The 103,014-nt window shown below is 56.3% G+C and overlaps 4 protein-coding genes, 1 non-coding gene and 1 pseudogene across 22 annotated transcripts; 2 read left to right on the plus strand and 4 right to left on the minus strand.

Moving 5' to 3' along the window:
- Nucleotides 1-354: 354 nt before the first annotated feature.
- On the minus strand, nt 355-3,438 carry MIOX (myo-inositol oxygenase). 3 transcript variants are annotated; one of them, XM_036311351.1, is made up of 11 exons: nt 3,369-3,412; nt 3,117-3,186; nt 2,873-2,953; nt 2,490-2,570; nt 2,207-2,369; nt 1,981-2,048; nt 1,752-1,861; nt 1,137-1,204; nt 1,007-1,056; nt 814-926; nt 355-721 (listed from the first exon to the last, which is right to left on the minus strand). In XM_036311351.1, exons 4-11 carry the CDS (start codon nt 2,526-2,528, stop codon nt 613-615), a joined length of 720 nt encoding a protein of 239 aa, XP_036167244.1. In that variant the 5' UTR covers nt 2,529-2,570; nt 2,873-2,953; nt 3,117-3,186; nt 3,369-3,412; the 3' UTR covers nt 355-612. The 3 variants fall into 3 exon arrangements, with proteins under 3 accessions (XP_036167244.1, XP_036167242.1, XP_036167243.1); XM_036311349.1 differs by having other exon boundaries at nt 3,121-3,186; nt 3,369-3,398; XM_036311350.1 differs by lacking the exon at nt 3,117-3,186 and having other exon boundaries at nt 3,369-3,438.
- Nucleotides 3,439-7,464: 4,026 nt separating this feature from the next.
- Nucleotides 7,465-9,077, minus strand: ADM2 (adrenomedullin 2). Its single transcript, XM_036311386.1, has 2 exons — nt 8,837-9,077; nt 7,465-8,280 (listed from the first exon to the last, which is right to left on the minus strand). Exons 1-2 carry the CDS (start codon nt 8,944-8,946, stop codon nt 7,962-7,964), a joined length of 429 nt encoding a protein of 142 aa, XP_036167279.1. The 5' UTR covers nt 8,947-9,077; the 3' UTR covers nt 7,465-7,961.
- Nucleotides 9,078-10,032: 955 nt separating this feature from the next.
- Nucleotides 10,033-10,193, minus strand: LOC118657413. The gene has a single exon (XR_004968011.1). It is a non-coding gene; the product is annotated as a small nucleolar RNA SNORA23 (small nucleolar RNA).
- A 3,188-nt stretch (nt 10,194-13,381) lies between these two features.
- Nucleotides 13,382-37,241, plus strand: SBF1 (SET binding factor 1). 9 transcript variants are annotated; one of them, XM_036311326.1, is made up of 41 exons: nt 13,414-13,602; nt 19,042-19,127; nt 19,482-19,619; nt 19,802-19,960; nt 20,039-20,149; nt 20,469-20,492; nt 20,705-20,810; nt 20,927-21,059; nt 21,161-21,269; nt 21,357-21,470; nt 21,552-21,629; nt 21,946-22,059; nt 22,132-22,260; nt 22,336-22,434; nt 22,539-22,743; nt 22,826-22,938; nt 23,739-23,888; nt 24,094-24,162; nt 24,241-24,399; nt 24,474-24,736; nt 24,812-24,984; nt 25,061-25,134; nt 25,209-25,404; nt 25,597-25,724; nt 26,174-26,352; nt 26,448-26,581; nt 26,679-26,886; nt 26,960-27,156; nt 27,237-27,374; nt 29,615-29,692; nt 29,998-30,179; nt 30,250-30,426; nt 30,833-31,120; nt 31,203-31,329; nt 31,400-31,530; nt 31,604-31,834; nt 35,435-35,542; nt 35,638-35,849; nt 36,428-36,515; nt 36,582-36,713; nt 36,809-37,241. In XM_036311326.1, exons 1-41 carry the CDS (start codon nt 13,548-13,550, stop codon nt 36,905-36,907), a joined length of 5,694 nt encoding a protein of 1,897 aa, XP_036167219.1. In that variant the 5' UTR covers nt 13,414-13,547; the 3' UTR covers nt 36,908-37,241. The 9 variants fall into 9 exon arrangements, with proteins under 9 accessions (XP_036167223.1, XP_036167219.1, XP_036167220.1 ...); XM_036311327.1 differs by having other exon boundaries at nt 19,802-19,951; XM_036311330.1 differs by lacking the exon at nt 19,042-19,127 and having other exon boundaries at nt 13,382-13,602.
- Nucleotides 37,242-38,634: 1,393 nt separating this feature from the next.
- On the minus strand, nt 38,635-101,021 carry PPP6R2 (protein phosphatase 6 regulatory subunit 2). 8 transcript variants are annotated; one of them, XM_036311337.1, is made up of 25 exons: nt 100,783-101,021; nt 81,511-81,640; nt 75,787-75,864; nt 66,629-66,871; nt 61,811-61,997; nt 56,026-56,163; nt 54,556-54,621; nt 53,065-53,177; nt 52,651-52,764; nt 52,303-52,429; nt 51,428-51,580; nt 46,994-47,173; nt 46,563-46,627; nt 45,043-45,158; nt 44,025-44,110; nt 43,649-43,726; nt 43,325-43,422; nt 42,808-42,865; nt 42,554-42,678; nt 42,279-42,433; nt 41,831-41,993; nt 41,660-41,748; nt 41,124-41,283; nt 39,504-39,743; nt 38,635-39,421 (listed from the first exon to the last, which is right to left on the minus strand). In XM_036311337.1, exons 4-25 carry the CDS (start codon nt 66,853-66,855, stop codon nt 39,373-39,375), a joined length of 2,787 nt encoding a protein of 928 aa, XP_036167230.1. In that variant the 5' UTR covers nt 66,856-66,871; nt 75,787-75,864; nt 81,511-81,640; nt 100,783-101,021; the 3' UTR covers nt 38,635-39,372. The 8 variants fall into 8 exon arrangements, with proteins under 8 accessions (XP_036167230.1, XP_036167228.1, XP_036167229.1 ...); XM_036311335.1 differs by lacking the exon at nt 75,787-75,864; XM_036311336.1 differs by lacking the exons at nt 75,787-75,864; nt 100,783-101,021 and adding an exon at nt 84,142-84,230.
- On the plus strand, nt 73,280-77,185 carry LOC118657393 (annotated as a pseudogene).
- Nucleotides 101,022-103,014: the final 1,993 nt, after the last annotated feature.

Raw genomic sequence — 103,014 nt, forward strand, 5'->3', positions numbered from 1 at the left:
ATATTTTTCCATTGATTTTTTTTAAAATATATTTTATTGATTTTTTACAGAGAGAAAGGGAGAGAGATAGAGAGTTAGAAACATCGATGAGAGAGAAACATCGATCAGCTGCCTCCTGCACATCTCCTACTGGGGATGTGCCCGCAACCCAGGTACATGCCCTTGACCGGAATCGAACCTGGGACCTTTCAGTCCGCAGGCCGACGCTCTATCCACTGAGCCAAACCGGTTTCAGCCCATTGATTTTTTTAGAGAGAGTGGAAGAGAGAGGGAAAGACAGAGAGGAACATTGAAGTGAGAGAAACACATCGATGGGTTGCCTCCTGCAGGAGCCCCGACCAGGGCCCAGGCCGGGGAGAAGCCTGCACCCGAGGTAGGTGCCCTTGACCGGGATCGAACCCGGGACCCTTCGGTCTGCGGGCCGATGCTCTATTCACTGAGCCAAACAGCTAGGGCTGCTTCTAGGTCTTTATTGCCACCGAACGAGAGGCCACGGGTGGGGAGCAAGGACGGCAGGCAGGTCCCCCGGGGAGGCTGGGGTGGGCTGTCCCCGTGCCCGACACCGGCTGCCCCCAGGGAACCCGGGCAGGCCTGAGCAGGGCGGGCGGCCGGTCACCAGCTCAGGACCCCGGGACAGTACTTATCAATGAGGCCCTGGTAGTAGGGTCGCAGCTGGTCCACATCCGGCAGGTCGGGACACTTGGTGTAGAGGTCAAACTTGCTGCAGCGAAGAAGGGACGGGTGACTCAGGGGAGGCCCACAACCCCCGCTCCCCGCCACCCCACCCCCCCAGTCTCCGTGGGGTGGCTGTACTTGAACTCCTGCACCCAGGGCAGCATGGCCAGGTCCTGCTCGCTGCACAGCTGCCGGTAGTCGCCCCCCGTGTGCCACGGGTAGAAGGAGTGGAACCGGATCATGTAGAAGGCCTGGGGACAGGAAGAGGCCACCCCTAGTGAGCGCCAGGCTGGGCGGGCGGGACGGCGGGGGGGCCCCTCCCCACACCTACCTCAGGGGGCAGGGAGAAGTTGTTGAACTTCATCACCTGGTACATGTACTCTGTGGGAGAGAGGGGTCACCACCAGGCACCCAGGGGGGCGGCCCCCTCCTTGGCAATGCCAGCCTGTCGCCAGCCTCACCATCGTGGCCCCAGGACATGAGGACGTTCTCGAGCCCACAGTGCGGCTGGTACATGCCGAGGTCCGAGCTGCAGGGAGAGAGGGAGGGTGAGGGGCTCAGAAGCGCCCTGGGCCAGTGTGTGTGGCTCAGTGGTTGAGTGGCGACCTATGAACCAGGAGGTCACGGTTTCATTCCTGGTCAGGGCACAGGCCCGGGTTGCGGGCTCCATCCCCAGTGTGGGGCGTGCAGGAGGCAGCCGATCAGTGATTCTCTCCCATCATTGATGTTTCTATCTCTCTCCTGCTCCCTTCCTCTCTGAAATCAATAAAAATGTATTACATTTTTATTTTTTTAAAATGTATTTCTTTATTGATTTTAGAGAGGAAGGGAGAGGTAGAGAGACTGAAACATCCATGATGAGAGAGGATCATGGCTCGGCTGCCTCCTGCACGCCCCGTACTGGGGATCGAGCCCGAATCCCGGGCATGTGCCCTTGACAGGAATCGAACCCGGGACCTTTTGGTCTGCAGGCTGACACTCTATCCACTGAGCCAAACCAGCCTGGGCTGTACTATATTTTTTAAAAGAAGATGAAGAAACACCCCGTAGAGGACCAGCAGGGGTGGGGGGGGCACCTGTATCGAGGATCCTGGAGGTCGGGGTTGTCCTGGAAGGTGGAGTCGTGGAAAACCACAGAGGCCTGGGGACGGCAGCCCACGGGGAAGGTGTCGCCGACGACCGCCCACTGGGGAGGGACAGGCAGCCATGGGTGGGCACGACTCGCTTGCCCGCCAAGTGGGTGTCCCAAGCCCAGAGCTAAGGCTGTCCGGGCCCTGCCCACGCGCCCTCCACCCCTGCCCTCACCTGGGGCTCCCCCGCCAGAGCCAGCACCTTCCCCAGGTCGTGCAGGAGCCCCACCAGGTGGAACCAGTCTGGGAGGAAGAGGAACAGGGGTGGTGGGATCAGGGCAGGGGAGGGACAGGGGGTGCCAGGGTCAGGGCCTGCAGGGAAAGGGCACCCGGTCTGCCCTCCCAGCCCCAGAGGCAGTGCCTCCCCCACCACAGCCAGGGAGGGGCAGGTGGGGGCGCACCCTTGTCGGGGTGGGCCTGCCGTATGCCCTCGGCCGTCTGGAAGGCGTGGAAGGAGTTGGGGAAGTCCACGTCTGGGTCCGACTCGTCCACCAGCCCGTCCAGCATGTCCACAGCCTCCAGGACGGTCATTCTCTTGTAGGAGAAGCTCCTGAACTGGGAGTGCTGGCCCGGAAGGACCGAGTCAGCAGGCCCACGGGCGGGGCTGGGCCCACGCACTGGGGGCGGGGCAGGGGGGGAGGGCATCCCACCCTCGGAGCTGCCCCGGAGGGGTCAGCCAGGCACCTTCTTCCGGACGAAGTCCACCGTCTGGTGCGTGTGCATGAGCTTGTAGGTGGCGAAGACGCGGTCCAGGAGCGGGCCGGACTGTAAGCCAGAGGGTCAGCCAGGCAGCGGCCAGCCCTGCCCTTCACAGCCCAGGTCCACTGCCCCCTCTCCCTGGGCTGGTCCCACAGGTGTGAAGGGGGCCGTCCCCAAGGACCAAGTGTTGCCCTCCCCAGGGAAGGGCTAGGAGGGGTGGGGTGGGCCTGAAACATGGGGTGGGGTGGGGCCAGAGTGGGGCTTGAGAGGGGTGTGTGGGGGGCAGGGAGGGGGCGCAGGGGTGATAAAGCTGGAGTGGGGGGCTCGGGGTCCAGGACCCACGGGTGAGGGCGGGGCGGGGTCCTCACGGTGTAGTTCCGGAAGCTGCCCTTGTCCTTGGCCGCCTCAGGGTGCCCCTCCGGCCTGTAGACCAGGGAAGGGTCTGGGCCCTGGTTGGTGGGGATTGAGCCCATTTCACCATGATGCCCGCTCCAGGAGGCAGTGGGGACCCCCTCGAGGGCACGAGACTAACTAAGTGGGGGGTCGGCAGCAAAGGCCAGTGGCCGCCCCAGAGCACAGCGCCCGCAGCACACCCCCCTCCGGCCCTGGCACCTGCCGGAGGCCTTGGTGAGTCCTGGTCTGCCGAGTGGATGTCAGCCGGGCGCCTGCTTCTGGGGAGACGCTGTGTAGGGGCACAGACCCATTGAGCCGCCCTCCCAGACCTGGGCGCTGGGAGCCCGGGGGCGGCAGCTGGCCCTTGCCTAGCGGGACCACAAGAGGAGCCGCGGGCTGGCGGGCACCCGCAGGGAGGGGACACAGAGGAGTGGTCAGCAGGGCCTGTGGGCACTGGGCCTGGGGACTCACCACAGCCACCTTCATCCTGAGAGGGAGCAGCGCTGCAGGCGGGCAAGCGTCCCCAGGCCTGTGCCCTTATATATGCCCACGGTTACATAAGCGGCCGGACACCACCCAGCCCCTCGGCCTGGGCCCTCGGTAATGAGTGACCATCCACCCTCCTCCGGGCTCAGCGAGTTGATGGGTCAGCACAGGAGCGGCTCAGCCCCTCCTGCCTGAGCTCCGGACTCCCTCCCGGACAACTGGCCGCTTAGGGTGACCTGTGCTGTGTCCCACAGGCTCCAAACCCGGCCTCGCCAGCCCAGGGCCCTCCCCACAGGCCGTGGGACCCCGCCACCCCCATCCCGCAGGCACCTGGGATCCTGGGCAGGGCCTTGTTCCAGAAACACTTACTCTTCCCAGCCGGTGTGGCTCAGTGGTTGAGCATCGACCTGTGAACCAGGAGGTCACGGTTCAATTCCCGGTCAGGGCACAGGCCTGGGTTTCGGGCTCCATCCCCAGTGTGGGGCGTGCAGGAGGCAGCTGATCAATGATTCTTTCATCATTGATGTTTCTTTCTCTTTCTCCCTCTCCTCTCCTCTCTGGAGTCAATAAAAAATATATTTTAAAAAAAAGAAGGGGGGAGAGGTCAATGGGGAAAAAGGAGACATATGTAATACTTTAAACAATAAAGAATTTTTTAAAAAAGAAACACTCTAACACTTCTATTTATTTATTTATTTTGTATATATTTTTATTGATTTCAGAGAGGAAGGGAGAGGGAGAGATAGAAACATCAGTGATGAGAGAATCATTGATTGACTGCCTCCTACCCGCCCCACACTGGGGATCGAGCCTGCAACCCCAGGCGTGTGCCCTGACCCGGAATCAACTGTGACCTCCTGGTTCATAGGTCGGTGCTCAACCACTGAGCCACACCAGCCAGGCTATTCTGACACCTCAAATGGGAAGGAAGACGTTCCTAGCTGGGCTCCCCCAGAACACAGCCAGGACAGCCAGGAGCAGAGGGCAGGGCGTTCCCACACGCAGACCCAGGGAAAGCCCCGCTGGAAACCACCTCTGCCCACGGAGGGCAGGGAAAGGCCAAAGCAAGAGGCTGCCGCTCACCAGAGGGGTGTGTGAAGCGACATGCACACAGGAGGCGAGTCGTGGGCGGCTGCAAGACCAGACGCATCCCTACCCCGTCCGGCAGGGGCCAGAGCGCGATGGGGCCGGGGCGAGGAGTCCCGGTGCTAGTACCGGAATGCTCCCTGGTGCGGAAATCACGGTACACGCGTGACCAGGGCCAGACAAGGGCCTGTTCCAGGGACCGGCCCACAGCGGGCGCAGGGAGGTGCCAGCCGGTATGGGAACCAGCACCAGCTGTGATCAGCCGCTGTGGGGTCTGCAGCAGCCTCTCCTGATCTGGCCCAGTCTCTCCTGGGGGAGGAGGGCGGAGGGTCCGTGGAAGGAAGATGCCGAGAGCGAGGGGAGACACCAAGCGTCGGGGGTTCTTGCTAAACTGACGGGACAGGATTCTTGCTGAAGGCAGGGCAGGGCGCTGAGACGTCAGGGTGGGGCCGCTGCGAGTACCAGGCGAGGCCCCGGGAGGGCAGGCGGCTGAGAGGAGCCTGGCTGAAGTCTGGTGAAGGGGGAAGGTGGGTCTCTGTCTGGCTCTTAGGGTGAGAGGTTCTGTCTCGAGTCTGGGCAGAGATGAATTCAGGCGGCACTGGGCCAGGCCTGGTACCTGCAGACACAGCAGGGTCCGAACGCACAAACGCACCTGCCTGGCAGGGACGTTCTCCACAGAAGAGGCAGGCACAGCAGAACGAGTCGTGCCGGCTGCGTGGCTCCGTGGCTGAGCGTTGACCCATGCCCAGGAGGTCAGGAGGTCAGGGTTCGATGCCCGGTCAGGGCACAGGCCTGGGTTGCTGGCTCGATCCCCAGTGTGGGGCATGCAGGAGGCAGCCGACCCAGGATTCTCTCTCATCATGGATGTTTCCATCTCTCTCTCTCTCTCTCTCTCTCTCTCTCTCTCTCTCTCTCTCCCTTCCTCTCTGAAATAAAAAATATATATATTAAAAAAAAAAAAAGAAATAGGACTGAGCTCTTGCTGCTCGAATGTGGCCTGAGGCTCCAGAAACAAAACCACTTCCCGCTTCTGTGGGCCGTGATCCACGGGGATGAGCCTGGAGACCAGGGAGGGACGCGGGCGGGACACACCCCAGAGAGCCCCGGACTACGAGCGAACGAGGCTGCTCTCTGAGGACGGACCAGGAAGCTCCCAAAGGAAGACCTTGATGACAAGGGGGGATGTGGACAGAACCGTAAATGGAGCCGGAGGCGCTGCCTGGCACCTCTTACGCCTCAGATCGCTGGGTGTGAAAACGGGGCACAGTCGCCTTTGCACGGGACCCAGAGCAGCCTGTGTCCCAGAGAACTGTGTGCAGAGACGACGAGAAAGCAGGTGTGACTAACCCCTGGGCGGATGGCGGCAGGACTGGAAATGAAACATGGGTGGGAGTCAGCGTCCCTCTGCCAAGCTGTCGGCACCGACAGCCACGCCTTCCTTCTGCGGACGTCACGGTCCCTGCCCCCTCGTGAGCACCCCTCGCGTGGTCTCCTGAGCAGAGCACGATCTGGGCTTCTGCCAGAATCAGTGATTCGGGAAGAGCTTTTTTAAAAATCTCAAATAAACGCTCGTCTCTCACGTTGAAAGGCCTTTTCTTTTTTAGGTTAACAAGAGGTTTGGCCAAAGCAGGGGCTGCCAGAAGACCGTGGGTAGGGGCTGGGAAGCTGGGGTGCTGCCTCTGGACTCCAAGGGGGGGTGCGAGTCGTGGCCGGGGCATGGTCTGGCGCTCAGGGGCCGGGGGGCACCAGGTGTGATGCTTTGACCACAGCAGGTGACCTCGTGATGCGGCACAGCCAAGCGTTAAGGTCAACAGTCCGTCCCGCCTGGAGGAACAGCCGCCCAAGGCTTGGGGGAGGGCCGAGGCCGGGACACCACAGTGCTGCCCCGGGGCCTGGCAGCCTGGCTACCACGAGGGGGTGTACCGCGGGGGGCATCGTGTGCAGGACCGGGCCACAGGCAGGCCAGGACTTTGCCCCCACTCTGCCCTCCGCGTTCCCGGCCCTCTCCTACGCCCTCCCTGCCTGCCTGCCTCGCCGACACCTCCCGGTGACCGCAGGCACTGGCTCTGAGGCCGGCCCACCAGTTCCAGCCTCTCTCAGCTGCTTTGGGGCGGCCTCTGCACTCTCTGCGGGTTTTTTGTTGTTGTTGTTTGTTTTTCTGAATATATTTTTATTGATTTCAGAGAGGAAGGGAGCGGGAGGGAGAGAAACATCAATGATGAGAGAGAATCATTGATTGGCTGCTTCCTGCACACCTCCTACTGGGGATCGAGCCCACAACAGGGCATGTGCCCTTGAACAGAATCGAACCCGGGACCCTTCAGTCCGCAGGCGGATGCTCTATCCACTGAACCACACCAGCCAGGGCCTGACTGTGGTTTTGTCCCTGACCTCTGTGGCTGCAGTGTCTGTCCATAGAGTTGGGATCATGATTGTGCCCCCATCACAGGGTGGCTGAAGGGGTGACAGGGGCAAATGTGGGCAAATTCAGTGCCGTGTGAGTGTTTGCTAAATACAAGAAACCACCTTCCTGGGCCCCGGGTCATGCCCCTGTGACGTGGGGTGTCAGGACTTCGGACCACTGACAGGCTGAGTCGTAAGGAGCCCCATGCACGCTGCTGTGCGCTGTACCCCTCCCCGGGCCCTGACAAACTGGGGACAGCAGGTCCCGGGAGTCCCCACAGTAGGCAGGGCGGGGGTCAGGGAGCCTGGGGTGCCTGTGGAGCCCCCTCTCTGTGTGCCATCCCCACCCCCCGGGAGGTGGCTCTGAGTCCATGGAGCTGTTGGGCTGGGAGGTCTTGACCACAAGCCGGCCTGCCTGGCCCTGGGACGTGGGAAGGGTGTCTGTCTGCTCTGCCCCAGAACATCGTGTGGCTCTATTTTTTAAATATATTTTTATTATTGATTTCAGAGAGGAAGGGAGAGAGAGAAGCGTCACTGATGAGAGAGAAGCACTGATTGGCTGCCTCCTGCACGCCACACACTGGGGATCGAGCACACAACCCAGGCACATGCCCTGACCGGGAATTGAACCATCACCTCCTGGTTCCTAGGTCGATGCTCAACCACTGAGCCACGCCGGCCGGGCTAAAGCCAGGATTTAATCTGACGACGGGCCAGCAGGGAGAGGGTTCCCACGGGCCCGGAGGTGGTGGCACTGCGTGCTCAGGACTGACTTCTGCTCCGTGACCTTGAGCAGGCCTCCTCCCTCTGAAGCCCTTTCCTGCGTGGGATGCTGCCCCTGAGCATGTGCGCTCCTGGGTGCACAGACCCCGGGGCATACGGACTCTGCCTGCAGGCCTGCCTGGGGCCACACATGTGCATGGTCTGCGGGTCCAAAGCAGTTCCAGGTAGCTCGCTGCAGCCCCTGGTGGGTAGGTTGAGGGGGAGGTCTCTGCTGTCTGCGGGGCCCTGGGGCTGGACTGGGGCTGGGCTGAGCTGCCGCTCTGGGGTTGGGGTGCAGCATCTGGCTAGGGCGTGGCCTGCCCCACCTCAGCCATAGCTGTGGGGGCTGCTGGGGTCCATGGGGGCCGGGTCCCGGGGGCCGGCCGATGCCACCAGCTGCCACAGGCGGTGGCTGAGGTTCTGCACCTGGCAGGTGCTCAGCACACAGCCTGCCCGCAGGAGATGGGCTCTGGGCCTTGGGGGGCCCAAGTATCGACGGGGACCACTCCGGAGAGGCTGACCCGCGGCAGGGGGCAGACTGGCGCCCCTCTTTGGCTGCAGGGCCTGGGGCGGCTTGTGGATCACAGGCCGGGGTGCAGGGTGCTGGGGCTGCAGGCCGATAGCAAGGGTCCTGGCTGGAGGCGCCCTGCAGAGGAGATGGAGGAAGTAAACACGACAACCCAGCCCTTCAGGGACCCTGCTTTCTGCCTGGAGAATGCCAGGGGGAGCCCCAGGTGCTCCCCCTGGCTACTCAGCCACTCAGTAGCCCAGGTCCCTGCCCCATTCACCCGCGCCTCCTGGGAAAAGGGCACCCCTGGCTTCTGAGGGTCACTGTGCTCAGGGCCAGGGGCCCCCCCTCAGCCCTTCCTGCAGAGCGGGGAGGTGGCAGGCCTGGGGACCCTACAGCCCCTGTGCCCTGGCCAACCTCTCTGTTGGGGAGGGCTACTCGGCCGGGGGGAAGGAGGGGAGCCCTGGGAGGGAGGCAAAGAAAGAGGGGCCCTTGCACTGACCAGGCTTTGCTGAAGGCTGGGGGCTGGCCCTTGATTCTGAGGGTAAGCCCTAGCAGCAGGGGGTTTCCCCAACGCGGGAGCGGTGGGGGGGGGGGGGCGCGTGCTGGGGAGGGGGCTGGGCAGAGGGGCCTCCCAGGTGTTCTGGTTTCTGCAGCTTCGGCCAGGAGACAGGCTGGTCTGCACCCCGCTCACCTGGGCCGGGCGGGCTGCCGGCTTCCACCCTGGCCGCGGGGCAGTGCACCTGGGAGCTGCAGGTAGAGGAGGCTGAGGCATCCGAGGGTGACGGGCAGGAGCCCGGCCATGGCGGCGGGTGGCGGGTGGCGGGAGGCGAGCGGGCAGGTGCGGGGAGTGGAGGGCTGCAGCCACCCTTCCTGGGAGCCTCCGCGTGGGGCTGGCGGCTGGCACCTGCGACCAGCAGTGAGCGGGTCCTGCTTAGGACGGAGCCCGGCACCTCTGGACCCAAATAGCCTCCCCAGGAGTGGACAGGGCGGGCGGGGCGGGGCGCCCTCCCCAGCCTCCCCAGCTCCCCACCCCCCGCTTCCACCGGCTCCCCAGCCTCCTAGGCAGAAAGAGCGGGTGCTGGAGGGGTGCGGGTCCGCAGGGCTGGTTCCCACCCACCACCTCTCCTGGAGGGGGGGTCCCAGCCGCAAATGCCTGGGCGGAGGAGCAACTCCGGGGCCTGGCAGCAGCCCTGCGGAAGCACAGAGGCTGGGCACTCGGTTCCCCATGGAGACGAGTGCAAGACCCTCAGCCCAGCAGCTGGCTTCCTCAGCTGCACCCTGTCCCCTCACGGCTGAAGGACGAAGGGATGTCTGTGAGCAACTTAAACAAGGAGAGAGTGAGGTCCCCACTGCCACCCCCCCCCCCCCCGCGGGCTCCTGCACGGCCCGGTGGGCACCCCACTCCTGACTCCTGCTCAGCAGGCCTGTGTGAGCGTCACTGAGTACACAGGCACGAGCAGCTAAAAACACTTGTCCGCACAGCGCCCTCCCCACGCTCCCACTGTTGGCCCTGCTCCCACGTGCAGGTGTTCTGCGGCTGACTTCATGGATCCTTTTCTTTCTTTCTTTTTCTTTTTTAAAAAAAAATATATTTTATTGACTGTTTTACAGACAGGAAGGGAGAGGGATAGAGAGTTAGAAACATCGATGAGAGAGAAACATCGATCAGCTGCCTCCTGCACACCCCCCACTGGGGATGTGCCCACAACCAAGGTACATGCCCTTGACCGGAATCGAACCCGGGACCCTTCAGTCCGCAGGCCGACACTCTATCCACTGAGCCAAACCCGTTAGGGCTCTTCGTTTTTCTCTTTTTTAAAAAAATGCAGTGAGTTATTATAGATATTGTAAATTCCCAAAAGCTATACAGAATCTCTGTTCCCAGAGTTCTGTGTGGGAATCTGAAGGCTGGCCAGTGGTGAATTATGTCCAATGAGACAATGCTAGACCAGTGCTAGGATCCCATCCTCCTCTTTGGCTGCATGATGTTTGTGTGGATAGCAGGGTCCTTTATTTTTTATTTTTTAAATATATGTTTATTGATTTCATAGAGGAAGGGGGAGGAGAGTTAGAAACATCGATGATGAGAGAGAATCATGGATCGGCTGCCTCCTGCACGCCCCCTACTGGGGATCAAGCCTGAAACCCAGGCATGTGCCCTGACCAGGAATTGAACCATGACCTCCTGGTTCATAGACCGACACTCCACCACTGAGCCACACTGGCTGGGCCCATCGCCCTTTCTTGGATGATTGAGCACCTCTGAGTCTACCCCTCTCCTCATCCTTCAGACCCTCCCCGGTCTCTTCCCCTCCGTCAGGCTCCTGTGAATGACCTGCCCCCTCCATGCCCCCTGCTGAGCACACCCTGGGAGCTCAGGGAACATGTGCTGGATGAAGGAGCCCACAAGTGTTGAGCAGGTGCCACAGCGAAGAGCTCGGTTTGTACCGGGGAAGGTAGGGAGCATCGGTAACCCCATTGCTATTTGTTGACTTTTACAGAGTAGGGAGCAGAGTGAGTGGTGCAGTCACATGTGCAGTAGACAAGTGGAGTTCAGCAGGGAGGTGGGGGCTGCGGGCGGGGGAGGGTGCGGGGGGAGGGGGGACAGAGTGGATGGGTCAGAGAGGAACTGAGCCAGGCAGGGAGTCACTGGAGAGAATGGAAGGTTAGCTGCCTGGGGCCGTCCTGGCAGAGGCGTCTCACAGGCCCAGGGCTGCAGAGGGAGAGACGGTGCTGGGAGTTACCGATGTGGCCAGGTTGGGGCGGGTGGGCGTGTGAGCATCGCTAAGGAGAGTGCAGAGAGGACAGAACGTGACATGCCAGCTGTGAAGGGACAGGCAGGGAAGGGGCATGGAGGACCCGGGGACATGATTCTGCACCAGCTTCTCCTCACCAGCCCCCGTCCCCCCACTCCTTGCCTCAATCTGTTATCCACACCGTTGCCAGAGTGTCCTTCCAAACCACAAGTGTGATCATATTCCTCCCCCCACCAATGATGGAAATTTCCTGTCCCCACCAGGTGCTTTAAAAAAAATGTTTTCATTGATTTCAGAGAGAGAGGAAGGGAGAGGGAGAGAGAGAGAAAAGCATCGATGGAGAAACATCAGTCTGCTGCCTCTTGCACACCCCCTGCCAAGGATCAAGCCTGCAACCTGGGCATGCACCCTGGCTGGGAATTAACCGCGACCTCTCGGTGCTCGGTGCACGGGACAGTGCCCACCCAGCTGAGTCACGCTGCCAGGACACATAGGAATGGGAGGTGCAGGTGAGTCTCAGTGAGGTGTGGGCCCAGGGCTCACTGCATTCTTTGTCAGGACACTCGCTGCCACCATGGGCCCAAGGTCCCATCTCCCCGAAAGCCCACAGACGGGGCGCCCTCTGGGCACAGGCTGCTTATTTTGCCACTGGATTAGCGGCCCCTCTGTGACCTCACAGCCCCCTGCACAGCGCATGGGGCACTTGTCTGTGATGTCCGTGTGCCCTCGGGGGTTCCTTCCTTCGGCCTCAGTCGGAGGAGCTATTTCTGGGGAGTGGTGGGCTGGCTGCTGAGAGCTGCCCACCGATGGAGGTGCCCCTGGAGAGAGGGCCCAGGCCACAGCCAGCAGGTGGTGCTTTAGAGAAAGTCATGAGAGGCAAGAAAAGCCAGGGTAGCCTGGCTAGGCTAACGTCTTCGAGGGCAGTTTTAAATATATATATTTTTATTGACTTCAGAGGGGAAGGGAGAGAGAGATAGAAACATCAATGATGATAGAGAATCACTGATTGGTTGCCTCCCGCATGCCCTCCCCCCCAACTGGGGATGGAGCCCGCAACCCGGGCATGTGCCCTTGATCAGAATCGAACCAGGACCCCTCAGTCCATAGGCCAATGCTCTATCCACTGAGCCAAACTGGCTAGGGCCAGGGCAGTTTTGTAGAGCACCTTAAGGTGAGAGAGAGTGCGTTTACCTCTGATGGCCAGGATCCCCGGAGAGGAAAAGACTGAGCAAGAGGCAGAGAGGAGAATGGCAGAGCCTGCAGTAGCGGTGGACGGAGGTGGGGGTGAGGGAGGCGGGCTTGGGGTTTGGTGATGCAACGCGTGGCTGACCATGGGGTGGCTCCTGTGTTTTCTGTAGAGGAGGGCCGTGGGGCTGGGGGCAGAGGTTTGAGGAGACTTCGGGGTCGTCCATCAAGGCTGGGCTGTGGTGTCACGGTGGCCATCTGCACTGTCAGTGGAGCAGGGCTCCAGGAGACGGGTGGGCAGGACCGTGTGTGTCTGGGGTTTGCCAGACCGGGACAGTGAAAACCCAGGCAGAGAGGTGGGGGCAGGGCATTGGCAGCTGACAGGTGAGGGAGCCACACTGGGTGGAGGCCGCCATGGGGCGGGGCTGGGACCAGGGAGGGTGGCTCCCTGCAGGAAGGCCGGGGGAGAGCAGGGAAGGCACAGCCCCTTCAAAGGGGAGGAGGCAGGCAGGAGAAGCACCCGAGGGGGGCCTGTTGAGTGTAGAGTGCAGGAAACCCCATGGCCAGAAACTTCGGTGGGGCATCATGGTCCAGAGCGAACCCCCAAACCTGCCCGTGACCCTAAGGTGCCTCTGAGAGGGCTGCAGAAATGGGCTCCAGCTACGTGCCTGCCGGGCTCGGGGAGCCCAGGACCCTTTTGGCTGCAAGTGACGGAAACCAATGCCGACAGAAGCAGGGGACCCCGGCTGTGCCTGGGCCTGTGCGCCCAGGTGGGGCGGGGAGCCTGGCGGGCTCCGTTCTCGTCTCTGGGTTTGGTTTCATTCATTCTCCCCGGCGGCCGCAGGTCGAGGGCGGGGGGCACTGTCGGGTCCTGGGTGTGCGCCCAGCCGGGCCTCCTGCGGCCGCCGGTCATGGCCTCACCCTCCTGCCGTGGATTCCAGGCGGAGCCCCCCTCGGGCTGGGAACACTACGGGCAGGGCCAGGGTCCGCCCCCGCCGCCAGGGGACGCCCCGGGCCCCCCTGTGCGCATCCGGGGGCCCCGCGGGCAGGGCCAGGCCCTCCAGCCTCCCGCCGGCTGACAGCGCCGCGGCCGGGGCACTGGGGAGCGGGCTGCGCCAGCCGCTGACCCGCCGGAGCCGCCGTCGCTGTCCCCGCCCCCGGGGCTGGACCAATGGGAGCGCGCCTCTCCGGGCTCTGCCCAGGGGGCGGGGCCTAGAGCCCGCGGGGCTGGACCAATGGGAGCGCGCCTCCCGGGGCCCTGCCCAGGGGGGGCGGGGCGAGGCCGCGCACGCGCAGGGCGCGCCCGGGCGGGCCGGCTGGCTGGGAAGATGGCGGCGGGAGCCCTGGCTGCCGCCGCGGAGCGGGCCCCGGGCGTCCGGAGAGCGCGGGCCGGGGCGGGGGCCGGGCCATGAGCACGCCGCCCTCGCGTCCCCGAGCCGCGGAGCCCGCCCGCCCCTCGCCATGGCGCGGCTCGCGGACTACTTCGTGCTGGTGGCGTTCGGGCCGCACCCGCGCGGTGAGTGCCGGGGCCGGAGAGGGTCGGCCGGGGCGGGCGGGCCGAGGCCGCCGGGCCAGCGTCGCGATCGTCCGGGGCACCTGCCGCGCCGGCCGGGTCCGGGGGGCCTGGGTCGGGGGCGGGCGGGCGGGCGGTGAGAGGGATCGGGTCGCGCCGCCGCCGCACTCGGGGCAGAGCCGGGGCAGGCAGCGCCTCGGCGTTGCCGCGAGGAGAGCGGGCCCGGGCGGTCGCCTCCGACTCCCCGTGGGTGGGACGGGCTCCCCGCCTCGGCCGGCTGCCGGGCGGCTCTGCCTCCAGCGACGCGATCGTCCGCTCACGACCCCCTCGCCGACCCCGGTGCCTCCGGCCTGCAGCACAGGCCCGGCGCGGGGTGTCCCCCGCCCAGGCGGTTGGGCGGGTGCAGGCGAGGGCGAGGGGTTCGGGTGACACTGCACCTGGAGGTGGTGGTGGAGCTGGAGTTGGAGGGTTTCAGGAGGAAATGGGGGAGAGAAGAGCCTTCCTGGCAGAGGGCCGCGTCCGCAGGCCTGCAAGCCCGGCCGGGCGGGGGTCAGCGCGCTGCCTGCTGTCCGTCCGCTCCGCGAGGGCCTGTCCGCGCTCAGCGCCGTGTCTGAGAGCCCTTCAGCGCAGCGACAGGAGAGCACAGCCCGGCCATGACATCAGCAACAGCCGGGCGGCAGCGCCTGGGGCGCAGCGCCCGTGCCAGGCCCTGCACAGCCCTTTGTGTGCCTGACCTCACCCTCTGGGGCAGCCCACCCAGCTCTCCCGGCTGGTGCCCCGTGCACAGCGGGCACAGCGGGCTCGGGAGAGAGGCTGGGTGCCTGGCCCTAGGCCCGCGAGGGGGGCTGGGCGTGCTGTGTCGTCGGGGGTGGCTTGTGGTCAGGCTGGGCTGAACCCTGAGCCTGCGGTCCACCCTGCAGCTTGTCAGTCCTGCTGTCAGTCACCACCCAGGACCCAGGCTTCCTCTCCTCCTCGCCTGCTGGGCCCTGCGCCCTGCAGACCCTCCTCAGGGCCCTCCCACTCTGGACTCGCTCCCCCGCTCTGCTCCCGGCTGTCTGAATGCACCCCTGACACCGTGTCCGTGGGGAGCGTGTCTTCTCCGGAGGTGGAGTTCTCACGGCAGGAACCATTCTGCACACGGGGGACGCACTGTCAGTGGCGTACAGGCCAGAGGGGTGCATGGGATCCAGGGAGCAAGGCTGGCCCCTGTGCGGGGCTTGGGCTGGGTGCTGGGCAGGGGCTGCGTGTGCAGAGCAGGCTTGGAGGCTGATGGTGCTGAAGGTGGTGGGGGTCGGCCCGAGGAGGCAGAGACCGTGCTGACGGTGTGACAACAGACGTGGGGCGTGGAGGGCGAATATGAGGGAGGCAAGAGGAGGCATGGGTGGGCTCCGTGACCAGCTGGCTGTGACGTGTGCTCATGGGTATGCACCCCACAAGTATGTGCCGTTTAACCAGAACGGGGAAGGCGGGAGCCCACAGTGCCCACTTACCATGAGTGACAGGAAGGAGTGATTCCCAAGCTGTCCACTGCCTTGGGGGTGGGGCTCTGGAGCCCCAGGACCACTGCTCCAGGCTCCTGGCCAGCCACCAGCCTCAGGGCTTCCCTTGGCAGGACTCGCCCATCCCTGTGAGGAACAAGCCCACAAGCCGGGTGCGTGCTGTGGGGCCAAGGGCAGAGGAGCCCTGTGTGGGGGTCAGCAGGCCCCGCTTCGCCACCTGCTAGCTCTGTGACCTTGGGCCGGTCTTTAGGCCTCTGCACCCCAGTTTCCTCATCGTAGATGGGATGAGTCACGCAGACCTGCCAGGCTGCCATGAGCATGAGATGGACACACACATGAAGCTGTTCGCATGGCGGCTCCAGGAAGTGGTGGGTGTCTTGTTAGTGGCGAGCAGCAGGTGTGTGGACACCCCTGGGCACAGATGGAACGGACCCCTCTGTGGGAGGAGGAGGGGCCTTGCGTGCTGGAGGCCTAGGACATTAGGGCAGGGATGTGGGGTCCTTGGGTTCGGTGGAGAGGTTGGGGAGAGGTGGATGTCTTGGCCTGGACCTGGACATCCTGTCCAGAGCTGCTGGATGCAGGGCCTGGGTGCTGAGTCCCAGAGTCTTGCCAGAGGGAGAGCATCTTGGTTTCATGGTCACGACCTGGCGGACCTCTCCAGGGGGGAGGAGGGAAGGAGGGACCCCTTCTTTCATCGAAGAGGGTGCATGCCCCTCCCCTGGTGAGTGGGAGCACCTCCACACCAATACAGGCACCCTGTACTGGTCTGGTAACATCTCAGGTGCCAGACAGATCACCTCTGTCCACCTCCCGGCCTGGCAGGGCCCTGGCAGTGTCTGCTGACTTAACGCCGCGTGGCCAATGCTGGGTGTGTCTTTGGGAGCCAGAGATGCACTTGACCTGACCAAGTGGCCGAGGGACTAGGGGCTGGACCCTCCTGGTCCCCCCTGCCCCGGCATCTGAGAAGACCCCCCTCCATCCCATGGCCTGGCCTCTCTCGGTCCCGACGGAGCGGAGCTGCCACATTCCTGTGCCCCATCGCTCTCCCCACCCATGTCCTGCCCTCCCTCTGGAGCAGGTTGGGGCTGTTTGGGTGGCCTCGGTTGGCTCCCAGCCCCCACCTGGGAGTCGGAGGGTCCTAGCCGGTCTGGCCTGACTGAGGAGGCTGCGAGCAGTGGTTATGGGGCTCCAGAGCGCCAGCCCCTGTGAGGCCGCAGCCCCTCTGCACGGATCCTGTGCTGTGGCTGGCCGGGGAGCAGGAGGGCGCTGCCTGCCTCTGCTCTTCCTATGGCTGGGCTGGTCCCAGGGCGTGTGCACCCTCCCTGGCCTCTGCCCACAGTGCAGGCTAGCCCAGGCGGCCTCCAGGCACTCAGCCTGGCACTGGTGACGGGCGCTGCCAGCAGATGACAGAACGCATGCCCTGTGTTCTCCCGCCCCCATCAGCCTCAGCCCACACGGGACTGGCTGCTGGGATGTGGCTGTGGGAGGAAGTCTGGTCCCTGTCTGTGTCTCAGGGGACCTAGTGCCCTTCCTCCTAGGGCCCCCACCCCCACCCTGTGACGCAGGGCTGTGCTGGTCCCTGGGGTAGGGGCAGCTCTGGTGGGGCGCGGAGCAGCAGCAGGTCGCCTCCATGGCCACAGGGCTCCCTCGGGTGGGGGTGCTGGGAGACGGGGCAGAACCCAGCCTTGCCTCAGGGTGGGGCCCATCGCCACACTGCAGCCTGGCCCCTGAGGTGTGGGCTGGGGTCTCAGAGGGGTCAGGAGGCCAGGCCTCTCTACCGCGTGTCCTTCCGGGAGGCTGCATGCCTGGAGCGCCCGGGCTCCGGAAGCTGCCCGCACTCTGACTGAGGAACCTGTTTGCTTGTGGGGTGTGAGTGGGGCTGGCTGTGGGCGGATGGCGGTGTAGCCGGTTGTGTGCATTCAGCGAGCGCTAATTAGGCTGTGGTCTGTGCCAGGCTCAGGTGTGCGATGGGTACACAGTCGTGGCTTCTTGCTCACGGAGCTCCCATTGGCCCAGCCCCCCAACAGGTGTACCAGAGTCGGGTGTGGTGGAGGGAGGCAGGGCCTGCAGGCCCCAGGCTCGGGCAGCAGACAGCTGCCTGAAGGAAGGGACGCTGTTGGGCTGAGACCTGAAGGTCAAGTTTGGGGTCATCGTGGCCCAGAGAAGGTGCTGGTGCCATGAGCATCCCTTGCCCTGCCCAGCCACCTGCCCCTTAGGTAGTTGGGACAGTTCAGGAGTCGCCTCCAGTTGGTTCTTTGGAGGGTGGAGCCCTGCAAGTGAGAGTTGACGTTTCATACGATGAAGGGAGGGAGGGAGGGAGGGGACGGTGGCCAGTGGCCAGCTACTCTGTCCATGTCCTGGGGGAAGAGGCGCCGAGAGAGCTGCCTGCCTGCCTGGGAGGGGGGCTGTGGGGCAGAGCTGCACACCCCTCCTTCCTCCGCCTCTGCCCCATGGCAGGAACTGGGTGAGCCCTGGTGTCAGCCAGACCTGGGCCCAGATGTTGTTTGGAGCCCGCACCCGTCGGCCCTCCAGGGAGCTTGGGGGAAGGAGCCATCCCTTAGGGCACCCCAGCCTGGGCCGCACAAGGGTGGCCCTTGGGCGGGGGGCTGTGGGCATGTGTGTAGGTACATGTGGCACCAGCAGACATCTGTCCCTTTTCCCCACTTCGTCTTGTCTGCCACCTTATCTCCGAGTGTCGTGCTCAGAGGGGGAGGGGAGCAGGAAGCTGAGGTTTTGTGAGTCAGTCATGGCCCCTCATCGCCACCTCCAGCGCCACCTCCAGCACCAGCCAGAACCTCCTGTTGCCGACTTGGTCCTGCCTCGGGACCGGGAGGTGGTCTCCTGGGAGGGCGCTTTCAGACCTCAGGGCCGGGCCCACCCTCGCCTGTGCCGGGCTCTCTGCTGCCCTGGGCAGTGGTGAAGCTGCGCCGAGCAGGGGAGGGCCTGCGGGTCGAGTGTGGGAGGTGAAGGTGGGAGGCTTGTGTTTTTCCTGCTTCGCTCTGCTGCCCTGCGGGCCGGGAGCTGGAGGAAGAACAGAGACTGTGTCCTTTCTCCGAGTCCCCAGAGGCCAGGGTCCCCCAGCAGGGCCCGGTCATGCCTCCAGTTTGGTTCTGGGATGAGTAAGAGCCACAGGTGTGACCTTGACCTGGAGCAATGCCTGGGCACAGAGTGGGGGAAGCAGACGAGAGGGGCATAGTGGGCCCTGGGGTTCCAAGGAGTGGCTGGGTCTCTGGGGAGCACCCTGGGAGTTAGACTGGGAGGCAGCTTCCCTGGGGCACAAGCAGGAATGTGGGCCTCCTGCCCCAGCCCTCCTCCCTGGCCCTGGGTGGCTGTGCACAGCGGCCTCCTGTGCACCCTCCGCTCTCCCCTGGGGGTGCTCTGTCTCTGAGGCAGTGGGCACCGTGGTCTTTCCCTGCCACAGACACTGCGTGTGCGACCTCTGTACCTCTCAGGTGAGCCTCGGCTGACGGTGAGGCAGAGCCAGGGAGCAGGGCTGGGCGCTGGGCTGCGGGCGCCCACTGTCCTGGTGCCAGCTGTCAGGCCGGGGGCATCGTGAGGGCCTCGTGCCTAGGCTGGGGGTTGGCTGGGGGTCAGTCTGGAAGGATCGCCCCTCCTGGAGGGGGTGCGCTGTGCCTTCGGCTGCGTGCAGGCTGCAGTGGGCTCTGCGGGGGGTGCTGACCCTGGGCCAGGCCTGGGAGTGGGAGCGAGACAGGGAGGCCCGTCCACCACAGGGCTTCTCCCGCCCTCTGGTGGCCCTGGGCTCTGTGGCTGCCTGGTGGCCTCTCTCAGGATTATTTTTAGGGAAATTGTAGGTCTGGGAGCTGAGGCCAGCCTGGTGCCAGATGAGGACAGGGGCGGGGACGTTTCCACCCTGGGCTTCGAGGCTCCTGCCTGGTGGGGGGTGGTGGTGGCAGGTGCTCTGACCCCCTGCTCCTGTCTTCAGGGAGTGGGGAAGGCCAGGGCCAGATCCTGCAGCGCTTCCCGGAGAAGGACTGGGAGGATAACCCCTTCCCTCAGGGCATCGAGCTGGTGAGTGGGGTGTTGGCTGCTGGGGGCCAGGCCCCGCTAGGAACAAGGAGATGTCTGAGCTGCTTTGGGGGGTGGGGAGTGGGGGGCACTGGCTTGGCTGGCAGGGTGCTCGGTGCCCACATCCTGTCATCCCTCCCTCTTCACTATGGGGACCATGTCCTGCATCACAGGGTCTTCACCCCACCTAGACTATTCCCTTTTGTGGGGGGCAGGCTAGGTCAGGAAGTGAGGTGCCCCCGGTGGCCCAGGGAGGTGCTATCTGCTGCTCTGGCACCTGGCATCCAGGCCCTGGCTGTGCGCATACTCCGTGGCAGCGTGCAGAGGGAGCTGACCCCTGACCCTTCCCTTCCACAGTTTTGCCAGCCCAGCGGGTGGCAGCTGTGTCCTGAGAGGAACCCACCGACCTTCTTTGTTGCTGTCCTCACTGACATCAACTCCGAGCGGCACTACTGTGCCTGCTTGACCTTCTGGGAGCCGGCAGAGCCCACGCAGGTCAGCTTGGGGCTGCGCCCCTGCCCCTGCCCCTGCCCCTGCCCCTGGGTGTGTCTCCCTGTCTGCGGTTGTCCTGGCACCTAACCCCATGGAGCGTGGAGTTTCCGGAAGAGTCGCCCGTGTCCTCCTGCTGGGTTCACGGGACCTGCCTGAGAGCCGGGCGAATAGGCTTCTGTCCACAGGAAGCCGTGTGCTCGGAGGACGCTGCCGGGAGGGAAGAGGAAGCCGCCGAGGGAGGCTCAGGGCGACTGTCACCGGGCACGTCTGGCCCGCCCGGCCAGCTGTTCGCTCCAAAGACTCTGGTGTTGGTGTCTCGGCTGGACCACGTGGAGGTGTTCAGGGTGAGGCGGGCAGCCAGGGCCGAGGCAGGGCGTGGGTCTCCCGCCAGCTGCTGCCATGCTCGTCTGTGGCTCTTGCAGAACAGCCTGGGTCTCATCTACACCATCCACGTGGAGGGCCTGAGCGTGGGCCTGGAGACCGTGGTCGGGAACCTGCTCACCTGCACCATCCCCCTGGCTGGGGGCTCACAGGTGGGTCTGAGGCAGCTCCTGGGCCCTCCTTGTGCCGTGGCTGTGGGGGTGGGGCTGCAGGCACTCCAGAGTCGAGCCTGGGCGGAGCCCGGCCCCAGGCCTCGGACACGCGTGTGTCTTGGTGCCACTGCCAGCCGCCATCCCTCCTCAGCCTGCCTGCTCGCCTGTGTGTCCGTGTCGCCTGGCTCTCTGTCTGGCACCTGTCAGTGTTTCTGTCCTCTCGCTCCTGGGGTGTGCTGTCTCTGGATGCTCAGCCTCTGTCCGAGCGCCGTGTGCGCGTGTGTCTAACTGTGTCTCTCTGCCCGTCTGTCCTGTGCAGCTGGACTCTGTTGAGGACGGAGTGGTACGGACTCTTTGTTTCTTCTGCCCACCCAGGCCCATCCCTGCCCAGGTCAGAGGCCCGAGCTCTCTCTGCAGCACTGCTCGGGCCAGCAGAGGCTGGTGTGGCCTTTCCCTCGGGCCCTGTCAGCCCTCCAGGCCTGCTGAGGCCACGGAGCTCTGGGCTGACTCAGGACTGGGCGATGCCCCTGAGCACCACTCTCTCTCTCCCCACAGAGAACCATCTCTTTGGGGGCGGGTGACCGGCAGGTCATCCAGACCCCACTCACCGACTCCCTGCCCATCAGCCGCTGCAGCGTGGCCCTGCTCTTCCGCCAGCTAGGTGAGCCCGCCGCTCCGGGCCTCCCTTTCCGCCCCTGGCCGGGGTCAGAGGTTGAGGCTGTCACTGTGCGTGGGGTGGGGCGGGGCGGGGCCTGCCAGCCTGTCCTCTCCCTTCAGGCATCACCAACGTGCTGTCTTTGTTCTGTGCTGCCCTCACTGAGCACAAGGTGCTCTTCCTGTCCCGGAGCTACCAGCGCCTCTCAGATGCCTGCCGAGGACTCCTGGCCCTGCTGTTCCCGCTCCGATACAGGTGCCTGCCCGGGCCCCAGCTGCCACCCAGCCCTCTGCCTGGCCCCTCTGCCCAGCCCCCTCCTTCCTGGCGCCCACCTCACTGAGCCCTGGCCTTTGCAGCTTCACCTACGTGCCCATCCTGCCGGCGCAGCTCCTGGAGGTTCTCAGCACACCCACGCCCTTCATCATCGGCGTCAATGCAGCCTTCCAGGCAGAGACCCAGGAGCTGGTGAGGGCCACGCTGTGTATGCCCCGCGCTCCAGGCCCTGCTGGCTGGCCGGCGGGTCCCTGACCACCCACCGCCTTTGGTTCGCAGCTGGATGTGATTGTGGCTGACCTGGATGGAGGGACGGTGACTGTCCCCGAGTGTGTACACATTCCACCGCTGCCGGAGCCGCTGCAGAGCCAGACCCACAGCGTGCTGAGCATGGTGAGAACACGGGGAGGGCAGGAGGACGGGGCCTCAGCGCCTGGGCTGGTGCGCCTGACCACGCTCCTCTCCGCTGCTTAGGTCCTGGACCCGGAGCTGGAGTTGGCAGATCTCGCCTTCCCACCCCCCACAATATCCTCTTCCTCCCTGAAGATGCAGGTGGGGTCATGCCTTCCTGTGCCCTCTCCTTAGGCCTGCCGCCAGCACAGTGCAGCCACCCTGGCCACGGGGGAGGTGGGAGGGCAGGCGCTGAGCTCCGAGGGCCCTGGGCAGGAGCGGTGGTCAGTGCTGTCGCAGGCATCCCTGCGCTCTGTGTGGAGGGGGCTGGAGGGAGAGGAGGGTCTGAGGCACCTGGGGAGGCTTGAGCAGGGCCCCCACAGGGTTTGGGTTTGAGGAGGTGGCGCCTGGAGTGGGTGGAGGGTGAGGGCTGCCTGTGCAGGGGCCGGGCACTCACCTGCACTCACCTGCAACCCAGGACAAGGAGCTGCGGGCTGTTTTTCTGCGGCTCTTTGCTCAGCTCCTGCAGGGCTACCGTTGGTGTCTGCACATGGTCCGCATCCACCCGGAGCCTGTCATCCGCTTCCACAAGGTGGGCATCAGGGCGGGCACAGCGGTCGGGCAGCAGTCAGTGCCTGCGGGCTGACCTCCTCGTGCACCCCAGGCAGCCTTCCTGGGCCAGCGTGGGCTGGTGGAGGACGACTTCCTGATGAAGGTGCTGGAGGGCATGGCCTTTGCGGGCTTCGTGTCGGAGCGCGGGGTTCCCTACCGTCCCACGGACCTGTTTGACGAGGTGTGCCCTGCCCCAGCTGGGAGGAGCCCCCACCCCGCCCCGTCCTGGTCAGGGCCTGACGCCCTCTCTCCACAGCTGGTGGCCCACGAGGTGGCGCGGATGCGGGCGGACGAGAGCCACCCCCAGCGGGTCCTGCGTCACGTCAAGGAGCTGGCGGAGCAGCTCTACAAAAACGTAGGTGGGCGGCCCGGGTGGGTGGCCCCGGAGGCCGCTCTGCGGCCCAGTCCTGGGAGCTCGGGGAGCCCTGGTCTGCGCGCCCACGCCTCCTGTTTCCCCAGGAGAACCCGTACCCCGCCGTGGCTATGCACAAGGTGCAGAGGCCAGGGGAGGCCAGCCACCTGCGGCGGGCGCCCCGGCCCTTCCCCCGGCTGGACGAGGGCATGGTACAGTGGATCGTGGACCAGGCCACAGCCAAGATGCAGGGAGCACCCCCCGCTGTGAAGGCCGAGAGGAGGACCACCGTGCCCTCGGGGCCCCCTATGAGTGCGTAATGGGGGGGAGGCCCTGAGTCTGGCCCGGGGGGGGGGGGGTGAGGTCAGAGGTGAGTGCGAGCTCTGCTCCCCAGCTGCCATCCTGGAGCGGAGCAGCGGGCTCCATGGCAACAGTGCTCGCCGCCTGGAGGTGGTTCGGAACTGCATCTCCTACGTGTTCGAGGGGAAGATGCTGGAGGCCAAGAAGGTGAGGGCGCTGGGCGAGGGGGGCGCTGGGTGCAGGAGCGCTGGGCCCCAGCTGGGCCTCCTCACCTTCCATCAGTTGGGGGAGCTGGGCTGGCAGGGAGGGCAGTGGGTGCCAGGCAGGTCCCTCCAGCTCAGTGGGGTTCAGTGAGAGCCGTTTCTTTCAATTTTCTCTTTTAAATTCACTGGAGGGACGTTGGTTGATGGCTCACATGTTTCAGACGGGCACTGTGACACGTGGCCTGTAGATTGCGGTGTGTGTGTGCCCACCACCCAAGGTCAGATCTTCCATCACCATATACTTGGCCCCTTTATCCTTTCCTACGCCCCCCCACCCCCCAAAGGTTTCTTTATCCTCCACAGAAAGTGTTGACCCACATGTTTTTTTAAAAAACAGATAGAAAAGGGAACCCACTCACTGCTTTTGGTGGTGCTCGTGACAGCTGGGGGTCTCGGGACAGCTGTCGGTTCCTCCTGCCACAGCGGCGTGGCCGGGGCGGCAGCTCCTAGTCGTTCCCTAGGGAGCAGCAGGCCTGTGCTTGGGAGGGGGCCCGGCGGGCTCGCTGAGGGCTGTGCTGTGCTCAGGGCCGTCTGCGCCCCGGCTGATGAGCGTGCAGCCTGTGTCCTCCTGCCCCGCCTCCGCGCGCTGTCGCGTGAGGAGCCCTGAAGTCCCAGCCCCTGGCACACCTGGCCTGGACACCCGAGGGCCCTGTGTTTACAGCCTGAGCGCCCGCCCTCCAGGGCACAGTGGGTGGTCCCTGTGTAGTCAGTCACCTGCCCTCAGCCTCTGTGCTCCATCCCCAGCTGCTCCCTGCTGTGCTGAGGGCCCTGAAGGGGCGTGCGGCCCGCCGCTGCCTGGCCCAGGAGCTGCACCTGCACGTGCAGCAGAACCGCGCCGTCCTGGACCACCAGCAGTTTGACTTTGTCGTCCGCATGATGAACTGCTGCCTGCAGGTGAGGCGGCCGGCATGGGGCCCGCAGGGGGCCTGGCACTGCCAGGGGGTGGGGGAGGCCCTGGTCTGTGGGTGGGTACTGGGTTGTCCTGCCCTGAACCTTTGAACAGCCCAGGGCAGCCTGGGGAAGGTTCAGGAACCGTAGTGGTTGGTGCCCTGGGAGGTGAGGCGTGGAGGAAGGTCTGACGGCTCTGCCGCTGCCGCAGGACTGCACCTCTCTGGACGAGCACGGCATCGCAGCCGCTCTGCTGCCCCTGGTCACGGCCTTCTGCCGGGTGAGTGCTGGTGGCCCCGTGTGCCCTCCCCCCCGCCCCTTCCCGTTGCCCCTGCTGACGCCCGCCTGGCCTCTGTAGAAGCTGAGCCCGGGGGTGACGCAGTTTGCGTACAGCTGCGTGCAGGAGCACGTGGTGTGGAGCACGCCCCAGTTCTGGGAGGCCATGTTCTACGGGGATGTGCAGACCCACATCCGGGCCCTCTACTTGGAACCTGCCGAGGACCGAGACCCCTCCCAGGTGTGTGAGGACTCCCGGGCCTGGGAGTGGGGGGCGGGTGCTTGCCCGTCCCAGCTCACCCTCGGCTGTGGCAGGGCTGGGAGGAGCCTGCAGAGGAGGAGCGCTCGGCCCTGGATGTGGCGTCCGAGCAGCGGCGTCTGTGGCCCATGCTGAGCCGCGAGAAACAGCAGGAGCTGGTGCAGAAAGAGGAGAGCACGGTGTTCAGCCAGGCCATCCACTACGCCAACCGCATGAGCTACCTGCTGCTGCCCCTCGACTCCAGCAAGAGCCGCCTGCTGCGTGAGCGTGCGGGGCTGGGCGACCTGGAGAGCGCCAGCAACAGCCTGGTCACCAGCAGGTGGGTGGGCCTCCATGGGCCTGGGGGGCGGGGCTCGGTTGTGAGGCCTGTACCCACCATGCCCTCCCGGCCCAGCATGGCGGGCAGTGTGGCCGAGAGCTATGACACGGAGAGTGGCTTTGAGGACGCAGAGACCTGCGACGTAGCCGGGGCTGTTGTCCGCTTCATCAATCGCTTCGTGGACAAGGTCTGCACAGAGAGTGGGGTCACCAGCGACCACCTCAAGGGGCTGCATGTCATGGTGCCAGGTATGGGGGGTCTGGGTCTGGACACGCTCCCCGTGGGCCCTGGGCTGGGCCCCGGGTGAGGACTGTTGTCTCCCAGACATCGTCCAGATGCACATCGAGACCCTGGAGGCTGTGCACCGCGAGAGCAAGAGGCTGCCCCCCATCCAGAAGGTGTGTGGGGCCTGGAGGGGCTGGGCCCCTGTACCTGGGCTGGGTCCTGAAGTGCTGCTTCTGTGTCTGAGCAGCCGAAGCTGCTACGGCCTCACCTGCTGCCCGGCGAGGAGTGTGTGCTGGACGGCCTGCGTGTCTACTTGCTCCCCGACGGGCGTGAGGAGGGCTCTGGGGGCAGCGGGGGTGGCCCCGCAGTGCTCCCAGCCGAGGGTGCCGTCTTCCTCACCACCTACCGGGTCATCTTCACGGGGATGCCCACCGACCCCCTGGGTGAGCCTTTGGACACGCCTCTGCCCTGCCTCACACCCGGGGCTTTGGAACGAGTAGGACTCTCCCTGCCTCTCCTTCCCCATCTCGGGTGCAGGTCACTGCTTCCCTCCCCCTGCCCGGCCCCCTTAGCCCTGGGACCCCAACGTTGGGACTGTCCCCTCCCGTCCCCTGACTCTGTGCCGGCTGTCACAGTGGGGGAGCAGGTGGTGGTCCGCTCCTTCCCGGTGGCCGCGCTGACCAAGGAAAAGCGCATCACGGTCTCGACCCCCGTGGAACAGATCCCGCAGGACGGGCTGCATCTGCGCTCCTGCACGTTCCAGGTGGGCCCGCGGGGGGCGCAGGACGCAGTGGGTGATCTGCCAGCTTTGGGGCGCTCCTGTTTGCTCTACGGGGCCCCCACCTTTGAGTCTGTGTCTGGAGTGTGCTGCATAAGCTCAGCACGACCCAAATGTACACAGAGGAGGAGGAAGCACGGTTAGAGGCCGTGCTCCGCGGCCTGCCAGCCACACTGGCCGGTGGCGAGGGCCCGCGTGCCCAGTGCTGGCGCTCCCTTGGAGCGACACGCCCGCCAGCCCCAGGTGTGCCCAGCACGACGCAGAGGCAGGGGGCCCTTCACAGCCGGGTGCTGGGCCTTCCCCGACCCCCAGGGCCCATCTGGTCGCAGGGTGTTGACCATCCATCTCATTTGGGAGGCACAGGGCTTCCTGTAGGCTCGCCCGCCTCTGTGGTCATGGCCGCCCAGACCTCAGAGGCCTTGTGTCTGACGCAGCTGCTGAAGATGGCCTTCGACGAGGAGGTGGGGTCCGAGAACGCCGAGCTCTTCCGCAAGCAGCTGCACAAGCTGCGGTACCCGCTGGACATCAGGACCACCTTCGCCTTCACCCAGGGCTCCGCGCACACGCCCGGCCGGCCGCCCCGCACCACCAAGGACAAGGGTCCCTCTCTCAGGTGTGGAGCGGGGCCCGGTGCCAGGGAGCCCATGCCTCCCAAACCGCTGGGTGCGGGCCTGTGCCTGTCCGCTCACTGCCGACCTCGCACCCCAGGACCCTGTCCCGGAACCTCGTGAAGAACGCCAAGAAGACCATGGGGCGGCCGCACGTGACTCGGAAGAAGTACAACCCCCCCAGCTACGAGCACAGGGGCCAGGCCCCTGAGGACCAGGAGGATGAGATCTCAGGTGGGGTGCGGGCAGCCCTGGGTGCTGGGGGTGAAGACCCCTGTGCAGGGGCCCTGGTGCTGTGGGGGTGACGACTCCTGTTGCCTGGCCTCCCCAGTGTCAGAGGAGCTGGAGCCCGGCACGCTGACCCCGACCTCGGCCCTGAAGCCCTCCGACCGCATGACCATGAGCAGCCTGGTGGAGCGGGCCTGCTGCAGGGACTACCAGCGCCTGGGCCTGGGCACGCTGAGCAGCAGCCTGAGCCGCGCCAAGTCGGAGCCCTTCCGCATCTCCCCGGTCAACCGCATGTACGCCATCTGCCGCAGGTGCGTGCTGGCCTGGAGGAAGCCACGGGCTGGGGTGCTGCCTGCAGCCGCCTCACCTCACGCCCCCCCACAGCTACCCGGGGCTGCTGATCGTGCCCCAGAGCGTCCAGGACAATGCGCTGCAGCGCGTCTCCCGCTGCTACCGCCAGAACCGCTTCCCCGTGGTCTGCTGGCGCAGTGGACGCTCCAAGGCTGTGCTGCTGCGCTCGGGGGGCCTGCATGGCAAGGGTGTCGTCGGTCTCTTTAAGGCCCAGAACACGCCTTCTCCAGGTACCCTCCCTCGTCCTCATGCGTGCCCTGGTCCCGTGCCCCATGCCCACTGCCCACTGCAGCTCTGCCTCCTGCCCCAGGCCAGTCCCAGGCGGACTCCAGCAGCTTGGAGCAGGAGAAGTACCTGCAGGCCGTGGTCAGCTCCATGCCCCGCTACGCCGACACATCCGGCCGCAACACCCTCAGCGGCTTCTCCTCAGCCCACATGGGCGGTCATGGTGAGGGGGCTCATGGGCCAGAGGACTTTTGGGGGTCATGGTGACATTTATGGAGGGCAGGTCAGTGAGGGGGCAGAATGTTTGGGGTCTGAGACCAGGGAGAAGGGCCAGCACGGGACCAGGTAAGCCCCCTGAGCCCCTGTTCTGACCACTCCTACCCCCCTGCGCTCTCCGACCTCCTGGCCGTCCATGGACACAGCGTCCCTCCTGCATCCCCTCAGGGTCCCCATGGCCCACTCCATCCAGCCATCCTCCCTCTTGGCTTCTCTCCTTATCTGTCCTGGCCCCTTGGGCCTTGTCTGCACTGGTCTCCCCATCCCTGTCCCCACCACGGCCCCCTCCGTGCACACGGGACCCGCTGTTCCCAGGTGGCCCATGCTGGCGGGACTCGCCCTCCCTCTGTCCACGCCAGCCCTGCCCAAGAGCCCGCCCCCTTCTGTGGCTCTGCCCTGCACGCAGAGAAGGCCCCAGGCCCTGAAGGTCGGGTGGAGGGCCTAGGGGCCATCAGTGGACCCTGCCCTTTGCTGCAGGGACACGTGCAGGGTGGCCCCTGTAGAGGGGTGGTCTGGCCGCCTGGGCAGCAGGTGGGGAACCTATTGATGAGGTGAGCCAGGTGGGTGCGAGGTGCGGGGAGAGGCTCAGATTTCAGGAACCACCCCTGAGGGCCTCATTCTGTAACGAGGGAGGAGTGTCTTCCTCGGGGTCCCACTCCAAGGCACTTACTTCTGCATCCCCTTTCCCACCTGATCTCATAGGCTTCTGCCTGACCCCGACCCCCCACACACCCCCACACCGTGTCTAACCCTGTCTCCCCCGTCTGCCTCCATTTCTTCCATCTGACCCTGTCTCCCCATCTGACCCTGTCTCCCCATCTGACCCCATCTCTCCATCTGACCCCATCTCCATCTGACCCTGTCTCCCCCTGGCTGCCGTGGCTCAGGTGCCACGTGAGGGCCACTTCTCCGTGAGCCCCGCCCCATTGGTGCAGAGGGGATGTGGTGGTTGCTTCTTGGTCAGACCTCTCTGGTTCCCTCCATCCCTACTCTCCTACTTGTCCGCGTTTTTCACTGCAGTCCACACGCTGGGGTGACAGGTGGGTTTTGGGGGCTGGTGGTACTCCCCCCAGGCCAGGCCTTCCAGAAGCCCGTACGTCCTCCTTGATTCTGAGTCCCTAGGTCTGCCATCCTCCACCCCTGACTGTGGAGGAGGGGCTCCAGGTGCACGAGGGCCTCGCCTGCCCCTCCTGCCCTCACACGCTCCCTCTGCTGTCTGAGCAGCCTCCCTCCCAACCAGCCCACACTTCAGGGTTCATGTCCCCTGTCTGTTGCCACTTACTGGGCACTAGGGACAAGGGGGCTGGGAACGGGCAGCCAGTCACCCTGGTGGGTGCTCATGGGGATGTCCTCTGGGGCACAGGTCTGGCCTTCTCCTCAGTGCTCTGGTTCGTGGCTTCTGCTTTTCCACACATCAGAGGCCACCTTTGCATGCGATTGTGGGGACATGGTGGCACTGCCACCCACCCTCCCCTGGTGCCTGCACCTCCCTGTGGCCACCTGGGCACTTCTGGCTCCACAGCCTCCTGGTCCCCCAGCTTCAGGGCAGCCCAGGCTCCATCCACGTGACAAGGACACCTGTGTCCTCCCTGGGTGTGCCTCCTGTCCCTGCGTGGAGGGGTGCGCTAGTGGGCAGGGCTGTGTCCCTGCTGCCTCCTCAGGCGACCAAGGCTGGAAGCAGGCTTTGGAGCAGCTGCCTGGCGAGGTTCTCTGTGCCTCGAGCTGGGCCGGACCAGCCCGTGAGCCTGGGGCCTCCCTCCCCGGTGGACAGCACCGCTCGGCCTGGGGCTGGGCTGGGCCGTCTGTGTCCTTGACTGCACGTGCTCCCTGGCTGCGGCTGGAGCTTCCGGATCTGGTGGCTGCTGGGAAGAGGCTGCTTGGTGGGATGTGCTGTGAGCGGCTTGGGGCCGTGCTGTGGGGTCCAAGGGCCCAGGGACAGGTCGTAGAGGAGGTATCTGAAGGGGGGCCCAGGGTTCCTGCCTCCTCTGACCTTTCCTACCTGCCCCTGCCAGAGGACCTGGGAGAACCCTGCAATTTGGCCCTGGCGTGGACCCTGCTGTCTGGGGGCTTCTGGGGGGCTCGGTGGAACCCAGTCCTGCATGTGGCCCCTTTGGTCCACAAGACCCCATGCTGGGCACCCACGTGGGCCTGGGCCAGGCCTGAGCCTTCTTTCTGCTGTGCCCCCAGTGCCCAGCCCCAGAGCCAGGGTCACCACGCTGTCCAACCCCATGGCGGCCTCGGCCTCCAGACGGACCGCACCCCGAGGTACCGTACCATCCACTTAGGCTGGCGCTCCCCACACCTGGCACAGATGCCCCCGTGTGACTGAGTCGTCGTGGGCACTAACGTCCCCCCACGCCTGCCACTAACGCCCCACACAACAGACTGGCATAACCGAGCCCTCCCACGGCCCTGGGCACTAACCTGGCCCCCGAGTCCTGCCCCTGCCCCGGCCCTGACGCAGCTCAGGCTCCTCAGGGCCCTGCTGGCCTCCCCGCCTCCCCGGGAGCTCAGCCCCAGGTAAGTGGTGCCCGGCCCAGCTCGGGGGCTCACCTGGTCTCTCCGTGCAGGTAAATGGGGCAGCGTTCGGGCCAGCGGGCGCAGTGGTGGGCTCGGTGGTGATGTGGGCTCCCGGCTAGCAGGCAGAGACATGCGGGGGCCCCCCCAGGCGAACGGGGCTCCCCCAGACTCAGGCTTTCTGCGGCCCCAGCGTGCAGCCCTCTACATCATTGGGGACAAGGCCCAGTTCAAGGTGACTGGTCGGGGCATGGGGCCAGGTGGGGCCAGGAGCCGGGCAGGTCTCACCATGTGCCCTCCTCCAGGGCGTGCGACCAGACCCCCTGCAGCAGTGGGCGCTGGTGCCCATCGAGATGTTTGAGGCCCGGCAGGTGAAGACCAGCTTCAAGAAGCTGCTGAAGGCATGTGTCCCGGGCTGTCAGGACTTCGAGTCCAGCCCCACCTTCCTGCGCTCGCTGGAGGATTCGGAGTGGCTCACCCAGGTCTGCACTGCCCCTGCCCCCACTGTGGCCGAGGGCCCTCGGGGGGTGAGGAGATGGGGAGGGGCTGTTGGGCTACCCCGGGTTCTGGGCCCTTCACTCACTGCTGCCAAGGGCAGAGGAGGTCTTGGCTCACTTATCCAGCAGGATTGGGCCCTGGGAGGGAGTGATGGCCACTTCCCACCCCGGTCAGGGCCAAGGCTGTCCTTGGCGGGGTGCTGTGCATCCCAAGGACGGGCCCCCTCTCCAGTGCTGGGGGCTGGGAGGGCAGGAGGCAGCAGGGTTCAGCTGTTCGTCGCTGTGCCTACCTTGCCGGCTACCCTGGGTGCATTGCCCACCTGGCTGCCCTCCTGGGGGTGTGTGGGTCCTGGGCTGGTCGGGGCCGGTCCGAGGCTGCTGGTCCCTGCAGATCCACAAGCTGCTGCACGTGTCGGTGATGGTGGTGGAGCTCCTGGACGCAGGCTCCTCTGTGCTGGTGAGCCTGGAGGACGGCTGGGACGTCACCACGCAGGTGGTGTCCCTGGTGCAGCTGCTCTCGGACCCCTTCTACCGCACCCTGGAGGGCTTCCGCCTGCTGGTGGAGAAGGAGTGGCTGTCCTTTGGCCATCGCTTCAGCCACCGGGGGGCCCACACCCTGGCCGGGCAGAGCAGCGGCTTCACGCCCGTCTTCCTGCAGTTCCTGGACTGTGTGCACCAGGTGAGTGGGTGGCGGTAATGGAAGGCTGAGCCCCCGGGCCCTGGTCCCTGGCTCCTGACCCCTAACCTCTGACCCTGCACAGGTCCACCTGCAGTTCCCCATGGAGTTCGAGTTCAGTCCCTTCTACCTCAAGTTTCTTGGCTACCACCACGTGTCCCGCCGCTTCCGGACCTTCCTGCTGGACTCGGACTACGAGCGCATTGAGCTGGGTAGGTGCAGGAGGTGGTCGGGCAGGGTGGGTGGGGGCTGGCTGGCGGGGCTCAGTGCTGCCCCCTGCAGGGCTGCTGTACGAGGAGAAGGGGGAGCGCAAGGGCCCGCAGACCTGCAGGTCTGTGTGGGAGTATGTGGACCGGCTGAGCAAGAGGACGCCTGTGTTCTACAACTACATGTACGCGCCCGAGGACACGGAGGTGAGCTGGGCAGGGCCTGGTTGAGCCAGTGGCCTTCTCCTGGCCCAGCTCCTCATGCCACGCCTGCCCCCAGGTCCTGCGGCCCTACAGCAACGTGTCCAACCTGAAGGTGTGGGACTTCTACACCGAGGAAACGCTGGCCCAGGGCCCCCCCTATGACTGGGAGCTGGCCCAGGTGTCCCCGGAGCCCCCGGAGGAGGAGCGGCCTGACGGCGGTGCTCCCCAGAGCCGGCGCCGCGTGGTGTGGCCCTGCTACGACAGCCGTCCCCGGGCCCAGCCCGACGCCATCTCACGCCTGCTGGAGGTAGGCGCGGGCCCCACCCACCGCATGCCCTGACACGGGGTGCGTGTGTGTGCGTGTCCAGTGGCCCTGCCCTTCACCGGCCTGCACGCTGCCTGCCCGCCTGCCGGGGCCTGCCCTGCCCTGGCTGCAGGCAGTGGTGCTCTGGGCCTGTGCACGCTCCCTGCCACCGGGTGTTGGCCCTGAGGAAAGCCAAGGTTCTCCCAGGTCCTGGCGCGCCAGCTCCCACCCCTCTTCTGGTTCACCTGCCTCGTGTCCCCTTTCGAGAAGCGTGCCTATGGGCCTGGGAGCGTGGGGTTGACGCCAGGCCTCCTCTCCTCGGAGGTCCTGTCTGCTCTGCCTCAGGAATCGGGATCTATGGGGCCAAGGCCCTAGGGCAGGGAAGAGCCCTGTGAGCTGGGGGGTGGGGGCTGGGTGGCAGGGATGCCCAGCAGCCAGAATTCTCCACGGTGGCCAGGCAGTCAGGAAGGCTGGACTGAGTGGCTGTGGGGGAATATCTCGGCATCTTGGAGCTTCTGTTTCCTTGTGGGGAGAGTAGAGGTGCTAATTCCTGCGTCTCGGAGGTGGTCGTGCAGACCAGCAGGAATAGGTTTCAGCAGGGCCACACTGGGCCTGGCCTGAGGGCACCTGCCACCAGGGGCTGGGGGAGCACAGGGCCATGGGTTTGTGGGTGAAGGTGACCCACAAGCACAGGGAACAGAAGAGAGTTCCTCTTTATCTCTGGGAACACGAATAGACTTGGGGTCTGGAGTGAACTGCGCCACTGACTTCCTTACAACCCACACCCGTGTGGCACGTTCTTGTCTGTACTTGGGCTTCGACTGCATGTGTGTCTGCATTTGAGTTTCTTTTACTCAGAATGTGGTTGGGTCTCATCTCTTCTGACGGTTCCTTTTATTGGAATTTTTACTCTGTTTACACTTAATTGTTGATGTCGTTTGAAGTCTAGCATTTTGTTATTTTCTACTTCATTTTTTTTGTCCCTTTCCTAACAATCAGTTGTTACTGTTCCGTGTTATCTACTTATCAGGCTTTTGAGCTATGCCTCTTTGTGTTACTTGTAGTGGTTGTGAGGGACCCCAGCAGTCCTCCCTTATCCATCCATGGTTTCAGTTACCTGTAATCAACTATGATCCAAAAATAACAAATGAAACGTTCCAGAAACCAACAGTTCATCCATTTTAAATTGCGTATTATTCTGAGTCGCGAGATCCTGCACCCGCTGTCCTGCCCAGAACCCCACCCCCACCCCCCACCCCCCGCAGATACTCCTTCCTGTTAGCCACCTGGGTTGTCAGCTTGACTCACAGTATTGCAGTGCTCGGGTGAAGTCACCCTTGTTTTACTAAATAACAGCCCGAACCCATTCACATAACTTACTACAACGTATAAGTCAACTTTATTACTATTGCTGGTAATCTCTTAGGATGCCTAATTTATAAGTTAAAGTTTATCGCAGGTATGAATGCACAGGAGAACACATAGTATAGATGGTAGGCTGGTACTGTTCACGGTTTCAGACATCACGTGGGGGTATTGGCACGTGTCCCTGCGGATAAGGGGCTGACTGAACAATCTTGTCTTGAATTCTCTGTGCCACCTGACACACAGACCCAGTCAGACCCTCCTCATCACCCCTGTCTGTCTGTCATGTTGTCATCCTGCAGTTTACGTTCACCTGTGTTACAAATACACAGGAGGGATGGTGTTTACATCGTCAACTTGGTTTTAAAGAGATGAGGAAATGAAAAAGCCTCTGTAATTGCCATTTTCAGTATTCTTTCTTTTAGTGTAGATCTGGTCTAGTATTATTTCCCATTGGCCAGTGTTTCTTGTAGTGCAGGTCTCCTCAGCTTCTGTTTACCTGAAAGTGTCTGTATTGTGCCTGTATTTATTAAAGGGTGTTTTCGTTGTGTATAGAATTCTAGATTGACAGCTTTTTATACTCAGTCGTTTAAAAATATGATTCCAGATGTTTTCTGTCTTGTAGTGTTTCTGATTAAGAGTTGGTCTCTTTCTTATGGTTGTAAACTGCATAAAGTGCCCTTTTTTTTACTCTTACAACCTTTAGGATTTTTCTCATCATTTTTGGTTTCATCAATTTGACCATCACATGGTTTTTCTGTGTTCATTATGCTTGGAGCTCTTTAAGCATCATAAATCTATGGGATGATAGTTTTCATCAAGTTTAATACATTTTAGGCTATTATTTCTTTTAAAAGTTTTTTTCTTCACAATCTCTCCCTTCTTTCCTCTGGGACTTTATTTTGCCATAGGTCATTGAGGCTATTTTTCTCTCCTGTCTTTCCTCTCTGCAATTCATTTTGGAGGATTTCTATTACCTTGTCTTCAAGTTTATTTCTCTTATGTTTATGTGCTCTTAAGTCTATCTAATTAATTTTTCATTTTAGATATTTTTCAGCTCTAGAATTTTTTTTCATAGTTACATTCTCTGCAGAGTCCCCATCTCTTCAACCATTATGTCCATCTTTTTCTTAAAATCTTGTGTGGTAATTGAATACCAATTTCATTTGGGGGCTGTTTCTTTTAACCTTTCCACTAAGTATGGGTCTCATTTTCCTGCATTTTTGTTGTCTAATCATGTTTCATAAGCTGGACACTGTGGGTTCCTTTTTGAGCGTTAGGAATGTGTTGTCTTCCTTGAATGTGTCTTGAATTTTATTCTTCCAGGCAGCTAATGGGCTTGTGTGTCAGCTGGTCTTCTCTGGGGTTGTTTCTAAGCTTTGTTAGGGCAGCTCGAGAGACACCTTCCCCCTGGTTCAGAGGGGCCCTGCTTCACAGGCGTGGCCCCTCCTGGGTTTCTGCTGACGGTGCGTGTGCTCGCCAAGAGCCTGGCTCTGGGTGTCTGGCATTGCTTCATCTCCCCGCAGTGCGTCCCCTCCAGGCTTGGATTTAGCTACAGCTCCTTAGTAGCTGCTCAGGCCTCGTGACATCTTGCCTGTCACATGGCAGTTTAATTTGGCCAAACACTCAGGAGGCCTCAGTGTGGGTTTCTGTGCCATCCCTCCCCTCCATCGCCGCCCTGCGGACCCACACACGTCGGCCTCCCCAGCCTCCTGGCGGCTGCCTCCGCAACTCCGCAACTCGGTGCTTGGCTCAGGCTCTGCCTCCCGATTGTGGCCGTGGCCCTGGTGTCACCGTCTCAGGGCCTCTGGCCACACTGGTCCAGCCCATGGTTGGCTACGGCGGCTAGTCAGGAGCTGATCACCGTTGTGACCAGAGGTGGACGCCCCGCCTTCGGGGGCACATTAGCCGGCAGTTCCGTTGCGTTCTAAAGAGCGCGGCCTCTTTCCTGGTAGGGATTGGGTTTCCCTTTGAACTTGAGCCATTTTCCTGCCGTAGCCGGTTTGGGTTTGCAGTGCCCTCGTTGTGTTGTGATGCCTCTTACTTGTGTGGTAACACTTCCAGCTGTTGTCTCTAAACACTGATTCTGCACCTCCCCCACCCTGTCTTCTCCTTTTGTCCTGTTAATACACGTTAGCCTTTTCCTACTGTCTCACTTTCCTGTATTTTCTTCCTTTTGCTGTTTCACGTCCCAGGCTGGGTACTTCTGAATAACGCTAGCTCCCTGATTCTCCCCAGGAGCTGCAGCGGCTGGAGACCGAGCTGGGCCGGCCCCCTGAGCGGTGGAAGGACAACTGGGATCGGGTGAAGGCTGCCCAGCGCCTCGAAGGCCAGCCAGACGGACGTGTGAGCGGGAGTGGCTGTGGGGGGCTGGGTGGGCTTGCTGCCAGGAGGTGGTGGAGGCCACCTGGCACTGACACAGGCCCGTCTCCTGCCCCCAGGGCACCCCCAGTTCTCTGCTGGTGTCCAGTGTGCCCCACCACCGCCGCTCGCTGGGTGTGTACCTGCAGGAGGGGCCTGTGGGCTCCACCCTGAGCCTCAGCCTGGACAGTGACCAGAGCAGTGGCTCAACCACATCCGGCTCCCGCCAGGCCGCCCGCCGCAGCACCAGCACCCTGTACAGCCAGTTCCAGACGGCTGAGAGTGAGAACAGGTGCGAGGCACCGCCCACTGAGCTGTGGGCACCTCTGGGCTGGGGGCCTCTCAGATCACGGACAGGTGCCCTTGGGGAACTTCTGGTCATTCTCGGGGGGGGAAGGACTTGTGGGGGGACCCGACAGTGGCTTGAGCTTCAGCTCAGTTGCTAGGGACACAATAGTGGCTTGGAAGGGGTTTGGGATGTAGAACCAGTGACCATAGGCCAGCCAAGGTGGCTGCAGAGCAGAGGGACAGGGCTGTGGGTACAGTGAGGGCAGGCAGGGTGCCAGGGGAGGTTGAGTAGGTTCCCGGTGAGGCCAGGGCCTGGCGGCTGCATCGCCCTCTGGGCCTGGGGAGCTGCTGGATGGTCCTCCCTGTCCACAGCACCTGCCGTGTGTGCAGGGCGGCTTCACGGACACCCGAGGCTCTGATGTGGGGGGCCCTTCTCCGCTTTTCTGGGGCTCCCTGGTCAGTGCTCAGCCTTGCTTCATTTGGGGACAGGGGCATTGGTCTTGCTGCTAGGACTGGCCAGAAGGGGAGGGGACTGCTGGGCCTGGCTGGGCGCTGATGGCCCTGGTTCCACTACCAATGCAGGTCCTACGAGGGCACCCTCTACAAGAAGGGGGCCTTCATGAAGCCCTGGAAGGCCCGCTGGTTCGTGCTGGACAAGACCAAGCACCAGGTGAGTGGTCAGTGGGCACAGGGTAGGCACGGGCTAGGACCCGCCCTGACTTCCTGTCCCCCTCAGCTGCGCTACTACGACCACCGCGTGGATACAGAGTGCAAGGGGGTCATCGACCTGGCGGAGGTGGAGGCCGTGGTGTCTGGCACTCCCACCATGGGCGCCCCCAAGACCGTGGACGAGAAGGCCTTCTTCGATGTGAGCTGTGACCAGGGTGCAGGAGAAGGCGGGCGGGCGGGCAGGCAGGGGGCTCCGTGGGGTGGGCCGAGGACTCAGCTACCCACCCTCCCCAGGTGAAGACGACTCGTCGTGTTTACAACTTCTGTGCCCAGGACGTGCCGTCGGCCCAGCAGTGGGTGGACCAGATCCAGAGTTGCCTGTCAGATGCCTGAGCCCAGCCCTGCCCGGCTGCGCTGTGTCCAGTTACAGACCACTAGGGGTGGGCAGGGCCCCCCGGCCATGTTTACAGCCCCCACCCTTGACAGTATTGAGGCCCAGCCCCCAAATTTGTGTGTATAGCCCCTGCCAACCCCATCCTGCCCACCCCGCCCGCCTGGCCAGCTCTGACTTATTTTGGAGTCCTGGCTGAGCGCTGGCGGGAGGCGCCATGGTACAGCCCTCTCGGTGGGCCTGTAAATAGCCCAGCCCTGTCCGCGTGGTGGCCCCGGCGGCCCGCAGGCACCCTGTTCCCACAGAGTCTATAAAGAGAACTAACTATGTGCCACACGCCTGCGTCTCCTCAGCTTCCCAGAGGAAAGGACCCAGGTCGGCCGCGTTGGGGTCGAGCACTCTGCCAGGCTGTCCACAGCCCTGGGGCGGCTCCCTCAGGTCCCTGCTCTGGCCTGGCCTGGCCTGGGCTGGTTGTGGGGTTGCACAGCCTGAGGACCTCCCTGGTGTGAAGAGGCAGTGGTTTCCGTAAGGGGAGGTGGAGTCGGGAGGCTGCCCAGAGGGCAGACTGGGCGGAGGGGCTGGAGGATGGGGTCACGAGACATGGTGGTCGCTGGTCAGATGGAAGGAGGTGCTAGGAGGGGGGCTGGGAGCGAGGGTGCCCGAGGATGTGGGGAAGAGGGTTCATACGTGGCGCGGGCATGGCCCTGAGGCAGGTGTGGTGGCTGTCACTGATGGCCTTGGTTCTGGGAATCGGTTCCACATGCCTATCCACCCCCCAGCATGTCTTGGGAGTAATGGGCTCCTTTCCCATTCAGACATGAGTCCCACCAGCCCCGGCCTCACCTGTGGGGTGGGCAGCAGGTGGGGTGTGGGGGATGGGTGTCAGAGCTGAGAGAACATTGCAGTGGTCTGGGGGTGGCCACTGGTTCCTGGTCAGAGGGCTGGTGGTGTGAGGGCCTAGCTAGGGGTGGCATCTGTCAAGTAGAAAAGCAGAGGTGGCCCTGGCTGGTATGGCTCAGTGGATGGAGCATCGGTCTGTGGACTCAAGGGTCCCAGGTTCAATTCCAGTCAAGGGCATATGCCCAGGTTGCAGGCTTGATCCCTAGTCGGGGGCGTGCAGGAGGCAGCCAATCAATGATTCCCTCTCATCACTGATGTTTCTCTCCCTTCCTTTCTGAAATCAGTAACAATATATTAAAAACACACAGAGGTGGACACAGGTGCAGGTGGGACCTCTGCCAGCACAGGGGGTAGAGGGTGGGGCCCTCAGGTCCTCCCTAGGCCACTGCTGCCGGCTGTGGGACCGTTTCCAATACCCAGGACACCTACAGACTTGGGATCCTGTGCCTGAATGTCCGGTGGGGCCATGGGGCTTGTTCCCTGGGGTCAGGGGCAGAAGTCACCAAAGCAGTGGCCCCAGGGCAAGGTCAGGACAGCACCAGGCCTTCCTGGGAGACCCTCCTCCCGGCCAGGAGCCAGGCACAGACCCTGGGGGGAGTCACTGCCCTTCAGCTGCCCCTCCTGCCTGGCCAGGGAGGACGGAGTGGCCCTCGTGTTTGAGGTGTTGGAGTCGTGAGCTCCGGGCAGAGGAAATGCTCAATGTGTATTGCTCCTTGTTGCTCAGGTGTTGAGACCTGCAGCTGTGACGGGGTGGGCCTGGGGCAGCAGACACCCCTCCCTCCCCACTGGCCAGGATGGGCTCCAGGGTGTGCAGCTTCACAAGACGCGGTTGTCAGTAAGAATAACACAACTTTATTGGGAGTTGGGGTTTGGGTGCCCTGTCAGAGATCATCAGAACATTAAAAATGGACTCAGCATCACACACTCTGCAGGCCTTCCAGGACGATGGCACTGCCCCAGCGGGTGCAGACTCCACCCACCCAGCACTGCTGGGGCCAGTCTCCGCCCCTGCCCCCTCCTGCATGCCCATGGCCAGCTCTTGCCAGGTGCCCAAATGCACCGGAGTGCCAGGGCTGGGATACCCCTGCCGGGCTGTGAGGGTCTCAATATTTTTAAGGCAGTCAAATGTTGCATCCTGGCTTAGAGGCCAGCTCCCAGGGCCCCTGGGCAGCTAAGACCTGTGTGGCCAGCCCAGCTCTGGACATGCATCTGTCCCGAGTCAGGGAGACCCTTCACTGCAGCCAGATACAAAGTGCAAACAGGGCTCTCTCTGCGTTTGTTTAAAAATCGGTAAAAACAGGCTGGCAGCCTGTGGCGTCCGCGCCCATCGCGCCTCAGTCCTGTGGCACCAGGGCTGTGGCCTGGCTCTGGCAGGCAGAGCGCACTCTGTAGCCTTATTGCTGTGCACGGGGTCAGGCAGGAGCGACGCGAGCTGGGCCGTCCGACTGGGTCCAACTGCCAGCTTTACCAATGCAGCATTTATTTTAAAATTAAATTAAATTAAAAAAGACAAATTGCATCACCAGGTAGGTATCGATTAAGGGCGCGCCCTGGCTGGGTGGCAGCATCACACGGGGCCATTGGAGGCGGCTCCTGCTGGCGGGGCAGCTGTCTTCCTGCAGGAAGAGGAGTGGGTCTTGGAACCTAAGGGTCCAAGGGTCCCTGTCCAGTCCCCTCCCCCTGGCCCCACCTGCTCACCTGTCCTTTGTCACGGTCCCCAGAACGGCCACTGTGGAGACAGCTGGGCTGGCTGTGGCTATGGTGGTGACGGCCACCATGGGCCCTGGGGGCACTGCCACAGCCAGCACCCCTGTGGGGGCTGGGGCAGGACTGGCCTTGCTCAGAGCTGTGGAGGCTGCCTCGGGGGGGACAGCCCCAGCCAGTGTGGAGGTGGCTTCTGCAGGTGCAGAGGTGGGACCTGGTAGCGTGCTGGCAGCCCTGTGGGCAGATCTGGGCTCAGTGACCTGGGCTGCCCCAAGTTCCCAACATGCCAGAGCAACCTGCCTGCCCCCAAGGCCTCCACCCTCCCTCCAGGCAGCCCCTACCCTGCTCCCCGGGACCCTCAGTTCTGGGGACCACACTTGGCCCTGGCACTTCCCTGACAGCCCACAGGCCATGTCTGCCCAGAACTCGCCCTCCCACACCTGGAAAGGGCCAGGGCTTGACGGTGGCCTAGGGACAGCCTGGCCCCTCTTGCAGCCCAGGAGGGGGTTTGCCCAGCGGGGCCCACACCTGCCCAGCACTTGCTTCCACTGTGTCATGTCAGCACCACCCTCACAAGGACCCCTGGAGCCTGCAGAGCAGGCAGGAGGGGCTTGTGGGGCCTCGTGGGGCTGCGCCAGGTGCAGTTGGCAGCGTGTGGAATAGACCACACGAGCCTACAGACAACTCGACTGGGAAGGCGCAAGCCCACATCGGCCAGGGCAGGGCAGGCAGACCGACGGCTTGCTTTTGGAAGGACATAACCCGCTGGTCAGAGGACAGCTGTTTAGGAGGGGAGAGGTTGGGGGAAGTTTAAGAACTGTAATGCTGCTTTAAGAAGGAACTAAACCCCTCAGGAGCCCCAGGCTTGCCCCCTTGCCTGGCCATGGTTTTCTGTTCATCATAGCCCTGCCCCACTTCCTGTTGTGAGCCAGAGCGGGACCCCCACCAATGGGATGCCCAGAGCTCCACCTCAGGTGGGAACCGGGGTGGGTGGGACCTGGCCAGGTGCCAGTCTGCCCGCCTGTCGGGGGGAACAAGGGAAGGCGCCATCTCACTCAGCACCACCTGCTGTGACTGCACCTAACGCTGCCCACCACTCCTTCCCTAGTTTCCAAAACAGCTCCTTGTGCTGCCCTCCCCCTCCACCAACCCCCAGCCCAGCCTGGACTTTCTCCCTGAGTGTAGGGGTGGGACATGTGGGGGCTCAGCTTGCACGGAGGTCACCCCCCATCAGAGTTCAGCTACAAAGCCCTAACATCCCCCCACTGTCTGAGCGCGACAGGCATTTCTTTCCAAGGCGCCTGGTTTAGGTGGGCACATGGCTGGGACTTGGCACATACCAGACAGGATAAAAGTTGAACCCCCTTCCCACCACCCAGGGCCACCCCAGAGCCTGGGGAGTGGCTCAGCAGGGCCTGGCCATTCTCTCCAAGGTGGGCCTATGGTGGGGCGGCCCCATTCCCAGGTCCCTGGGGTGGGACATTCAGGTCCTCTGCTCACCCCTGTGCATCCCTCTCCACAGAGCCCACCTCTGGGGGTCACAGGGTCCATCTTCTGGGCAAGCGGAGAGCTGTGGACAATCGCACCCCCTCCCTCCCCCCAAATCCTGCACACCTGGGGACCGGCGTGGGCAGTGGGGGGGCCTCTTGGCCGGGACCCATACTGACAGCCTCTGAGGTGACAGCCACCTGCTCGTCCTCATCACTGCCGGAGGCCACCAGAGGGGTGTCCCTGGAGACACACACATTCCAGGCGCACGGGGAGGCAGAGCTAACTGCAAGACAGGGGCCGGGGGACACTGGTGAGGGCAGGGGAGCCCCCAAACTCGGGCAGGCATGCAAAAGCTTCAGTTCAGACTTGGGACAAACCTGTCCGCACGCTGCCTGACAAGGGGTGTGTCTGCCAGCAAAGGAGCTCCCCTCCCTGCGTGGCCCTCGACCCCCTGGGGCTTCCCAGCCTCTGGGCAGGCCCCCCAGCTGCCACCGAGGCGGCCCAGGGCGTGCGAGGCACGAGGAGGCTGCCAGGGGTCCCGGTGGCACAGACAGATCAGGGGCAGCCCCTCCCTCCAAGGGCGGCTCAAAGGCCATCCATCCCTCCTGGGCCTGGGCCACTCGGCCCGCTGCCCTGCCATCAGAGCTGCTCCGACTCACGGGTTCTCTCTGGGCCCTGGCTCAGGCCGCCCTGGGCATCGCCGGGTCCTACGTCCACCGGGGAGCTGCACCTGGGCCCCAACTCGGAGCTGTGAACAAAGCCAAGGCTGAGGCCGTGCAGGGAGACGCTGCCCGACACGGGCACGGCCGCCGCCTGCCCTGCCTCCTCACCAGCAGAAGGGCTGGAAGTCAGGGAACTTGGCCCAGCCTTTCTCCTCCAGAGCCGTGGTGCTGGGGGCCCTGGCTGCCCACACACTGGAGCCCACGTCCATCGCCACTCCCGGGGTGGCAGCGGTCGGGCTCGCTGGCTCGTCAAACACCGTCCACGTGGCACCTGCCAGAGGAGACGAGTGAGTGGCCCTGAGCCCTCAGCCCAGATGCAGCCAGACACACAGCAGTGGCATCGCCCCGACCGGGCTGCCGGGCGTGTGGCTGAGGGCCGTCAGGACTGAGCTTCAGCAGGGCCCCGGTCGCTGGGCGCGGGGAGCCCTCAGGACCATGCACTCCAGAGCACAGACAGGTCAGCAGGAGGCAGACCCCTAGGAGCACCCGCCAGGGCACCCAGTCCTCTGTCACCTGTGCCCCTACCCAGCCTGAACGCTGCACCCCAAGCACCTACCTTCTGAGCCACCTTCCACATGAGGACCGCCCTTTTGGGCAGCGGCTTGAGGAGCCCCTGCCGGCGCCACATCTCCATTGGCATCCTCCCCATCCCGGTCGCCACGCGCCAGGCCGTTCTCTGGGCAGCTCTCTGTGGCGGGAGGGCCCCCAAACCTGGGGGGGGGGCACAGTCAGCTCAGGGGGATGTCACGACCGGGCGGGGGGGGGGTACACACCCGTCCAGGGGCCTCTGTGTCCCTCAGGGAAGCTGAGGCAGGGCGGGCGGGCACACACCTGGCTCTGCCCAGGCCCCGGGCAGCACAGTGGGCCTCCTTGTCCTCCCAGATGTCATCGTCCTCGTCGTCGTCAAAGGGCTGGATGTGGTCTCCACAGCAGGCCTCAAACAGAGCTGCGCTGGGCTGTGGGAGCCACGTGTTCACACAGCTCCCGAGGCCTGGCCCGCAGCCGCACAGGAGCAGCCCCTGGCCCCCGCTGCCCACCCACCGCCGTGCCCGTCCACCTCCAACAAACACTGAGTGGAGACTCACGCTGTCCTCATCGGCGTCGATGTGGAAGTTTATCTCTGCGATCCTGTCGAAGGGAGCGCTGAAAGAAGAACAGCGCCACTCAGTGCGTGGCATCTGGGTGAGCCCCTCACAGGCCGCAGCGTGGTGGGCGCGCCAGGGGCTGGCTGGAGGCCGAGGGAGTCTAGCCCAGAGCAGTGGGGCTGAGAGCACAAAGCCGGCTCCGCGGCTAGTCCAGGGGTGTGGGTCACCCGGGTGGGGCCCATGCCGTGGGCTCATCTGCTTTCTCCCCGGCTCTGAGGGCAGCCTGGGGACTGGGGAGCAACGACCTGCCCGCCCTGAGGGAGCCTGGAGGCTGTGAGGGACCCCCTCTGCCCGGACCCTCCCACACGGCTCACACCCGGCTCAGCTGAGGAACGGGGCAGGTCTAGCAGAGCCCACCTCCACCCTCTGAAAGGGGCTGGGGTGGGGGTGGGGAGGGGGACGGCACAAATCGGTGCTGGGTGTGCGAGGGAGGCAGCCGGGCACACTCTGGGCTCACTTGACGCTGTCGTCCTGGTCTGCAAACTCCTCGTCATTGAAGCCAAACTGGTCCACAAAAGTGGCCGTCATCTGCTGGACCTGGTACTCGGAGAAGGCCTGGGGGACAGGCACAGCCATCAGACTCCCGCTCAGGGTCACACCCAAACAGCCTATTGAACTTGTCATTCACCCGCTGTGTGCCCAAGGGCCCCATCCATGTAAATGGCTTGGGGGGAGGTTCCCCTCATCACAGGCGGTTTGGAGCACCGCTCCCCTTGCCATCTCCCTCGGCAGTTTGGTGAGATGCCGCTAGGACTGCGGGGAAGGGCCTGGCCACACGCACCTGCTGAAGGGACAGCTCGTTAGGGAACACGCCCTCCATGTCCTCATCCTCACTTGAGGGGTGGAGGTGGGTGCTTACCTGCAACAGCAGAGGGTGGGCATGAGTTGGCAGGAGTGAGCTGGCACCCGGGGCTGGTGCCCAGCCTGCTCCCCACCTGCAGCCCACACTGGGTCTGGACACAGGCCTCGGAGACCACACTGGGCCTCCTGACACGACAGGGAGGGGACCGAGCGGCCACAGCAGCTCTGCTCGGGGGCTCAGGACCGCACGTGGATGGCCCAGGCCTGTGGCCAGAGGGTCTGTGTCTGGACACGGAGCAGAGGCTGCAGCACACGCTCGGCCGCAGGCGCACGCACAAGCAGACGAGACTCCTCACCAGGTCCACGGCGTTCCTGCGGTTGGTCTCCGTCAGCGTCTCCTCCACGAAGCTCTCCCAGCGCCCACGGCAGTCCGCAGGCAGCCCTGCAAGGGAAGTGCTGCCTGGTCCCGAGAGCCACTGCAGGGTCCCAGGCAGCCTGTGCGGGCACAGGGCCCGACTCGGCGGGTGTCAGAGCCCGAGTCTTCTGGGTGCACAAGGGACCCCAAGGGGCCCTGACACAGACATGCCAGCATCGGCTTCTGTAACAAAGTGGCCGACGGCCCGGCCTCTGCACAACACACATGCCCCACCCGTTTTTCTGGCGAAGTCGGAGCCTCTGATTCATGCCCCCGGAAACGGTGAGGGAAGATGACAGCCAAGAGCTCCCCACTTGCCCATCGCCTCCCCACCTGGGCCCCCACCCTCATCGTGAGACCGATGGACCAGGAGGCCTGACCCCAGCCTGAGGCCACTGACTGAGAACATCCCCTTCCTGGGCTCACACCTGCCCTGCGACCACAGGCTGCCACGCGGAGACACACCAGCGAGGCCACGCCTGCGGTCTGGCTGACGACCATCTACAGGCTGCTTCCTCAGCAGGACAACTCAACTGAATGCCAGTGCACCCTGTGCCCGCTCTGGGCTCACAGCACCTGCACCACGCCCCGCCTCCCCCATCACACTCCACCGCCTGGCCTCTTGTATCCTGGGCAAACCCTGTTCAGTCTGCCTGGCACCCTCCTCCCCAGTGAGGCCACATGGGCCCTTCCCGGCTCAGCTGGTGAAGCCTGGAGCTGCAGACTGTGCCAGGACATGAGATGGAAGGGTAAGGCCACAGGAAGCAGCCCAGGGGGCAGGCCGAGGGCAGAGGTGAGGCCTGGCCGGGGAGGGGCTGCCTGGCTCAGAGAACAGCTGGACTGCGTGGTGTGCCCTGAGCGTGAGCAGACGTCTGCCCAACAGAACGGGCGCCGGGGCCCACACCCAGCCGAGGGAAGACCCCGTGAGGCACGGCAGCCAGACCCGGGCCAGGGCTCACCTTGGATAACCTCGCTGACGGGGGTCTGCATGGCACCCCTCTCCAGGTTCCGCACCACCGCGTTGGCGATCCGGGTGAGGTGGCCCATGTTCCCGCGCCTCATGCCACCTGCTGCCCTGGAAGTGAAGGGCAGCATGAAGGCAGCTGCCAGGCCTGGGCCTTGCCCACCGCGCCCGAGTCCCTCCTCATGGCCTCGCCTGCGTTGGGAGGTGCTGCTCCCACCCCATGCAGACCAGAAAACGGGCTCAAAGCCTGCACTCCCCACATACCAGCAGGGCCTGCTCAGCCCCTGCAGCCCTGCGACCCGACTGCCTGCGCCCCTCCCCTGCACGCAGACACCAGCTGTCCCGGTGCCCAGGCCCTTCCAGCACGGCCCAGGGCCTGCTGCCCAGGGAAATGCCCAGTCCAGCAGCAGGAGACGTGGCCGGCTCCAAGGAGACAAGGACGACGCAGGGCCCGAGCGCCTGTTGCGGCCCTGGATCGGCGTCGCTCCCCTCACGGAGCTCAAGGTGTGGGAGTGCTCGCCCTGGCTTCTGTCCACCTTTGCCTCCCACGCTGCCATGAACTTCTCCACGCCCATGGCCCAAAGCAGAGCACGTCCTATCCTGGCGTCCCTGACGCTCAGTAGCCTCCCTGTGAGACGGTCACACGTCTACAACACAGCCCTTGACAGTAGTGGACAGAGCCTGCTGCCAACCACATTCTCTCTCCAAAGAGCCTGACGAACCCAGAGGAGGACGCAAGGTGAGCGAGTGAGCACCTGAGCTGGGGAGCCGGGCAGAGGCAGGCCCAGGAGACAGGGAGGGCACTGGCTCCTGGGGAAGCTGGGACAGGTGGAAGCTGCTGGGCACCTCAGACCCCCAGTGAGAGCCGTGGGAGCGCCCAGACCCGCACACGTGCACACAAACACGCCATCTGCGAGCTCAGGTGTGGGGAGGGCCTCCCAGGACCAGGGGAAGCCGCCAACCGTGGCTGCACTGACATTCGGGTTCAGTAAGAGCAGGAGGTGAGGGATAGACGCGGGGAGAGAGGTACCCCCAGGAGCAGCAGGCAGGGCAGAGGGAGGGCTGCCACACAGGGCCCTGCGGGCCATTCTGGGACCCGGGTGGCCAGCAGTTTCAGGCAGAAGTGACACCATCTGTGTTTCAGAAAGAGCCCAGCTGCTCACACACAGGCCGCGTGGGACAGGGAGGAAGCGGGAAGTGGCCTGGACACTCTCTTCAGGGTTCAAGGGCTCAATGGTAGAAGTGACTGATGCTGGGATGGAGAAATGGGGGATTCGGGACACACTGTGGGCACAGGATGGCGAGGGGGGAGGGTGGGCGAGTAAAGGGTGAAGGAGGCCCCAGAGCAGCCAGGCCGGTGAGGAGCCTGAGGGGAAGGAGCCCCGCCCAGCCCGGTGACTGCCTGGCTCGTGTCAGCTCAGGCCCCGGCCTCCCTGGCAGCCCAGCAGCGGTTTCAACAGCAGCGGGAGCCCCTTCTGGAAACCACACCTCCCATGGAGCCCCAGGGGTTCTTACTGTGTGTGGTCATTGGCCTCCCAGGCCTCCAGGATCCTCTGGACCAGGCAGCACTTCTGGAATAGCTGGGGGGACAGGCTGATTGGTCAGGCCCGAGGGGCTGCATGCTCCCCTCCACCCTCTGTGAACCGAGTGAGCTTAGCAGGCAAGCAAGCAGGTGGACTGGAGGTGAGCATCGTGCGAAGCGCTCCCGGGTAAGTAAGGAAAGGAGAGAGATGCGTCTCGTCCAGGATTCATGCATGTGGACTCAAAGGACCCCAAGTCCCAGAATGTTTTCTTATGCCCTTTCTTTGTGATTTCCTCTCTCGTGGTCAAAAGGAGGGCAGCTCACCCAGGTCACGTGAGGATCAGAAAAGAAAACGCGGGGGGAGGGGCCTCAGCCACGTGGCCGGGCTCAGCACGCAGCGCCACCAGCGCCTGGCGGGACTCACATGGGTCACCATCGTGCTCTCGGGGTGGCTGGCAGCAGGCAGCGGGCTCTCCGAGTCCCCACTCTCGGGTCCACTGGCTTCAGCCCTGTCCTCCCGGGGGGCGTGGGAGAGAATCGCGGCCACGCACAGTTCCACTTGGAGGTGCAGGAAGTTATTCCAGGTGTACTTGAAAAACAGGTCCTGGGACAGGCAGGGAGAGGCCGTGGCAGGCGGCAGGCGCGAGGCAGCGCCTGAGAGCCTCCCTGTGAGAAACCTCTGCAGAGCCCGCGCTCTGCTCTCATCTGAACATGCCTGACGGCCTTCTTTTTGTCTCCAATCAGAAGCTTAACTCATCTGTAGCCTCTCTATCAGTGTGTTTTTATTAAAAGGCTGTGTATTTCCTAGTGAGATCCCCGTTAGCTACATTCTACACAGTCTATTATGTAGGATTCCTATTCTTCCTTTAGGATTGTGTCTTGACCCATGAGCCAGTGGAAGTGTGTGAAATTCGCAAACACCCAGAAGGGAAGTCACGTGAGGAGGTGCACGTACGGACACTCCCACAGGAACCCCGAGGGCCTGGCCTGAGCTTTACCAGCTGAAGCCCAGCCTCTTCCAGGCGGGGCACAAGCACAGCTGCCCCTGAATCTCTGACCCTGACAGGTGAGGGGGTGAGGTTCACCTGTCTGCACCCCCTGGCACCTCACACAGAGCAGAGCCACAGCAGCCTACGTCCTGACTCTGCTGCCTACACAGAGGGAGGGAGGGTGCAGCGGGGAAGGATGTGCACAAAAATCCTCAACAAAATACCAGCAAAATTCAGCAGCACATTAAACAGATTACACACCGTGACTGCGTGGGTTTTATTCCTGGATGCAAGGACGATTCAATGTGTAAATCAGTCAGTCATGATGGTCAGTGTCTACTGACCAAAGGACGAAAACCATATAATCATCTCAGCTGATACTGAAAAAGCAATTGACCAAGCTCAACAATTCTTAAAAATCAAAACACTGAATACACTAGGAACAGAAGGAAACCTGCTCAACATGACAAAGGGCCCCAGGACAAGCCCACAGCAAACACATGCTAACTGGTGACAGGCTGCAGGCTTCTCTACGCTCAGGAACGGGGCCTGCAAGCCTGCTTCCACCACTTCTGCTCAGCACCGTGCGAAGTCTTAGCGGAGCAATGAGGAAAGAGAGAGAGAGGAAAAGTGTCCAAGTTGGAAAGGAAGAAGCTGAATTATCTCTTTTCACAGATGACACGATCTAATATGAAGAAAACTCTACACATTTCACAGAAACTGTTAGACCTGATAAACAAGTTCCAAATACAAAACACACAAAAACCAGCTGCATTTCTATACACTAACAATCCAAAAAAAGTTTTAAGAAAATAACTCCGTTTACATTAGTATCCACAACACAGAAAACACTTAGGAATGAACGAACCCAGGAGGTGAGAGCCGCGCGCGCTGAAACTGCAGCCCCCGGCCGGCCGAGGGGAGCAAAGCCGACCCGAGTTCCTGAGAAGGCACCAGGCTCAGGCGGGAAGACTGGTTCTGTGAAGCTGACACCACCACCAAAGTGACCAACAGACTCACTGCAGTCTCTTCAAGATTCCACTCAATGGCTTTTTTTTTTGTAGAAATAGAAATACCCATCCTAAGATTCATAGGGAATCACAAGGGATCCCCAAAGGAAAATCTTGACCCCCCCCAAAGAGTTGGACTCACACTTCATTTCAAAACTTACTACAAAACGACAGTAATCAGCAGCGTGCAGTCCTGGCGTGAGGACAGACGTGGAGACCACGGCAAGAGAGCTGAGAGGCAAGAAATAAACTCTCACGTACATGGCCCACTGATTCCCCGCAGGACGCCCAACCAGTCAGCGGGGAAAGGACAGTCTTTTCCACACGTGGTGCTGGGGAACTGGCACCCACAGGCAGTGGAATGAAGTGGGACCCTCACCATGTACTACATTAACAAACTAATTCAAAATGGATCGGAGACCTGACAGAGCTAAAATTATAGAAACAAACAAAGGGGTCGGCTGCATGACGGTGGATTTGGCAATGATTTCTTGGATATGACACCAACAGAGAAACTGAACTTCATTCAAATTAAAAACTTGTGTGTGTCAAAGGACACTATAAGCCAGTGGTTCTCAACCTTCCTGATGCCACGACCCTCCAATACAGCTCCTCATGTTGTGGGGACCCCCAACCATAGAATGATTGTCGTTGCTGCTTCATAGCTGTCATGTTGCTGCTTCATAGCTGTCATGTTGCTGCTGTTATGAACCGTCACGTAAATATCTGATCTGCAGGATGGATTTTCATTGTTCGTGACCCACAGGTCCACCTGACTCAACAATGGGCAAAGGGCTTGGACAGCTGTTCAAAGGAAACACACCAACGGCAAACAAGCCACACGAAAAGGTGCTTGGCATCACCAACCATTAGGGAAATGCAGATCGAAGCCACCACGCGACAGACCACTTCAAACCATGACGACAGCCATCTTACAGAAAAGCGAAAACACGTTCGGCGAGGACGTGGGCGCGAGAACCCCCCTTCACTCTCACAGGAAGGAAAGCGGCGCAGCCACTGGAAAACCGCTGCTTCCTCGGAGTGCTGGCCACAGAACGGCTACGTGGCCCATCAACCCCACTTCTGGGCACATGCTCACCAGAAGGGAAAGCTGGACTCAAACAGGAACCTGCACATCCACGTTTACAGCAGCATCATTCCAAACAGCCAAAGGGGCCCTAGCCGGTGTGGCTCAGTGGCTAGAGCGTCGGCCTGGGGATTGAAGGGTCCCGAGTTAGATTCTGGTCACGGGCACATGCCTGGGCTGCGGACTTGATCCCCAGTAGGGGTCGTGCAGGAGGCAGCCAATCAATGATTGATGTTTCTAACTCTCTTCCTCTCCCTTCCTTTCTCTAAAGTCAATAAAAATAAATAAAACAGCCAAAGGGGAAAGCAACCCACATATCCATCAACTAAGGAATGGACAAAGTGTGTCTTCCTCTACAATGGAAGGTGATGCAGCCATAAAGAAGGACATTCTGACACCTGCCGCAACAGGGATGAAAGAACCTTGAAGACAATGTGCTCAGTGAAACAAGCAAGACACAAAAGCCCAAACACGGTGTGATGCCGCGTACATGAGGCCCCACAGCAGCCAAACTCAGATGCAAAAAGTAAGGTGGGGGACAGAGGGGGTGTGGGAGGGCATGGGGATTGACTGCCTAATGGTCAGTGTTTCTGTTTGAAGATAAAAAAGTTCTGCAAATAGACAGTGGAGTCGTTATATAAACTGTGAATGTACTTAATGCTACTGAACTAATTGAAACCTTAAAATTATTAAGCTGGTAAATTTTGTTACGTATTTTTTTACCACAGTAAAAATAAAAAGAGGATGGAAAAGAGAAAACAATTTTTAAGAGAGGAAAAGGACTAAGTGAAATAAGCCAGTCAGAGAAAGATAAATATCACATGATCTCACTCATTTGTGGAATATAAAGAACAACATAAACTGATGAACAAAAACATATCCAGAGACAGAGAAGCATCAATCAGACCGTCAAACCTCAGAGGGAAGGTAGGGGAGGGTGGGGGTAAGGGGGAGAGATCAACCAAGGGACTTATATGCTAGCATATAGGCCTAACCAATGGACACAGACAACAGGGGGGTGAGGGCATGAGTGGGGGGGTGGGGGGGATGGGGGGTAATGTGGGGATAAGGACACATGTAGTAACTTAATCAATAAAAAAAAAAGACATAAAGCTAGAGAGAGGGAGAGAGAGAGAGAGAGAGAGAGAGAGAGAGAGAGAGAGGAAAAGGCAAGTCCTTCATAACCCACTGGGGTTTCCAAATCTGGAAGAGCCTGTAGAGGCCAGTACTCCAGGCCCAGCTCCAAGGCTGGCTCCTTCTGGGAGCAGAGGCCCAAGGGCAAGGCCCCAGAGAAGCCTGGGGACTGCATCTGCCTGTGGTGCCCCCTCAGAGCCACGCCCCTCCCCTCAGCACCCCCTTCTGCCTGGCGGGCCCCCTCCTCAGACACCCAGGCATCTTCTAGGCACTGAGTGGAGGCGCCCCCACTGGCTCTGATGGGAAGTGCTGGGTGCCCTGTGGAGAGCGAGCAGCTGCTCCTCTAAGGTGCTCTGTGCCGAAGGGCGAAAACCCAAGGCCTCCAAGAGGCAGGTCTGGAAGGGCGTGACCTCAGTGCCCCTCCCTCAGACAGACAGACACCTGCCTCTGCTCGCAGGCCCATCTCTGCGAGCTGCACCGAGGCCAGCTGGGCTGTCCCACCTTCACTCAGGCTGTGGTCAGCCTGGGCCTGTCTCAGGACCAACCAGAGCTTCCCGAGGACAGGGCCACCCCCAGGGCTGAGGTCCAGATGCCTGCCCACGGCCGCGTGGGGGAGGGAGGAGGCAGTGGCCGCTCACCAGCAGCAAGCCCATGGTGTTGAGCCGGCAGAGCTCCTGGTTGATGCTGGGCGTGTTGGTGTGCAGCAGGGCAGCCATGAGGCGGGCACCGTGCAGGCGGGCGTTCCCGAGGGGCTCCTCCAGCACGCCGATGGTGGTCAGGATTGCGGCTTTCTGTAAACACAGAGCACCACTCACTGGCCCTGGCAGCCCAGCGTGACCACTGCTCAAGGGCCCTGCTGGGGTCCACGCTGTGGCACAGCTTGGGGAGGCGGGGACGGGGCCTTCAAAGAGGCAGCACTGCCTGCGAGAGGGAAGGAGGCATCAGAGCGAGTGCGGGGTCTGCACCCAGAGGCTCACCCAGCCACAGGGGGGAGCACCCTGGAGTGAGAGATCTGTGCTGAGGCAGGACCAGCGCTCTCAGGGCCACCTGGAAACCCTTAGACTACACGCGGGTCTTCTCTGATCCCGCACATGCAGCATCACGCAGCCACCTTTTTGTTAACAGAATGTTCCAGAATCTCTACCTTTGTGAAGCTTACTTTCTGGTGGGGGAGGCAGCCTGGGGGGCGGTGAGAGAGCAAGCGTCCTCAGCGTGACCCCAGCACCCCCTAGAGCTGCTGAGCTGAGCACGGGGCCTCCTCTGGGACCCCTGGCCCTTGGCTGGTGCCCCAACTCAGAGGCCAGGCCGACGGTGAGTGTGGGCTCTCAGAATGCAAGTCATCTGGGGGCTGCAAATGCCCCCCCCAGGCCCCAGTGCAGATGGACATGCAGCAGGGGGTCTGACACAGGCCATGGCATCGGCCTGGTTCTCAAGTCGGGTCAGGGAACAGCAGCACGAGTGTGTCCACGCGTCCGCATACACCGTGGGCGCTTTGCTGTCTGAGATCCCGTACCTTTGGCGGGTGGAGCAGGAGCTGGTGAAAGTCCTTCAGCCTCGGCTCAATGCCGTGCAGGACGCTGCCACTGACGGGGCACAGCCTCTCCAGTCCCTGAGAAAAGGCGTCCACCAGGCCCTCTGTCCTGTGGATGAGGAAGCAGATGGGGACGGGGACAGCCCAGGCCTCCGTGGCATCTCCCTCCCCTGCCCAGCGTCCCCCTCATCTCAAGAGGTTTGGTGACTTACAGAGAGGGGGGTGCCTGAGGCCTTGAGAGCACTTTCCCAGGCGATGGCCCATGCTCAGCTGCCTGCCGTGAAGGGTGGCGCCCAGTGCCGGGCGATGCCCTCCCCACGAGGCACTCACCCAGCCCGCCTGGCTTCCAGCAAGGTCAGCAGCACCTGCGTCCCGCTGACGAGGCAGCTCTCCGTCTGGTCCCCGTCAAACATGTTCCTCAGAAGCTGCTCCACGCAGTCCTGCCTGTCACACACGGTCACTGCCTGGAGCAGAGCAGACAGAGCACGCCTCCCTCCCCTGCCTCCCGTGGAGGTGGCGCCCCTGCTGGCCTGCACTCGGGGGACCTGCCTGGAGACCTCCCGTGGGAAACAGGCCCCTCAAATTAGCTCTGGGTCCGGGTGAGCATTTCACAGCCAGCTCAGAGTCCGAACCAGAGGGAGTGGCTGTGTCTGCGGTTTACAGAGCCAGCTTGGAGACGCGCTCCCAACTCAGAGACCCCACCCACCGGCACCCACCAGCACCCCACTAGCCCGCAGCACTCACGACTCCAGCACTGCGAGGAGGGGGTCCGGCTCCAGGGCCTCGGGCAGCTGGCTGCCCTGCTCCCTGCCCAGCCGGACAATGTCACAGAGCGTCTGGGAAGCGTTGGACTGCCTCTGCAAAGACAGGGACATGGCGCTCCGTCAGGGCCGGGACACGTCAGCACCCACCAGCGGATAGAGCCCGCTGTTCATCTTCTGGGAGCTGGGGACGCCTCTAAACCGGGTCATTCCCGAGGGGTCTGCTCTGCCCCCACTGTCAGGGCGCACGGGAATGTCCAAGTGTCAGGGCTCTCAATGCTCCACTGGCTCACAGGGACGACTGCCCCTCGGACCCATGTTGAGCTACACTGCGTAGGTGACCACCTCACTGATACTGCATTTTAAACTAAAAGGAGCTTCTGGTACTCAGAAGGGGTCCTGTGAAAATACAGACGACAAAGGACGCGGTGCTTGAGGGAAACGGACCCCGTGGAAGTGTAGAACTGCCCAGGGCACTTGCGGACCACAGGGGTTTCCTCAGGGCCGTGGACATGGTTAGACATGCAGCCCTGGCCCCTTGTCGGGGCATCAGGACACGTGGCTAAAGGACGGGCTTGCACCATCTTAGGGAGAAACGGAAGCAGCCAGGTTGGCTCTGTGGCCTCGCACCTGCCTGTGGCCCGTGGACAGGCCCGTCAGCCCACCACGCTCACGCTCACGGACACCTTGGGGGGATGAGGGACCAAGAGCAGAGTGGTCTGGAAGCAGCTGAGGCTCTCAGAGCTGCTGAGGAAGTGCGGGCCTCGTCACATGGAGAAAGGGCCTCTCAGGAAGCACCCCGCCCGCTCCCAGTGGTCACCACGGGGAGGGAGCCCACTGGCCCCCCCATGCTTCTCCCTGGCAGGGGACCTTCCGGCCAGAACCAGTCACTCCCCTGCAGGGAGCGGAGCACAGCAGAGCCTCGCGCTCCACAGAGAGTCTGCAGGAGCCTCTCCCGCCTGCTCTCCCCGAGGGAAGCCGAGCCACACTGCGGGCTGCCCTGCGGAGAGGCCCCGGGCCTGGGGCTGAGACTGGCCTGGCCAGTCGCCCTCAAGGACCTGAGTCCTGCGAACAGTCCAGTGACTGAGGCACTGGTGATCCTGGAAGCAAACCCGCCTCCCCCAGTTGAGCCCTGAGTGACCATGGCAGAGGACCTGCTAGGCTGTGTCCACATCACTGACCCACAGAAACTGATAAAAAATACTTGTTGTTATAAGCAAGTAAGTTTTGGGGCAATTTGTTACTCAAGCATAGAAAACGAACACAATTCTGTGCGAGCTGCTCTGTACAGTGCGTGTGCATTACTCGTCAGTAAAGAAGTCTCTGAGTCAGTGCTCAATAGGAGGACGAGGTGCGCCATGGTCCTCCTGGGAGGAAAGGCTGCCGTGCCCCTCGGACGCAGCAGCGGGCGCTGCCCAAGGGCCCAGTAGGGGCTCCTGGCGAGGGGGACTCTGAGGCGGGCACGTGTACTCACATCTTCGTCCTCCCTGGGGTGGATCAACTCCACGAGTCTCTGGATGATCCTCTCTTCATTGAGCCACTGGAAGGGAAAGGAGGCTGTGATGGCCCTGCTCACATCTAGCCACACGGAAACGCCCTTCCGTGCACAGAGCACCACCCACCAGGTTCCAGGGCACAGGCTCTTTGCCCAACACGTGCCCCCAGGCCCAGAGAGAAAAGGCAGTGGCCTGACGGTCATAGGGTAGGAAGCACCATCTGTGCCCTAATGGGGTGGACTCAAGCACACGCCAGCTCTGCCTGAGGAGCCCACCTGAGCACCAGCTCTCTCAGTGCTGGCTCAGAGCAGCTGCTGCTTTTTTTTTTTTTATCCTCATCCAAGGATATGTCTTTATCTTTATTTTTAGGAGAGCAAGGAAGAAACAGGGAGAGAGAGAGAAACATTGATTGATTGCCTCCTGTACATGCCCCGATGGAGGATCAAACCCACAACCTGGGTAGGAACCTGACCCGGAATGGAGCCCATGACCCTTGGGTGTGCAGGAAGACGCGCCCAGCCAGGGCTCAGCCTCTGCTCCTACAGCACTGGAGCCTTTCCAAGATCAAGACCACCAGGATGAGGCCGCAGGAGCCCCACCAGGGCTGACGTGCTGGACACTCGGGGGTTCAAGGGCAAGGTGGCCGGGCAGCCTGGGTCATGCCCAGATCCCTCCACACCTCCTCACCCAGACGGTGAGGGCAGGGCAGCCTTCCCTCCAGCTTGAAGAGCAGATGTGATGCTGCGCCCACTGGGGGCGTGGGCTGTGACTGGTCTTAGTGGGAGGCTCACCGAGGGACAGACCATTAGCCTAGGACTGAGCCCTGCCACTTTGATGAGCACTGCCACCCGATTCTAGGGGCTGGGAAGTGGGCAAGGAGGACCAATGGTTTAGTCTACTTTAAACTGCATGGCAACCAAACCCCACCAAGCACCAGGGACAGGCTGCCAGGACTGACCTCCTGCCTCTCTGGGATAGAAGCGCTCCCCGCCCCCCTTTCTGGGAGGCCGTAAGCACCATCAGGACAGAGCGGGCACACACAGTAGGACAAGCAACAGGCCTCGTGGTCTCTGCCCTTTCCCTGCATGGAGTCCCGTCTGCTCTGCCTTCCTCAAGTCTGCAGGGCACAGAGCAGCCCGGAGCTCCTGCCTGAGGCCATGGGGCGGGGCAGGGCGGTGAGGAAAGCAGGGGCAGCCAAGTGGGGGGAGAAGGAACGCTCTGCTCTTGCTTCTGAATGGACTGAGAAAGGACAATGGAAAAGGTGCAGAGTCCAGCCCAACCCTGACAAGAGCCTGATGGCCCCAGAGGGAGGCGCCGAGCGGCGTGGGAAGCGGGGAGTGCCCGGCACGGCAGTGCGGAGCCCCTTCATTCGGTCCAGCCTGCTGTGCAGGCTGTGACCACCATCGAGCATCTGCAGGCACGCCAGAGAGCGGGGCCCGCACACTCACCCGCAGGACTTCCTGCCGGAGCCCAGCAGGCTCCACGCAGCTGACCAGGCGAAGCAGCAGGTCCATGAGGGCCGAGGTGCCGATGTGCTTCAGGACCAGGCTGATGAACGTGTCCTTCCTCCTCAGGAACGCAATCACCTGAAGCCAAACACCCTGGTGAGCAGGCGGCCGGCCCCGCCCCCGAGATGCCCCGGAGGGAGGTCACTCATGAGAAAGGTGACTTTCCCATCATGCTGAGCAGAAACATGGGAAGACCTAAAAAGCGTGAGAAAGCCTCTGCAAGGCCAGCAGAGACCTGAACACAGGAAGTCCGCCCTACAGGCGGGGTGGGGGGGGCGGGGGGCCAGGACAACAGGTTTGCTTGCAGGTGAGCCTCCATGGGAACATGACACCAATGCCCGCGTGAGACCACACAGCAGCCTGTGCACAGCAGCCAGTCGGGACCCGCGGGATCAAGTTTCTTCAACAGAATACGCAGCGTGGACAGAGCTGCCAGGACGCCAACCTGGAGAGCAGAGCACACGAGCTGGCCAGTCACCACAGGCCCGTGATGGGGGAAGGGAGCCAGGACCGAGGCTTCAGAAAGGAAGAGGCAGGGATGTGCACTGGCTGGTGACCACGTCAACAAGATGAGAACAGCTAAGGACGAAGCATGAAACCACCAGGGGGGAGGGGCGCAGCAGCCAGCACCTGGGTGGACTGCTCAGAGGGGGCTGCAGGTGAGCGAGCAGGTGAAGGAGGCAGTCTGGGCAGAGTCCCCCTTGGCTGTGTGTCTGCAGGTCACTGTGCTGGGCAGACCCAGGGCTCCACTGGGAACAATGGGACTCAGAGAAGAAGCCCCCGCTGGGGGAGGTCAGCCACACTCTGAGCTGGAGGAAGGGGAGGAGGAGGAGGAACAGAGGAGAAAGAGGGAGAGGGGGGCACAGGACAAAGAGGAGAGGAAGAGGTGGGAGGAGGGCTCTTTGAAACGATTAAGCTCCTAGAGAAAGATTATTGGGAATGATACGAGGGACATCGCTACCGAGATCCAGAAATCAGCCGAGATAAACAGACTGGGGTGTGCATATGCCATAGCACACTACTCTGCAATAAAAAGGAGCACACTCCTGTACTAGTGAAACACACAACTTGGAGGACGCTACAGGGAATTATGCTGAAAAAGAAAAAAAGCTAATTCCCAAAGGCTATGTATTATATGATTTAATTGAACGTTTTGAAATAACACAATTTTAGAAATAGAAACTGATTACTGGTTGCCAGGGGTTGGGGATGAGTGACGGGGTACGGGCAGGAGAAAGGTGGGAGCAGTTAAAGGGGCCACACCAAGGACCCTGGTGGTTTTGGAACTGTTCAGTACTTGACGGTGATGGTGGAAACACAACCCTACACAGGTAATAAAATGCATAGAACTTCTTTTAATCCTCACCCCTGGATATGTTTTTATTGATACTGGGAGAGAGAACGAGAGAGAGAGAGAGAGAGAGAGAGAGAGAGAGAGAGAGAGAGAGAGAAACATCAATGTGAGAAATATCGCTCAATTGCCTCCCGTATGCACCCCGACTGGGGATCAAACCAATTATAAAATGAGCAGAGGACTTGAACACACACTTCTCCCAAGAAGACATACAAATAGCCAACAGATATATGAAAAGATGCTCAACTTCACTAGCTGTTAGGGAAATGCAAATGAAACCTACAATGAGATACACCTGTTAGAATGGCTTTTCTCAACAGGACAATAATAACAAGTGTTGGAGAGGTTGTGAAGAAAATGGAACTCTTTTGGGTGGAATGTAAATTGGTGCAGACACTATGGAGGTTCCTAAAAAAATTAAGAATAGAATTACCGCCCTGGCTGATGTTGCCCACTGGTTAGAGTGTCGGCCCTCACATCAAAGGATTGTCGGCTTGATTCCCGGTCAAGGACACATACCTGGGTTGCAGGTTCGCCCCCAGCCGCAAGTCAAGGCATGTGCGGGAGGTGGTGTCTCTCACATTGATGTTTTTTTTTCTCTCTCTCTCTCTCTCCTTCCCTCCCTCCCCCTCTGAAAAGCAATGGAAAAAATATCCTCAGGTGAGGATTTAAAAAATAATTGAAATAAAAAAGAACAGAGTTACCATATGACCCAGCAATCCCTCTTCTGGGTATCTACCTGAAAAACTTGAAAACATTTCTTCACAAAGAGATATGCAGTCCTTTGCTCATGACAGCATTATTCACAGGGCCCAAGACATGGAAACAGAAGTGTCCTTCGATAGAGGACTGGATAAAGAGGCTGTGGCACATATACGATGGAGTATTACTCAGCCATAAGAAAAGATGAAATACTACCATTTGCAACAACATGAATGGACCTTCAGAATATTGTGCTAAGTGAAACCAGTCAGTAAAAGCTAAGAACCATATGACTTCTCTCATGATGCGGGATGTAGAGCAAAGTCATAAACACAGACAACAGTATGGTGGCCGTCAGAGGGAAGGGGTAGGGGTGTAAAGGTGATGGAAGATGATCTGAGTTTGGGTGCTGGGCACATAATGTGAAAAAATGTTAAATTATAAATCAACAGTGGTTACCTCTGGAGTGTTACATAAGACTGTTTTCTGTATTTCTGTCTTATTTGAATTTCATATAAAAGTGTTACCTTTGTCAGTAGAAAAAATATTTTTTAAGAGTGCAGTCCATACTATTGGTAAGGGAAGAAGACAGAAGTGTTATAAGCAGCAGGAAACTTCAGACAGTGTCTGGAAGGTGAACACACGTGTGCAGGCGCTGGGCTGGAAGGCGGGCAGGACGTCTGTGAACCCAGGCCTGCCCTACATGCCAGCGCCAGCCCCACCAGCAACACCGCTCCTCCTGGGACAGAGACTCACTGCTGCACCCCCGAGTCTTCACTCATCCTCTGCCAGTTTCCAAAAAGCACCTGAGGTGAGACAGTCCCCTGAGGTCCCCTGCAAATCTCCCATTTTCAACCCCATGGAGGGGACAGTCCACTGAAGACTCCACACACCACAGGGTTTCCTCCCGCCACCTGCTCTGCCGGGGCTGCTCCTCTCAGAGCTCCAGGCAGACACAGAATATGGGTCTGTTCCCTGCCTGGTACGTGATGACACCAAGCAGTCATGGTGAGCAGCTGTGGGTGTGATCGTGGGGTCTGCTCAGCAGAGTCTTGTCCCTCCTGAAGCTATATTCAAAACGTCCTTCTATTTTAGAGATGTATTTACAGGAATGAAATGTTCTGAAACAGGCCTCGGGGATGCTGGGCGCGGCCCGGGTAAGAGAAAGCCTGCTCTGCAGCTGTGCCGCAGGTCAAGGCTCTCCGCAGGTCAAGGCTCTCGTCTGCTCTGTCTGAGGAGGGAGGCACTGAAGCAGGTGTCTGCTGGATGTGAGACAAGCAACACGGACTCCAGGAAGACACGCTCAGCTGGGTGAAAAGGAGTCACTCACTATTTCACAGAAGCTGATTACCAGAAGATTTTTTAATTTGCTTTAAAACAGTAAGTGCCCTAGACACAGTCACTGGCCACCACACAGATGGAGCCACATGCCTTCAAAGACGGACAGCTGACTGAAACCAAGATGGTGGCATAGGTAAACACCGGAAATTGCTGCCTCACATAACCACTTCAAAAATACAACGAAAAGACAAAACGGACATCATCCAGAACCACAGGAAGGCTGGCCGAGTGGAAATTCTACAACTAGAAGGAAAGAGAAAAGCACACTGAGACTCAGAGGAGGTGTGGTGTGGAAGTAAAGTGCAGAGGTATGGAGGCGCATGCGGAAAGGGCTGGCAACTGAGGATGCAGTTGTCTTTTTCAATCGGGAGGGAGACACAAGCTCCTGACTGCTCTGAACGCCAGTTCTGGGCGAGTCTCTGGGGACCCAGACTCAGACGGGGAGAAACTGGACTGTCTGGCATCGGTCAGAACTCGAGGGCGGCTTTCCCTCAGAGGCGCTTGCAGTGATTACCGGGACACTGAGACACGGGGCCCCTTAGGGCAGGGCTGAGGAGCAGCCATAGCTGTTTGCTCCGCCCTATTGATTCCCTGAGACCCTGCCCCACCCAAGCTGTGCCCAGAGGCTTTTGCATATGAATGCCCTGGCCCTTTGCAATCTAAAAATTACCTAACAAACTGCAGCTGGGTCAGAGAGACCCAGAACATCCAAAAAGAAGGCCCAAGGCGCCACAGCAGCTTGCACTGCTTCACAGCTGGGCCTCATCTGGGCATCTCCAAACTCCAAACAAAGAAGAGAAATCTGCAGATCTCTCCATAGCTCCATAGCTGGGTAGCCTCAGGCAGAGGCTAAATTAGCACCTCCTTAGAGATCCAAGAGCCAGTGTACCCAGTGGTCAGAGTGGGACCATCCAGATTACAACTCCTCAGATCCATAAGGGACACACTCAGGGGGCAGACTCAGTGAGCACCAAAGCCCCACTGAAGCAAGTCTTGCCCCAGAAGGATGTCTCCAGCACAGAAGTTCTCCCACTGCAGACACGGCTGATTCTCACAGCCAAATGGCCTGGAGGTCAATTCCTCCCAGTGATACCTACAACAATCAAAGCTTAACTACAACAAGACTGTGCACAAAGCCCACAAAGGGGTGCACCTCAGGTAATTGGGGAAGCTGAGCCACTGGGCCCTATAGGACACCTAGCACACAAAGCCACTCTACTAACACAGGGAAGCAGCCAAAATGCGGAGATAAAAAAACAGGTCACAAATGACAGACATGGAGGAAAGCAAACTACTGGATATAGAGTTCAAAACCACGGTTATAAGGTTTTCCAAAAATTTTCTAGAAACCACCGATAAATTTAGTGAGATCCTCGAGGATATGAAAAAGGATCAACTAGAAATTAAGCATACACTGACTGAAATAAAAAATATTATACAGAGACCCAACAGCAGACTAGAGGAGCCCAAGAATCAAGTCAAAGATTTGAAATACGAAGAAGCAAAAAACGCACAACTGGAAAAACAAAAAGAAAAAAGAATCCAAAAATATGAAGATAGTGTAAGGAGCCTCTGGGACAACTTCAAGCGCCCCAACATCCAAATTATAGGGGTGCCAGAAGAAGAGAGAGGGCAAGATATTGAAAACCTATTTGAAGAAATAATGACAGAAAACTTCCCCTGCCTGGTGAAAGAAATAGACTTACAAGTCCAGGAAGCGCAGAGAACCCCAAACAAAAGGAACCCAAAGAGGACCACACCAAGACACATCATAATTAAAATGCCAAGAGCAAAACACAAAGAGAGAATCTTAAAAGCAGCAAGAGAAAAACATCTAGATACCTACAAGGGAGTACCCATACGACTGTCAGCTGATTTCTCAATAGAAACTATGCAGGCCAGAAGGGAGTGGCAAGAAATATTCAAAATGATGAATACCAAGAACCTACAACCTAGATTACTTTATCCAGCAAAGCTATCATTCAGAATTGAAAGTCAGATAAAAAGACGGACAGCTACAATCCTGCCAGGACTCGGTATGTCCCGAGCCTCACACCTGTGACCGGCATCCTGTGTGGTTCCCAGGGGTGGTGGGAAGCACTGCGATTCCAGAGCCGGCAGCAGAAATACTTCTTGGGAAGCCACCTTCTTAGTCAAACTCCAACTCACAGATCAGCCGCCCACACTGCACCACTGAGTCCCACGACACAGCCAGGAACACTGTTCCCCTGCCTGCTGACACGGTCGCGCCGCAATGGCTGGCAGCGAGCTGTGTGGGCATCCTCCAGGCCAACCACCCCGACCACACAGGCATGGCAGGCGTTTTACCTGTTCCGTCTTCCTTGCGATGAGACTGCCAATGGTCTTGCTGAAAAAACTGGCGAGCAGAGGATTGAGAGGCGGCTCGTGGTCCAGGAAGTCGTAGAGGAGGTTCAGCAGAGCCTCATCCCCACCCAGCCTGTCGTTGATCTGCGGCACATCGCACGTCAGCAGCTCACAGGCCGTGTTCGGATACCTATAGGGCACAACGCCAGCAACTGGAGGTGAAATTAGACTTCTCCAACTCTCGGGAAACAGCTTAAATAATCTGCCCTTAGGGTGCAGATCCATGGGCAAGAGGAAAACATTGACAAACCTCTGACCAGAACAAAAATGCACTAGGCCTCAAATGAGCGGCACTTCTGACGGACTACTGGAAGGCCACATCTGTAACCGCCACCTGCTGGACCTCGTGCCCTGCACTCTCTCCAGGCTCTGCTCTCGAGCTCACCTGCAGCTCTCTCACCTCCTGTCACCATCACAGCTACGGAGACATGCTGTCCTCCCTCCCTCTCCCCTCCCTTCCTGTCCCTGCGCATCCACAAGCACGGTCCCGTCTGGCCTGGACTGAAGCTTTACAGTGATGTCCTGGTTATGAGGAGGCAAAGCACAATATCACCAGGAATACCACCAATATACATGAACTATGTCCTATGCATCTGATAAAAGTGACCAGATACGAAATAATCCTCACCTCATTCCGAGTAATCCCATGACATCACCAAGTGCCCTGCCTTCCTGTGGGAGACCCTGGGCTGCACACCCACCCAACACCTGCACATCCAGGACTGAGCCTGTGACCCAGTGCCTCAGCTGGGGAACGCAGGTGACGATGCCTGGCCCAGAGGAGGCAGGGACTCAGGGGGAGCATCCTGTGGGCTGGTGGCGTACACCTGGCACCACGTGGGACACATGGCCTGATCTCCGTGCCGGGGCTTCCTCATCTGCACACGAGGTGAGTGGCCACCTCCCCACAAGGCTGTGCAGCATCAAGTCAGCCACTGCGACTCCCTGCTCCTGGAAGCCCCAGCACAGACCCCAGCAGAGCCCCCAGCCCAGGTGGCCCTGGATCAGTGAGAGGGTCCTGGGTTTGAGGCTCTTGAGGAAACAGTTGGTGAAGACCTCAATCTGGCTGTGGAGCCATGTTCCCCATCAGCCCAGTGACAGCTTCTCCTCAACCCAGAAACAGTGCCGGGTGTGCAGCAGGCGTGAGGGACCTGCGGATCCGCAGGCAGCCCAGCGTGGGCAGTTAACAAGCAGGCCCCGGCTTGAGAGGGGGCTCAGACAGAGGTGTGGTCAGTTCTAGGGAGGGGTGGCCAGCGACCACCTTGGGGATTGTGACCAGGATCAGAGGAGGTGGCTCAGCACTGCGGGTGTGAGCTGTGATAACCAGCCTGGTGGAGAGCGCACGGCCGCCAGGAGCAGAGGCCAGAGGGCGTGCTCGAGTGCAGGGCAGGAGGCCAGGTCAGCAGCCCTGGGCCAGAGCAAAGCCCCACATCATGCAGGCAGAGAGGTGTCCACCCGTCTCCAAACAAGAAGATGCACCAAGTGCAGGACAGAACTGGGCCCAGCAAGCAGACATCTTCCTCCAGGAAGCTCTCCCAGAGCCGATAGGAAGGCCCCAGTCCCCCTGCACACACAGGCCACCACTCACACGTGGGGCAGGCTGAGCTACAATACCCTCACCTGCTCAGGGACGGTGAGGTGGAGGGACTGTGATTTTTATAAGTACTTTATTTTTATTTTTAATTATATTTTTATTGATTTCAGAGAGGAAGGGAGAGGTGGAGAGAGATAGTATCATCAATAAGGAGAATCACAGATCGGCTGCATCCTGCAAGCCCCACACTGGGGATCGAGCCCGCAACCCAGGCTTGTGCCCTGACCAGGAATCGAATCGTAACCTCTTGGTTCATTGATCGACGCTCGGCTGGGCTTTATCAGTATTTTATACGATTCTTCAAGAAAAGAACTGCATTAGTAGTTTATAAAATGTGAGCCTCAGCTAGTCACAGAGCCGTGGCAGCCAGGCCTCGGGTCAGGGAGGAGGGAACTCTCAGAGCAGTGACACTTCCAGCCCCTCCCTGCTGCCGCCGCCCAGGCCTGGAGGTTCTTCCCAGGAAAACATGGTCCAGAGCAGCTCCTGACTCAAGGCCGCCTGGCACAGCTGAGGGAGATGGGGCACTATCCACAAACAAGGCCTGGTACAAAAAAACATTGGGGTCCCCCAGCCCCTCTTCCTGACTCAGGGCATGACAGGTTGACACCCACAGGTAGGAGCTGGAGGGATTTTTTCTGGAGAAACTGATGGGACAAAGAGAAATGCCAGCCAGCTGTCGTCCTCCCCGGTGTGGGCACCCACCACCCACAGGAAGGCATGGTGAGCAGCCCTCCTCAGACCCCACGCTCTGTGCAGGCTTTACTGCCTCTTGAAAGGAACACAGTGCTGATCAAACAACCACCCACCAGAAAACAGGGCACGCAGAACAGGGAGAGCGTGTGGAGAACAGAAGGAAACTGCCCAGAAAACTACACTCAGGCAGGATCCGTGAACAAGAATTGGAGGCTTGTCCTACCCGGTGTGGCTCAGTGGATAGAGCGTCGGCCTGCGGACTGAAGGGTCCCAGGCACATGTCCGGATTGCGGGCTCGATCCCCAGTGTGGTGCATGCAGGCGGCAGCCGATCCATGATTCTCTCTCATCATTGATGTTTCTATCTCTCTCTCCCTCTCCCTTACCCTTCCTCTCTGAAATCAATAAAAATATTTTTTTTAAACGGCCAGAGGCTTGTATTTAAAATATGAGAAATTAAAAATGATAGAAAACTTAAAAATCAACAAAAGGGAGGAAGATAAAATTTGAAGAAACTCTCAAGTGTAGAACGAAGGCAAAGGTAAGACATTAAGAGAAAAAATAAGAAGGAAGTATCAATTCGGGGGGGTCTAACACCAATTAGAGGTCCCAGAGAGAACAGAGGGAAAACTGGAAGGGAGAAAGTTATCGAAGAAATAACACAAGAAGTTCCCTGTGCAGAAGGCCACGAATTTGCAGATTGCAAGGGCCCCTGGGTACTGAGCACAATGGGTGAGAGCCCCACACCAGGGTTTGCCTTGGCGGGAACATGTAGGGTCTACAGCTGGGCACCTGCTCACTCTGGGTGTCTGCCTGCCTGCTTGTTTCCTTCCCCTAGAGCAGAGGTTCCCCATGTGGGGCACATGGTCCCCAGGGGGGCAATTTAATTTTTAAGGGGGGCAATTTGAGAATGAGTTATTAACAGTGAATGTTTTGCATTTCTTATGGTTCTAGGGGCCCCAAATACAGTCTATAAATATACATGTGACATATTGTGCATTTCAGTTCCCTATTATGTTTTGAGACTTTATTTGCTATTTTTTCATATCATTTCATATTATTTTTTAACCATTTCTTAGTGATTTCTTCCTCAGAACTTCAACTGTCCTTCCGTTCATTTTTCTCTTTCATGGATGCCATGTTCTTTGGAAGCTGTTTAAAACAAGTTAATGGGCTTTTAGGCTTCCTCCACATGAATAGGAGTTTACTTTTAAAATAAGAATTATATGTCACAGGGCGGGGGGGGGGGGGGGGACACAGCAGGATTTTAGAGATGCTTAGGTGGGGTGTGGCCAAAAAAAGGTTGGGAACCACTGCCCTAGAGCGAACAGTTCCTCCTTGCCCTGTCTGCTTGGCTTTGTACTATCTGTCACTAATTTCTCCCAGACTTGGGCTAGAAAACTCCCCTGGCCCAGGATGCTACTCCAGGACCCCTCTGCCCAGCCCCGCTCTCCTCCCTCAGACCTGTCACCAACGCCCTCCAGACAGGGAGACCACAGAACAGTCACCAAGCAGGACACACTGGGAGCGAGAGGGTAAAGGGATGGGCTGTGAACGGTGATGACGGTGATGCTGAGCCCACGCGCTGAGCAGGAGCATCCCCTGCACAGTGGCCTCTATCTCACCTTCCTCAGAGGGTCCTAGGGCCAAGGCCCCGGCTCCTCCACGAACCAGCTCTGCCTCACCAAGGACCGCCTCGCCCAGCACAGGCACTCCCTGCCCCCCACCGGCTGGGCCAGCACAGTCCTGTCCAGGCAGGGACAGTCTGGGCAGCCTCTGCTGAGCCACCGGGTCTGCCCTTGTAACCACAAACGGGTTACATGTGCTTGTGCTCCAACAGGACTTTCTTTGTGAACAATGAGATGCGAATTTGGTATCATTTTCAAGTGCAACAACCATTTAAAAATACAGACCCATTCTTAGCTTGCAAGTCACACAAAAACAGGATGTGACCTGCAGGCCATGGTTTGCTGACCCTGTTCTAAGACCTCCCACCACTCACTGTCCAACTGCCTGTCTGTCCTGACGAGCTGCTCAGGCCCCAGTGGGCAGCCTCAGAGCCAAAGGCTGCATCCACTCTGCCCTTCCTGTCACCCAAGGTCCCTGTCCTCAAACTCCTCAGTCCTTATGCCAAGCCCTCGCCACACCCCTTCCTTCTGACATCCTGGTCAACTGTAGAATGGGGCATTTTAGGAAACACTGAGAATGGTCACTAATGACATATTCCGCTGAGCCCAGGACCCAGACTGAAGCCAAGTCCACCGTCTCCCGAGCGGCCATTTACCAGGCGGGGGCCCGCCCCCTATGGCGGTGCCGCCACCTGCAGCTCTGCCGGGGTCTGTCCTCCAGCACACTTTCCCTCAGGCTCCAGCACGCGTATGGCTGACCACAGCCCAGAATGCAAAGTCACCCCCAGGAGCAGCCTCCTCACTTGTCCATCAGGAAGCCATCCCTGCGGCCCTGCCTGGTACATACTTGAAGCGGACCTTCTCGTCCATGTCCAGGGGCGGGTCCTGTGTGATGAGGCTCACCAGCTCCTCCATACACTGCGGCCGACACAGGAAGTCCAGCAGCTTCCGGTTCTGAGCCTTGCACTCCTGCAAGATGTCATCTTCGTCCATTAACTCCCGCAGCGTCACGTCCTCCTTATCCAGCAGCTTGTCGACATGGGACGTGGTGTTCAAGTCGAACTTCCAGAACATGGTGACGGCCACAGACCTGCAGGCAAAGACCAGAGGGTCACTTCCCCCAGCAACTCAACAGGGTCCCAGAGTCCGTCCCATAAAGGCCTGCGCTGGAGAGGGTGCTCTTCCCAACACCCGCTCTGCTCACGCCCTCCGGGTCAGGCTCTCATGTCAGCAGGGACGTCACGTGCAGCGCTCGGCTCCCTGCTGGCTGACCCACCTCCCTCCTGCTCCTTTCCCACCCTGGGTGCTCTCTTTCACTCCCTGCCCCCCTAGGAGAGGTGTCTCCGTGCCTCTGCACCCCAAGAAAGTTACTGATTCACAAGCCGCCCAGGCATCCAGCCCTCAGAGTGAACACTGGACACCTCCCCCTGAATGTCCCTGGATCGTATGTACTCTGAGTTTTCTGTAGGTGACACACTGACATCTGAGAACACCTTTCTGGCTGGAGAGAGACGGCCCCTCCCTGGCTGGTCAATCTTAGGCCCAGCAGGGGCAGGCTTGTGCCCTCTGCACACTCCCATCCAGAGGGCTCCTCCACTATGCCCAGCCCTCCCCTGCCACACGTCCCTCACACTCCGCTGGGCCCTGAGAGGAAGGGAGAGGGGGAAGAGAGAAACATTGATATGTTGCCTCTCGTAAGTACCCCAATTAGGGATCAAACCCACAACCTAGGTATGTGCCCTGACCGGGAATCGAACCCACAACGTTTTGGTGCATGGGATGATGCTCCAACGAACTGAGCCACCCAGCCAGGGCATCTTTTTCTAGCTTCTTAAGATAGAAGCTCAGATTTATTTTTTTAAAATATTTTTTTATTTCTTTTATTTTTTAAATATATTTTTGTTATTGATTTCAGAGAGGAAGGGGGGGGGGGAGAGAGAGAGAGGGGGAGAGAGAGAGAGAGAGAGAGAAATCAATGATGAGAGAAAATCATGATCAGCTGCCTCCTGCGCTCCCCCTACTGGGGATCAAGTCCACAACCTGGGCCTGTGCCCTGACCAGGAATTGAACCAGGGACCTCTTGGTTCATGGGTTGACACTCAACCACTGAGCCACACTGGCCTGGTCATATCATTGATTTTTTAGACCTTTTTTCTATTATAAGCATTTAAAGCTGCAAAGTTTCTTTCAAGCACTACTTTAGCTGCATCCCACAGATTTTTATATTTATAATGTTCCTTGTGATTTTTTTCTTTGACTTACACTTTAAAACAAGGGTCCTCAAACTACGGCCCGCGGGCCACATGCAAATACAAATATTGTATTTGTTCCCGTTTTGTTTTTTTACTTCAAAATAAGATATGTGCAGTGTGCATAGGAATTTGTTCATAGTTTTTTTTAAAACTATAATCCAGACCGCAATCGGTCTGAGGGACAGTGAACTGGCCCCGTTTAAAAAGTTTGAGAGCCCCTGCTTTAAAATATAATGCTTAATTTTCAAATTATTTTGGGACTTCCTAAATAGCTCTTAGTTACTGATATCTCATTTCTGTTGTACTCAGAGAGCAGACTTAGGTGACTTCATTCCTTTAACTGTATTGGTATTTGATTTATGGCCTTGCATGGAGGTCAACAAACTTCGGAAAGAGCTCAGCAAGGGTTATTTTCAGCTTTGTAGGTGCCATAGGATCTCTGTTGCATGTTCTTTTCCTTCTTCCTAACAATTCTTTAAAAACACAAAAACTACTGCTCTAGCCGGTTTGGCTCAGTGAGTAGAGCGTCGGCCTGCGGACTGAAGGGTCCCAGGTTCGATTCTGGCCAAGGGCACATGCCTGGGTTGCGGGCTCGATCCCCAGTGTGGGGCGTGCAGGAGGCAGCCAATCAATGATTCTCTCTCATCATTGATGTTTCTCTCTCTCTCTCTCCCTCTCCCTTCCTCTCTGAAATCAATAAAGATATATTTAAAAACAAAAAAAACCCACAAAAACCACTCTCATCCCTAGCTAGCGTGGCTCAGCTGGTTGAGCGTGGCCCCAGGCACTGAAAAGTTGCTGGTTCCATTCCCAGTCAGGGCACATGCCTTGGTTGCAGGCTTGATCCCCGGCAGGGGACGTGCAAGAGGCTGCAATCGAACACTGTTTCTCTCTTTCTCTTCCTCTCCCTTCCTCTCTCTCTGAAAATCAGTTAATAATCTTAAAAACAAACTACTCTCCGTCTGCAAGCTGCAGAGAGCAAGCAGGGGGCTGGACTTGCATGCAGGTGCAGTGTCCTCCCCAGTGCCTTGCCTATGACACAGTCCACGGTCCATCCTAGTGAATGTGGCGTGTGCCCTGGAAAACCCGGTTCACTCTGCTGCTGGGGGAGTCAGTCAAGTTGGTTGACAGTAATAATATAATGATAACTGATAAAATCAGCTGACAACTGCTTTTGTGACTACTTTCATCAAATAATGAGAGAGGATTGCAGTCTTCAACTATAACTGTGGATGTATTCATGTCTCCTTTTGATTTGTAAGGTTTTGCTGCATGTATTTAGAGTTTATTTTATTATGTGGGTACATATTTAGGATTTTATGTCTTGATGAACTGCCTCTTTGTTCATTTTGAAATGCCCTTTATTATCTCTGGCAATATAGGCAACCTCAGTTCACTGTGCTTCGCAGAGACTGTGATTCCACCAACTGAACACTTGTGCAGCCTTGCATCTCGCCAGCCCACGGGCACCACTTCCCCAACAGCCTGTGCTCAGTGCTGCTGAAATATCACAATCCTTGTCATCGTCAAAACCTGGTCATGGTGCTCGTGATCAGTGACCCTTAACCTTACTCCTGTCATTGTTTGGGGCCACAAACTGCCCCGTATGAGACCAAGAACCTAACTGATAAATGCTGTGCTCTCACTGCTCCACAGACCGGCCGCCCATCTCGCTCCCTCTCCCGGGCCCCCTATTTCCTGAGACACAACAGGACGGAAGTCAGGCCCATTCAAAGCCCACAATGGCCTCCAGGAGGCCCAGTGAAGGAAGAGCTGCACCTCTCACTTCAAATCAAAAGCAGAAACGACCAGCTTGGCGAGGCTTGTCCAACGCCAAGAGAAGCTGAAAGCGAGGCCTCTCGCGCCCAACAGTGAGCCTGCTGTGAAGGCCAAGAGGTTCTGGAAGGAAATTCAAGCGCTGCTCCAGCCAACACGCGTGATGAGAGGGAACAGCCTATTGCTGGTGAGGAGACGGGTCCGTGCTCTGGGTCCAGGCCACACAGCCACAGCTCCCTGCAGCCAAAGCCTAATCCAGGGCCAGGCCCTGCTCTTCCATTCCGTGAAGGCTGAGAGGTGAGGAGGCGGCGGGAGGAACGTGTGGAGATGGGAGGCTGGTCGTGAGCTGAAGGAGGTGCCAGGGGAAGAAGCAGCAGGTGCGGAGCTGCAGCGAGTTGTGCAGAAGGGCCGCTCGGATGACCGTGGAGGGGGACTCAGCAGGTTCCTCCACAGCCTCGGAGTGTGGAGGACACGGCCTCCTACGGGAAGGAGACGCCGCCTGGGACGTTCGCAGTGAGGGGAGGTCAGCGCCTGGCCTCACAGGACAGGCGGCTCCTGCTAGGAGCTCATGCAGCTGTGACTTTAAGCTGGAGCCAGCGCTCACTTCCATTTAGAAAATCCTAGGCCGGTAAGAGTGATGCTCCGTCTGCTCTACCTGTGTCTGAATGTGCCGCACGGCTTCCTGCGTCGTGTGAGCCCCTGTGGAGACCTGCTGCTCAGAAAAGAGGACCTTACTGCTCGCGACAAGGCGCCTGGTCACCAGGAGCGCGGGGGGAGACGGGCCAGATGAATGTTGTTTTCATGCCTTTCTGCAGCTCTTGGGTCAAGGACTAACTTTGACTCCCAAGTCTCACTGGGAAGAAAAGCCACATTTGTAAGCGATCACTGCCGTCGTGGTTCCTCTGATGGATCGGGGAGAATAAAGGAAAAGGTCTCCCCGTCCCAGCTGCCTCCTGGGAGGCAGTCACAGGCATCTGGGAGAAGCTGATCCACCCTCGTGGCCGATCTGAGGGCTCCAGACCTCCGAGAGGAAGTGCCTGCACGTGTGGTGGGAGCAGCAGAAGGAGCATGACGTGGAGCCCGAGGACACGCTGAATCGCTGCAAACTCGGGACAGAGCTTGAGTGATGAGGAGGAGCTTGCAGAGGAGCAGAGAGAGGGGTTTCGGGAGATGGAGCCCACCCTGTGACGAGGCTGTGAGGACGGTGAGATGGCAACAGAGGATTTAGAGCAGAGGTTCTCAACCTTCTGGCCCTTTAAATACAGTTCTTCATGTTGTGACCCAACTATAAAATTATTTTCGTTGCTACTTCATAACTGTAATGTTGCTACTGTTATGAATCATAATGTAAATATCTGATATGCAGGATGGTCTTAGGCGACCCTTGTGAAAGGGCCGTTCGACCACCAAAGGGGTCTCGAACCACAGGTTGAGAACCGCTGATTTAGAGTGTCACGTGAGTGTGGCTGACATAGCAGTGCCGGGTTTGAGGACTGGCTGCAGAGAAAGAGAGAGAGAAAAAAGGAGACACAAAAGAGAAAAGGAAAAGAAAGGGAAAAAATAAACTATCCTCTACAATTACCTTCATTTCAGAAAATAATGACTTAAATATCAAAAAAAGGAAAGCCATCATTTCAGGATTAAGGATAATGTCTCACTTTGAAAAAATATAGTTTTAAGGAAAACTCACCTCATTACATTTATTTTGTTCATTTCACCCATATTACAGACCAGCATTTGAGGATCTCTATTATTTTACCACCACCACATGACATATGAAATAAAAGTAGGTTACTCTTACAACCATTAACTTAAACCATAGCTCATGAGCTCACATCAGCACATTCTGCTATGCTATCAAGTCAAAAATCCCTGTATAAGGACATTTCCGTTTCCATCCGTTATCTATGCATTTTAAGAAATACTGATCGCATCTGTGGCTTCCTTTAAAAGTTTATCCCAATGGCACTGCAGCTAATTTCAATGTCAAAGGAATGCTCCAGAAAATCCTGCACTCCTTCTCCAAACGCTCCTCACGTCCCAGCACCCTCCCAGCACCGCACACTACCCCACCCGCAGGGAGCTCTCACTCTCCTTCCAAGGTGACACATCCACGGCATCCCCACCCCTCAGGTCGTCATGAGACTGCAGGCCCCGCACCAACACGTGAGACGTGAGACGTCAGACTCCTGCCACACCCTGACAACGCCTCCGCCCGCCAGGCTCTCTGGAGCGCCTAGCGAAGTATCACCAACATCTTCCAGACGCTTATTCAACAGCCACCGAAAGGAACTTGAAGCTCCACATCTCTATTTACTCTTTCTGGTCAGCATGATCTTCAGACTGAAGGTAGGTCCCAAAGAGAAATGCTGCCATATGATCATATAGTTCCAAACAAGCTCTTCACAAAAGAACACGGAGGTACAGACTGTTGCTAAGAGAAATTAGAATCTAAAAGATTGACAATCAAAGTCCTGGATCGGCTGTGTGACCTGAAGCCACTTATGTGACCCCTTGTACTGGGAACAGTGAGTATCCCTGACTCTTGGAACTGCTGTGAGGACTGAGTTGCCCCCCTAAAAAGCCTGGAAGAGTGGCCACACCTGGTGCCCTCACAGATCCTGACTGCCAAGGAGAGGAGGAAAGAGAACAGGCTCAGTGGTGCTGGGCGGCGGGCACGGCTCGCAGAGCTGTGTGTGTGCCTCCCCAGAGCCCACCTTCAGCGGCATCACACGGGAGCTTGCATCCAACATGAAGGAAGTGTTTGCACTGGATGGACAAACCCTACTCTCCCATAGAGCAATGGTCACCCTTTGCCAGCACAGACTGGGACTCTATGTGGCTTGGAAAAAAATGGTGACGCAAGTCCCTGGAGAGCAGTGAATATTTGTACAATCGACTGATTAACAAATGAGACCAGGTCTAAACCGGGGGAGAGACCCCAAAAATGGCCTAATTGAAAGAGATGAATAACAATCCAAAATCAGAAGTGAAGCCCTAGCTGGTTTGACTCAGCAGTTGGGGCGTCAGCCCATGGACTGAAGGGTCCCAGGTTCGATTCTGGTCAAGGATATGTACCTCAGTTGCAAGCTCGACCCCTGGCCCCAGGCGGGACACATGCAGGAGGCAACCAATCAATGTGCCTCTCTCCAATCGACTTCGGTCTCTGTCTCTCCCCCTCCCTCCCACTCTGAAAAAATAAACGAAAAAATATATCCTCAGGTGAGGATTAACAAAACATACACAACACAAAAAAATTAAAAGAAGTTAAAAGAAGAAATAGCCCTAGCAGGTTTGGCTTAGTGGATAGAGCATCGGCCTGTGGACTCAAGGGTCCCAGGTTCGATTCTGATCAAAGGCACATGCCCGGGTTGCGGGCTTGATCCCCAGTAGGCGGTGTGCAGGAGACAACCAATCAATGATTCTCTCTCATCATTGAAGTTTCTCTCTATTTCCCCCCTCTCCCTTCTTCTCTGATATCAATAAAAATATATTTTAAAAAACAGAAGAAGAAATAGCCACTAACACAGAAGTAAATTAAAATGATTATAAAACAATAATTTATACTATCTATGCTCATGCATTCGAAGCAAGCCTGAACCATCTAGCCCAGCGGTTGCCAACCTTTTGGACCTTGCGGACCACCGGTTGGTGACCGCTGATCCAGCCTCCTGGAAACACACCATCCAAGCCCAGTGCAAAGGCAGAATCAGCCTCTGGAACAGGCCTGGGCTCCACCTGGATGCCTCCACCACAGGCTGAGCGCTGCTTTAGGACGGGCTGTCTCTCTCAGCCCTATAACCCTGGGTTACAGCTTCAGGTTGGACATGCAGCTGACATGCTCCGTGGGTTCACCACATCAACCGGTAAACAAACTTGATACAAGTTCTTAAAGGCTGAGACGGGAGGGGGGTCCAGTGGGCAAGCAGGGCAAGGAGCCGAGCAGGTGGGAGCAAAGGGACAGGGTCCCCACAGCTCCCACCTGCGTGACTCAGCAGGTGTGGAAGACTCTAGTTGTGCCCAGCTTTTGTTGCCCCTTTCTTCAATAGTGACAGGGGTTTAGGTGGGCACTTGGCCACCTCCTTAAGCCTGATTTTCCCAGCCTCCCCTTGCAGCCAGCTACAGTCAGGTGATGAAGCTCTGGGCAGAGGGCTGGGCGTAGAAGTGACCTTGGAGCCACAGGCCTTCCTGGTGTGAGCTCCTGGGTCCTGCTGGCCCACCTGCCTCCGGGGGGTTGCAAGAAGCAGAGCACCCTCTGACTCCACGAGTGAAAGCCCGAGGCTGAGGCAGGAGCTGCCAGACCAAACTACGTGAGAGAGAAGTGCAGTCCCCCCTCGTTTAAGCCACTGCTTCTTGGGACCTTTTTGTTGCAGCTCAGTCTGTACCTTAATACAATCTGAGCAAGTTTCATAACCTCCCTGAGCTTTAGCGTTTTCACTATAAAACGATCACATTTTCTCCAAAAGGTTACAGAGTTAAGCAATACACCGGGCATATAATAAGTGCTCAACCAACACCTGAATTTACTGAATTGGGAAAAGAGATGTAATATCACTGACACATATTATAAGCTCAACTAGTAACTAGTGTTCACTCCACCACCCCTTTTTCTTTTTGTTTCAATCCTCACCTGAGGATTTTTTTATTTTTATTTTTTACTGATTTTAGAGAGAGGGGAGGGGGCTGGGGGGCTGAGAGAAACATTGATGTCTGAGAAAAACATGGATAGGCTGCCTCCTGTATACTCCCTGAACCCACAACCTAGGTATGTGTCCGGACCGGGAATCGAAGCAGCAGCAACCTTTGGGTGCGCAGTGCACAGGGTGAGACTGAGCCACACCAACCAGGGCTCATTCCCTCCCCTTTTAACATTAGTTTTAACAGGCGGAGTACAACAGCCACCCATGTGGCTGCTCATGTTAAACACAGCAAGAGGGGAGGAGGCTAAGACGGCTACGTGCTGTGACTCCCCTGCATGAAGAGCCCCCGCCCCACGCAGGCAGGTGTGGGCTTGGTGCTGCCTGGTGCTCCATCCTGACCACCATTTACCTGCCGCCAGCAGATGCTATTCCTTGGTGTGGAGCTGGATATTTGAAAAAATGTGTGCAACTCAAACAACGAAACACAAAAACTAAAGTGGTCCATCCTTCCCAGAAACAGGAGACTTCCCAAGGCGCTCATGACAAAAGGACGGGCTGCTAATGAGACCAGGGCCACAGGCAAAACCTAGGACTGGCCTGGGCAAACCAGGACTGCTGGGCATCCCACCAAAACCAGAACACCAGCACTCCAGCCTTTCAAAACCAGGTCTCAACCAGATCTTTTACCCATAGAATGAATTGGAATTCTTCAAAAATGTCTTGCGTTTTATGGACCCCTTCATTTCACATATTTTAAAGTCAGCTTGTCAATTCCAACCTCCGACCCTGTCTCCACACACACACCCTGGGGTTTGTAATTGAAATTAATGATGTATTTCTAGATCGGTTTTGGGAGAACTGGCACATTTACAACAATGAGTTTTCCAATCCAAAACTGTGGTGTAGCTGTCCGTTTACTCAAGTCTTCTTTAATTTCTCTAAAAACTTACCATGTTTTCCACAGAGGTTTCACATTTTTCATTAGATTTATTCCTAGGTACTTTTGTTTATAATGCTACTATATGCATGGCTTTTTCACTGCAAAGTGTTTATTGGTGGTATATGATAATATTTTTACAAGCTGATTTTATATCCAGCAACTTCCTACATGATTACTGAGTAAAGTTATCTGTAGATGGTTTCGGGCTTTCTACATATACAATCACATCATCAGTGAATGACAAGAGTTTTGTTTCTTTCATTCAAATTCTTTTATCTTTTTTCCCATTTTTCTGATTTATTGGTTTGGCTAAAACCTCCATCGTGAGCCTCAAATGATCATAAACAGACTATAAACAAACATGCTTCTAACTCCCTCTCCCCTCCATGCTGCCTACCTCTCTGTGTTCCCATCATCTTCTCCAGGCTTCCTCCTGGGGGATTTCCTGTTTTCTGGCTCAATGACTTCCTCTTTACTGTAAATGATTTGATATTAAACCCACATACAGGGTGGGGAAAAGGTTTATAGATGTTAATGTTGAAAATACAATAATTTTTAATAATAACACAAGAAGTCCTGACCGGTTTGGCTCATAGGATAGAGCATCAGTCCTCGGACTGAAGGGTCCCGGGTTCGATTCCGGTCAGGGGCACGTATCTCGGTTGCATGCTCCCAGCATTGGCCAGGGGCATGCGGGAGACAACCAATCGATGTGTCTCTCTCATATCGGTGTTTCACTCTGTCTCTCCCTCTCCCTTCCACTCTCTCTAAAAATCAATGGGAAAAATATCCTCGGATGAGGATTAAAATAATAATAATAAGTAAGAGCTGCCATCTTGTGTCCCTGCATGTGTGCGCTTATTCTCAGGGGTCTGCCCTAGACCCCTGGGCGTCAGCCTTAATCCCCCGCGCGGCCCTGTTTCCTCTCCAACAAGATGAAAGAAACTATCATGAACCAAGAGAAACTCACCAAACTGCAGGCACAAGTGCGCTTTGGTGGGAAAGGAACAGAAAACACACTCGTAGAAAGAAGGGGGTTCACAGAACAGCTACAGCAGAGGATTAAAAACTTCAGTTCTCCTTAAAGAAGTTAGGGGTAAACAGTATCTCTGGTACTGAAGAGGTAAATATGCTCACAAACCAAGGACCAGTGATCCACTTTAACAACCCTAAAGTTCAGGCATCGCTGGCAGCGAACACTTTCACCACAACAGGCTGTGCTGAGACAAAGCAGCTGACAGAAGTGCTCCCAGCACCTTCAACCAGCTCAGGCGGACAGTCTGCCGGTTAAGGAGACCAGCTGAAGCTCTGCCCAAACAAGCTGTGGATGGAAAAGCGCCACTTGCTACTGGAGAGGACGATGATGACGAAGTTCCAGATCTCGTGGAGGATTTTGATGAGGCTTCCAAGAATGAAGCAAACTGAACTGAGTCAACTTTTGAAGAAGATAAGCTTGAAGAAGTTTCTGGGAGCTGCTATTTTATATTATGACTGCTTTTTCAAATTTTGTTTATGGATCTGATAAAATCTTGATCTCTGATATTTTTTAGCCCAATGCCCCTGGACATTGCAGCTCTTTTCAGTTTTTGCTTATACATAAATCATTCTTGGCAGCTAATTAAGCTGAAGAATCTTGGGACTAAAGTTTGAAACAGGTTAATAAAAAAATAACAACACAAGAATAAAACTGTTTCACATACAATTGTAAACCTACTTTTGCCCCACCCAGTATTGTATTTTTTATTTCTAGACATCTATTTGGTTCTTTTTCAAATACTGTAGATCACCTTTTATAGTTCCCGAAGATATTTTCTTTCTTTCTTTCTTTAAATATATTTTTATTAATTTCAGACAGGACAGGAGAGGGAGAGAGACAGAAACAATGATGAGCGAGAATCATTAATCAACTGCCTCCTGCACACCCCCTACTGGGGACTGAGTCCACAACCTGGGCATATGCCCTTGACCAGAATCAAACCCAGGACCCTTCAGTCCACAGGCTGACGCTCTATCCACTGAGCCAAACTGGCTATGGCAATAATTTATTTCCTCAAGAATAAAAAGCATGCTTGTTTATAGTCTGTTCCTGATAATTTCAAAATCTGAAGAATTGAAGGCTCTGTCTCCATTGTTTTTCACTCATGGTGCCTTATTTCCTTATTAGACGCCCAGTGCATGAATTCGTGCACCAGTGGGGTCCCTCGGCCTGGCCTGCAGTGATGGGGCCGAAACCAGCCCGGTGCAAGAATTCGTGCTCCAGGCCTCTAGTATGCAAAGATCTTTGGTTAATCTCTTCCTGTCCTCCCTCCTCCCCTCTTCTCTCTGAGATTCCTCAGTCTGTCCCATGTTTCCTGTCTGTGCATTGAGCATCTGCCCCCTGGTGGTCAGTGCACATCATAGCTACTAGTTGAAGGGTCGCGTAGGCTTTTTTATATAGATATGCTTGGTCAGTTTTGTCCGTGTACTAACAATACCCTTATAAAATATCTGTAAGGATTTTTTTTTGCATCTTAGGATGACAGTAACTTCCTCCAGAGAGGATATCTGAAGGCATGACCAAACCAGAAAACACACTAAATTCATGCTTATCCTGAACTGCTACCAGGCAGTGTAAACCTGGGCTAGCGAGCCTCACAAAGGCTAACCCAGAACCACAAGATGTTCCCCTTCTCCCACCTTTTTCCTGCCACATTTAGTAAAAAAAATAACCAGGTGGGAGCAGGGATGGAGTGGGGCAGGCATGTCTATACTTCACCCTAACTCGGAGGATATAGATACAGCCTTCCATGCCCCATTTAGTACAGGGATGGTTTTCCTCTAAGCTTTCCCTTTGAGAGGACTGAGATCTTAACTACTGTTCCTACCCTACGAGGCCACTAAAGTCAAAGCCCCACTTTGTCCAGATCATCAAATGCCCTCAGGGCAAAGGCAGATTCCATCCCATTGTGCTTAAATTACCTTTCTGGGTTCTTATTTTTAGTTATATTTTGGTCTAGAACTTCCTTACTATATTGTCAGTTCTTTTATTTCTTTTTCTTTGGAGTCCAACATTTTTTAAAATTTAAACTCTTTATTGTTTTAAGTATTACATATGTCTCCTTTTCCCCCCAATGACCTCTCCCACCCCCCAGCACATGCCCTCACCCCCGTCTGTGTCACTGGTTATGTTTATAAGCATGCATACAAGTCCTTTGGTTAATCTCTTATCCCCCATCCAATCCTCCCCTGCTTCCCTCTGAGGTTTGATGGTCTGTTCGATGCTTGTCTCTGGATCTATTTTTGTTCATCAGTTTATGTTGTTCATTATATTCCACAAATAAGTGAGATCATGTGTTATTTATCTTTCTCCGACTGGCTTATTTTGCTTAGCATAATGCTCTCCAGGTCCATCCATGCTGCTGCGAATGATAAGGGTTCCTTCTTTTTTACAGCATCGTAGTATTCCATTGTGTAGATGTACCACAGTTTCCTAATCCACTCATCTGCTGATGGCACTTGGGCTGTTTCCAAATCTTAGCTATTGTAAATTGTGCTGCTATGAACATAGGGGCGCATATATCCTTTCTGACTGGTGTTTCTGGCTTCTTGGGATATATTCCTAGAAGTAGATTTCTGGGTCAAATGGGAGTTCCATTTTTAGTCGTTTGAGGAAACTCCATCCTGCTCTCCACAGTGACTGCACAGTCTGCTGGAGTCCAACCATTTTGATGCTTTCCATAGGGTAGAGTTGGAAGGACAGAGGCAGTCCAAATACCGTAGCCTAACATTAATAAACAACATAAGACACTAATGTTTTTCTTGCAAAATATACCTGATATACAATTCTCTATACTGAAATTTATGTTCTCGCATCCCTTTGAAGGATTATTCCACTTTCAATGGCTGCTACTCATACTCATGAGACATGTGTTGTCAACTGAGTAATTGTAAGCTACTGACTGCGAGCTGAAGATCCTTTTGTCTTTCATGCTATACGATTCCAATGCGTGGGTGTATGTTTCTTTATTTATACTGCTTGGGACACAGTGTGCTTCCATTCTGGGAGTCCAACTACACATTTACCACACATTATTATTCTCATTTTCCATCTCCCATCTCTCAAGGCTGCACACTGTGTAACTTCTTCATTCATATACTCCAGTTCACAATTCTGTCTTCTGCCATGTTTAATGTGTCTACTCCACATATATTGAGTTTTCTTTTTTTAAAATAATTCTTTATTGTTGAAAGTATTACATATGCCCCTTTCTCCTCCCACTGACCCCCTTGAGTTTTTTATTTCAACTTTTTTTCATTTCTGAAAGTTCTACTTGGATCACTTTGATACTTTGTTTTGCATTACTAATTTTTAATCTATATGTATTTCTTCAAATATTTCATATATTAGGGGCCCAGTGCATGAATTCATGCACCTTGAAAGGAACTGTGGGCCAAGAGGCTGTGGTGGGCACAGGGGCGGGTCTCAGCCCATCCTCCACGCCCCCACCTGGCCCCTCCCACCGCAGCCCCTGGTCCCATCTGCCAGCAACCCTGTTCCCGCTGTCACCGCTCCCATGCGCTGACCCCATGCACTGACGGCACTGGCCCCGCTCGCACCCACTGACTGCACAGAGCGACTGGGGCCGGCACCAGCAGTGGGTGCAAGCAGGGCTGTCACCAGCAGCGGGTGAGAGCACTGGGCGGGACAATGGGGCCTAGAAGCAAAGAATTTTCAATAACCACCAGAGACTTGCCCCAATGACAGCAACCAGCACCCCGCCTTGGTCTGGTGTCCCCGCTCACCTGCTCCACCATCCCACCGCGGCCAACGCCTGCCATGTTCTGTGCTCTGCTGCCTGCTGCCGATGCCCACCATGTTCTGCGTGCACCCCCTGGTGGTCAACGCACGTCATAGCGACCAGTTGTTTGGCTGTTCCACCATTCAGTCTATTTGCATATTAGGGTTTTATATAGAGAAATACACTAGAGGCCCCCCCACCAGTGCACAATCGGGGCCGGGGAGGGACTATGGGAGGGCTTCAGGGCATGTCCAGCCCGTCTTGCCCAGTCTCGATCAGCCAGACCCCAGCAGCAAGCTAACCTACCAATTGGAGCATCTGCCCCCTGGTGGTCAGTGCACATCATGACTGGTCAAACAGTCAAACAAACAGTTGGATACTTAGCAAATTAGGCTTTTATTATATAGGATACGGCATCTGACTATTCAACATGTGCAGGCCTCAGGGCATCTAATTTTGCTAATTCTTCCTCACAATGGTATGTGTTTTCTGATTGTAAGTTCAAGTTTGCTTAAATGTAATGTATAAAATCCATTATTTTATACATTAAATAAAAGCCGACACTATGTATGCTTTTCTCTGAGGAGGGTTTATGTTTTCTTCAGCAAGGAACAAAGGATTACTATCATAACGCTCACTGTTCCTTTTTCTTTTCCTCTCTTGGCCTTCAGAACAGTATCTTAATTTTTAGTGACTGAAGTGATCACAAGAAACCGTATTTACTGTGATTTACCCAGCACCTAATTGGAGTGCGATGGGAGAGTTTTTTAGGAACACCTAATACTGCTGGACACAGGAGTCCCTCCCTCCTTTTTTTCAAAATATATTTTTATTTATTTCAGAGAGGAAGGGAGAGAGAGAAACATCAATTATGAGAGAGAAGTGGCTGCCTCCTGCACACCCCACAACAGGGATTGAGCCCACAATCCAGGCATGTGCCCTGACCGGGAATCAAACCGTGACCTTCTGGTTCTTAGGTGGACGCCCAACCATTTAGCCACACTTCCCTCTCTTTTTCATCCTCCACATGAACAGTGTGTTCTGGATGGCACCCATGACCGTGTAAGGGCTCTAGCTCATGTGTACCTCACTACAGGTACATGGCTGTCCCCATTTTATTTGGATTACACTTCAGCTTGGAGAGGCCAAGTAACTTGGTCTCTCCACAACACAGCTCCTCAAAACTAGACTCAGGAGGATCAAAAAACAACCAAAAGACAATAGACTATACACACCCTTCAAAAACTAAATTTCTGCTGTCATCCATCTTTAAACTTCCACTTATACAGTATATTTGCACAAATTATACAGTAAAACAGAATGAAAAAGGAAAACCATCCTACCTTCTGTGGAAACTTCTTGTTTAAATTTTGTATTCAGGCAAAATATAAAAACATTTGGAGTTTTTTCTTGGAGTATATGCAACTTGAAGAAAATTTTTTTCATTCAGTATAAGACTGATAATGGCCTCACCTGAAAAATAAAAAGGAAAAATCTTATTTTAAGTTCTGCTTTTATAAAGTAAATTACCAAAATGGTAGATATAGGAAAGCTCTTTACTTAATATTCAAATTATCAGAACATTTCAGGATGAAGGAATGAAAAACTCCATTGCCTCTATTTGTGTTAGCCTGGTGCTGATGGCATACACCCAATCCGGTGTCTGGTTAATGAGCTCAGTGGTTGGAATGTCACACACAGATTTCAAAGATGTGGGAAGATCTCTATGGAATTGTCCTCTTTAGTAACTTTATGTATGCATTAATTTATTTTTTATCCTCACCTGAGGATATTTTTCCATTGATTTTTAGATAGAGTGGAAGAGAGGGAAAGACAGACAGAAATATTGATGTGAGAGAAACACATAGGTTAGTTGCCTCCTGCACAAGCCCTAACCAGGGCCTGGGCCAGGGAGGAGCCTGCTTGCGTGCCCTTGGCTGGAATCAAACCCAGGACCCTTTGGTTCACAAGCCGACGCTCTATCCACTGAGCCAAACCGGCTAGGGTCAGTCTAGTAACTTTACACTATCTCCTCAAGAAATGCACATTCCTGGCCTGGCTGGATAGCTCAATTGGTTAGAACATCATTCCAATACACCAAGGTTGCCAGTTCAATCCCCGGTCAGGGCACATTCAAGCATCAGCCAATGAGGCTGGAATGGCTCAGTGGTTGAGTGTTGACCTATGAATCAGGAGGTCACAGTTCCACCCAGTCAGGGCACATGCCCAGGTTATATAGACTTAAGGCAGCCGATCAAGGATTCTCTCTCATCACTGATGTTTCTCTTTCTCTCTTCCTTCTTCTCTGAAATAAACAAAAATATATATATTTTAAAAGAAACAGCCAATGAATGCATAAATTAGTGGAACAACAAAACTATGTTTCTCTCTCCCCTCAGCCCCTCTCTCTATTTCCCTCTCTCTCTCAAAAAAAAAAAACAAAACAAAAAAACATATTCCTGGTCACAAGGTGACTGATAATCCATCACAATGTCTAGAAGCATCTCCAACAGTGACCTCTACATACCATTTCCAAATCAGGCGACCAGCATAGCACTGCCCAATGAACTGACTGACTCCACGTCTCCAGCAAAAGCATGGACACCTGGAGCCTGGGAAGCTCACTTGGTACTTGCATGAAAGTCATGATTTCACCATTGGAAACTAGTCTTCAGCATTTCCTTCCCTGGGCCCATGAATTCCCTGATGACCACCCAAAAAAAGGCCACCTCTGCTCTCTCTCCCACCAGAATGGGGGTCAGCATTCTCCTAGGTCCATGGCTATTTTAAAAGCCACCTTATACCTTCATTCTAAAACCTGTTTTTGATCTTTTTGCTACAGGGAACAAATTTACCTTCCCACCTGCAACAACTAAAAAAAAATTAAAGGGTAAAATATATGGAACAGTTTTCAAGAAAACGAACACCAGGCAATGAGGAAGAGCCATCCCTGACAGAAGGGAAACGAGAGGACCCTCTCCCTGCCCAGCTCCCTGCCTGGGGAGGACCGTGGCTCTGGGCGCAGCAGAGGTGCCAGGTGCAGCCACCTCTTGAGGCCGAGGCACTGATGCTCAGTTCGGACAGAGCACTGGAGGGGAGTGGCACAGAGGTGCAGGCTCCAGCTGGGTGCTGACAGCAGCGTGTGAGGCAGCCTCCAGGCCAGGACAGCAGCGCCTAAAGGGCTACCAGGAACAACCCTCGAGCTCACAGGGAGCCAGGGACACTCTTCCTCCCAGTCACAGTGCAAACTTCCTAATTCTCCAGCTGGGGCAAAATTAGCCCTACGGGATGGTTGGCAAACTGCGGCTTGCGAGCCACATGCGGCTCTTTGGCCCCTCGAGTGTGGCTCTTCCACAAAATACTGACTTCTGCGCATGGGCCATGAAGTTTCAATCGCACTGTACGTGCGCACCCGCACGTGGTATTTTGTGGAAGAGCCACACTCAAGAGGCCAAAGAGCTGCATGTGGCTTGCGAGCCGTGGTTTGCTGACCACTGCTAGACTAAACATTACTCTGGTCTCACCTAACAAAGCTTAAAAGTAAGACCCACCAGAATCAAACTGTTTCCAAGTAATTTAACCACATCTCAGAATTTTTTCTGACCTTTTGGTCACGAATATGTATAGAAATACAAAAATACCCAGCATCCAACACAATAAATTCAGTGTCTTGGCAGTTTGGCTCAGTGGATAGAGCATCAAGGAAGGTCGCAGGCAGGAGGCAACCAATCGATGTGTCTCTCTCACATCAATGTTTCTGTCTCTCTCTGTCTCTCCTCCTCCCTTCTACCCTTTCTTTAAAAAAAATCAATGGAAAAATATCCTTGGGTGAGGATTCACAATAAATAAATTAATTAATTAATTAATTACCAGACATACAAGGAAGAAAACATGAACTATAATGAAGTGAAAAATCAGCCCTAACTGGTTTGGCTCAGTGGACATAATGAAGTGAAAAATCAATCAAAACTAACCCAGAAATGACACAAATGATAGACTAAACAAAGACATTTAAACAGTTGTCCTAACTGTATTCCGTATCTTCAAAAACCTAGAGAAAAGATTAGACATGTTAAATGGAGACATGAAAGATAGACAAAGGCCCAAATAGAATCATAAAAATACTCAATCCCCAAAAAGGCAGGAAAGAGGGACAGGGGACAAAGAACACAGTGTCCTTCTCCTGTGAGCCTCTACCTGAGGGCACTATAAGGGGGACAGGACTCAGTGTGGTTGTTTCCTCCTCCCCAGCCCTCTCTCTAACTCAGGGGTCCTCAAACTTTTTAAACGGGGCCAGTTCACTGTCCCTCAGACCGTTGGAGGACCGGACTATAGTTTAAAAAAAAACTATGAACAAATTCCTATGCACACTGCACATATCTTATTTTGAAGTAAAAAAACAAACAGGGAACAAATGCAATATTTGTATTTGCATGTGGCCGGCGGGGCCATAGTTTGAGGACCCCTGCTCTAACCATACCAACACTTACCACTTCCTGAACATGCTGAGGGTCTCCCATAGCTGACGCTCTGCACGTGGCCCCCACTGCCTGGAACGGCCCTCCTCCCACCTCCCTACTTGACAAAGTCCTGCCAGCTCTTCAATCCAAAATTCAACCACAACACTCACATCAAGCTTTCCTGAGTCCTTCCTCAGGATTCACACAAGTCTGTTTACACATCTTTTAGAAAATCACATTATAATAATCTGGTTTGAAATATTATTTTAAATTATGAAAAAAATTAAAAATACAAAAAGATCCACAGAAGAGTATGACAAATACCCATATACTGAGATTTAATAAATGTTAAGAATTGTTCACATATCCCTATTTTTAAAAACCACACATTTCTAATACACTGAGAAACTGACACCCATTCCATTCCCTTCCTCCTAAAGGTAATCATTAACTTGCAGCATCATAATTGCAATCTTTCACTGCCCGTGTGTTTATAAGTAATGCACTGTTTTAAGAATATACTTTTAGCCCTAATTGGTTTGGCTCAGTGGATAGAGTGTCGGCCTGCGGACTCAAGGGTCCCAGGTTCGATTCCGGTCAAGGGCATGTACCTTGGTTGTGGGCACATCCCCAGTGGGGGGTGTGCAGGAGGCAGCTGGTCGATGTTTCTTTCTCATTGATGTTTCTAACTCTCTTTCCCTCTCCCTTCCTCTCTGTAAAAAAAATCAATAAAATATATTTGAAAAAAAAAAGAATATACTTTTAGCCCTGGCTGGTTTGGCTCAGTGGATAGAGTGTCGGCTTGTGGACTGAAGGGTCCCAAGTTCGATTCTGGTCAAGGGCTTGATCCCCAGTAGGGGGCGTGCAGGAGGCAGCTGGTCAGTGATTCTCATCATTGATGTTTCTTTCTCTCTCTCTCTCTCCCCCTCTCTCAAATCAATAAAAATATTTTTTAAAAAGAATATACTTTTATAACACACACATGCGCTCTCCAAGTGTTTTAAGAACAACTTTGAATTTTAGGAAATCATGTATACTGACACAGGTAGCTTTCATTTTGAATTTGGCAGGCACTGCATCCCTGCGAGGCCTCCCAGGCCATCCCTGACTTATTACTATTACAAGCGAGGCTGCCTGGACTTCTAGACATGTATCTTCATGCATAGCAAGTGCTTCCCAGCTTTTCTTCACTTGGACACAGAACTGCTGGGTGACAGAAAAGACACCTCCCAGTCCAGCAGACAAGAGACACATACTCCAGAGAGCTGCACCCGTGCTCGGTGCAGCTCGGTGGGAACGGCAGCTCACCATAGCTTCGCCCACAGGGCAAAGTCCCAGAACTGGCCCAGGTCACGAGGTTAATAAATGTCAGTTCTAGAACTTGAACCCAGGTTGGCTCAGCAAAGTCCATGTTCTCCATCTCCACATGACACCAGATTCTGGCCCAGTCGATAAAGAGGAAAGGGAGGTATCCACACAGGTGCAGAAGGAGTGATGACGGTGGAGAGAGATAACAGGAAGGTACTGCCCTGGCTGCACGGGGCAGGGAGGCCACCGGCAGAGCCAAGAAAGAGACAGAGCAGGGTCTCACAGGCTCGAGGGGATTGAGGCTGGGGAGAGAGAGGTGCAGTCTTCAAATGGAGCCATGGTTTCTTCGTGGGGTGACAAACATTCTGGAGTTGGTGATGGCTGCACAAACTTGTAAATACACTAAAAGTTACTGAATTGTACACTTTAAAAGGGTGGATTTTAGGAAATGTGAATAAACCCTGAATGAGAAAAAATGAAGCAATCAGTGGGCTGACAGAAAGAAGAGGAGTCAATTCCTGAAGAGGAGCTCCAGAAGGTCTGACTGCCACCAGCAGCCCAGGGGCATGGGAGAGAGAATGGACGAACAGAGTCCTGCCCCAAAGAGCCTGACCTCTAACAGAGAAGACAGGTCCCGCAGGTCTCCACCGCAGCCCACTGGGAGGGAGATGGCAGGCAGGCACACAGCCTGGAGCATCGTTTTCTTCCAGTGCTGAGGACAGACCACCCAGTTCCTGTGCCTTAGGGCCTCTCTGTAGACGGGGCTAAAAATACTGACCTCCTAGGGTGGGTGTGAGGACTGACTGAGGCTAAGTCCTGTGCTTGGAAGCAGGCCTGACCCGGAGTGCCTGGGGTACGTTAGCGCTCACGATGCCCATGGAGGGGAAGACGTGACTCCTACAAGGTGGTGTGCCTGGGGGCTGAGCCTCAACTCCAGGTGCACCTGCCTGGCTGGATGCTCAGCCCCACCACTTACTGGCCTAAGCTTCTTAAACTCTCTGTGTCTCCGTCTCCCCGACTGTAAAATGCGGATGACGAAAGTATATACCTCCAAGGTCAATGCGAACATGAAACAAGATAATCTATCAAATGCTCAGCACCTGCCTGGCGAACAGCAAGTGCCCAGTGAGTGTTGTTGGTCAGAGAAGGCTTCCCTGAGGAATGAGAGGCTTGAGTTTCACTCATTTTCAATTAATGGCCACAAACCTCAAGAGGGAGCTAGTTTCCCTCTTCAGACAATTGCGACAAATGTCAGATAAGCACAATTGTGTACAGCCGCTTTCATCGAGAAGTGAGTCTACCTGCCCATCCTGGGACTCCTGGACCTGCTGCAGCCACGGAGGTGGCACGATGAGGACCTGGTGCAGTTCTGAGCCTCGGCTTCAAGAGGCTTCACAGAGTCCACCCTCAGTCTCTTGGACTCCGGTGACCAGTGTGTGAAGGCCCATGGGCCCTGCAGAGGCCTGCACCCCCAGCCAAGGCCCTGATCATATACGGAAGTAGAGAGGAGCCATCTGGCTGAACCCAACCCCAACTGGGCTCAACCCACAGACTCATGACCGGAAACAAGATGGTTGTTTTAAGCCACTCATCACTGGATGGTCTGCTGCAATAGATAACTAATATAACAACCCTGTTTTTCCTTCTACTCTTTCCTTCACCCTCCAGCATGCATACCCCCTGAATCCATAGAAAAGGAGAAGGTCTCAACTGGGACCTCTCCTATTCCCTGCCTCCCCTCCTGCTATGATAGAAAAGGGTCCTGGGCTCCCAAAGGCCAGCCCCTTCCTCACACTGCAGGCCCCTCCCCTCACACCTTCCAATGCTTCTGCCGCAGGAATCTCCAGTGCCCTCCCATCTGTGTGCACACGCACACACCCTGCCCCACAGACATTTTTCCAATCCCTGTTCACAGCAAAGCTTCCTCAAGGAACTGTCTGCTCTTACTGTCCCCAGAATCAAGGGAAGAAGGAAACAGAAATATGAGCTCGACACTGAGGGCACCCCCCGACACACACTGCTCACAGAGGTGGGCAACAGTGCTTAGGTCAGACCACGCTTACACAGCATACGACTGCAGGAAAAATGTCAGAGGTCAGGGCTACAGAATGGCTAAAAACTGAAGGGGAAACTGAACAAAGAAGGGAAAATCCCACCCTGGCCGGTGTTGGTCAGTGGTTAGAGCACCGACCCACATAAATTCGATCCCAGTCAAGGGCACATACCTGGGTTGTCTCTCTCACATTAATGTTTCTCTCTCTCTCCACACACCCCCCCCCCTCTTTCCCTTCTACTCTCTCTGAAAATCAGTGGAGAAAATAACGCTGGGTGAGGATTAACAACAACAAAAAGAGAAAAAGCTTCAAAATCTTCATTAAAATTCCTCCCAAATCCTTGGCTGACTCCTGAGCTGCACATGGTAAGATGACATGCCAAGAAATCAAATAGAAAAAAAGTCAAACTCATAGAAACAGAGTAGGGAGTGGCTGCCAGGGATGGGGGGTGGGGGTAGAAAGAGGTTGGTAAAGGTGCGAACATTCAGCTATGAGATGAATATGGTCTGAGGACCAAATGGGGACTGTAGCTGATGAAACTGTGTTGTATAACTGAAATTTGCTAAGAGGATATAACTTCAATGTTCTCACACACACAAACTATGTGAGGCAATGGATATAATTAACTAGATGGGACGAATCCTTTCACAATGTATGTACATGTATATAAAATTATGATGTACTTTAAATATCTTACAATTTTATTGGTTAATTATACCTCAATAAAGCAATACAGCTGAGAAAGAGAGAGATACACACAAACCCATATACACCTGACCAGGCAGAAAGCAGCTGTTGTGAGATGAAAAAGATTTCAACAGTTGTCCAACACTGGGTGACAAATTTTGGATTTTCTGTTCTGCCATATTAGAAAGGTTTTCCATTAAAACCCCAGAAGGGCCATGGCTTGAGAGTAAAAACCATGCCAGAACTAAGGGCTGTGCCCTAAAACATAGGGCAAAAACCAAACAGATCCACCCTTGAAAAGCTTCACAGGATCAAGATGCTCTCCCAGTAATTTAACAGCCAGCCATAACAAAACTTAATACTCTTTAAGGGAAGATAACCTAAAACAGAGTCACTAGAATGTACTATCCACAATGTCCATTATACAACAAAATTACTAGACATGCAAAGTAGAAAAATGTGAACCACAATCAAGAGAAAAAAACAATCTACAGAAACCACAAATGACCGTATGTTGCAACTGACAGATGACAACTTCAAAACACCATTATAAATATGTTAAAGGACTTTGGGGAAAACAGGGCAGAAGGGATGAGCAGGTCGAAAATTGGCAGAGACTTGTGAACTGGAAAAAAGAACCAAAAGGAAATGCCAAAATTAAAAATATAATACCTGGAATTAAATGTCATTGGATAGAATTAATAACAAAATGAATACAGAATATACTCATGTAAACAGTGAGAGAAAATAATTTTTAAAATACAGCCACGCTCAGCACCTGTGGGAGAAAATCAAACAATCTAAAATAGATGTCACTGGACTGCCAAGAGGAAAGGAGAGTGAGACAACAGCCAAAAAGTTTCCAAAGTTGATTACATACGCCAACCCAGAGAGCCAAGGACTGAAGTAAATCCCAGGAAGGATAAATACTAAAACACCAAACTTAGAAAATTACCGTCAAACTGAAAAAGAAAAAAAGTTTATAGAAATAGAGAATTTACTTACTTAATAAAAATAAATAAAATACCTTAAAACACAGCAGGAAAAGATGTCAGGTGAACAATAAGAATGACAACTGACTTCTCACCAGAAACAACACACTATGGGAGATGATGGAGAAACTTTATTTTTTTTTTAATATTTTTTTATTGATTTCAGAGAGGAAGGGAGAGGGAAAGAGAGACAGAAACATCCGTGATGAGAATCATGGACCGGCTGCCTCCTGCATGCCCCCTACTAGGGATGGAGCCTGCAACCCCGGCATGTGCCCTTGACCGGGAATCGAACCCATGACCTCCTGGTTCCTAGGTTGACGCTCAACCACTGAGCCATGACGGCCGGGCTAGAGAAACTTCTTCAAAGGGCTAAAAGAAACAACTGTCAACCTAGAATTTTATAACCAGCAAAAATATCCCTCAACACTGAAGGGCAAATAAAGACATTTCTAGACAAACAAAAGCTGAGAGAATCTGTACCCAGCACACCCACAACGTAAGAAATACTGAAGTCCTAGCCAGTTTGGCTCAGTGAATACAGCATCTGCCTGCAGATAGAAGGGTCCCAGGGTTCAATTCTAGTCAAGGGCATGTAACTCAGTTGCAGGCTCCCAGCCCTGGACGGAGACATGCAGGAGGCAACCAATCAATGTGTCTCTCTCACGTCGGTGTTTCTCTCTGTCTCTCCCTCTCCCTTACATTCTCTCTAAAAATCAATGGAAAAAATATCCTCAGGTAAGGGTAAAAAAGTAATTTAAAAATAAAGGAACTGAAGAAAGAGCTTCAGGCTGAGGACAATGATGCCACCTAGAACTGTGATCTGCAAAAACAATGAAGAACTTCCCAACTCATTCTCTGGGGCCAGTTACCCTGATACCAAAAGAGTATCATCCTATATAACAAAAGCCTAACACGCTAAGTTTCTGGTCGTACATTCAACCAGTCAAAGCATAATGTGCTAATGATATGCTAAGGCTGCTCAGCCGCTCGCTATGACGTGTACTGACCACCAGGGGCTAGGGACACTCCAACCGGTAGGTTAGCTTGCTGCTGGTGGATGGTGAGACAGGCCAGACACGCCCTGGAGCCCTCCTGCAGTCCCTCCCTGGCTGGCCAATCTCCCGCATCCCTCCCCGGCTCCGATCGTGCGGGGGGGGGGGGGGGGGTCCCTCGGACTGGCCTGCACCCTCTCGCAATCCAGGACCTCTTTGGGGATGTCAGAGAGCCAGTTTTGGCCCGATCCCGCAGGCCAGGCTGAGGGACCCCACTGGTGCACTGACCATACATACGTCCAACCGTCCGACCGGCATAAAGAATGGCATACTTTATGCTATAGATGTGAAAGAGAGGAGAATATGCCGAAACCGGTTTGGCTCAGTGGATAGAGCGTCGGCCTGCGGACTGAAGGGTTCCGGGTTCAATTCCGGTCAAGGGCATGTACCTGGGTTGTGGGCACATCCCCAGTAGATGTGCAAGAGGCAGCTGATCGATGTTTCTCTCTCATTGATGTTTCTAACTCTCTATCTCTCTCCCTTCCTCTCTGTAAAAACTCAATAAAATATATTTTAAAAAAGAAAAAAAGAAAGAGAGGAGAATATACGTGTGAAGACACACCGATATTTGTTAGGTTACTACAGAAACGTCACCTGTCTGTCAAAACATGGGATGTTTTCACTTACATTTTCGGCAATCGGATCAAAAAGCTCAATACTGTCCTAACCAATTTGCTCAGTGGATAGAGCGTCAGCCTGCAAACTCAAGGGTCCCAGGTTCAATTCCGGTCAAGGGCATGTACCTTGGTTGCGGGTACATCCGCAGGGGGTGTGCAGGAGGTAGCTCATCGATGTTTCTCTCTCATCGATGTTTCTAACTCTCTATCCCTCTCCCCTCCTCTCTGTAAAAAATCAATAAAATATATTTTTTTAAAAAGTTCAATACTATTTGATAATATGCTCATTAATGGTGCGGGGCGACACTGTCACATTATTAAATAAACATCAAATTGTGACACTTCAAATAAAACAAATGAAAAGTGTATAGAATTAACGAATGACAAGCATCTAACAGCACAAAACACGGTCAAAAAACGTTTACAAGTCAATCGAAATAGTCAACGTTAATATTCGATAATATTTCTAAATAAATTATATAACATTTTATATTTTATTTTTAAATATTTATAAAAGTCGTTAAATTAAAAAAATGAACGTTTATTTATGTATGCATGGTACATACGATGCACACTGGCAATTTAAAAGTAAATGTTTACTTGCAAATGCGCAATACATATAAAGCTCTCACTGGCACCAATCGCACATGTGTGTTTCAATCTTTCATTGTCGATTGTGAATATGGTTGTTCTTGTTGACATTGAATTGTAGTTCCTTAAAATGTATACTAACAGAAATCAACATCGTCAAAAAAATATATCTGAAAAACAATTATTGGCACAATATACCTCTGAAGTTGAACCCCTAGTATATAGATATTATATACTAGGGGCCCAGTGCACGAATTCGTGCACCTTGAAAGGAACTGTGGGCCACGAGGTTGCTGAAGGCACAGGGGCGGGTCTTGGCCCATTCTCCACGCCCCCGCCTGGCCCCTCCCGCCAAGGCTACCAGTCCCATCTGCTGGCAGCCCTGCTCCCGCCACCACTTCTCCCATGCACTGACGGCACTGGCCCCGCTCGCACCTGCTGATGGCACGGAGCGATTGGGGCCAGCGCCAGCAGCGGGTGCAAGTGGCGGCTGCTGCCCTGATCGCCCCTCAGGAGCAGGAGGAGGTGCAGAAGCCCTCAGGGGCAATCAGGACCAGCACCGGGTGCTGGAAGCGGGTGCAGGCGGCAGCTCCAGCGCTGGCTGCGGGTGTGAGTGGGGCCAGCACTGGCAGTGGGTGTGAACGCCAGTTGGGACTGCAGCGTGCAGGAGCAAAGAATTTTTTAATAACCACCAGAGGCTCGCCCCGATGACAGCGACCAGCGCCCTGCATTGGTCTGGCGTCCCCACTCACCTGCTCCACTCTCCCGCCACAGCCGACGCCCACCATGTTCCATTCATGCCCCGTGGTGGTCAGCGCACATCATAGCAACCAGATGTTTCGTTTTTCTGATTGTTCCTCCATTCGGTCTATTTGCATATTAGCCTTTTATTATATAGGATACTATTTTGACATGTAATTTTTTGCAGTAATGTAATTACTGCACGAATCTTTCTTCTAATTAATTTCTTTTCAATGTGCATGAATCCGTGCACTAGGCCACTAGTCTCTTATGAATATAGATGTAAAAATCCTCAACAAAACACAAGCAAACCAAGTCCGGACACACATAAAAAAGGTTATACACTACACCAAAGGGATTTATCCTAAGAATGCAAGGTTGCTTTAATACCTGTAAATCAATTAATATAACACACCATATATCAACAGCATAAAGGACAGAAACCAAGTGATCACCTCAAAAGTTGCAGAAAAAGACACTCTTTCCCTTCAACACAGCCACGGGGAAATAAATGCATATATAAACCTTACACACCATGTATCCAACCATAAATGTCTGCTGCTAACCCAGGGAAATGGAACCAGGGATTTCTTGAACAACACAAACCAGAACCATCATTTTATGGGCTTTGCATTCCTCCCTGCTTCTTCCTGCCAAACACTAACCCTAAGGCCCCCTGTGGGATTCAGTGGCCAGAATGTCAGCAAGGGGCCCAGCCAGACTCCGCGGCTGAGGCAGCCCCAGCCCTGCACCTCCGTCTCCCCCTGGAAAACCAGCCAAAGCTTCAAACTCGGCTCCAGCTGGTGGGGTTGGAAGGGTGACAGGGCTGTTTTATTATTTTGTTTGTTAATCCTCACCAGCAGACATTTTTCCATTGATTTTTAGAGAGTAGAAGGGAGAAGAGAGAGACAGAGAGAGAGAAACATCGATTGATTGCCTCCTGCACACAGGCCAGGGATGGAGCCTGCAACCGAGGTACCTGCCTTGACCAGAATCGAACCCAAGATCCTTCAGTCTGCGGACCAACACTCTGACCACTGAGCAACCAGCTAGGGCTGACAGGGCTGTTTTAACCTAATGTTTAGGGGACTCCTGCTTGTATAGACTATTTTAATGATTGAATTTTACAAGATCTGTGCTCTGGGGCTTTCTTAGTGAAGAACAATAATTTTAAGATGAACCTTAAAATGTTCTATATGTGAAGGGAAAAAAAAGTTGCAGAAAAGGCAATGGACAAAATCAACACCTTTCATGGTAAAAACATTCCACACATTAGGACTAGAAAGCAATTTTCTCAACCACTGAAGGCCCATTATCTCCACTCCTATTCAACGGTCCTAGCCAGTTTAACGGTGCAAGAAAAAGAAATAAAAGGTTTAACAATTGGGAAAAAAGTAAAACTGTCTTTATTTGTAGATAATGATTATATAGATAGAAAACCCAAAGGAATATACAAATGCACTATGAGAACTAAGTGAATTGAGCAAAGTTATAGGATCCATGATCAGTACACACTAACCGTGTTTTTGTACATTAACAACAAATAATTGAAAAACAATATAAAAATATTTTAAATGACATAAAAAATATCAAATATCTACAAATATATTGAATAAAAAAGTGTACCATCATACTGAAAACTACAAAGAATTGCTGAGAAAAATTAAACATTTAAATAAATGGAAAGACATACCATGGGCACATATCAGAAGACTCGACATTATTCAATTCTAAAATTAATCTATAGATTAAATGTAATCCCAACCAAACTCTCAGCAAAAATTTTTGTACAAATTGAAAAGCGTATTCTAAAACTTGCAGAAAATTCTGTGGAAAAGTGAAAGTGAAGGTCTTACACTCCTGATTTCAAGACTTACCATTAAGTTACAGTAATTCAAAGTGTGGTATTGGCACAGGATAGAGAAACAGACCAATGGAACATAACAGAAAGCCTAGAAATAAGCCTATGCACACATCTTCAAGTAATTTATAACAACGCCTCCAATGCAATTTAATGCAGAAAAGAGAGTCTTTTCAACAAATGATGCCAGAAAGATTATATAGTCCATGTGGAGAAAAAAAGCACCCTGAGTCTACCTCACCTAAAAAATAATTCAAGCTGACCCAGCTGGTGTGGCCCAGTGGTTGAGCATCAACCCATGAATCAGGAGGTCATGGTTCAGATTCCTGGTCAGGGTACATGCCCAGGTTGCAGGCTCGATCCCCAGTAGGGGGCATGCCGGAGGCAGCTGATCAATGATTCTCTCTCATTGATGTTTCTATCTCTCCCTCTTCCCTCCTCTCTCTGAAATTAATAAAAACATATTTTTAAAAACAACAAGATGGGTCACGCGGAAAATAGATCAGCCCTGGCCAGTGTGGCTCAGTTGATTGAAGCATTGTCCTATACACCAAAAGGTCACAGTCAGATTCCTGGTCAAGGCACAAAGCTAGACTGTGGGTTCAGTTCCCGGATGAGGTACATAGAAGAGGCAACCAATGGATATTTCTCTCTTACATCAATATCTCTCTCTCTCTCTCTTTCTTTCTCCCCTCCGCCTCTCTAAAAAAAAAAAATCAATAAAAAAATACCTTTGGGTGAGGATTAACTAAAATAAATAAATGCAGATCAGTATTTGCTTGGAGGTGGAATGGTAGGGAAGGGTGGGAGTTAGGGGTCGCAAAGTGGCATGGGGAAATTTGGGGGGTGATGGATATGTACACAATCTTGACTATGATGATTTTACATGCATATACATATACCAAAACTTTAACAAAAGCTGAAGTTTCTTTAAAAAGAAAAAGATGAATCATAAACCTAAATACAAACGCTACCACTATAAAGGTACAAAAAAAGAAAAATATTGACATATTTTTACTTCATCTGAACTAAAATTTTCTGTTCAACACACTATTAAGAAACAAATAGGCAAACCATAAAAAGGAAAAAATATTCACCCCTCACTTCCTCTCTTCTTCCCACTCCCTCACTACATATGTATGTATATACACATAACTCATAAAGGACACATAACCAGAATATATTTTTTATATTTTTATTGAATTTTAGAGAGAGGAAGGAAAAGGGAGAGAGAGAAAAACATTGATGTGAGAGTGAAACATCAATCAGCTGCCTCCTGCACCCTCCCCACAGGGGATCAAGCCCAAAACCTTGGCATGTGCCCTGACTGGGAATTGAACCAGCAACCTTTCAGTGCATGGGATGATGCCCAGCACAACTGAGCCACATTGGCCAGGGCCAAAATATACGTTTTTTTGAACTTCTAAAAATAAATAATAAAAAGACAAACAATCCAATAAAAAATGGGCAAAAGACCTGACACTTCACAAGAGATACACAGATGGCCAATACGCACATGGAAAGCTGCTTGCCATTTTATTCACCAGAGAAATACAAAGTAAAACCACAATAAGATACCACCACCACCTGAATGGCTAAAATTAAAAAGACTGACAATACCAAGTGCTGATGTGGATGTGGAGAAACTGGAACTCTCCTATATTACTGGCAGGAGTATAAAATGGTACCAGTATGGAAAACTGTTTGGCAGTTTCTAGAAAAGCTAAACACACATCTATATCATGACCCAGCAATCCCACTCCTAAATATTTGCTCACAAGAAATAACAAAAGACATGCCTAAGAATCTTCAGATTTTAGTCAGAATAGCCAAAAAATAAAAGCAACCCAAATGTCCATCAACAGAAGAGCAATAAACAAATGATGACATTTTCATACAAAAGAGTATTACTCAAATAAAAAGCACAAACTACAAATACAGGCACCAAAATCACTAAACCACAAAAACATCACACTGAGCAAAAGAAGACAGATACAAAAGACCATATGCTTTATGATTTCATTAATTTAATATGAAGTTCAAGAATCTGAAAAATGAATCTATAATAATAAAAATCAGAAATATGGTTGCCTTGGGATTTTAGGGCTGGTGTAAAAACTGGAAACAGACGCAAACTTTTAGGGGTGATAGAAATGCTCTATATCTTAGCATGAGTGATAGACACAATGGTGTATACATTTATTAAAATTTATCAAAGTGCCCGGTCAGTGTGGCTCAGTGTTTTGAGTATCAACCTATGAACCAGGAGGCCACGGTTCGATTACCAGTCAGGGCACATGCCCGGGTTGCGGGCTGGATCCCCACTAGGAGGCGTGCAGGAGGCAGCCAATAGATGATTCTCTCTCTCCCTCTCCCTTCCTCTCTGAAATCAACAAAAATATTTTTTAAAAGTCATCAAAGTTATAAAGATCTGTATATTACATTGGGTATAAAACATTAATACTTTTTACACAGTGGAATTTTTGAAAAAATAAGACTACAATTGCATATTCTGTGCTAAAAAGAAGAGGGCTGTTTGCTGTACATGAATATGGCATGATTTCCAAGAGGAAGCAGATGGCTGAGGGACAGGGTAAGAGTGAAATTGACTTCCCAATACTGTGGATCTTTTGCATTGTATTCTGCATTCAGATCATCATGTGCCTGACCCACTCATTTATTTACTGTGACCTTGGGTATGTTACTTAATTTGTCTATGCTTCAGTGTTCTCATAAGAATAGTAACAGAAGTATTAAGAGAAACTACATCAAGTTGTTTTTAGAATTAAATGATTATCAGGTTAGATGCTGAAATGTAGAATTTAGCACTGGTTTTCATTCTGGTTTATAGTAAGGTCTGCACAAGTCATATACCCACTTTATGTCAAAATGTTATATCTCACAAGGATACAAGAATAAAAGATAAAGCACTTTGTTTAAAAAAAGAATTAGCCCTAGATAGTTTGGCTCAGTGGACAGAGTGTCAGCCCACATACTGAAGGGTCACCGGTTCAATTCTAGTCAAGGGCATGTACCTCGGCTGCAGGCTCTATCCCCGGTACTGATCCCCAGCCCTGGTCAGGGTATATGCGGGAGGCAACCAATTGATGTGTGTCTCTCTCTTCCCCTCATTTTCACCCTCTCTAAAAATCAATGGAAAAATATCCTCAGGTAAGGATTAACCAAAAAAAATAATAATAATTAAAAGAGATGATATAGGTAATACACATTAAAAAATACCAGGGCCTCCCCTGGCCAGTGCTGCTCAGTGATTAGAGCATCAGCCCACACACTGAAAGGCTATGGGTTCTGATCCCCGCCCCAGTAGGGGGTGTGCGGAGACAGCCAATCAATGTGTTTCTCTCACATCCTTTCTACTCTCTCTAAAAAGCAATGGAAAAAATATCCTTCTGCTAGGATTAACAATCTACACTAATAAAAGAGAAACATGCAAATTGGTCATCACTCTACACCCACCAGCAATCAGGGCAAGTATGCAAATTAACCCAACAAAGATGGCCCCATCCATAGCGGCCAGGCAGTGCTTGGGGCTGCTGGGGGCCAGATGGGAGACACAAACACACAGAGCCCAGCTCCCAGCAGCCCCAGCGATGGCGGGGCTTGGGGCTGCTGGGGGGATCAGAGACATAAACCCGCAGGACTGGCACCCAGCAGCTCCGGCACCCAGCAGACCCAAGGCCAGCCACTGCGGTGCTGGGGCTGCTAGGGGCCGGATCAGTGACACAAACCTGTAGGCCCGGCACCCAGCAGCCCCAAGGGCAGCCACTGTGGTGCTGGGGCTGCTGGGGGCATGATCGGAGACACAAACCCACAGGCCTGGCACCCAGCAGCCCCAAGCCCCACCACCTCAGTGCTGGGGCTGCTGGGGGCCGGATTGGAGACACAAACCCACAGGGGCCGAGGCAGAGGTGGTTAGAGGCGATCAGGCCGGCAGGTGAGCAGTTAGGAGCCAGAGGTCCAGAGGGTTCCCAGATTGGAGAGGGTGCAGGCCAAGCTGAGGGGACCCCCCTTCCCATGCGCAAATTTCGCGCACCAGGCCTCTAGTCTATACTAATAAAAGGGTAATATGCTAATTAGACCGAGAAACCTTCTGAATGTCCTTCCGGACAAAGCTATGGTAGCGGGGCCAAGGCAGAGGCGTTTACGGGCAATCAGGCCAGGAGGGGAGGAGAGTTGGGGGTGATCAGGCGGGTGGGGGGGGGCAGTTGGCGGCGATCAGGCCTGCAGAGGGGGGGCAGTTGGTGGCAAGCAGGCGGGGGGGGGGGGGGGCAGCAGGGGCAGTTAGGGGTGAGCAGGCTGGTTGGGGGGGCAGTTGGGGGCGATCAGGCCAACAAAGAGGGGGAAGCTGGGGGTGAGAAGGCCAGCAGCGGGGGCAATTGGGGCGATTAGGCAGGCAGGTGAGCGGTTAGGGGCCAGCGGTCCCAGATTGCGAGTCGGACACCCCCAAGGGGTCCCAGATTGGAGAGGGTACAGGCTGGGCTGAGGGACACACCCCCCACATGAATTTCGTGCACTGGGCCACTACTAAATAAAATAAAATAAAAAATAAAATAACCTGGTCTTGTCTTTTTTGCTTTGTTTTTTGTTAATCCTAACCAGAGGACATTTTTTCCATTGATATTTTGTTGTTGTTGTTAAGCCTCACCTTAGGATATTTTTTCCATTGATTTTTAGAGAGAGTGGAGGGGGGGGGAGAGACAGAAAAGAGAAACATCCATGCGAGAAAGACACATGATTGGTTGCCTCCTGCATACATCCCGACCAGGGATGGAGCCTGCAACTGAGGTATGTGCCCTTTGACTGGAATGGAACGGGCAACCCTTCAGTCCATGGGCTGATGCTCTACCCACTAAGCCAAACTGGCTAGGGCTGTTTTTTTAAATAAGTGACTGGTACTCAATCAGCTATCGTTATTACTTAAAAACTTAAAAACAGTACTTTTAAAGTTAACCATTTCCTTAACCAAAATAAGGGGGGGGGGGGGGGGTTAGGCAACCTGCCCATGTGTCGTGTCGCTGTCTCTTCATGCTAACACAGGAGGTTCCTGGGGGACTAAATGAAGTCCCTCACCCCACGCACTTGACACAGTCGCACACACAAACGGTCAGCTCCTGGCGCGCTGTGTCTGAGTAGTGGCCATGCCCAAGGCGTTAGCCACCCCCCCCCGCTGGGCTTGTGCCTGCAGCCTGGCCTCCCTCCGGCCTTCCTTCCACCTCCATCTGCAACGCCCCCCAGTCCACCGCCTGCTCCATCCCCGAGTCCTCTCTTCCCCGCGGATCAGCATTCCCAACAGCTCTCCCCACAAAGCCCCAGGGGGACCCCAGGGCCTACACCCCACCCCCACCCACTCCCAACACCTCGCTCTCGCCTGAGGCACGTCCCCGTCCCACGTCTGACAATGGCGCTTACAACTCCGGCTGGGCCCAGGTCCACTCGGGACTCAGGGCCCGCAGGGAGCGGCCTGGCGGCAAGGCCGGTGCTCTCACCGGGCCACGGCCGCACACGAGGGGTCTGGGTCCCGAGGAGGCACCTCGGGCCTTCGCCCCTGCAGCCCCCGGCTCCTCTCGCAGCCACTGCCTCTCGCCCCAGAGCTTGTGAGTTAGACAAGCCAAACGGGAGGAGAAAGGAAGGGAGGGGAGAGCCGCCAGCAGCTGCCGGTGCCGGAAGGGCCTGGGAGGTGACAGTGGGCGAAGGAGTCCCGACCGGGCGGACAAGGCCAGGGACGCGGCAGGCGGGTCCGGGCGCAGCCCGAGGAGGGGCTGCCGGCGGCGGGCAGGCCGGGCCCCAGGAGCCACCGGGAGGCTCGGGAGCCAGGGGTGGGCAGCCAGGCGGTCAGGGGCACAGCGGCAGGTGGGGGCCGTCAAGGGGCAGGAGGTGCCGGGGCTGGGGCAGGGGGTGGCCACACTCGGAGCCCGGAAGCGGGGCCACCGAGCGGGACGGCGGGCGGGGGCGAGCAGCGGGGCGGAGTGTCCCGCGCAGACAGGCAGGTCGGGCGCTGACAGGACGGTCCCTGACGGAGCCGAAGGGGCAGAGGCGCCGACGTCGGGCGCTGAGGCGGAGAGAAACGGGAGCCACCGACGGGGCGGGGTGCACACCGACGGCCTGTCATTGAAGGGAGGTCACTGGCAGGGGAGGGGCGGGCACTGACATGGGGGCACTGACACCGGTGGGCACGCCCGGGGCACGGACGGGCGCGGGCGCTGAGGAGCCTGCGGCGGCCGCACTCACCTGCCCCGCGGGCCGGGCGTCGCGGCGGCTCCTCGGAGGCCCGGGTGGAGGCCAGGGTGTTGGCGGAGACGAAGCCCAGGCGGCCTGGGGCGGGCCGCACGCACATGGGCCCGGCCCGGCGCGGCGCCTACGGACTCGGCGCCCACGGACACTGCGCGGGCCGGCGGGCGGCTCGGGACCGGCTGAGGCCGCAGGTAGCGCTCGGGTCACTCCAAAATGGCGGCTGCGGGGCGGGCGCGCGCACGCTGGCGCGGGGGCGGAGCCTCTCGGGGCGCGCACGCTGGCGCGGGGGGGCAGGGCTTCACGGACAAGGGCGGGGCCTCTCGGGGCACGCACGCTGGGGGTGGGGCTACACGGGAAGGGCGGGGCCTCTCGGGGCACGCACGCTGGGGTTGGGGCTTCACGCTGGGGCGGGGCGGGGCGCTGTGTGGGCGGGGCCCGCTGCTCACTCAGACGCGTCCGTATCCTGAGCGGCTCTGAGCCGGGTGCGGGGGCGCGAGTGGGCTGACGGACGCTGGGCGGCGTGGGTGGGGGCAGCTTTCTCCTCTTACTGGTCCCGCTGAGGTTCTGCTGAATTTCTGTACCAGCACAGGTACCTCGTCATGGGACAATGCACTTGCGGTGATAAGTTTCCTGCCGCACCGGCAGCAACAGAACTACCCCTTCAGAGAGAGGGCGCACCCCGGGGGCGGGTGTCTCCCTGCTCTCGGGGGGCCCTTCGCGATGGCTGAGGTCCTCTCCCTATGGGGCAGCGGGGTGTCCTCTGAACTCCTTGGGCACGTTGCCTGGGTTGAGAACCGCTGACCTAAGCAGTATCTTCCAGTCCACCTTGGTCCTCCCCGCGGAAGCGGATCTGGCCTGGCCTCCGCTGAGCTTGGGCAGGAAGGGGGCGCCAGAGGGTTTGCTTGGGGCCTCGCGCTGCCGGCTGCAGGCGCGGGCTTGGGTTGCCTGACTTCCCAGCGTCCAGGGCCTGCGCTGGTGCTCCCGGGCACCCCCCTCCAGCGGCTTGATAGCGAGGATCCACCCCTGGATACCTTTCCTGCAGGGCAGCTATCTGGCAAGTTCCTTAGGGTGACCTTCCAGGAAGCGGGGCGGGGGGGGGGGGGGGGGGGGAGCATCAGCTTTGCAACTGACCAGAGAAACGCCCCTGCAGAACGCGGGCTGAGGCCAGGAGGTCCCTTCCCCTGGCAGTGACCCTCTAGCAGCCTCTACTGACCAAGCCGAACGCCCTGCCAACTGCAGAGGACATGCCCAGGGATGCAGCTCCGCCATCGCAGGGCGGGCACAGAAAAGTGGATTTGGAGCTGAGGCAGGATGTGCACAACCGGTGGGGTCCAACCGTCCGGGTAGTTGGGTTTGTATGGGTCCTTTCAAACATACTTGAACTTCCATACAACAGGAAACAACTAATATTTTCAGCTAACAAGATGCACCCACCCTTACTGCAATTGAAGAAATCCTCACTGTGAACCAAAGGGCCCACGCGCTCCCCTGACAGCTCAGGGGAGGCCTGTGTGGCGGTCTTGCAAACTCAGAGACCTAAAGTCACCGCAGGGATGGTCTGAAATTAAATTTTAACTAAAGCAGCGATGGTGGGTAGTCACCTCCTAGGCCAGTATCTTCACTGACAAGGTCAACCTTTACCTTCACTGAGCCTGCCTGTCTTTTTCCATCCATGATAACATACCCTTGAAATGTCTGGGTAACTTGTAACTTCCCTTTTTCTGGACCCCTTGGGGCACAGCCTAATGTGCTGGGCGCCAGGACAGAGACCACAAATTCCTTCATTGTTATCCTGTTAATTGTTCCTGCACCCACCTAAGTATATGTCCATCATTTTACTCTTCACCCAATCCCAGGGGGTCCCCCCCTCCCGTTGCCTCCCCCCCCCCCCCCCCGCCCGCTTTGCTTGCTCCCGCCTCTCTGCTCTATCACCAATGGATTTCATGTAACCCACCTAGGTCCCTCCTTTGATTGCAACGTATAAATACAGATGTAACCCGTCATTCTCAATTATCTCAATTCATTGAGGTTCTGCTTTCCGGTGTATGTCAACAGTTTGGCTCAAATAAATTCACAAAAATTCTTTACGGGTTTGAATATTTTTTAAACAATTGTTTTAATTATATTTTTATTGACTTCAGGGAGGAAGGAGAGAGAGAGAGAAACATCAATGATGAGAATCACTGACCCGCTGCCTCCTGCACACCCCATACTGGGGATCGAGCCCAC

The sequence above is a fragment of the Myotis myotis genome, unplaced genomic scaffold, assembly GCF_014108235.1.
Source record: "Myotis myotis isolate mMyoMyo1 unplaced genomic scaffold, mMyoMyo1.p scaffold_m19_p_54, whole genome shotgun sequence".
NCBI lineage: Eukaryota > Metazoa > Chordata > Mammalia > Chiroptera > Vespertilionidae > Myotis > Myotis myotis.

What these genes read in the sequence shown, in the direction of transcription:
- MIOX (XM_036311349.1), bottom strand. An exon ending in GCAGGCCCACCCCGACAAGG is followed by an intron (nt 2,049 to 2,206) that starts GTGCGCCCCCAC and finishes TCTTCCTCCCAG; the next exon opens with ACTGGTTCCACCTGGTGGGG. An exon ending in CTCCAGGATCCTCGATACAG is followed by an intron (nt 1,205 to 1,751) that starts GTGCCCCCCCCA and finishes CTCTCCCTGCAG; the next exon opens with CTCGGACCTCGGCATGTACC.
- PPP6R2 (XM_036311340.1), bottom strand. Translation starts at nt 66,855, where the DNA reads ATGTTCTGGAAGTTCGACTTGAACACCACGTCCCATGTCGACAAGCTG. An exon ending in CCAGGGCCCAGAGAGAACCC is followed by an intron (nt 41,284 to 41,659) that starts GTGAGTCGGAGC and finishes CCTGTCTTGCAG; the next exon opens with TTAGCTCTGCCTCCCCGTGC. An exon ending in CTGCCCACGCCGGTCCCCAG is followed by an intron (nt 39,744 to 41,123) that starts GTGTGCAGGATT and finishes ATCTGCCCACAG; the next exon opens with GGCTGCCAGCACGCTACCAG.
- SBF1 (XM_036311326.1), top strand. Translation starts at nt 13,548, where the DNA reads ATGGCGCGGCTCGCGGACTACTTCGTGCTGGTGGCGTTCGGGCCGCAC. An exon ending in CTGTTCCCGCTCCGATACAG is followed by an intron (nt 21,060 to 21,160) that starts GTGCCTGCCCGG and finishes TGGCCTTTGCAG; the next exon opens with CTTCACCTACGTGCCCATCC. An exon ending in CCAGAACACGCCTTCTCCAG is followed by an intron (nt 27,157 to 27,236) that starts GTACCCTCCCTC and finishes CTCCTGCCCCAG; the next exon opens with GCCAGTCCCAGGCGGACTCC.
- ADM2 (XM_036311386.1), bottom strand. Translation starts at nt 8,946, where the DNA reads ATGGCCGGGCTCCTGCCCGTCACCCTCGGATGCCTCAGCCTCCTCTAC. An exon ending in CGGCAGCCCGCCCGGCCCAG is followed by an intron (nt 8,281 to 8,836) that starts GTGAGCGGGGTG and finishes TCTCCTCTGCAG; the next exon opens with GGCGCCTCCAGCCAGGACCC.